We start from the raw sequence: 144,179 nt of genomic DNA on the forward strand, positions 1-144,179 counted from the left end.
TCTCTCTCATTCTCTCTCTGGAGTTGACCCCATTTTAAAACTTTATTAGGTTTTTAATCAGGTTTCATGAGGAAGCGCATTAAACAAGGTTAGAATCTAACCTTTCAGAAAGACACAAACAAGGTGAATATAGCAGCACCCCCCCTCCCCCTAATCTGCGGGAGGTATGTTCCAAGACCCCCCAGGGCATGCTTGAAGCCTTGGATACCTAACCCGTGTAGACTATGTTTTCCCTATACCTACAGACCTGTGATAAAGTTGAATTGACAAAATAGGCACAGTAAGAGATTAACAATGATAAAATAGAACAATTACGTACTATAAGTTACGCAAATATGGTCTCTCCACCTCTTAAAACAGCTCATTGTACTGTACTCACCCTTCTTGCGATGACATGAGATGATACAGTGCCTCCATGATGAGATGGAGTGAGGCGAGTGACACGTATTAAGTAAAATAAGGGTGACTTGAACACAAGCACTGAGCTACACACCATGACAGTCGCTCTGGTAACCGAGATGGTTACTAAGTGACTAATGGGTAGGGAGGGTATGCGGTACGGAGACGCTGGACAAAGGGATGGAGTATGAGATTTTATCACATGACTCAGAAGTCGTGCTCAATGTAAAACTTGTGAATTGTTTGTTTCTGGAATTTTCCATTTAATATTTTCCAACTGTGGCTAAGTGAAATTGCAGAACACAAAACCGTGGACAAGGGGGGACTTCTGTACTGCCTGCTCTACCTAGTTTAAGAGTGCAGCAGGCTTTGTTTGGTCCCGGGGAGCCAGCCCTGGGGACTTCCATAATTAGGTTTGTTCCCTTTGTTCTGGCTCCTGGGCAGCAAGGAGCAGTGGCTCAGGGCGAGTACTGACAGGTGGCTGGGGAGTGCATGCCACTTGTCCCAATGCAGTTTGGGTGAGGCCAACTCTTTAAGCACTTTTAAAGCAGGGGGTGGAAGGGTTCACGTGAAGTTGGTGTGCATTTCGAAAAGACCATTTTGGCTGTTACATGCAGAAGACATGGGGCTCAAATGGAAGCTGGAGAGGATGTGGGGAGACCAAAAGGGGATGCAATTCTGCAGGGCCTGTTAACACTCAGTCCCTGAGCCTTGCCCCTCCCCTCCCCCATGCAGCAGGTGTGCAGTGGGCCCAGGAGTCTGCCTTTCCGACACGCTGATGCTGTCACCACTAGCTTGTGCCCTGTTGGTGGCAGGGGAGTTGGTAAGTGGATGGATTTTCAGAGACGTGCATTTTGCACATGTTAAGAAGGCAGGAAGACATTTCTGAAAACCTGGGACTCTTTAGTTTGAAGATACTTGTCTCCAAGCAGAACTTGGTATAAATTTCAGCGATGCCTTAGTGATTTGAGGACGAGGTGAGGGGCAAAACTTCACAACGCAGTAGACTCACCTCCTGGAACTCCGAGGTGACAGAGCTCAGGGCCGCTCTGATTAACCCAGGCGCCAGCTGGGTAACTTTGGTGTTGTGCAGTGTCTGCCCCTTGTCTTTCTGCGGCACAGCAGTGAGGTTACACAGACCCAGGGTTATCAGACTGGCCCTGGGTCTCTCTCTGTCCTATCGAAAGCCAGAGGGATAGATATCTTCCTTTCTTTAGTGTTTCAGAAAGGATGCTAGCCAATCCAGCCACTCCATCTTTAAACTCCTTCCTCGGCTCTGAACGAAGGCGGGGACACACACCCGAGATATAAGTGAGGTGTAAAAACGCTGTCACTCTGGAGCCACCTGTTCGGTTTCCAATTCTACCAGGTCCCTGGCTCAGAGGCCCTGGAGAAAGGAAGCCCACCTGTCAGCACAGGTGACAGGCCGCATCACCTAGGACAGGAGTGTCTGACAGAAGGACAACCTCGGCAGAGTCCCCTTGTGCCTGGCTCTCATCCCGCAGGGGACACATGCCTGATGGAGAGCCCTGGAACTCTCTCACTCACAGTAGGGCATTTACTCTCCAGGACCAGCTAGGAAACAGACATGTTCCCTGTCTAGGGAGCTACAAAAAGCTTTCCTGTCTCCGGGAGAGTCCCCAGGGGACACCATCCTGTAACCAGGGCCTCCCTCCCCTCCACTATACTCTATTCACAGCTACCACCACACTCATCAAAACAAAGGCCCCAGGTCCCTGCTGTGTGTTCCCAGCACGTCACAGGAAATGTTCAGTGTAGTGGCGTTTAGCCCTCCTGAGGGCCCACATCTCCATGTCACAGGAGGAAGCTGGTAGCACTTGTGTCCCTCAGTAGGAAGCTAATGCTGCCAGGAGTGGCTTTCCTTTATAAACCCAGCTGTTTGTGTGGGTGGATAAACAGCCTCAGGGCACCTGTGTTTTTGGTGGCGCTCCTACTGCAGGAAGAACCTTGAGCTGGGGTTCTGGAGGGTTTGGCTGGCAGTGTCCTGGCGTTGCGGAGGCTGCGTGGGGAGCGTGGCCTGGAGCGCTGCCTGTGGTGGGGTGCGACCCTGGTGTTGTGAAGTAGCCGTTTTCTGATTGGCTACGGCCTGATTCACAACACCAGCTGCCCCACCGCACCGTGCTGGGGAGGACTCGGAGTGGTCGCCGTCCTGTTCGTGGGGTCACCTCTTCGGTGCTGCTTCTGGATGTGGAGAGGGGAGAGAGAGCAGCCATGCGTTAGAACCAGAACGCAAGCAGATTCGACATTTCGTTTCCCCCTCTGTCCCCATCTGACCTTTTATGTTGTGTTCGTGTTCTTTGCCACCCTTCCTATCCCTTGGGGTCATGGGTGGGTATCCGAGGAGCTCTGGACCCACTTATCTATGCGTTAGTGCTTCTCTGGGAACGGTCTACTGCCTTTAACACATCTTCAAAGGGTAACACAAGTCTCCACTGCCCCAGCAGGTGTAACGGTAAACAATCAGTCAGGTTTTTCCTTCTGGAGCAACAGGAACACAGGGATTCCCGTTACTTTGTTGCCAAACACAGAAACCAGAGACCCTTCTCACCTTGTGTTCTGAGTAATAACTCTGCCAAGACCCCCTCCCTCTCAGTGTGTTTGCCTGTGCAGGGTCCCCAGACCTCGAAGGTCCGTGGAGTAGCTCCCACGTCTCCTAAAGATGACCAGGGTCCGAATGGAACCTTCCAAGGATGGAGAGTAGCCCCCTGACTCAGCCCTCCAAAGGGGGAAAACACACTCCAATCACAAAATAAGGGCAATCACTGCGGATTTGGGCACTCACGCGAGCAACAAAAGTTAAGACGGGCTGAAAAGAAACTAGGTTGTGCAAGTGAACACAATGAACCATCACTGTGCCCTGCCTTTCAGCAGGTAATGTGCTGGGGCTCGTCCTCTCGGAGCTTTAGCTGGGAGGTATTGAGTGTGTACTAGAGAAACTCAGCAGTAAGATGACGCTGGAACTCTCCTTTTGGTATCTGCCTGGATTTTTATCACCATTAGGAAATTATGTAACATAAACTGACATGAAAATAGCATTTGAAGTTTAATCCCTATTTCCAGGTGTCGCTAAACACTTTTAAATGAACAGCTCTTTGGCCCCAAATGGCTCCTGCCTGCTGCATGGTTCTTAGTTACCCAATCAAGAAGAATTACATTTTCCACTTTCTGCCATCTATCTTGGAACTGGCTTTATTTTAAGGACACAAAGTTGGCAAGTGCCTAGTACTAGATGTGGCACAGAAGTTCTGCCAAAGTTCTTGCTGGAGTCGGGGGAGGCAGAAACTTTGAGTAATTCATCAATCATAGCTTAACACTGTGGCCTTGGAGTTTGGAAATGTCTGGGTTTTTTTTTTTTGTCTATCATCAAAGTATCCCTGCGGGGACATTAGGCCATAATGTCTGCACCGGGGCCTCTGTGGTCCACATTGCTGCCAAGTTGGGGATCGCTGCCACACGTGGCTGGCTCGTGCCAGGCTCCCAGGCAGGCCGTGCACGGACCAGCTGTGCATTCGCTGTGTGCTGTGCTGGACGTCCCGGCCAGGTGTTGTTCTAGGTACTTCACACCCTGTGATGGCCATGATCTGTCAATGTGCCCACTAGGTTAGGAATGGGACGTGCAGAAGGACGTGCAGAACTCATGTGGTGAAGGACCAGTGGGAGGAGGCAGGATGGGGAGGGTACTCAGCGTCAGCTCAGCCTCCCACTCCCTGGGTGGACACGGCTGAGTCCAGCTGCCACCTCCTCTTCAGATTCCTCATCTGTTGACGATTGGCCTGGAGCACATGGTCCCTAGGCACCCCCAGCTCTGCAGGCTGGGGACCTGTTCTCGGAATGCACTATGGACTAGAGGGTGGCTGTGTGGCACTGTGGTGGAGCATTGGGACTTTGGAAGCGGGGAGAACTGGGTGTCAGTCAGCCACATGGAGGCCCTGCTGGAACATACCCGTTTCCTCCCGCCTCAGGGCCTTTTCACCTGCTGTTGCCTCTCTGAGGACCTCAGGGACCCCAGGGGCATTGGAAGAGAATGTAAGATTCCTGGTCTTCCAATATTCTGCACCAATTTTAACCAAAGCCTTTTATCTCTTTATTTCCCATTCTGGCCTTATGTTAGTTCTTCCTCGCTACTCGCTTGGTAGGGTCAAACCAGTTAATTCTGTGTGTGTGTGTGTGTTTTTTCTTTCTTTTTTAATGTCACATAATGATCACTTGGTTTAGACAATCCCAAGGACATGACATTTATCTAAACTTTGTGACATCAGAGGTTGCTAATCAACAAAACACTTTTCTGTCTGTGACTTCTGGAAAAAGATGACGGTAACAGAAACACAGGTAGTTTCCTCATCAACCACCTCCCAGAATGACCATGGGTCAAGGCGGAGTCCATTCAGTGCCGGACATCCCCCCCATCTGGATAGGGGGACGGTGGAGGGGATTCAGGGTTCCACTCCCACGCGAAGATCTTGCTTCAGTCGGTTTGGGAGTGAAGCCAGGATCCAGCCCCCACCCCAGGGATTGTGATAAACCAGATTTGGGAACGGCTGCTCTAAATCTAGGCTCTGTTAAAAGCCCACGTTCCTAATGAGCCTCAGCGCAGTGGGAGTCTGATACGGCTTCAGCATCTTCAGAGGAAAATGAAATCTTGCCCGCATGGCAGGAGCTGTTGGTGCTCAGTGCCACTGCTCCCGGGCAAGGATGCCCTCGGCCTGGGGTCAGGAATGGGAGGTGTGTGGTCAGGCTGCACACAGCAACACGTACCAGGCAGTTAACATCCTAGAGCAGCCCTCAGCAGTGATGCACTAGAGTTGGTGGACCAATACCCCTCTTTCTTGCCCCACACAGGCTCCCAGAGGTCCCCACTGGCTCACAGCCGCAACCTGAAGGATAACACCATCCTCACTGGCTCCCTCGCCCTCCCCTCGCCAACCTCACACAGTGCTGCCTGGATCCAGCTCTCAACACTCAGCTGTGTGTTCGTGTCGGTGTTAAGTGTACTGAAGTGCGCCCATGTTTTGAATGGGTAGATCCTACGTGTTTCCCACGGTCACTTTTAGCAGAGCGGGACCAAGGTGAGGAGAGCGAGGCAATCACTCGTAGATGCTGAGCCCGCTCTTGCACCAGCAGGGCTGAGAGCCCCTCCTGAAAATTTGTGTCCTGAGTTCTCTTGTTTGCTCACCCAGATCCTGCTCTGGCTTTCAGAACATCAGAATACACAAATCAGGCAAAACAACCCATGGCAAGTAGGTGTTTTCTAAAGTGTGTTGTAGTTGTGTTTCTTCATTGCTTTTTCATAGCCGATAACTCTCCAGATGGAAGACCTTTTGGCATCAAAACTGGAGTATTAGGATAATTCTGCACGGTCAGTGAGTCACGCGTGCCGTCTGTCACAGGCACTTAAGACAGCATGTCCACTCTAGGACAACGGTGAAAATAACCCCAAAGGCGACAGTGAAGCCTAGCTGCCTCAGCCTATCTTGGCGGATGCCTTCCAGGTAGGCTTTAAAGTGCAAACTCCTGGTTCAAAGGGGACTGCCTGGCTGGCCGAGCCCGGCGCCGAGTTTATCAGCACAGTTAATATCGTATGCAAATAGATTTCCCGCTTTGGTCATGCCAGTCCATTAATTCAGCCTCTTGTCAGCTACATCTTTATCCTTGGCAGGTTAATCCTGCCAAATGCCTTTGCTGTAGCACATGTCACGCTGTGCCTATGTCCAACAATGCAATCTTGCTAATCCTGTTGTATCAGCTTTGTGGCCCTGTCTGGTCAATCCAGTGGTAGAAACAGTGCCTATACGGGTTTTGCCAAGATCTTTCTCCTCCTCTGCTACCCACCCCTTCCTTTTAAAAAAATTTTATTTTAAATATGGTTTCAATTAAGTGGTTGGAAAGTCAACCACCGTGTTTGGACAGGTGCCCACCCCAATGTTTTTCAGACAAGAATGTCAGGGCTCTCAATGGGCCTCGAAACTCTTTCCAGCAGCCTCACCAGCCATTGGCTGAATATGATTCAATGGGAATGGTTAGAACAGGAAAATCTGCTAAACTTCTCTCTTCTCCACACATTAAGGGCTTGGAGATGACTGAATGGATGGCATATGTTATCGCCCATTATCTTTGGTGCCAACCTCTATAGTGGAAATATTAGCATGAGTAATTAGGAGAGGTGCCGTCCCTTCCTGCAGTCACCTGTGTCAGGTACCCACCTGACAGAGGAGAATCATCTCCATGACGTACTCTGTACCGCCGCTCTAGGCTGTGGCCTGGCAGGGTTACGAGTGTGGGCCTTGCAACCAGATTTGCCCAGGTTCAAATCTTGGCTGGACCACTTTCTACCTGGACCTTAGGCAAGTCGTTTAACTGCTCTGGCCTTGCTCTCGTCACTTGTAAAATGGGGATAAGCACAGCACCTGCCGTGTGCTAATCGCTCAGAATGGTGCTGCCACACCCATAGCAGGCACTGGGTAAGTGTAAGATAATATCAGCATAGATTGTGAGAATTGTTAAAACTCACATCGTTTACAGCTTAAGCTAAGTGCATGGTAAAATTACACACGGGCGTGTCTTAGTTATTCCAATATTATTGACTATATTCCCTATGCTGTACTTTACATCCCTGTCACTATTGCTGTAACTGGTAATTTGTACTTTTTAAGCTCTTCATCTTTTTCACCCATCACCCTAACCCACCTCCCATCTGGCTACCGTCAGTTTGTTCTCCGAGTCTATGAATTTACTTCTGTTTTGTTTGTTTTTTAGATTCCAAATATAAGTGAAATCATATGGTATTTGTCTTTCTCTGACTTACTTCACTTAGTATAATACCCTTTAGGTCCATCCATGTTGTCGCAAATGGCAAGATTTTATTCTTTTTATGGCTGAGTAAAATTCCATTGTATACGTGTACCACATCTTTGTGTATTGATGGACACTTAGGTTGCTTCCATATCTTGGCTATTGTAAATGATGCTGCAATGAACATAGGGGTGAATATATCTTTTCAAATTAGTGTTTTGGATTTCTTCAGATAAATACCCAGAAGTGGAATTGCTGGATCATTAGGTAATTCTATTTTAATTTTTCACGGAACCGCCATACTGTTTTCCAGAGTGTCTGTACCAATTTACAATTTCACCAACAGTGCACGAGCGCTCCCTTTTCTCCACATCCTCACCAACACTTGGTTGTTGATTTATTGATGATGGCCATTCTGACAGGTATGAGGTAATATCTCATTGTGGTTTTAATTTGCATTTCTCTGATGATGGGTGATGTTGAGCATCTTTTCATGTCTATTGGCCATCTGTATGTCCTCTTATGACAAATGTCTATTCAGGTCCTCTGCCCATTTTTGAATTGGATTGTTTATCTTTTTGGTGTTAAGTTGTATGAGTTCATTGAACATTTTGGATATTAACCCCTCATCAGATATATCATTGGTGAATATCTTCTCCCATTTAGTAGGTTGTCTTTTCATTTGTTGATAGTTTCCTTCACTGTGCAAAACCTTTTTAGTTTTGTGTAGTCCCATTTGTTCATTTTTTTCTTTTGTTTCCCATGCCCAAGGAAACATATCCAAAAAAATATTACTAAGGGCAGTGTCAGAGAGTTTGCTGTCTATGTTTTCTTCTAGGAGTTTCATGGTTTGGGGTCTTACGTTTAAGTCTTTAATCCATTTTGAGTTTATTCTTGTATATGGTATAAGAAAGTGATCCAGTTTCAATCTTTTGTATGTGTTTGTCCAGTTTTGCCAAACACCATAAATTGAAAACACTGTCTTTACCCCTTTGTATGTTCTTGCCTCCTTTGTCATAGATTAATTGACTATATAGATGTGGGTTTATTTCTAGGCTCTCTGTTCTGTTCCATTGATCTATGTATCTGTTTTTATGCCAGTACCATGCTGTTTTGATTACTATGGCCTTGTAATGTACTTTGATATCAGATAGCGTGACACCTCCAACTTTGTTCTTCTTTCTCAAGATGGCTTTGGCTGTTCAGGGTCTTCTGCTGTTCCATATAAATTTTAGAATTATTTGTTCTAGTTCTGTGAAAAATGCCATTGGTATTTTGATAGGTATTGCATTGACTCTATAGATTGCTTTGGGTAGATGGTATAGACAATTTAATGATGTTAATTCTTCCTATCCATGAGCACGTTATATGTTTCCATTTATTTGTATCTTCTTCAATGTCTTATAGTTTTCCAAGTATAGGTCTTTTACCTCCTTGGTTAAATTTATTCCTAGGTTGTTTTTTTTTGATGCAATTGTACATGGGATTGTTTTCTGAATTTCTCTTTCTGATAGTTTGTTATTGGTGTATAAAAACACAACTGATTTCTGAATATTAATTTTGTATCCAGCTACTTTACTAAATTGATTTATCAGTTCTAATAGTTTTTTGGTAGAATCTTTAGGGTTCTCCATATATAGGGTCATGTCATCTACAAAAAATTAGTTTTACTGCTTTCTTTTCCAACATGGATGCCTTTTATTTCTTTTTTTGTCTGATTGCTGTGGCTAGCACTTCCAATACCATGTTGAATAAAAGTGGTAAAAGTGGACATCCTGTCCTGTTCCTGATCTTAAAGAAAAAGATTTCAGCTTTTCACGACTAAGTATGATGTTAGCTGTGGGTTTGACATATATGGCCTTTATTATGTTGAGGTATGTTCCCCCTATCACCACTTTGCTGAGAGTTCTTATCATAAATGGATATTGGATTTTGTCAAGTCCTTTTTCTACATCTACTGATATTATCATATTATTTTTATTTTTCATTTTGTTTATGTGGCGTATCATATTAATTGATTTGCGGATATTGAACCAATATTGCATCTCGGGAATAAATCCCACTTGATCATGGAGTAAGATCTTTTTAAGGTATTGCTGAATTTGGTTTGCTAATATTTTGTTGAGGATTTTTGCATCTATGTTCATCAGGGATATTGGCCTATATGTTTTTTGTAGTGTCTTTGTCTGGTTTTAGTATCAGGGTAATGCTGACTGCATAAAATGAGTTTGGGAGCCTTCCTTCTCCAATTTTTTGGAATAATTTGAGAAGGATGGGTATTAATTCTTTGAATTTTTGGTAAAATTCACCTGTGAAGCCATCTGGCCCAGGACTGATTTGTTGGGAGTTTTTTGATTACTGATTTGATATTGTTCATAGTTATTGGTCTGTTCAGTTTTTGTATTTCTTCCTGATTCAGTCCTGGAAGACTGTATGTTTCTAGGATTTTATCCATTTCTTCCAGGTTGTCCAATTTGTTGTCATATGTAATTGTTTATAGTATTTTCTTATAATTCTTTGTATTTCTGTGGTGTCGAGGGTCATTTCTCTTTCTTTTCGAATTCCATTTATTTGGGCCCTCTTTCTCTCTTTCTTGATGACTCTGGCTAAAGGTTTATTAATTTTATTTATCTTTTCAAAGAACCAGCTCTCAGTTTCATTGATCTTTCCTATGATTTTTAGATTCTATTTCATTTTAGACTCCATTTCGTTTACTTCTGCTCTGATATTTATTATCTCCTTCCTTCTACTCACTTTGGGATTTGTTAGTTTTTCTTATTCTAGTTCCTTTAAGTGTAAGGTTAGATTGTTTGAGATTTTTGTTTCTTCAGGTAGGCCTATATTGCTATAAATTTCCCCCTTAGAAGTGCTTTGGCTATGTTCCATAGATTTGGGGTTGTTGTGTTTTCATTTTCATTTGTCTCAGGGTATCTTCTGATTTCTTCCTTGATCTTGTTGTTAACACATTCATTATGTAGTAGTATGTTATTTAACCTCCAGGTGTTTGTGTATTTCTCAGTTTTTTTTCTTGTAATTGATTTCTAGTTTTGTACCATGATGATTGGAGAAGATGCTTAATATGATTTCAATCTTAGATTTATTGAGACTTGATTTGTGGCCTAAAGTGTGACCTATACTGGAAAATCACATGCACTTGAATGTATAGTCTGCTGTTTTGGGGTGAAATGCTCTAAAAATATCAATTAAATCCATCTGATCTAATTTGTCACTTAAGGCCACTGTTTCCTTGTTGATTTTCTGTCTAGATGATCTATCCACTGATGTCAATGGGGTGTTAAAGTCCCCTACTATTACTGTATTACTGTTGATCTATCACTTTATGTATGTCAGTGTTTGATTTATATATTTAGTTGCTCTGAAATTGTGTGCATAAATGTTTACAAAAGTTATATTCTCTTGGATTGATCCCTTTTTTTCATTATGAAGTGAGCTTCTTTGTCTTTTGTTATAGCCTTTGTTTTAAAGTTTATTTTGTCCAAGTATTGCTACCCTAGTTTTTTTTTCCCCATTTCCATTTGCATGAAATGTCTTTTTCTATCCCTTTACTTTCAGTCTGTGTGTGTCTTTTGATCTGAAGTAGGTCTCTTGTAGACAGTATATGTAAGAGTCTTGTTTTCTTATGCATTCCGCCACCCTATGTATTTTGATTGGAGCATGTAATCCATTTACATTTAAAGTACTTATTGATAGATATGTAATTACTGGCATTTTATTATTCATATTTTTTATCTTTATCTTTTTTCTTCGTCTTTGTAGTCTTCTTAAAGAAGTTCCTTTAACATTTCTTGTAATACCAATTTGGTGGTGATGAATTCCTTTATTATTTCTGTTGTCTGAGATGCTCTTTATCTCTCCTTGAATTTTAAATGATATCCTTGCTGGGTAGTCTTGGGTGTAAGTCTTTGCTTTTCATCACTTTGAATATTTATTTCATGTCAATCTCTTCTGGGCTGCAAAGTTTCTGTTGAGAAATCAGCTAATGTTCTTATGGGGGCTCCCTTGTAGGTAACTAATGACCTATCACTTGATGCTTTTAAGATTCCCTCTTTGTCTTTAACCCTCAGCATTTTAATTATGGTATGGGCCTTTTTTGTTTCATCTTGTTTGGGACTTTGCACTTCCAAGACTTGTATATCTATTTCCTTTACCAGGTTAGGGAAGTTTTCAGTCATTATTTCTTCAAATAGACTTCCAATCTCTTGTTCTTTCTCTTCTCCTTCTGGTACTCCTATAATAATAATGTTGGTACACTTGATGTTGTCCCAGAGGGTCTCTTAAACTATCCTCATTTTTAAAATTCTTTTTTCTTTTTGCTGTTCCAATTGGATGTTCTCCACTACCTAGTGTTCCAGATTGTTGATTCGATCCTCTGCTTCATCTAATCTGCTGTTGATTCTCTATCATGTAATCTTTATTTCAGTTATTATAGTCTTTATTTCTCACTGGTTCTGTTTTGTTTTCTGTCCCTTTGTTGAAGTTCTCACTGAGTCCATATATTCTTCCACTAAGTTCATTAAGCATCCTTATAACCAGTGTTTTGAACTCTGTAGCTAGTAGATTGCTTGTCTCCATTTTATTTAGTTCTTTTTCTGGATTTTGTCCTGTTCTTTCATTTGGGACATGTTTGTCTCCTCATTTTGGCTGCCTCCGTGTGTTTGTTTCTATATATCAGGTAGATCTGTTGCATCTCCCGGTCTTGGCAGAGTGACCTTATGTTGTAGGTGTCCTGTGGGGCCCAGTGGTGTGGTGCAGTCGCCCCAGTCACCTGAACCGGATGCTCCATTGGTGTCCCTTGTGTGGACTTTGTGTGCCCTCCTGTTGTAGTTGAGCCTTGATTGCTGTTGGCACGATGGTGGGGTTGATCCTTAGGCTGGCTGGCTGTGAGGGCTGGCTGTGACTACAGTGGATGAGCTGTTGTGTAGGGCTGACCCCATGGAGCAGAAGTCGCTTTACTGGGGCTCTGGGGCCAGCCAAGTCTGCCCTTCAGGTGCATCATTTGTGGAGCTGGTTTGGTGGTGTTCTAGTATAGCCTGGTGCTTTGGAAGGGGCTCCAGGGCAGGACAGGACAGGGTCAGCTGCAGGTTATGCTCAACCTGGGGCCTCCTGGAAGGAGCTATAAAGGGATCTGTGGTTGCTTGTCACTTTTGCTGGGCTTGGAGGTGCTTGAGAGAGGCTATGCTGTGAACCGAGGCTGGCTGCCACTAGTGCTAGGCTTGGGACTCTTTGGTGGGCATCGTGATGTGAGCTTAGGCCAGCTGCCACTTGTGCTGGGCTTGTGGCCAGTTATTTGAAGTTATGTGCCAAACCAAGACTGGCGACTGCTCTTGCGAGGCTTGGGGCCACCTGATGGGAGTTGCAATACAAGTTGAGAATGGTTGCCGTTTCTGCCAGGCTTGAAGCCACTTAGCCAAAGGAAAAGGACACACCAAAGCCAATTGCTGCTTGTTTGAGGTTTGTGGACCTTTGAGAGATTTTGGGAAAGTCTGTTGTGTGAGCCAAGGCAGACTGCTTGTGTAGAAAAGCTGCTGAAAGAGGTTGGGCCAGGCATGCAAGTTGGGTGGAGTGAAGTCTCAGGGAATCACCAGGGCCAAGTTAATGGAAAGCACAGATTTGGAACCCACATATCAGATGGGTGGGGGTAGGGGTCAACAAAAGGACAATGACACCTGCCAGCACTTCCATCCCCAGAAAGAACTGTCCTGATCCCTGTCCCTCCAGCCCTTGACTTGAAGCTAGTTCATTTAGTTCCTCCCTGTGTGTCCCTGGCACTTTTCGAGCTGCTGTCCCTGTGCTGGAGCCCAGAGTGTGAGTTTGAGAGACAGTAAGTCTGTGCATGGTCCATTGACGAGGACACTTAGGTCTCCAGCAGCCCTCTGTCTCACTTGGACACAATCCTCCCTGGTTTTCACAGCCAGGTATTATGGGGACATATCTTCCTGGCACTGGAGCCTCAGGCTGGAGCCTGGTGCGAGGCTGGGACCTTTAGCTTCTCAGTGGGGGACCTCTGCAGCTGAGATAGCCCTCCTGTTTCTTACCTGCCACACTGCGGGTGTGGGACCTGCTTGGTCATCACCTCTGCCCCTTCTACCGGTCTCGATGTGGCTTCTTCTTTTCTTCTTTATATCCTTAGTCAAAGGACTTCTAGTTAGCTAGTTTTCAGGTGGTTCTCAAGGTTATTGCTCTGTAATTTAGTTGTACTTTTGACGTGGTCATGGGAGGAGGTGAGCATAGTGTTTACCTTCTCCACCATCTTGACCAGAAGTCCAGATCTTGTCATAAAGTCCTGTCATTTGCTGAGAACTTGCTATGTCCTTGTCATCAGGCTTGACACTTCACAGTTGTGATCTTGTTGAATTCTAGTTGAGGTGAGACAATACTGTTTTATCAATTTCATTTGACAGTTAGCTTACCCAAAGTTGCAGTGGCTGCAGAGCTGTGGTTTGAGCCCAGGGCTGCTGGCCACACAATACATCTTGGTTATGACGCCATTTCTTCTGCTGGGCATCCAAGTCAAGGGTGAATCTTCTGAATTACCAACTCCCTTCAGCATTTATTTGTTCCAAGTTACAGTTATGCCAAATGCAATATTTCCCTTTTTATTTTTTGATGCATCCTGTACTCAGGGTTTTTTTTGGGGGGGGTGGAAGGGGGAGCAATGTGGTAAAAAACAAACAAACAAACCCCACAACACTCCTTTTCTGCAAAACTTAGGAAATTCCAGCATCCAGCACGCTCCAATGATTAGAAAAACCCTATATATCCCGAGTCTATTCTACAGATCTTAGTCCACTTTTCATTTGCCAGTCTCTTGAATAAAATGGGTTTGCAAACCTCATACTAATTAAAACATGATGGAATCAAGCTATTTGCGAAATTAGCAGTTCGAACTCTCTGGCCTCCGTGGCTTAGCTGAGTCCTCCAAGGCACACCTGTGTGTTGTCTTGGCGGGAATTCCTGCTGAGAGGGCAGTCCATCTAGGTTGGGTCTTGAGAGAACAGTGCTTACTTAGCAGAATGCAAACATCTCTGAACTTTGCTTTCTGGATAAAAAGCAGCATTAGCCTCCCATTCCATTTCCGCCCGCAGGAGCAATCCCGCATCCAGCCCCTGCCCCTGCTCGTGATGAATCTCAGCGGCAAAGAAGCTCCTCCTTGAGATGGGCTGCTGGATCGGAATGCAGCCTTCTGAGGGGAGGGGTGGGAGGAGAATAACAAGCACGAGGTTTGAGAAGCCTGCTCCCTGCCCAATGTGCTGCAGGAAGCTTTTTTCAGTGGTTGATTCACTGTCAGAAAATTTGCTTTTGCCATGAATGCCACTGCAGCATCATGGAGGGAGTTTATGACTTCTTCTTTTCTATGGTGCGAATTTGGTGCCTTAGTTGTGGTGTTTCTTTTTTTTCCTGTTCTTTTTCAGCCAAATCAAAGTTGGCTAAATCTGGTCTCTTTGGTGTTTAGATGTGTTCAGCACTGGGTCCTGTGAGAGGGACAGAAAGTGCTGGGGTTTCTCTACTCAAAAGGATCTGACAATTTCATACAATTGAAAGAGCTGCTTTTGACTTCGCTCTCAGGACTCTGCTTTTCTAACTCTTCATTGAATTTGAAAATGCTCGAAGGTTGTTAAATTTTCTTATTTCTTTTACTGTGGCCATCTCGGTTACTAGGCTTGTTGAGGGTGTGTGTGTGGGAGAGGTGATTACAGGGAAGTGAAAATCCCACCTGTGTTCAGCAGAGGTGGCTAAGACCTGAGGTGCTAAGAGCTTCTAAAAGGGCTGTCAGCTCCTTGCCTTTCCAGAATAATTCTATTACTATTTTAGCAACCAAACGAAAAGCAGGAAAACCTTGCTTTAAAGAAACCCAATACCCTGTAAGTCTCTATTTACACAAAAACCACCCAAGTAGTGACTTATTCAAGAGATGTAGGACCCTGTTAAAAAGCAAGTTTGCTCGATACCTTGAATATCACAGGAGACACTTCATTTTAGGGACATGCCCATTGTATGCAGACACATCTGAATTTCTCCTGAAAAGGGATTTCTTTTGAAAAAGGCCCTCCCTCCCCTGCAAGCCCCAGTAGACATATTGACAACGGAGGATTAAGACACATTGACTAGAGGGTTACTGCCTAACCCGCTGTGTGACAAATGCCTATTAATAAACAAACAAGACAGTCTTGTCTCATGTTGCTCAAATGCAAAGTCCTATCACCCACTGACCAGAGCTGAGGGGTCCATGGGTGATTGACCTCTCCTGTCCCAGCAGCTGCCCTGGACCCGGGAGAGACACCCCCAGACGAAGGTGGCTGTGGAAGGGGCCTGGGCTCCACCCCCAGCGACAGGTGAGCTGCGCTCCCTTCCTACGGGCAGGCCCCTCTTGCTTTGGTTCTCCACATTTCTGTTGCCAGAGGACAAAATGCTTTCTTGTCAGACAAAAACGTCCGTTGGGGAAGCTTGACCAAGCAGTTTTTCTCAGGGAAGAAAAGAGGTTGTTGTTTGAAAACAGCAGAGGCCTGGCATTTCTGGTTCTCAGCAGAGACCTCCTTTTTCTGTTTTGAAAGGCCTGCTCCCTCCCACAGTTTCTGGCCACAGAGCCCGGGGGAATTTCCCCTGCAAGGCTCTCAGGCCTCTGTCCCAACCGGTTTGCACTCTCCTCTCTCCAGATTTCTCCCAAAAAATCATCTTATTAAAAATACAGCAAGTAATATAGTCTTGGAGGAAGACAACCTTTTAAAGAAATGGTTTAACACATTAACAAGGGGAGGTTCAGCTTCAGAACAGAATGAGGTAACTCTACGACACCACAAAATCCTCAGGAAAAGATAATGAGGGACAGGCTTCTGAGAACAAGGAATCACCACCTGTCTTAGGTGCACAGCCCTGAACTGGGGGAGATGCTGGCGTACCTACCCTCACACCTGTGCAGTCTCACGTTCACAGTCTATTAGGTGGCCCCGCCTTTATCCAGAGAGATCCCCAGCGAAGTGGGGGATGACTCTTAAGTCCGAATCTTTCCGTGATTACGAACCAGCTTCTGGGGGCTGGGAGCCGTCATCATGTGGAAGATCCTGTCCCCAGACTCTAGACGTAGGCACATCACTGACATGACTCTTACAGAATGTCACCATTGGTGCAGCTCAAGAATCCACTCCTGTTATCCCCTAAAGGAGACCCAAGTCAGCTGGAGCTAGTGGATTCCTCCGGCACCCTGGCTCTATGTACCACACCTTGAAAGTGCTTCTGAGTTCTGGGGACAAGGGGCAGCTTTCCTGCAAATGGAGGGGCTCACATGCTTGGGGCAGAGGGTATTCAGAGGCATGACTGGAGGACAGGAAGTTAGATGGACCAAGGCAGAGGGCAGAATTCAGGGCTCTATGTGGCTACCTTGGAAACACTATTTTAAAAAAAATTCTCTGTGTAATTATTGATGAAAGTGAATGCGGAATACTTAGACAAATATCCCCGAGACTTCACTTAAAGTAAAGCACGTTTGAAACCCTAGGTATTTAAGCATTTAAAGACAGTATGGTGAGACGGGCTCCATAACACAGAAAAGATCAAGGAAGAACTTTCCCCAAGTGGATGCCGGGGGAGGGTGGAGATCGGTCTGCATATAAAGACGAAGCTCCACCCCATCTGACCTTGCAATGCCATCTACATGCTCCAGCTCACTCTGTTCCTGTTTCCTTATTGCTAAACTGGGAATAACAACACCCTTGGGCCTTGAAATCACACATTATGCACTTTGCCCATGACCACAGCCAACTCAGAACCGCGTCACGTGGCACATAGAAAACCTACTGATTTGTGGGTACTGCTAAGCCTCTCCGTCCTTGTTCTCGACACAAAACAGGATATCCAGTCTCCTTCTTCATTTTGCAAGAAATTTCCCGGACAGGGTCACTGTCACAGTCAGTCTAACTTCAGACTCAGCATAGGCCACCTTGGAACTCAGCTGAATTTCACGGGAAGCCATTCTGGCCCAAAGCAGGACCACTGTATTACTGATCTTCTATCTTAACTCTGGGCTGAAAATCTGTGGGTGGGCAAGAGAGGTGGGGAATTCTGCCAGCCTGGGCTCACTGCTGGATTCTCGCCTGCACTTGCGTATCTTTTAAGAGAGCGAGAGGGCACAGCTACGTACCATTATCAAAGAACCTTTAAGTGCCTCTTAGCAATTGTTTGATGCAATGCTTCTAGGGCCATGCTTTTATGGGTCTTAAGCGTAAGTGGCAAGAGGATGAAGAGTTGCCTGTTTTAGGGTGAAGGCACCCTGACCATTCCTCCTCCCCTCACCCCCATTCCACATCCTTAGAAAGAAAAAAAACAACAAAAAACAAAACAAGAGGGATGATGATGCAATACTCTGTAGACAAAGTACCAAGCCTGTAACCTAGCTGATGGGACTCCTTTGTCACCTCACTCCCAGCGGCAACAGCTTCAGACCTGGACGTTCAAGGGAAGCTGAAGAGAAAGGGGTGAAATGAGAAGACCCTCTGCAAAGCTTAACTTCTCAGCTGACCTCTGTCCCCCTGTCCTTGACATGCACTACACTAGGACACGAGGAAATTGGGAATGGGCCATGGTTTTATCCCCATTTTGCAGATGAGGAACACTGAGGCAGTGGGGCTGAAAGCAAACTTTTCTGAGGGGCAGCCTCTTAACCTTTATGAAAGTCACAGGTGGGTAGGAGCCATACATATTTTGTAAATGTCTTTCAAGATGTTTCAAATTTTGTTTTATAGTTAATGCTTTTTATTTTTATTTTTCTTCAATAATGGGTTTAGACCAGCAAAGTGAAAAGGTGATGAAGAACAAGGCAGCTCGTCCACACAGTTATCAAGACTGAGTTGGCAGGAAGTTGGGGTGAGTAGACTGCACACCGGCAGGACGTGAGGGGGGTGGGGGTTCGTCACAGTAACCCCCAGGAGGCCGGCAGACATTTCCAAACACCACTTCTCTTGACTTTTTGAGTTTGAATCCCTTGTTAACAGGACCATGGGCAGCATATGGAAGTACATGAGAGCATGACCTTGCTTCAGGGGTAGAGCTGGAGTCAGGTGAGAGATACTGTCACACCCCTGTGTGACCCTGGGCCACACACACTTTTACCCCAAGCTCAGCTAGGTTGCGTAGAACAGGGAACTGTTATTATCATTGAACAAGATAATGTGGCCATGTAAGGCTTTGTCACATGCAAAATATCCCCTTGCAAAGCACACTGAACTATAAAACACTGCTCACCTTTTGGGGCTGATTCCAAGTGTCTGCCCACTTAGTACTCACCGAGCAGAGTGAGTTGGCAGGAAGTTTTCTGTGTGAAGAAGTTCTGAGGGGACTCCCACAGAGACACTCTGGGCACCTGGGGTAGAAGGACAAAGGTCAGTGAGACAGGCTGCCATTGATTAGCAGACAGTTACCTCATCTGTAAAATGGGGACAACAACACTTATCCTCCTTGGTCATTAGAAGGAATAAAGCAGACAATCCTTGGGTTTAATAGATATTCACGGTCATCGCTGGTGGCTCACCAATAGGTGCCCCGAATACTACAGAAATAAGCCCAAATACTACAGTGGGGAGTCCCTGGGGCTGGCTCTGTCTTGGGGAGCCCTGGAGGAGAGGTGCACACTTGAACATTCCTTCTAAATGATTCCTCCGGGCTCAGTGCTCTTTATACCAAAGGGTGACATGTGGGTAGAACCCATTATGTTCTTGGAAGTGGTTTTTGGCAATATCATCAAATACTAGGAAGAAAAATAGGATCAAAGTAGAGGATTGCTTATTCATAGCCAAGACTGACTACACAGTGTTTAGGTATGCACAGTAAAAGCAAAGAAAAACAATGGAGAAAGGAAACATTATATAACTCATGTGGGTAGGAGAGCTGGACAGCAATATTGAGAAAACATTTTGGTGCCCATTAGGTAACTGTGCCCACCTTGTCCCCGAAGGCTAAGTGCTTACTTGTCTGGGCTCTGCCATGCACTGACCTCCATCATCCCCGCTGAAATGAGAGAGCCCATCTCAATGGCAGCATTGCCCAGCATGCCCAGCCACCACAGAGCTCTTCATGGCAGCTGGTGTGCCCTCACTAATGTATTTCTCAGGTTCTTAGTGGAGAATGTCCTTGGAGGCTGCTCTGGGGACAGTGAGGAAGTGGGTGCACAGGGCACATGTGATAAATCCACTCCAACATCCCAGCCTTCCCGAGCCTTTGATTCCTTCCATCTATGTTATACCAGGTTAATTCTAGAAGCTCACTGAATGTACGAGTAGCACCATGGAATCCAACTTTCAGCCAACCAGAACGCATCTCTTAGAGCCACTTGCAGCTGCTGGAGGTACCATGTTAAATTCAGATTCTCTATTTCACCTTCCTTAGTCTAATTTTCTTAGAATCCATTTCTATGTGTATTTCTTAGGTTCTCACCATTACAAATTAGCAAAACATTACAGTCCTTTTGGAGGAATGCCCCTCCTGGCCTCTCCCAACTCCTGTGCCTTGGGGACTGGGTGCCACCCTGTCTATGCCACGGGGAGGGGTCTAGTCTGAGGCAGAGCTCCTGGGCTCCAAATCTTTGCATCCCTAGTTTCTACCAGTGTTTCTACCCATGGGAACAAGTCTTTGGGAAGCAAAATTTGCTGACAGAGATGATCCGCTCTATTTTGGTGTTTTGCCAGAGATTTTACTGTGATTTTCAAATTGAAGAACCCTTTGATCATGAAAGGGTCCCAGTGGAGTGAGCCTGAGGAAATGCCCTGGAGTCTGACAGTGCCGCTTTTTGGAACTGCCTCTCTGATCACCTTTGGAGGCAGGGGCCAGCACTGTGAACTCCCACCTTTTCCTCCCTCCAAATGCCAGAATATGTTAAATTGTTATCAGAGACAGACTGTGAGTTCAGGTCTGCTGAGGAGGGGTAGACATCCTGGAGGAGTTGGCAGCTTCCAGAATGCCTCTGTTGCAGTAACCAACCACCTTTCACCAAGCCTGACTGTGCCACGTGGTCCAGGTGCCCCACACACCTTCAAGCCTCACAGTGACCCACGGAGGTGGGTATCACTGCCCCCACTTTATGGGTGAGGAGATGGAGACTCGGTCTCTCCCATGTGCTGCCCCCCACATCCCTACGTGCTCCCAGAGGAGTGACAACAAGTCAGGGAGGTTGGTGTGGCGTTCCCCAGACGACGAGGTAACAAAGCCTGCGTCTGGGTCATGGAGGGGGCAGTGAAATGAGGAGAGACGTGGGCTTCTGGGTCAGTCACGAGGGATGTGACTTGGGCTCTGGCCACAGTCCTTGAGCCTCCCGGCATTATCAGGAAGCATCACCCTTCCTTTTCTTGCAGGTTGGCAGGCTGCCTACTCTGTCGCTTTTCAAATCCCCTGGTTGCAGAAGGGAGACCAACTCAAACGGTTCCATTTTATTCCCGTTTTAGAATCACCTCCTTAACTTGAGTTTTGAAAAGCCTGGAATTGGCAGCAAAATGGAACCTTCAGATTATCTAAGAATTTGAACACTTAAGTTGCTTCTGAAATGTATACAAGAAAGTCTATGATTCCTAAACACAAAGCAATCCTGTGTCAATAGACTCAGCTCTCAGAAACCATGTTTGATGCTTTGAGACTAATTATTGTCCCAAAGTATGCAAAGTTTAAAATTTTTCAATAATTTAACACCAGTGTACAAATATAATGAGAAATTACCATTTTTCAGCAAGTAAGGCCAATTCCTGAGTTAGAGTTGTAACATTTCTGAAAGATACGGCTTTGGTGAGGGAGCTGGGACTTTGGGTCAGAGAGACGCACAAGCTTGATTCCTGGCTGTGGGGTTCTCGGGGAAGCCATGTGACCTCAGTCTCCTCATGGTGAAATGGGGACTGTAACTCCCTAGAGGGTCGTTGTGGGGATCAAACCAAATGAACATGGGCACAAATGCTACTAATTAATAATGAGGATCGTTGAGCTTGACACACCTCAGTTTTATTCTCTTTGCCTTTGAATCTCTCATTCTAGTTGCAGGAAGAGAAAATTTCCACGTCCCCAGCATTCCTGCAAGGATTTCTTTCGGATTGAGTTGCTAAGCAAACTGAGTTAGACACCGCAGAATTTGGTAACTAGCGATTTGAAAAACGAACACACACGTAAGCCCCAAAGTAACAGGCTGCTCCTCGCTTCTTTGAAGCGAAGACCAGTGTCACCTCCCGGACTTTAAACACGGAGACTTTCCTCACCATCATTGCTGGACAGAAGTGTTAATTGTACAATGGGTTGGCCGCGTCCCGCAAAACTCCTATTCTAAACAACGGAGAATAAGCCGAAACCAAATCCTCCCAACCCAGCATAAGACTAGGACAAACGCATAAGGACTCTGCACGTGCCGGTCCTGACGAGGTGAGCATTTAAATCCTGGGGTGACAGAATCCTGCTGCACTTCCGTTTTTGTCCTACTCGTCAAAATGACCCCACCTTGGGAGTTTCGGATGGGAAGTTGCAAAAGCCATGATGGGGCCAGGGGATGAGATCCCGTGGCTCAGTCTGTGGGGTGTGCAGTCTCTGCTTTCTGTCAGGATGGAACCGGATGGGAAGGGGACAGACTGCCACGGCTGAGACTCGCTGCAAACATCCCAGCTGAACCAGAGGCTCGGACCCCAGCAACACAGCTGCCCCCTTTCCTGCCATGGAAATAGAACCTGCCTGACAAAGCATCCTAAATACAAAGAAACCCTCCTCCCAGTGGACTCAGCTCGTGGAAATCATGTTTTATGCTTTCAGCCTAATTAACAAGCAACGGTCATCTTATCTTGCCATCCTGATTTTGTTCTTGATTGGTTTGCTTTCGATTTGGGTTATGAACCAAATCAGTCGAAAAGGGGTTATGGAACAATCTTTCCTCATCTCTCCTCTCTGCACACAGATAACCCCTCTCCCCCCATTCCTTAGTCTTTGATGCTACGACTAGATCTACAAGCGTGCAAGTGCCATTAACTGACATTCATCAAAACAATCTCCATTGTTCATAGACGTGAGCGGCCGAGAGGTGGAAATGACTTGGCATTTCATTTTAATCTGTACTGAAGACTTGTCTGACAAAACATATTAAGGGTAACAATTGCTGGTTTGGGAATGAAGCTTTGTTTATGGTTTGCCCCATATTTTTCTTTCCTCAAGGAAAGGAAATGACACTTCCCCTCTCCTTCCCAACCTTCTGCAGCTTACCAGGCCCCGCTCCCCACCCCCCATCATCCATGAAACCATAACATTTAATTTTCCTCCCTGAGTGAAGCTTTTGTTAAGCAGTGCCTATAAAATTATAATAAACATTCTGGGTCTCTGCACCAGCCTCTGAGATTAAAAAAAAAAAAAAACAACAATAACAAAACAACTAAGAAGCTGTGCCTTTAATATGGTGTTATCGGCGGGGTGGTAGGTGGTGGCCATCTAACTGCAGGCCACATGAGCTGTGTGCTTCTCTGGAGAGAGACTGTCACCAAATGCTTCTGACAAAGAATGGATGCCACGCTAATGGATGCGCATAATTACCAAGGGACAGTGATTCTCCCTGCTGAATTTTGACCGTGATGGAGTGTAATCGAGTACGTAGCGCTTGGCACTACATTTTTTTTTTTTTAAATCCTCAAGTTTACATTTTCATCTTTCAGGTTACTTTTGCATTGTATCAAAAAATGAAAGTAATGAAAGGTTCTCACAGATGGAAGATAATTTGACCTTCTTTTTTCGGTCTGTCGCTGGATCAGGGGACTGTAAGGGGTAAGGCGCATGTGAATGGGCCACACTTTCTAAGCTGTGACAGGCCAAGTTTAGGAACCGGGGATGCAGGAGGCGAAATAGTGCAGGACCTCTGGGATCAGGGTGGGAGTGTGGGAGCAGCTGTTACAGGTCAGCAGGGAACCACAGGGACACTTGGGTTTGGCCAGTTTTATGCTTCCTTTGCTTGGGAACCCTCTGATGTTGCAAACTGGTGCTGAGTGTGGGCATGGTAGAGAAATCCTGTCACGTCTTGCATCATGTTTCACTGTGATAAAAATCTCTGCACTGGGCCACTCAAGAGTTCTGCTTCTTGGTGAACGTTCTATTTCTAAGCTTTGAAGCCTCACGAGCCCCTTGAAGCCAGGAAGTTTGACCGTGGGGCCTTGCTTTGTTGAACTTGGTGAGGGTTGCGTGGGCCACAGTCTCTCCCGAGAGGCCTCTGCATCCCTCACCTCGGCTGGAAATACAAAAGGGCTGTTCATTTCAGCCCTTCCTGTGGGTCTTTGCTGTCACCAGGTTTCTGGAATGAGTTTAGAGCAGAGGAAAGGAAAGAAGAGAGGTGCTTTTTGTTCCCCTCCAGGTAAGGTGCATGCATCGCAGTTGTCTGGCCAATACTCCCCCCTTCAAGCCATCAGCCTGGGGACATCTGGCCACGGTGCCCACTCTGGTGAAGGCTACAGGAATCCTGAGGTTTGTGAGGGGGAGGGAGTAGGGGAACCCACTTCAGAGTGATGGAGAAGCCCCCACCTCAGTGACAGCCTGGCTGGATGCAGTGGTTCTGTCCCACCTTTGGCATCACACCCACCTGCTTCCTCACCCCTCAAGTGCATGCCTTAGCCAAGTTGTGGTGAAAGCATATATGTTTATCAGAGTGGGCATGTACGCCTTTCTGTAATACACGATACAACCCTGCTCACAACCAAACTCATAATAAAACTCTCAGGCCGCCACCAGAGGAGAAGAATCCGTTATGACGGCCTGGAGGCGCGTTCCCAGCCCAGCCCTGAGCACGCACAGCCCCTCCTTCCCGTCATGCCCCATCCAGGCTACCTGCATGAAGTCTGAAAATTCACACCTCAGGAGCTCCGAGACAGGACTTTTGGAAAAGTTGTGAAAAAACAGCACCTACCCTGTTTTAAGTCATAATTTCAGTCTGGTACCTTCTGAATGGAAAGATAAATACTATAGGAGAGACTGGCATGTGGCCCAATTTTAGGGGCAAACGTGAATGGAATGTTAATGACTTGCCAAGAAGTAGAGAAAATCATTTGACTTAACGACATGGTATCGTCCCATCATGTCTAGAAAGCATAAGCAAGATGGTGTCTATTCTAAATGTGTTGTATATAGTTCTGATTGTTTTCCATATAAAAAGTAGGTTAAACAAGTGCTAATGCCTAATGAGCTTCCCCTGAACAAACTAAATGTCTTTTTCTTTGGGAAGTAATTTGTCAAATTATGAAATGGAAATGAATCCTTCTTCAGTTCCTTGACCCCAGGTTCTGCCTGTATGATGTACACGACCCTGTTTTGTCTCCAAGGAACCTCCAATGACTTAGCATCTCCTATAGACCATCAGTAAGGAGCTCCTGGCACCCTGTGTCATCTTTGCACCTACTCATCCTGGATCCAGCCCAAGGGAAAAGACGGAACAGCAAGCAGCCTGGGCAGAGAAGCACCAGGGCAAAACCCACACTCAGAGAGGACATCCAGCTGAGACGACAGAGTAGGGGAGCCAGGGTGAGTGCCCTAACCATTTCCCACCATCTTTCACGTTAACGTGTTTGATTCTCCTCACAGAGCTTATTGTCACCTGGAGCTATGGTCTTCCTGGCTTTACTTACTAGTATATCACAAGACTCTCCACTGGACATACGCTTCATGAGGGGGGGAATCTGGTCTGACATGTTCACCTCTGTATCTCTAGCTCCAAGAGGAATGCCTAGCATATAGTAGGTGCTCAATACATGCTTACTGAATGAGTGAATGAGAAGCAACATCTTTGTTCCATAGAGCTGCCCACTTTCCCCTCGATCTTTGTAATACCCCTGGGCTTTGCACAGAGCAGGACAGTGAGGGAGCAATTTAGGGGATTCTCATGGAAGCTGAAGGAGAACAGGTGAGAACCTAAGCGCAGAATTATGGCTAAGATAAGAGCTCTAGATCAGAAGGATGCACTAAGTATCGGGGTTAAAAGCCCAAGACCCTGGCATCGCAGCCCAGAGACAATTACTATGATGTCCCCGGTCTGCATTTTTAAGACTGTAAACCACTGCAGAAACACAGCAAGGGGAGGAGAAGGAAGTGCCGTAGAAAGCAACGAAGTTGGGCCTAAGCAAAGAGCTCATATAGAGAGGCCGAGAAGAGTGTCTCGTGTGTGTGCCTGTGGGTGTGGGGGAAACTGGTCCAGGCAGCGGAAGCCCTGAGGCCCTGGAAGACTTAGCCATGAACTTCTTCAGTTCTTTGAATATTTCTTCCAGATCCAACCATGTGTAAACATAAACCCTGACACACACATATGGTATACACATTTTCCAGAAAAACGTTTCTTTACTATTATTTAGATAGCTTAAATATTTTTGCCAATGTATGTGGCCTTTTCTTTTGTGAACTTTTATATCTCTAAAACACTTATAAAAGAGAGGAGGGGGAATGGATTTCAGGTTGAAACGGTTACTTTTCTATTTTGGAATGAGTCCCTGGATACTTTGTTAGAAAATGCCTACTGAGCGCTGAGTGTTGACACACCAGAAAGCTGAGGCCAGAGCCTTTAGCACCTGGTACCTGGGCCAGGCCTGACCCAGACCTGGAGTGACAGGACTCTGAGGTTTGCTAACTGTCTTCTACTGGACAATCCTCTTAAGGACTTAGATTACCTAAAAGAATATTGCAATTAGTGATCCAAAAATGTGTTTCCATCTAATCACGAGGAAACATCAGAAAACCCCAAATGAGGGACATTCTCTGTTCTCTTAAAAAATGTCAATGTTATGAAAGACAAGACAGGCTGAGGAACTATTTCAGATTACAGAAGATAAAAAAGACATAAGGACCAGATACAATGAGCACTACTGGACCAGATCCTTGAGCAAGGGAAAAAGAAATTACTTTAAAGGGTATTATTGAGACAAATGGCAACATTTGGATATGGATTGTGATACTATATCAACACAGTCCACACAGTAATTTTATATCAATATTAAAGCTCCTGAATTGGATAACTGCAGTTGGTTCCGTTTTCAGGAAATACAAGCTGAAATATCTAAAGATACTCTCAAATGGTTTAGGAAAGACTGTATGTGTATACAGAGGGTATCAAAAAATGTATACACATTTCAAGAAAGGAAAAAACTGTACTAAAATTGTAATACTCAATATATACCGATAACAAAAGATGAATACAAGTCACGTTTGACTTTTGCAATTACAAGAGGTGCTCAAAGTGGTTCCCATCAGTGTCTTTTTTTAAGAAGGCAGAAAAAAGTAATATTTGAAGTAACTGACCTTACATTTAATGTTAATTTATCATGGTATTTCTTTAAACTCCAATATTATACGAGCCCAGTAATTACTTCATATATTACATAATTTTAAACTGATTCTTAATTTTCTGTGTCTTGCTGAAAAGCTGCTTTGGAAGGAAAAATGATATTTTTATTTTATATGGAAAAGGGTAAAACAGATGGTTTATACTTTTCTTCCAACAGTATAATGTGACAAATCACATAATGCCCTTTGGCTTTTTAAATTAAATCAGAAAAGTAAATTCCAAGTAGTTAATCAGAGGTTCTTCCTGCTCCTGCCCCTAATTGGTAATTTTGGGGCCTGGGGTGGCTTGGGAAGCCTGCCTCTCTCTTATAATGTTTAGTCATCAAGGTGTATTCACTTGTAGCAAGCAAAGTCATCACAAATGTTGCCTATTTGCCACTGTCATACTCTTTCATCCATTCAAATGGCAGATGATCCAAAGGATACACATAAGAATATTTTGCTTGGCACATGGCCTCAAAGTTCTAAGTTTAGGTATTCTATTTTTGCTTCTTTCTCAGCTGGGATTAGTTACTAAGCAACGGAAGTATTTAATTTCATTTGCTAATAGTTACATTTTAATAGAAGTAGCCAGTGTCCGTGAGCAATGCTGCCAACACGGAACAAACACAGCCCCGGCACCCAGCCTTCCTGGGGCGGTACTGCACACCACTTCCTTCCAGCTGTAGACACACACCCCTCGTACTCTTACATTCTACTGGACTTTCCTGGGCAGGAAAAGGGATGTCTCTTTTGGATTTATTTATAGAAACAATATTTTAGTGATTTATTTTCCTCACTCAGAAAACTACCTGTTTGGGGCATCCTAAACCCTCTTTCAGACTTTTGGTTCAAGATGGCAGACCAAGCACATGTGTTTTCTTCCCATAACCAAGAAAGACAAATAAATCCTTAATAGCATTGAAAAAGCACCATTAGTGCCCCAGCTAGACTGATGAATTTCTGGAGGACGAAGCAGGTAGGTCAGCTTGACAGAAAAACTAGAAGAGCGTAAACTGCTCCCCTAACTAGCCCATTAGGAGTCTTAGCCAAGGTCAGAGAGTCTTCCCAAAGGTGTGTGGGAAAAACTCTGAATTTGGAGAGAGGGCAAAACATGGGGACACTTGTGAGGGAGATTAGTTACAAGTCTTCCCTATACACCTGAACCATGCCTTCCTGCCCCTTCCCCAAGTAGGTGGAAGACAGATGTAATGCTATGAGAGTGGCTGTTAAAGAACAACATTAGTCAGGGAAGAGCTCAAGGTACCTCATGAGACAATGCAGGGGGTAAGGAGAAGAAGAGAGAAATGCGGCTCTTCCAGGAGGGAGCTGTGGGAAACTACTCAACCTCAGGGCACAGCTTCCCTCTGGGGGCCCCCAGAACTGACATGTAGTTCTTAGCCATCCCTCCCATTCAGAAGAGAGCTGTAGCGGAAACCAAGGCACATGATTGCTGGAGAAATACGTGACAGCTACCAACACCAATCCACACATTTTGTATTTTAATATGAGTGGACAAGCAAGAATTATGAGATATTTGAGGAAATTACTTGTACCATAAAGATAAAAAAAATAACCTGAACTGGACTCCAATGCAGAGAACTGGACTCCAATGTGGAGAAGTTACACCTTGTCAGACATGCACACACAATTGCTACTGTGTTTCCCTGCAAATAAGACCTAGCCCGACAATCAGCTCTAATGCATTTTTTGCAGCAAAAATTAGTATAAGACCCGGTCTTATTTTACTATAATATAAGACCGGGTCTTTATGATATAATATGATATGATATAACATAATACCGGGTCTTATATTAATTTTTGCTCTAAAAGATGCATTAGAGCTGATTATCTGGCTAGGTCTTATTTTCAGGGAAAAAGGGCATCTTCAGAGGGATACTGCATTGATAAAACAAGAACAGGCTACTGTGAAAACGAGTTCGAGGATAAGTATGAATCTTGGAAATTTGTTCAAGGGTAGGTTACAAATTCTGATTAAAATGATAGATTCCTGTGTCTATGAGTTTCTGTTTCTCATTTGTTTGTCTTGTTCTTTTGTTGTTTTTGGTTTATATACCACATATCAGTGAAATAGTTTAGTGGTTACCAGAGGGTAAGGGGGGTGGGGGTGGGAGATGAGGGTAAGGGGGATCAAATATATGGTGACGGAAGTAGAACTGACTCTGGGTGGTGAACACACAATGGGATTTATAGATGATGTAATACAGAATTGTACACCTGAAATCTATGTAATTTTACTAAAAATTGTCGCCCCAATAAATTTAAAAAATAAATTTTAAAAAATGATATATTCATATCAATGCTGAGAATTAAATGTTCTATTTTAACAACTAAAGAATAGGATGTAGAGCTTTTAGAGGATCAAAGGAAAAAAAGGAAACACATTGAGTCTTGCTATAAAGAACAGGGAGAGAAATGAGGAACATGTTAAGTAGAAAATGAAAATAAATGACAGGGATCATTCCAAACATATCAATATAACAAATATAGCTAGTTTAATTCTCCTATTAAAAGACTAATGTTCATATGGGAACTACATAGAACTGAGCTATATATTTACAAAAGACTTTAAGTGACACAAAACAGAATGACTGGAGATAAAACCTACTGTTACAAAAAAGAAAGCAAAAAATGTAGTATTAATAATGGACAGAAGTGGAATCCAAAGCCAAAAGTAAGGCAATATTTTATATAGATTAAAGATACAATTTAGAAGATAATAATAGTCAAATCTTTTTTACTGAACAATGCAGCATGCAACTATGTAACAAGTGTTAGAAATGCAAGCAGAAACTATTAAATCCATGATCATATTGGGAAATTTTAGCACTTCATTCTCAGAAATCGACAGATCAAGTAAACAAACAAAAAAATGTAAGACTATAGATGATTTGAATACACAATCATCAGGCTACATAAATTTCACATTTAAATTCAGTTCCCAACTAAAAGGAAACATGTTGAAATTTCCATGTAACACTTAAAAAAATCTGACCAAATATTTGGCCACAAATAAAATCTCAATAAAACCCTCAAAAGGTCAATACTACAGGCCTTTTGGACTCTAACACAGGAGTAATTTATAAAAGAAAATCAAAGCTGAAATTAGAGACCACATAGCAATGAGTGATAATGAGAGCACGCAGTTCGCAATCTACAGGGTGCATCAAAGAGGGGCTCCAAGTTTAAGATGCATTTAGAAAACAAAAAAAGATCAGAAATGCACTAAACAAGGATCTCAAGACAATTTTTTTAAAAAGAGCTAAATAAAGTAGAAGAAAGAGAATCAATAAAGGTAACAGCAGGAACTGATGAAATGGAAAAAGAAGTCGGTTTGATTATTAAAACCAAAAGATGTTTAGATACAAATAAAAGAGAAGAGTCTGATAAAAAATAAATAAAAACAAAGAATAATAAAGAGGGTATAACTACAGATACGGATTTTATTTCAAAATTAGAGACTATATGCAAAGTCCAATAAATTTGAAAAAAAAAAATTTGAATATAGAAACAAAATAATTTTCTGGGAACACATATATACGCTACTAAACTGAATCAATAAGAGGCAGAAAACCTAAGAAGACCAGTAACTATAGGAAAAGGAAATTGAACAGTTGGTCACAGATCCCTCCACTTACAACCCCCATCAACCAGGTCCCAGGTCCAGATGGTTTTACTAATCGCTAATTTTTTTTTTTTTAATTTTAACAACCTTTAAAGTTTAAAGTATATATTAATTTGTGTGCTAGACTGCTATAGAACACAGAATATCTAAAGATTGTCAATTTAGTCTACAAAGCTAGTATAACCTAGATACCAAAAATGGATATGATGGCACAAAAATAGCAGAGCAAAAACCAGAGTTCAGTAACTCAAAATGTCTACAAAAGCCAAGCAGAACATTTAAAAGGAAGATAGTTAATATTTCATAGGAAATTTAGTATTAATTTAAGGGAGTGCTCTAGGGCAGCATGGAGAACATATGTACCATCTAAGAGGTCAGCAGCAGCAGGGTTTAGCAGCACAATCTTATTAATACATACATAAGCAAAAATCCTAAATATGATAAATCGAAATTGGTAGTGTCTTAAAAGAATAACATACCATGACCTAAAACGGTTTATCCCATGACTGTAAGGCAGACTCAACAGTAGAAAAAATCTTTTACTATAATTCAACTCATTAATAGATCAGAGGAGAAAAATCACATGATTAGCTGGATAAATTCAGTAAAGGCATTTAATACAACTACGCATCCATTCTTAATAAAAAAAAAAAAATCCTAATAAGCTAAGCTCAGAGAAAACAATGATAAAGGATATAAACAGAAACCTACACAACAATCTACTTAACACTGAAAGGTTAGAAGAGCAGGATGGCTGCCCATCATCACTGCTAATCCGCAGAAGATCAGGGGTCTTGGGCAAGGCACCGACTAGGAAATGAAGTGAGGTATAAATATTGCAAAGGAAGAGAAAACATAGTTATTTTCAAAGTATGGGATTGTCATCCTCCAAAATCCAATACCATCAACTTGAAAAATGGTAGCACTATTAAAATTGTTCAGTAAGGTACCTAGACACAGAATATCTTTACCTGTTCTATATCCTCACATCATAGAGATACAGAGGTGAAAAGTGGATAGAAGAAAAAGACTGGCTATGGACCTTGGGCTCTGAAGAATGACATAGTGGTGAGTTTCCTGGTTTTTCTTTTTGTGTCATATATCTCAGATTTGTAGGCAAAGAAGCCAACAACCTGGATATACCAACAGGCAGTCAAAAAGAGCCAACAAAAGGCTGCTCTTTATAGCCAGGAAAGGGGCATCCTAGGAAGACAGAAAACTTTTAGACAATGACCACTTCACTCCAGCCTACCACCACAGATGGGGATGACCCACCCCAATCCACACCAAGACCAAAGGGGAAACCCAGACTTTCACCTTTGCCAGGCTGTCATAAGTACCTGAATATCCTCCACTCCCATCCCTGCAACAGTAGAGTCAGAGAAGGTTGAGTAGGGAGCCTGAACTTCCACCATCACCCAGCAATAATGAAGTACACCTCTTCCTCCATGCTGGCGTGGTGTCAGGGGAGGCCTAGTGGAGAGTCAGGACTTTCAACAGTGGAATGAGGTAAACCACACTCCCAAACTGAGGTGTCAGTGCAGGCCATGTGGAGAGCAGCAATAAGATACTCATATCCTTCCCAGCCAGTGTGGTATCGGGCTTATTGTGGAAGTGAGACTCCTACACTTGCTAAGCAATAATGAGGAACTCCTCCATCCCTTGGGTGTCAACAGAGGTTGAATGAAGAACCTGGACTTCTACACCCACAGTAACAAGGCAGTGCCATCTCTTCCCCTCCTGGAGCAGCGTTAGAGAAACAGAAAGGGCTTTAAATAAGTTTCAGAGTCTCACAATACCCTAAATGTCCAGGTTTCAATCTAAAATCACACAACACCAAGAAGCAGGAAAATTTCAACTTGAATAAATATAAACAACCAATAGATGCCAACATTGAGATGACAGAGATGTTAGAATTATCTGGTAAAGATTTTAAAGTAGCCACATAAAAATGCTTCAGCAAGCATTTAGGAACATTCTTAAAACAAATGAAAATACAAGTTCTCAGCAAAGAAATAGAGACATAAAGAAGAACCAAATGGAAATTTTAGAACTGCAAAACATATTAATTGAAATAGAAAACTCAGTGGATAGGCTCAACAGCAGAATGAATGGGATAGAGGAAAGAATGAATTAAAGATAGAAAAATAGAAATTACCCAATTTGAACAACCCAATCTGAACAAGAGAAAGTGGAAAAAAATTAACAGGGACATGTGGGATTATAACAAAAGATCTAGCAGTCATGTCTTTGAAGTCCTGGAAGGAAAGGAGGAAGACAGTAAGGTTGAAGTCCTCGAAGAAATAAGAGCTGACAACTCCCCAAATTTTGGCAAAAGACACAAATTTATAGATTAAAGAGGCAGAGTGCACCCCCAATGGGATAAATCTAAAGAAATCCATAGCAAGACACATCATAGTCAAACTTCTGAAAATTACATTTATAAATCTTGATAGTATCAAGATAGAAGTGATACTTTAAGGGAAAGCAGAATGACAGTAGATTTCTCATGTGAAACCATGGAGGCCAAGAAGAAACTAGCACAACATTTCTCAAGTGCTTTTCAAAGATTTGTCAACTTCAACTTCCATACCCAGTGAAAATATTCTTCAGGAATGAAGGTCAAATCAAAACATTCTCAGATGAAGGGAATCTAAAAGAATTTGTTATCAGAAAACAAATCCTATAAAAAATGGATAAAGGAAGTTCTATAAATACAAAGGAAATGAAAAAAGAAGGAACCTTAGAATATCAGGAGAAAGAAAAATGGAAAGAATTAGAATATAGGTAAATACAATATATTGTCCCTCTCTCTTGAATTTTATAAATTATGTTTGATGGTTCAACAAAATATAACACTGTCTGATGTGGTTCTAAATGTAGGTGAGGAAATATTGAAGACAATTATAAGCAGGAGAGGGTAAAAGCGTGTACAGGCAAATAGGTTTTTTTATACTTCATTCAAACTGGTAAAATGTTGATACCAATAGACTGTGATAAGTCACACACACACAGAACACACACACGTACACATACACACGTATACATACATACATACATACTTATAATGTAATACCCAGACAAACCACTAAAAGTGTATTTAAAAAGGCACACTCAAACCCACTATAGATAAAATTGAATTCCAAAACATGTTCAAGTAAACCTACAGGAAGACAGGAAAAAGAAAACAGAGAAATGAAAAAAAAGAGAGTACAAACAGGAAAGAAAAATAAAATGGCCAACTTACATGCTAACGTATATTTATATTAAATGTACATGATCTAAATACACCAATTAAAAGTCAGAGATTGGCTGAGTGGATAAAAAACATGACCCAACTATCTGCTGTCTACTGGAAACTCACTTCAAATATAATGACAAAGGGAGACTAAAAGTAAAAGGAGGGAAAAGGTATATCATACAATCATTAATCAAAAGTCAGCAGAACTGGGGCATCCCAGTTTCAGGTACCCCCTCTCATAAGAGAGCTGTACTTTCGCTTTAATAAAAATCTTTGCTCCTCTACCTCTCAAAAACAAACAAACAAACAAAAGTCAGCAGGAGTGACTACATTGATATCAGGTAAAGAGACTTCATAGCAAAGAAAACTACCCCAGACAGAGATAGATATTACATAATAATAGAAGGGTCAATCCATCAAGAAAACACAGTGAATTCCAACTGCGTATGCACCAAACAAAGAGCAGCAAATATAAGAACCAAAAATAATAGAACTGAAAGGAGAAACAGAGAACTCTACAATTCTAGTTGAAGACATCAACATGTTTATCTCAAAAGCTGTAGAAAAACTAGACACAAAATCAGCAAGGATATAGAGAATCTGAACAATATCATTGATCAACAAGATCTAATCAACATTTATAGAACACTCCACCTGATGATAGCAGCATACACATTCTTTTCAAGTGCCCATAGAACATATACAGAGAGTAACTAGCTAGAGACAAACCTCAACAAACTTAAAAAAAAAACAAAAAGTCAAAACTATACAGAGTATGTCTCTGACCACAGTGAAAATTCTCCAAATACTTGGAAACTAAAGACTTCTAAGTGATCCATGGCTGAAAGAGGAAGTCTCAAGGGAAATAAAATATATAGAACTGAATTAAAATGAAAATACAACATTTATCAAAATCTGTGAGACACAGCTAAAGCATTGCTAAGAGGGAAATATGTCACACTAAATGCTTATTTTAGAAAGGAAAAGTCCCAAATAATAATAATCTAAGCTCCTACCTAAAGAACCTAGAAAAAGGAGAGCAAAATAATCCCAAGGCAAGTAAAAAAAAGGATACAATAAAGAGCAGAAACCAGTGAAGTTGAAAATGGAACAATAAAGGAAATAAGAAACAAAAATCTGGTTATTTGAAAAAGATCAAGAAAATCAACAAATCTCTAGCAAGACTGACAAAGCAAAAAAGAAAGAAAACAAAAATTACCAATATTACGAATTAAAACTGAGGATATAACTCCATACCCCCAAGACATCAAAAGGATAATATGGGATTACTATAAACAATTCTACATACATAAATTTGATAACTTGGATGAAATGGACCTATTCCTTAAAAAACAAACTAACACAAACTCAACCAATAGGAAATAGATAATTTGACTAGCCCCATAAGTATTAGGGAAATTGAATTTATAATTTCAAATCTCCCAGAAAAGAAATCTCCTGGTTTCCTAGGAGAATACTACCAAAGAAGAATTAACACCAATTGTATACATTCTCTTGCAATAAACAGAGGAGGAGGAAACACTTCTCAACTTATCTGATGAAGCCAATATTATCCTAATACCAAAACCAGACAGGGACAGTATAAAAAAGAAAATTACAGATCAATATCTTTCATAAAAATAGATGCAAAACTCCTTAACAAGACATTAGCAAATAGAATTCAGAAATACATAAGAGGAATTATACACCATGTGTCTTTACTTCATCCTCCATCATGACAACGCTCTGTGGTTGTCACTTCTGGTGTATGGCAACTTCTGTCAAATAAAACATTATGGTGTGTCCTCATCCACCTTATTCACCAGTTCTGGCACCATGTAACTTCTGGCTCTTCCCCAAAGTCAAAATTACCATGAAAGAAAAATGTTTTGAATCAATTCAGGACATCGAGGCAGCCACAACAGTGCAACGAAAAAGGCACTCACGAAAAAGGACTTCCAGAACTGCTTCAGAAAGTGGCAAGAATGATGGGATAAGTGTGTTTGAAGTGAGGGGGATTAAAGGCCATATGTCTTTTACTGTAATACATTTTTTAATTTAAAAATTCACCGTATTTTTTTGTTCATACTTTTTACTTCATGGTGAATGCTTTCCCCATAAAATGGGACAAGGCAAGGATGTCTGCTTTCACCACTCCTGTTCAACATAGTGCTGAAAAGTTCTAGCCAGTGCAATAAGGCAAGAAAAAGAAATAAAAGGCATAAAGAATAAAGAGGAAGAAATAAAACTGTCTATATTTTTAGATACCATAAGGTTATGTAGAAAATTCCAACAAATCTGAACAAAACAAAAACAAAGAATTAGAACTTGTAAAGCAGTTCAACGAAGTCACAGAATACTAGAGAAATATAATAAACATACAGAAATCAATTGTAGTTTTCTATGCTAGCAATGAGCACATGACTGCCAAATTTTTAAAAAATACAATCCCATTTATAACTGCTCAAAGACCAAAAAGAGAAATACATGTAAATCTAACAAAAGTTGTACAGAACTTGGATCCTGAACACTACAAAATGCTAATGAGAGAAATCAAAGATCTAAAGAAATGGAGAGCCATACTGTGATCATAGATTTGAAAACTCAACATAGTAAAGATGTCAATTCTGCCCACATAGATACAGATTTAACACAATTTTTAACAAAATCCCTGTTTTGCAGATATAGACAAGATTATCCTAAAATTTTAATGTAAAGACAAAGGTACTAGAATAGCTAAAACAATTTTGAAAAAGAATAAAGTAAGAGGAATCAACTGATTTCAAGACTTATTATAGAGAGATAGTAACAAGGCTGTGTGGTGTTGACAGAGGGAGAGACACATAGATTAATGGAAAGAATGGAGAACTCAGAAATAATTCCACATTATTGCCCAACTGATTTTTGGCAAATGTGCAAAAGTAATCCAGTGGAAGAAGGATAGCTTTTTCAACAAATGGTGCTAGAACAACTGGACACCCGTAGACAAACAAAAAAAAAACACGAATTCATCTTTAACTTCACATCTTACATAAAAATTTACTCAAAATGGATAATAGACTTAAATGTAAAACTATAAAACTTAGAAAAAACATAGGAGAATATTTTTGGGGTCTGGGGTTAGGCAAAGGATCCTTAGATATGACACGACACCATAAAGGAAAAGAAAGTTGATGATTGTACTTTAACAAAATAAAAAACTTTTGCTGTACAGACTGAGAGAAAATATTTAGAAGCCATATACCCCACAAAGGGTTATTATCTAAAATATGCAAGGAGCTCTCTGAACTCAATACTAAAATAACAAACAATCCAATTAGAAAATGGGCAAAAGACATGAATGGACAGACATTTCACTGAAGAGGATATATGGATAGCAAATAAGCACATGAAAAAATGTTCAAGACAACTATCCATTAGGGAAATACAAATTGAGACCGTGATGAGATATCACTACACACTGGTTAGTACAGATAAAATTAAAAATAGTGACTTCACAAGGTGCTGGAGAGGACATGGAAAAAATCATACATTGCCTTTGGAAATGTGAATGGTATAGCCACTCTGGAATACAGTTTGGCAATTTCTTAGAAAGAAAAAAAAACCTTATACTTGTCATATGACCCAGCAACTGTACTCCTGGGCATTTGTCCCAGAAAAATTAAAACTTATGTGTGCGTGAAAACTTGTACACAGTTGTTTACAACAGCTTTGCTTATAATAGCCCCAGACTAGAAACCTAAATATCCCTTCATAGGTAAATGGTTAAACTATGTGCATCCTATATCATGGAATATATACTTCACAATAAAAAGGGAAAAACTATTAATACAACAACTTGGAAGGATCTCAAGGGCATTATGTTGAGTAAAAAAAGCCTATTAGAAAAGGTCACATCTTACACAATTCCATTTATATAACATTCTCAAAATGACAAAATTATAGAGGTGTACGGGTTAGTGGTTGCCAGGGGTTAGAGATGGTGAAGGAAAGTGGGGGGTGCACGAAGCAGATCTTTGTGGTGATAGATAGCTCTGCATCTCAATTGTGGTGACAGTTACACAGATCTACACATGTAGATTTTTGTATGGTAGGTTTTAATAATGTACTATAGTTACATAAGACGTAACCACGGGGAAAAACTGGATAAAATACGCACAGGACCTTTCTGTGCTTTCTTTGAATCTTCTGGTGAATCTGGAATTACTCTGAAATAGAGTTGTTTTTTTATTGTTGTTGTTTTTTAAGTTATGAAAGGTTAGAGTACAAACTCTCTGAGATCAGGAACTTTACCAATTCTTTGGTGTTGTATCCTTAGCAACTAAACAGTGCCTCACTCCATAGTAGGTACTCAATTAATATGTGGAAAGTGGATGAATACTTAATAGTATAACAGAGTCCCATTTTGGTTTTTGTTCGTAAAGACATGATGTTATATACACGGCGAATGTCTGAAAACATCGACACTGAATGGTGAATGGTGATGATTTCCAGAGAGGGACAGAGACAAAGTGAGGTAGAAGTGAGGTGCATTTTATAAACAATGCAGAAATACACAGAGTAAAAAAGGGTACGTTTTCACTCACGTCTACCTCCATCATTCTAAAAGAGGGTAGTCCCCATCTTAATGATTTTTAAAACCAGTAATAGATGCTTACCCCGAGAAAAGTAAGCATATACATATATAAGGTCATATCCCTCATGTCTTTCTTCTGCTGTCCTGAAACACAGCAAGAGGAGTCTTGTGGCATAAACACATGGCACTGAGTGAGTGACGGCAGTCACTCATGTACAGCCCACAGCAAGCCATAGTTTCCAGCTGTAGTATCGCCCTGCTTTCCAGGTTGTCTCTGAATAGACACCGGTCAACCTCAGGGTGGAAAATCCATGTAACTTATGAAACAAGTCCAGGTAGCTTTAAAAATTCTTAAAATGGGGTGGCTAGATGGCTCAGTTGGTTGGAGCATGAGCTCTTGGCAACAGGGTTGCCGGTTTGATTCCCACATGGACCAGTGAGCTGTGCCCTCCACAACTAGATTGAAAACAACGGCTTGAGCTTGGAGTTGAGCCACCTGTGGGTAGCCCACTGGCCGGTTGGCTCAGTGGTTAGAGCGCGGTGCTCATGGCACCAAGGTCGCTGGTTCAAGTCCTGCATGAGCCAGTAAGCTGCACCCTCCACAACTAGATTGAAAACAATGACTTGACTTGGACCTGATGGGTTCCTGGAAAAACACCTTGTTCCCCAATATTCCCCAATAAAAAATATTCTTTAAATAACTTATAAAAATTATGTAAAGAATATCTACCTATTTGAGAATCCATCTCTCTTCCCAAGTCCCCTTGCCTTTCTGTCAGGAGGCACAGTGCAAGACATTTTAAAAGCATCATCTTAACTGATAGTGGTCTTTTAACTAATGAGTTGCCCTCTGCAGGTGGTGATGTGAATTCCCATTGCCATTAGGGCAAAAGCACTGAAAAGTTATCTGTTATATTATTAATTTCCCTTTCAACTCCGTTCTGCTAGATCATGGCTTGAATGAGCCTATTTTAGGGCAGCCTTGTCCCCATGTACGAATAGGCCACAGCAGACAGTGAAACCTTAATTAATAACATTTTAATTTTACATGATATCATAGAGTGCGTTAGGCTTTTCAGGGTGCCTTCACCTACATTTCTTTGAAACCACATAATAGCCCTCTGAGGTAAGCAGTATAAAAACAATCCCAAGAAATGAAATATTATACCTAGCATTTCATGTTTAGACAGTGGATGAGTCAGAAACTGAAGCAGAGAGTTCAACCTCGCACCGTACCATGCTTTTATGTATCCTGGAAGGCCTACTGGTGGGAAATTAAACACATTACTTGTTACAGTCTTAAAAAGAAGGAATGCCTAATTGCAATAATGGCTGTTTCACTTTGTTCTTCCTGCTTCACATCACACCTCAACTTTCCACCTGTTTTTCTCCTGAAATGTAAATTTAAAAACTTGGTAGATATTGAGTCAATACTCAAGACCTACTGTAGCAATTTAGACATCCAACATTCTAGTTGTGGAAGAGCTGTACTCACTTTCTAAAGAAATACGGCTGGGATAATTCTAGCATAAAAGGAATCTCCTGGCCCCCAAAACATCCTTAATTAAAAAAAAAAAATTGTAATCTTTTACAAAGCAAAGCCAACACATCCTTGATTTAGAAAAAAAAAAAAAATCTAGTGAAGTACAAGAAACTAACTACATTAGAATCGTGAAATCTTCGCTACCATGGTTAAAAGCCAGCCGTTTTAACCAGTTGGACAAAGAGTGTAAAGTCACATAGGGCATAAAGCTTTAAACCATTTTCTTGGTGAGAAACACGACTATTAAAGGTTGTGCCAGCTGCGGAGGGCAAATGGAACTGCAAAAGGAAATGTGTCAAAAGAAAAATCAATGGGAACAGTATGAAAAACCTGGAGGTTCTACCACATGAGTGGGGACTAAGACGCAGGCGGTATAATTCCAAATGCAAGTTCTTCAAAGCCATCTCTGTGATCAGTGGTTCTCAAACTTGGCTGCACTACGGAGTCATGTGGGCTGTTTGGTAAAGCACCAATGCCTGGGTCCCCACCCCGAGACTCAGGTTAACCGGTATGGTGCCAGTCTGGGAAGAGGGTTTCTAAAAGCTCCTCACCCCCAACCCCTGTAATTCTAATGGGCACCAAGGTTTCAGCCCCCTGAACTCTAGTTGCTACAGATCAGGGGTGTTCTTCACACCTCTCTATCCTGTACCTCGCCCTGAGCTTATCACAAACCTAGAGACCACGGAGAGGGGAGAGTATGAGAGCTTGAGGGCCAGCCTTCCCGGGAGGGGGAAAGGTGTTGTGAAGCATCCTGGGGAACCCCGAACACTGGCAGCTCCCTGGGGTTCAGCCTTCCCAGAGGAGTTATAACCTTGAGGCAAACTGGAAAACGGAAGTGTCCTCTCTCGTGGGGACCAGCTGCAAGGTGGGAAACGAGCTAAAAGTGAGATGCTTATGGTTTCTTTTTAAGTTTTAGAAACCCCCTTTCATTTTGTTTTTCAGGAATAAAAAGCAAATGATAGTTGACAAGGGTTAGCAGTTCATCACTACCCAATCTGGATTTGGGAAAGTCAGCCTTGCAGTTAATCGCCAAGAATTACATTTTCCCACATTGACCTGGCGAGAACGTTTGCAACATCATGGCTTAGACACCTTTCTTTTCAAATCCAAGCGAATTAGGATGAAGGGAGGAACCATCTTTTTGTCTTGCTACCACTGAGTGAATTCTGACCCTTTGGTCAAAGAACCAAAACACTGCATATCCCCCAAGCAAAACAACAACAACACCTGAATGGAGCAAGAAAGAAGGGGAAGACACATGGAGGAAGGCAGTAAAACCACCACAGCTAGCCCCCAAAGGCCGTTGGAAAAAGCTGCCTCTGGAGGGGATAAACTTCAAACGTTTTAGACCCGGCCCAAGGGAAACAGGAGTGGAAGGTCAGGGACAGACTCAAGTGAGAGCTGAGATCAGCATCATCTGACTTAATTATTTAAGAGAGAAATTGTGCTTCTGATTAGGACCTTCAAATACAAAGGCAGACATCACCAAAGCTTTCATCTCATGCTTTTCCCCCTCACCTCTTTTCCAGCAGTCACTAAGAAACAGGCAAGCAGAGGGAACAACGGCAGCCCACAATCCTGACCGTCACCATTCAGGCTGATGACCTGGGAGCTGCCCTCACCTTCCTCTTAAGAACCCACGGAGCCTTTTAGAACTCACTGTGCATCTAGAAGGAGACGTTTGCACAGCTCCACAGTTGATTTCACCTCTTCCAATTAAGTATGACTATTGTAGTTCTTTCTCTGATGCATTATTCACTGAGCATTAATCCCCTTAAAATTGGCCTTTGCAGGGAAATGTTGTTTTTTAAAAATCAGCACGTGTTTAATAAAGGGAACGGGTCCTGGCGTTGCTGATGGGCCAGCAGCTTCACAAGGCAAAGCCGTGGGCCTCCGGCTTCTCTGCGCCTGTGCCCTCGGCCCCTGTCTCTGCCACTCGGTGAAATACATTTTCTGCCTCTCACGGCTAAATAGACTCTCTTCAAAAATGGAAGTTAATCCTTGGGCAACGCAAAGTTAAACCGCCCGAGGGAGAATTAAATATTTCAGAAGAGAACGTGGTAAAAAATGGCAACTGCTATTTTCGATTCTTTGAAAATTTAAGTAGAAGAGCAAAAAATAGAAAGCAGCTTGTACTTGGTACACCAGATCTAAGTTCACTTTTGTGAGATTTTTCGTGTAGGGAGCCAGTGAAAACAGCGACATGCTAGAACACAAAAGAGGGGACCTGGCCCCTGGGCGAGAGGAAGCACGTGCTTAAGTCCCAGGGACCCAGAGACAGTTCCGATCCCTGAGGTGTGAAAAGAATATGGGACTTGAAAAACGAAAATTGACCTATTTCCCTTCCCCTCACAAAACTTTCACCCTTGGGAGGAGCAGGCTCTGGAGTGTGACACTTTGTGGTCCTGTGCCAGCGTTACCAGCCTGGCACATCCGTGGCCTCTTGATGCCTCAGCTGACTCCTCTGAACAGGAGACGCCCGGGAGAGCCTGTGGGTGGGGTAGGTGTGAGGGTTACATGTGCCCTGTGTCTCGGTGAGTGGTGAGCAATCAATAATGCTGGATTATGATGATAAAATCATGAAATGGACTTAACCTGGATACATTTTTTACCGCAGAAGTACAAAGAGAAAGCACTCTACTCTGTGGACTGGGGAAAACCAGGTAATTGTAAAAATGCTGCAATCATTTTTCTATCCTGCGCTTTTACAATCCAATTTATTGCTCTGCCCCTCACAGCTGCCTTCCTGAGTGCACACACTGCAGTTCCGCATATTAGCTGGAGTCAGAATAGCAGGTTCGAGTATTTATGTATTTATGGCTTGCCTCCAAGAGGCACAAGCGATGTGACTTCAATTGTTTTAATTTGCTACGCCTTGTCTCCCTCGGCCTGGGGGCTCTGAAGTGACCTGAGCTCCCTGGGTGGTGGAGCTCTGCACTTTCAAGCACGCGGCTGGTGGGGAGAGCAGGGGCTGCGGTGACTGTGCCACGGGCCATGGTCGGACTGTTCTGCCCTGGAGGCTTGTGCCACCAAGGCAGGGGCCCACATAAGTCCCCAAAGCACCTCCATCTCCAACGTCATGCAGGGGATGGGCTCAGAGCCTGGTCTGGCCTAAAGACCTTCCACTCATGCATGGTGAGGGGCAGCTCTCACTGCTTCCAACCTTGGTGGTTTTGGGACAAGTTTCAGTTCCCTATGGCAGGGGTCAGGTATGGTTGAGCAGAGAGCCCAGGTAAGGAGCATGGCCTCTCAAGAGCGCCTGCTGGGATTTCACTCCTCACTTTGCCTGAAGCAAGTCCCTTAGCCTCTCTGGGCCTCAGTTTCTCCATCTGTGAAATGGACATAATAAAATCCACCTCTGAGGGTGAGAGGAGGAATCAATGAGGATGCCTCCAAAATTCTCTGTGGTTTGAGACTAGATATCAGGTCTGTTATTAGTGGATTTAGATGCCAGGTTCTCCCTAAGCCCACATGGCAAAACAGCCCCAGGCCCTCAAATGCCCTCTGCCTACCACACCACCTGATTGACAATTTTCAAAGCCCTAAGGGGCCTTCCTGCTTCTACCTGCAATACCTCACCCACTGAAGTCTTTGCCTGGCTGAGTCCTGTTGCCTTGTTCTAGTCTTGTCTCAAACGCCACCTCCTCCATGAGGCCCCTCCAGTAACCTGCCAGCCAGGTCTCTCCTTCCACCCCTGGCATATAGAGGACATTACAAAGCTTCAGTGGTGTGCCTGGATTGACATATGTCATCACTGCCAGTGCCCTTGAGGCCCTAGACAGAGATAGGATTGGGTCTTATTTACCCCTCTATCTGGCCTGTCCACTCACCCGTCATGGCTTGCACTTAGTAGGTATACAACACGCTTTGGCTGAACTGTAAGTTTGCTCACCCAAACTAAATAACCCAGCTTTCAGAAATCCCTGAGTCAGGGTCTGGCAGTTTTATGTGTGAGGTGCCCAACTCAATCAGAAACGAACACAGGCCCTCCCAGAGCATGGGATAAGCCCTGATGCTGAGGGCACCAGGGAAGGTGCACTCAGTTCCCTGAAAAGGCCCACAGTGGCCCGGGGCAGGGATAGGACTTTCCACTGAAGGAACGTGCCAAAGCAGAAGCCTTGGATATCGATATTTGTGAAGCACACAATGCTCAGTTCCTCACTGGCACCTTGACATTGTTAGACTGTAATGTTCTAATTAAGTTTCCCCTGTTCAAATGTGGGTCCCCTGAACTTGCCCTGAGCATGTCTGGCTAGGGCGGAAGCCACTCGAGCTGGCTCTCACACTAGACAGCAGTGTTAGAAGCTTGGGTTCTGGAGCTGGGCAGGCCTAATACCACTATTCCCAACTGGGTGTCCCTATAAAAGGTACTTATCCATGTATGTCCCCATCTCCTCCTCTGTGAGGTGGGGAGTGTGATTGTGCCCCCCCCTTCCACCCCCAAGAGGCATCTGGCTTGGCGATGAGCTGCTGTGTGTATTGTCTGGGTACAGTCTCTGGCATAGAGTAGGTGTTCAATAATGCGCACTGTTATTAGGATGCTGCTGCAGAGGCATTTGCAGCTCTGGAATGAAGGGGTGACTCCACCTGGGGTGAATTATGTCTCCCAGCATCTAGTATGAGCCAGAGATTATAAGTGAATCTGTTTTGCATGGTGAGTCTGAGCAGGTGTGAAGAAATCAGGACAGAGAAGAAAATGACGGCTGGAACCAGGTATAGGAAGACCATGTCTGATGGCAAATACCACAGTCTGCTTTTTACGTTCAAGAAGAGGCAGTGGAATGAGGCATACCTGGAGAGAGGAAGTGGAATGGGTTTTTCTACCTCACTGACCTTAATTTTCAAAATAAACTTTCTGATGACAATACCTACATACATCCCTAGCTTTCAGCTGGTCGCTCAAAGATTGGATTTAAATAATAACAGGGAACAAGTGAAAGCAGGGCCCACGACCCTCAGGGGCTGAGGAGCCAAGGCACTGCTTGTTCTGCTACTGGCTTCCTCGTAGCCACGGAGGGCGCTGAGTGCGGGTGGGAGAAATCACTATCGTCCATGATTGGTCCTTTTCAAACCCAGCAGAAGTACAACTGCCCTCTTCAGTTAGTGAGTAAAAGAGATTCTGAAGACCTGTTTTCCTGAAATTGACTGGTACAGTCAGAGGGAACAGGAGGCCAGCCTTGCAGATGGTGGTTGTTTAAAAGAAGAGCTCATGAACTCTCTGCCTCCATCCATGGACTCAAATCACCCCAAGAGGCTGAAGAAAACCACTTGTAGTATCTCTGCAGGGGGGCTGGGTGGTGGTGAGAAAAACCCTAGCATTTGAACTAGAGAACCATTTCAAGAAGAAGGAACTCAGCAAACCCCTGAAGCCAATCTATTTTTGGTACCACTGCTATTAACAGGTAATTTACAATGTGCAAGAGAGGTTTTGCCTCCAGAAGCACCTGCCTTGAAGCTGCTCGCAGGACTGTGCTGGGGTAGAAGCGGGCGCATTGCTTCGAAATGCTTTTTTGGGGGCGTATAGATGTTTACCATCTGGTTCTCAAACCTGCAATCACCTAGCTCCTGCTTCTTTTCTCTCCCCTCTAATCATTAGAAAAGGCCTCCCAGGACCTTGTTGCTCACGGGGCTCCAGAGAGGTCCCTGCAAAGGGACAAACAGCACCTCACTGGAGACCTGGTAGCAATGCACATCCTCGGGCCACCTCTGAGCTGAGGGATTGAAATCTGCACCTAAGGTTGCTGGGTGTGCTAGGGAAGCCTGAGGTGCCCTCTCTAGGGCAAACCTTGCCAACATGCAGATTCCGGGCAAATGAAGAGGCATGGGGAAGGGGCTGCATCTTAACAGGCTACTTGATCAAGAGTATTATTCTCAAGTGCCAGTTGGGTCAGACCTTCATGGGAAAGAAACAGGGCAGGTAGAGGTTGGAAAATTCTGCTAATTTCTGCTAATTTCATAAAAGCAAATCATAGGCTAGAAAGGCTCATCAATTGCTGGGAGCTCACATTACATTCTTCATCATTGTTATTCAGTCTTCAATTATGCTTTTTCTGGACTGACCTGATCATTGGGCTCGAACCTACCCCGTTCCCATCCTGGTTGCTGTCCAGTCACCTTCCATCTTCTCCTCCCCTGATCACCGGCATGTACAGCTGTGCTTCTAGCCAACCACCGTCACTGGCTCAGGCTGCACAGGGCCCACCCCCTTCCGTTTTCACCACCTCCATTAACTTGCCACTGTGTCTGCATCATCTCCCGTGTCCTGTCTCCTTGGCCTGAAGCTCGGTGTGGGTATGAGATGTCTTTTGTTTGCCCCTCTGGATGGATCCCCTCTCCTCTGTCACCCAGCTCTGGGATCCAGGCAGGATCCTGGGTGGGGAGGCGAGTGAGGTCAGGACATTGATACCCTCACCCGCTGCCGGGTCCCTCCCCACATTGTCTCTGTCTCAGGTTTTTGTGATAACTCCCTGCTCGGTGCCTGCAGGCTGGCTACCACTGCTACGAGTCCCGAGTCCCGGTACTGTGTCAATTCCATGGCAACCCTACCCCCTGTCCACACCTCTGTCCACTGTCCCTTGATTCAACTCTCTTCAAATTACCCAACTTGAGCGTGCCGTCTGTCTCCCCCTGGGCTCCTGACCACTGATGCACAGTTCTGCTACCCTGCACACCTCCCATTCTTGAAGGTGCCCATGGCCTCCTGAAAGATAAACTCAGTGGTGGTTTCTTTCACCCTCATCCTCTTTCTGCTGCATCTGAAAGACAGTTCTCCTTGGATCCCCTCATAACACATCACATTTAGAATGTCTGACATAACTCATTTTGCTTCCTCCACCCGCTTCCAGGGGCATCAGCACTTGCCCCACCCAGCCTTCTACCTTGCCATCCCCTCAACTCACATCCCCCCCCAACCACTATCAGAGAGTCCCAGAATCGTCAAGCTGGGGGTGGCCTAAGAATTCCTGATCCCACCCAACGGGACACTGAAGCTGGGTGAGCAGTCTGCCCAAGGTTAGCCGGCTGCCTTAAGACGTGGGCCCCCAGATGACAAGTTCAGGCTCTTTCCATCTTTCCGCCCCCTTTCTTGACAGGGGTGCTTCAGAGTGGTATGCACGCCTGCCCTGTCCATACTCTCTGCCCATGCCCATCTCGTGATTCTCCGGCACCCTCTCTCACAGCATCTCCTTGACGGGCTCCCCATTCCAGCCGCTCTCACACTAAGTCATTCTACCCACTGGGACAATTAAGTCTTAATCTTAAAAATACTGTTCTGAACATATCAGCCACCAGCTCCAAACTGCCCTAGGCTTCCCAGTTCGTGCAGGCCCCTTGCCCTGGCACGTAAGTGGTGTCCTGCCACCTTAACCTCACCAGCCCTAGGACAACCTGCAGCGTCCTCTCACCTGTGCACATAAACCCTCCCCCTAGGCTCCTGCGTGAGCTCAATGCCACCCGCCCACCACACACTTGCTACCCTCTGCTTGTTTATGCTGTTGCCAGTGGCGTGGACCTGTCTCAATGCCGCATCCTTCTCGAGTTCAGATCTGGCTCAGAAACCCTAGGGGGCTTTCCCTTCCCCTCGTTTCCTACAGTCCCTTATTTTCTGTCCCATTTATCAGTAAACAGTTAATCACGTCCTACTTCTGGCTGCTGTGACTGACTATAAAAGCCACATTTAACTCTTCAGCTGCCCCTGCCTAACTAACTGCCCCAACCAGACCTGAAGCTCTTTGGACACTGACTGCTTATTTTGTGTACCTCTGCCTCTCTGTTACCATCAAGCAGAGTGTGAGATCAATGGAAGGTGCTGGAAAGACAGCACTACCCTCAATGTTACAACAGGGTCATATATGAATAAAAGATGGTAAAGGCCCTTTTGGGGTCTCTGAGTGTCCTGTCAACCAGAGAAGTCGCAGGGACAGTCATGTCAACCTCTGTTGTCCTGTAAATCACCTAAAATGAGGTTTCTAATTTCTGTTTCCTATATAAATCTGACCTCATTATGACTGATTAAAAATATTGAAAATTCTATTTAAACTAGGTTACAACCAACAGATGGTTTTCTCTAAAGATGCTGAAATGTTTCTATATCATGACCCTCATGTGAGACCACTAACACCACCCCTGCTCAGGTGCAAGCCCCCATCACACGTCACCTGCAAAGTTACCATCATTTCCCATTGGCTGCCTCTCCTTACCCGCACCCAGTCTAATCCACTCCCCCACTGCGAAAAGATCATCGGAAAAAAGCAAAGTCGATCGCGTCCTTCTCTATCAACCTGACCTTTCAGCTCCTCAAGGCCATCTCCACTGCCTCCCCCAACTCCTGCTCAGGCTTCCTCCACCTGGCAGCCTCATTAAACCATCCTCTGGGTTTTTGCTTAAATGTCATTTAATCTCTGTCTACAGGGTCTCCTGCCCACAAGACGTAAACTAAGAGGCAGAGATGTTGGTGTGATTCCTTTTCCACCTGGCAGTTCCCGCATAGTAGGTCCTCAATGTGTCAGTTTCACTTTCCTCAAGATAGAACGGTAACAACGGGGGAATTCAGAGTGAAGTCAGCCATTCCAAGGGGTTTATACTCCTGCCATCTCTTTATTCTTGTTTCAAATTAATCTGAGCTGAGATGTCCAGAGAAACCTGCTCTGTTCCTGTTGTGGGTCCTCAGCTGGGGAGAAGGTGACAGGCTGAGCCAGTGTGCCTGGCACCTGCAGTGGCAGCAGACACCTGTCCTCAGGTGCCTCACCGGGGACAGCTAGCCACTGAGTAGTCCTGGAGAAGTTACTCATATGTTTGGCTCTGGTTTTTTTTATTTTTCATTGTAGTAAAATATACATAATATAAAATTTAATATTTTAACTACTTTTAAGTGCATAGTTCTGTGGCATTAAGTACATTCACAATGTTGGGCAGCCATCACCACCATCCATCTCCAGAACGCTTTTCATCTTCCCAAACTGAAACTCTGTACCCCTTTGTCACCAACCTTCTCCCCTCAGCCCCAGGCAACCACCGTTCTACTTTCTGTCTCTATGAATCTGACAACTCTAGGAGACTCATATGAGAGGAATCATACAGTACTTGTTCTTGTGTGACTGGCTTATTTCACTTAGCATAATGTCCTCAAGGGTCATCCATTCTGTAGCACGCGTCAGAATTCCCTTCCTTTTTAAGACTGAATAATATTCCATTATACGTATAGACCACAGTTTGCTTATTCATTCATCTGCACGGACACTCGGGTTGCTTCCACCTTTTGGTTCTTTCCTCTGTACAATGGGTTTAATTTTAATTTTCCTCAAAAGACGAAAGACAAACAACCCCTCCCCCAGGCAGCCAACTGCAGCAGGAGCCACATCCCCTTGGCACTTGCTGATGCCACCCACGGCTTCTCATTCCTGACCCTGGATACTCTCTGTCTGAGCCTCCCTGGGCCCGCAGAGTGCAGGCTGGAAGGGCTGGTACACTAACAGCCCCAGGAGATGAGCATGGGGGTTTGGGGGTGAATGTTCCCCCCAGCCCCCTACCCCTGGTGACCATAGTAACCCACTCTCCTGTCTTGGCTCCCTTCCCTCCCCTCTTCTCCCTTCACCCCTGCCCTAACCAGCATTACAAGAGCTCATCTTCCAGACAAACGATTTGTACCTGAGTCCTCCCAGTGTCTGCTTCTGGGCAATCTAAGGCCTGCACCACGCTCACTTGTGCAGGGAGGTGATGATGGAGGAGGGAACAGAGAACAATGCGTACTCAGCGCATTGAGAACCCCCTTATTCACCCACAGTGGAACGATCCCTGCCCCGCTGCCCAGAGGGCTGCATGGAAGCCATCGTACTAGGGGGATCCTGCCCTAAATGGGCCTGGAAAGCCTCTTGGAAAATGAGTGTGGAGGCCCCTTTCTGATTGCTCCGGGCTCGTGATGGCAGCTGTCGGCTCTTGCTGAGACAAGTCAAGTCGCCCTTCTGGTGCGTGGCTGGCCTCCCTTACCCAATAAATCAAGTCATGTCTCCCCATGTAGGGTGACGCCACCGCTGTTCCAAGGCGACCACCTTGGGTAGAGGCCCGAGGGGCAGTCAGATCTGGTGTGAATCCTGCTCCTGCAGACCTGTGCCCACCTTCCTTTGGGGGCTCCATCAGCCCCTCTGTGTGTCATGCCTCCCATGTATAGGCAGCCAGGGGGAGAAGCAAATCAGGTGGAGGCCTGGGTCCAGACCTAACACACGTTGGCCAGGCTCAGTCTCCCCCGGCACAGGTACAGAGAATTGAGTTTTACTTCGGGTCGTCGAAGTGTCACGCCTGCCTTCCTTTCTCTTTACTGTGGCAAGGCTCGTTCTGCCACGCTAACCCTTTCCTGCAAACTGCAGCAGATTCAGTGACTTAGCCACACAGATCTCATAACATCAGAAAGGGAGAGCCAGAGAGTGGGCTTTTAAAGGAGATGTCCTCCACACCCATCTGTGGTCACCATTTCATTGTCAGTGACTTCATGTCATTTGTGAGGTCTCCGATCATGTTATCCTCTGTCCTGATGCAGTGTCTGGCATTCAGAGGATGACCGCTTTCCACCGATTTGACTGAAAACCCTCAGCTGGGACAGACCTGCCATGGTTGCAGGGCTGGCAGCTGTTTTAAGGAACAGCCACTGATTATAAAATGGAGCTTACTAAATTCCACAAAGCCATCACGTGTCTCTACTTCTTTGTCTGCTCACAACTTATTCCAATCTGCCCGCCAAGGTCAGGAGTAATCCCCATTTAGTCAACAAATATTTATCCTCTCTGACGTATTGTGCTGGGGTCTGTGAACGAACAAAAAAGTTTGAGACAGGGAGGGGCCACCCTCTGGGAGCCTGTGGGCTAGTCGCAGGCAGACTAGTCATGACCCAGGACAATGAGTGCTGACAATGTCGTCCATAGCTCTTCCACATGCCTCACATCTATCCCCCTGTTTAATCCTCTCAGCAGCCCTTGGAGGAAGGTATTATTATCTGCGGATCATGGAATGAGGAAACAACTGAGCCCCACTGCCCCAATTCACCCAATGTCACCTGGCTATTAAGTGATGAGCCAGGATCCTGCCCGGGTAGCAGGTTCCAGCATCCACACTGTTAACCGCTTTGCCACACAGATTCCCCAGAAGTCCAACTGCGAGGCGAGCTTTGCATTTCACACAGTCACTGTGCTCTGCGTCTGCTGTCTCCCTTTCTGGGCCTCAGAACAGAGCTGTCTCCCTGTCACAAGGAATCCACATGGAAAAACAACTGTCTGCTCACCTTTCTCAACTTGCCAAGCTCTGCTGACCCGTGGTCAGAGAAGTTTTGCATGAATAATGGCTAAAGTCAGGGTTTTGACGGAATGAAACAAACCCTGGACATCTTCTGAAACGGTAATCAGACATCAAGGATTCTGACTTTTGACGGAGGTCTTCCTTGCCACGAGGGCAGCCCCCGACAAGGCCCTGCCATCTTGCTTCATGAGTCACTGAAATAGTCTTAGTCCCATCTCCTGTGCCAAGTTACAAATGTTTTAAAGTGTGATGATCACAATCGAATATGGCACATGAGTAGAGAAATAGCCATACATGCATGTACACACACGCCTTCCGTTTGCATTGTTTTAACACAAAGCACCCACTCTTACAGGAGAAAAGACATTCACACTGTGCCGGGGACCTGGAAGGATGCAATGGTCTCCAACTTGAGGTTGTCAGAACCTAATGGGAAAGAGAGAGCATTGGAGAATTTGCTTTAAGACAATGTGATAAGAGTGCTGGTTATGTAGAGAAAGGAGCCACTGACCCTGCCAGGAATGGGGTGGGGGCGACTGCGAGTCAGAGAAGGCTCCCAGGAAAGGAGACTGCTAGCTGGGTCTTAAACACTAAGTAGGAACAGTTTACAGTATTTTTTTTTTGTGTGTGTAAAAAAGTATGTAAGCAATGGTTTGATGAGGAAGGGTTTTTTTCCCAGTCAATAATGTGGAGACAGGAGCTCAGGGTGAGGTATGGAGCTAGGAGGGCTAGATTTGGACCCATGCTCCCCACCCCCGTGCTGGGCCTGGGACCTTGACCAATTACTTCATGTGTCTCCTTACCTGTAGAACAGGGACACACACACACTACCTCATGGAATCCTCCTCAGTACAAAAAGCTTAGCCCACCCAGCACCTGTTCAATCAACTGCTTATTAAAATAGTTCATGGACAGAGTAGATACTTTGCTTGTGTCTCTCGTGCCTGTGTCACTGTGGTCTAGAGAAGATTGGGACGTGCCCCTAATCCAATGACCCAGAATTCTGCAGGGTCCTTGGCTCCGGAACTAGGCCTTGAGACATGAATGAAAGCTGCCCCTTTTGGTTTTTCTGCACAAACTGCCCAAGCTTTCTGATAGAATACACAAGAATGCATAATAGCTGACATGCTGCCGTGAAGAGGCAGGAAAAACTCAGCAGTTTCTAAGAGAGCCCAGGAAAAATATATCTTCCATTAGCTTTAGGGGCCTGTTGTTTCAATGGTCATATCCTTTGCAGGGGGTACAATGGGGTGAAATGGGGTGGGGAGGGAAAAGGAAACTTCCTCCAAACCGATGGTTAATTGCAGTGAACCGCAGAGAACCAAGAAGAGAGAAACCTGTTTCAGGAAACAATTCACAAATAAATTGCCAATCACCATAGCTCCAAAGTCCCTTCAAACTCCTCTTTAAAAAACAGTGAAGGAAAGAGGCAAGGGGAATTTATAACCTTTTTTTTTTCCTGGGCATATATCAGCCTATATTTTTGACAAGCAGTAATGGAAAATAGGTTTCTTGCATGCTTCATTCTCCCTGCTGTTGGTTCTCTAGCTCGTTTTCTGTCCCTCCCTGCTTGAGTAACATTCAATCTATTTTGTGATCCTGACATGTCTAGTGACCCAGACTTGAGTGAGGCTTGCTTAGAACTTTACCTACAGTTCTCATCTTGACTTTTCATGGGTTATACGTATCTCCAGTCTTCCGGGCCCCTGGTCCTTGGCATGAAAAGACCTAGAAGGCAGCATTATGAATGAGCCTCAACAACGACAATGGCCAGATCAGGGACCAGAACCATCTTCGAGACAGGCTTTCACAAATGGAATCGGTGGGAAAAGTGACAGGGAAGGTACAAGTGAATAACAATGGTTTCAACAGGACTGAATTGGCGGTCTCTAGGCACCTGAATAAAACCTACAGAAAAATGGCAATGCAGGAGACCCTTGCTTCTGTGTGCCTCTGACAAACATCAACAATTAGTCAGCGATGCATGAACAAAACAGCTCTGGGAGAGTTCTAGAATCCACATAAGAAATTTCAGCAACACAGTGGAACAAAAAGCCCGCGAATAACCCACAAGGAGAGAGGGAAGACGGCTTTGTGTTGCACCATCCCATTCCGCACTGCTCGGCACGGAGAGGGAACTGCCCCGCTAGGAAGAGCTCCCTCACCAGGAAAGGAGGAGCAGAGTGAGCCACTGGCTTCTCCCGCCTTTTCCGGTACCACACAAAGGTCCCGCTTTGGTTTCACCCTAGGAGATACATCACAGAACAGGGCTTTTCAAAATTTAATGCACACATGAGTTGCCTGCAGATTCCAAGTCAGCCAGTCTTGGGTAGAGTCTCAAATGCTATGTTTCTCACAAGTCCCCATGGACCACACTTTGCATGGCAAGATTGAAGATAACCCAATTCAACCATCTCATTTTCAGATGCAGACACTGAGGTCTAGAGTGGGGGAATGACCTGGGGAGGGAAGGTCCGAGTAAGAAATGAGTTGGGTCTAAAATCTGGGTCTGTGATTCCTGGCCCAGCACCCTTTCAAAAGAACTATTTCAGTAGCCCCAGAAACAATAGGGGCGAGAGGCTAGCCCGCCCCTCAGAGCCAGTCCTGGGTAGGATTATGGAGATATTGCTCAGTATTGAACCCTAGTAAATGAAAGCCTAAAGCAGGAAATAGGAAGTTCAGAGTAACTGATTTCTGTGCTGAGCCTATTTCTTTATTGGGACTCTTGACGGAGCCCAAGGGGACCGATTTTATCAAGGACAGTGCGCATAGGGCCACAGAGACAGTGCTATTTCCCATCACCTGCCCGCATTGCAATGTGAGGTTTTCAGAAACTGCAGGAATGGGGGTCTCCTGTCTTCACAAGGAGGTACCGTGTTTTCCCGAAAATAAGATCTAGCCAGATAATCAGCTCTAATGCATCTTTTGGAGCAAAAATTAATGTAAAACCCAGTATTATATTATATATATTACATTATATTATATTAATTACATTATATTATATATTATATATTAATTATATTAATTATATTATATTATATTATATTATATTATATTATATTAATTATGTTATAGACAGGGTCTTATAGTAAAATAAGGCCAGGTCTTATATTACTTTTGCTACAAAAGACGCATTAGAGCTGATTATCTGGCTAGGTCTTATTTTCGGGGAAACACGGTATTTGTTAATTCTCTTAACACTTTTTAATGCCACCATATCTTCCTGGTTTGAGTCACAAATAATCAGAGGGTGTCGTTTCCAAGTGGAGGTGGGGCAGTAGGTGAAATGACTGAGATTAGTCGTTCCCAGATGAGCTTGCCCTCCAGAAATATGAACGTGAATTCCTCAGCTGATTCTAATGCCCAATCAGTTCCAGGGACCAACAGATTAGCGGACCCCCTCAAAACTGCCTTTCAGCCTGGGATGGTGCCTTTCAACCAGGACCAGAAAGGAGACCAGGTTGCTCGTGTGCCACCTGGTGGCGAGGGGGAGAAGGGCGCATCGCCAGAGGGTGCAGCCAGGGCCAGAGATCACACAGGTGTTACAAGGGTGGAGAGGACCCGTCCCTCTGTCTCTGTTTGAAAAGGACCCAAGATGTCTAAGACGAAAAAGAGCCACCAATGAGCTACCATCGTTGTGAAGAAGACAATCGAGGTATTTCAGGATGTATCAGAAAAGAATGCAAAACTGAGGCTGCGATCTGCAAGTATGGAGGGAGGCGTTTCTAGAAAGAAACACTCCCTTGCAAAGCTTTTGAGAATGAAAAGAAGACCATTTGATGGGGGACAGATTTTCTCTGCAAATGTGAGCAGTTTGCTGGGTGAATTCTGTGCTGTGTGAGAGCGTGGCTCTGAGGACAGCATACTGGGATGGAGGGGGGTGGGAGAAGGTTCCAGGCTTTCCTACACTGCCTGCAAGGAGGGGAGGGCAGTGGAAGAAGGTTCCACCACATAGTCTCCAGGAATGAGGGGCTGTGGTGGGGGGCATATATGGCCCTGATTCTGACCCTCCATCCCTGCCCTTTGCCATATGAACTTGCAATTCCTCCCACTAAAGAGGAACATACTTCCCCATTGACTTCAGGTTCGGCCACGTAGCTGGCTTTGGGCAGCAGAATGAGGCCAACTGACGGGGCACCCAGCGGAAGCTGAGATTGCAAGAAGCCTGATGGGTGTTCACGTGCCCTCTGCTCCTCTGCCTTGACCGTGAGCACAGTGTGTAAGGCTGCCTCGCTGGATCAAGGAAAATGAACGATATGACAAGCGCAGCCACCCAGCTCCCACCACCTGAAGCACAGGGGCCAGGCCATTGCAACCCTGGATCCGCTGAACCCCAGCAGCCCTGCAGACACAGGACGACATGAGGGTCGTTGAAGCCACTGAGTCTGGGGTGGTTCCTCATGCAGCCCCAGCAGGAGTTCCTAACAGAAGGGGAGGCAAGGAGTGTCAGCACACTCGTCACACCCCCAGGACTCTGCTCAGGGCATCTCCTCCCTCAGGAAGATAACACACCCACCGCTCACTGAGAGGACAGGACAACTTTTGCGACGGGCCATCGCTGAGTCCAATTGTGTGATCCCTCCTGAGGTTCAGCCCTTTCCTCCCATTGCTACAGGTAATGAAAAGAGACACTGGACTTTTAATCCTGGTGGTGGGCTGGAAGAAGTAGCCCTTTTGCTGATAATAAACATGCAACCCTTACTGCTTTGCCATGTCCTATGCCTTTCGCTCAGGTCCCCTGGTGCTCCACAAACACTTCCTCTTTCATCATGCGGAGGCCTGAGGCGCCCACAGCAGAGAGAGGTCTGGGGATCTTTCCCAGGCTCCTGAGTTCCTAGGTTTCTCAGCGGGAAGAAGGACAAGAACTACCTATGGCCTCGTTGGAGAAACAAGGCACTGACTGTAAATAACGTCTTACCAATCAGAGCCTGGCTCGGATCCAGCTCAGCTCAGACTCTTTCTGACTGTGTTATTTTAGGGAAATCACATTTTCGGAGCCATGGTTTCCTCAACATAAAACCTTATGAGTTGCTATCAGGGTTGTAGATAGTAACTGTGGAAGAAGAAGGGGAAAAAGCCTGGTCCCATGCTTACCCATGTAGGTACTCAGGAGTAGCTCTTTTCTTTGTCAGAGCACAGAGGAAGCAGGGTTGCCACGTGTGATAGGATAGGTTATTAACGGCACAAAGACTCCTGGCCAAGGAGGCAAATGGAGCTCAACTCCACCCTGGGCTCCACAGGCCAAGTTCTGTCTCCTGTGTAGCTGCCCAGAAGGAAGGGTCCCTGCTTCTAATTTGCACCAAAGGTGTATGGCAGCCCTGAAGGCAAGCCCAACACACAGAAAGCGAGTGATATGTTTGTGTTGAAACGCCTCTGAAAAAGTGAAAAATGATCACTGAATAGAGTTACTAGCAAACAGCTTAAAAAAAAAAAGCCAGTTGTTGTTTTTCCCTTCAGTCTGGGGATTCTGACTTGGTCTGGAGAGAGGCCTTGGAATCTGTACTTTCACTCAATGCACCAGGTTCGAGAACCACTGCGATGTTTCTGGTCTCCTTGGCCCAGGCCAGGCCCCTGAGAGCCAAGGGCTGGTCGAATAAACAAACAAACAGGAAATAATCTCCAGCAGGTCAAGTTTAAATCCCAGGGTTAAAAATGCAGAAATACCCTCTGCGTCTTGTGAACAAGCGCTTCAGAGGACCAGGGTCTCCCAGCAGTTGGAGCATGGAGAGGCCAAGGCACAGAAGGGGATGTGGCAGAGGGGGCAGCCTGGGAGGTGGCCGGGACTCTGACAAGTAGCTCCTGATGGACAGCAAGAACAGGAAAGGGCTCGGTCACCAAAGGCAATTGCAGAGGATGAGACATCCTGCCAGCCAGTGGTGTGCAGGGGCGGCGGCGGGGGGGGGGGGGGGGGGATCTTATTATCTCTCTGTCTGCTTAATAGGAGTTAATAGTTGGGAAGGAATAAAAGAATGGTGTGTGAAGTTTAGTGCCAATACAGTCTAACATGCATGCTACGTTTTTATTTCAAAGAGGATAAAGGCCCAAATTTTATACTGAAAACAAATGTTAAAAATTAATTATAAAGAAGACACCAGAGGGCCTGGAGCGTGTTCCCTGGGTGACTGATTAAATGCCTGCCTCATTTCGACTGGTATAAACCCAATCTCTTGGAAGAAGGCCAAAACTATTTGCCAACGTCCGCAGAGACGCTCCAAGAAAATGATCCTGGTGCCAGGGAAGAGAAAAACATAGTCACCACTGCTGCCCGGAGCCAGCCACCGCCACGGGGTGGAATCCAGTCAGGGGCAGGAGAGCTGAATGATTCTGCAAGGTCACTGTGGGTCAAGAGCAGCCTTCATCACCTGAAACTGACCATGGATGAATCTAACAAATGATGCCGCTGGGCCTGTGATAAAATAGCCTGAGGAGTTCCTTCCTGCAGGCTCCGAGGGGATGGGGACTTTTTTTTTTTTTTTAAACCACTGGATTTTGTTTGGTTTCAGAGAATATCTTTCCAATTCTCAGACTGTGCAAGCTCTAATTGAAAAATCTTAGAGCTAGGAAGTAAGCCAAGGACTCCATTATCTTTTGAATTTTAAAATTACACTTTAATGGCAAGATAACATTTTCCTTGTTAAAATAAAACTGAAAGATTACCAAAAATGCTGAGATCCTCCTTCAATACTCCTCACTCCAAACCCTCGTTTTTCCTTTTTGCCCCAAAGGTAACTGCTGTTAGCAGTCCAGTGTGGGTCCTCTCAGATCTACAGAGAACATAAACGCAGAGTTGTTTTGTGTAGTAGTTTTCCACTGGTGGTATCACACTAGGCACATTTTTCTGCAACTTGCATTTCCCATTAAACGACAGGTCTCAGAAATGGATTCATGTTGGTACATATGCCAACCGTGGCAGAATATTCCAAAATATGCATATAGTTACTCCATGTTCAACAGGAAAAATTGTCCATGTTTCTTAGACTAATATTTAGGGCTGTTTGTAGTAAGGCCCCCATCTACATCTTCTTTCTTTCCCCCAGGGGAGGTCCCCCTCCACTTCCAAGGAAACTGCACACAAACCTGAGGAGTCATGTGCTGTTTCCCACAAGGGAGGGACAGCATTTCCATGGAAGGCTCTGTGCATCACCATCGTTCCTCCCCGTTCTTTACGTTCAGCTCCTAGCGGGCGGTCATCACACTTGCCCCTTGTGTGCCCTTCCACTTCTGCTGCTCTCTCTGTCCTGTGTTAATAGTGAGCTCTTTGAGGGGAGGAGTGTGGACTAGGGATGGAGTAGGTGCTCAACAAATTGTGTTCAATTAAAACAAAGCAACAACGTCTTACCGATTCTCTATACTGCTGTGGGGGGAAGAGCAATTGCTCTACTAGAAAATGGACTGTGGACACAACATAGTCCTTCCTTTCCTCACGCATCTGTCCATCCGTCCATCCGTCCGTCCATCCATCCAGCCATCTATCTACCCCTCCATCCTTCTTTGCGTCCATCTTTCCTTCTCTGCAGCTCTCCGTCCACACATCCCTCCCCCCCTCCCCACCATCCTTCTGCTATTTGGGTGCAGCTGTGAAAGTGTGCCCTTCAGCCCTCTGACTACAGGAAGCTTATTGACTGACTTGCGTCAGGCAGTGGGTGGGCTAATGCATGAGAAGCATGAGCTGGTGCCCCGTGTCTGAGCGCCTGGCACTTCCTCAGTCACTGCGGAGGTACGACAGTAACACCCACAATGCTCCTGTTGGCTGGGGCGCCTCTCAGAGCCAGGTCCCAAGGGTGCACCATTTCCTCGAGTGGCCATACACACAATGGTAAAGGACCTGCTACGTTTCACTGTGCTTTCATTTTATCCTGCTCTGACCCAGGATTTGAGAATTCCTATTTTAGAGTTAAAGGAAGTGACTGCATGGGGAGACCAGCGATTTGCCCGAGGGGCCACAGTCCGGGCACACAAGCCCTCGGGCACTCACACCTCTCTGAGCTCCTCTAGCCGGAGGCAGTGGACGCCAACTGATAGTCACGGCTGAAGACTTGCTAGAACAAAGCTGGTTTCATGATTCCTCTCCACGCCATCCAGCTGCCTCTAGCCCAGGAAGATACGATATGCCCAGTACATACTACAAGGGTTGGATTTTTTTTGTTAAACTAGACTATGGCACTTGAGAAAGATGGGCTCCTACCCCGTTTGAAGTCTCTTAGATTCCGAGATTGCACAGCCTCCCAGGCACACCCACGTTCAATTTCAGACTAGCGTTTCCAGCCACATTAGTGTAAGCGCTCAGGCTGCTACCGCTCCCTCTTTCTGAGTTGCACACCGAGCAGCATTTCCCTGACTTCTGAGGCCTGAGACCCCCTGCAGCCCGAGGTGCCCGTCACTTACACACTGCTGCCACTTCCTGCCTCCCTGGAGGAAAGTGAGCGCCTGGAGGGCCAGAGGCAGGTGATGGCAGCCTCACTAAGAGGCTCAAGACAATGTGCAGGGTGGTCACTTGAAAGTCGGCTGTAACCGCTCTTTGGCATTGTCGGCTGAAAAAGCACGTCAGCTGAACGAATGGCCAGCCCTCTCTGGGCTGTCACCCCAAGTCCGTTCTGCTCATCCCTTCCCTCTTAGCTTCTCCCACCTCCAGGAACAGACCCTCCCCTCCCAGACATCAGTGACTGCCTCACGTGTGTTCGCCAACCCTTCCAGGCCCTGCCTGGTCTCCCATTTCTGTTTTCCCCACATTCACTTTTGGGAATAGGCTTTTAAAGCATTCCTGCTTGTCAGCATCCTAGTACCCATTTTTCCGTTTGCTTCTTGTTTTTTCCACTCATGTGGTCTGTGTCAGGGACGGGACCGCTGTCCTGATTGCTCACACACCGCCCGTGTCCCACCTCTGCTCCTTCTAATCCTCTTACTGCCTCCTGCCTCCGACCTCCGTTCTCATCTTGTCCAAGCGGACAGGAGCCCGTGTCCAGTGCAGGGTTGCCCGTCCCGGAGGCAGCCCCGCCGTGATCCTGTCTGTGATAAGCTGGCCCCAGACCCGGTGGAGCCCCCAGTAGTTCTTAACACACTGTCAATTTTCAGGGATGCAGTCTGCAGATTTTGGAAAACCAGCACCTGAGAGCCAGATTGGGAGTGACTGGGCAGGAACCAGCAGTTTGAAAGGAATCAAACAAACACAAACAAGCCCTACAGAAAGTATTTGGGCTGATGAAAGTGGTGAACGGAGAGGCTAGGTCTGGCTATGGAGAGAAAAATGAACTTTTGTCAATTTTATTTTTCACACCCCAATAAATGGGCAATGGGTGTTGGCTATGATGATAAAAATACAAAAACAATGAAGGTTAAACCAATACATTTCATTTTTAAAAGCCAGCTGAATATTAAATATATTCTTGTTTAAATAGTTAGAGGGTAAATTCAAATCTAGGAGAGAACCTTAAAGTCAGTAGTAGTTTGTGGTGCTTTCCAAGAAAAGGGTAAAGAAATTTTTTTTTTTAAACAGAATTAAAATTCCCCCATAGGGTTAATGTATTAGTTCTTCTCATTTTTATTTCAAGTGTATAAAAACACACAAAAAAGTTACTCTGATCTTGACAAGGAGAAAGGAAACCATTTGCAAGTTTGTTTTGCCTTTCAGATCACTGCATGAACCCTACCACCTACCACCATATTTACAGCCAGGAAAAGTCCTGCCCCTGCCTTTGATTTTATTCTTCTTTGAGGAGACGAAGACATCACATATTCCCCAGAGAAGGACACGCTGACAGCTACATTTGCCCTTGTCCCTCCGTCATTATCATTCCAAAAATCATTGCATTTTAAATGTGGCTTCCTCTGTCAGCTGAATAAGAACTCTAATTCTTCCACTGAGAGATGAGACGACGCAAAGCATCACCAAAATGTGTTCCAGAAACCTGTGCTGGCATCAAGAATTAGCAGCCCTCGCCCAGCCCTGGGGTGAGTGGGATCCATAGGAACCCAGCCCCTCACTTGACAGGTAAAATCACATTCACCACCCTTGAAAAATGTCAAAGAGCACGCTAATTGATTCAGGCAAGTTTAAGCTCCCCATCCTCCCAGGCCGCCAATTTTGGTGTTCTTCTCTTTCCATTAATTCATCTCACAGTGACTATTGCCAACGGGCTGACATTTCTATTAGTGTGTTTCTTGGGGTAAGTGTCCCCTTTTCTAAATCAGCAGACTATGAAACGGGACAAATGGTTGCTAGCGTTGCTGGCTATGGCCGGGGAAGTTAGGGTTTGAAGTGAGCCCAGAACTTCACGGTGTATATTCATAGCCTTCAACCTGCACACATTTTCAGGGATGAAATGCAAGCCACAGTTGTGTTCACGAAGGAACACTGATGTTATCCCTGCAGTCCCATTAACCATATTTAATGCATGCGTCTAAGGGTGTTGTTATCTCGGCTCCCAGTTCCAGGAGTCTATAATTTAACTCGAGCGCTTTCCCCCAAAGTCTGAATCAGGTTCACACACTATCTCTCTCAACTTCCTTTGTGCTTCTAAATTAGAAAACCTACACGTCACTTTTCTCAGATATGAAATACTCGCAAGGTCAATGTAAAAGAATAAGGCAATTAACTTCCAGGGTAAATTGCAGTATGGTGGGAAAAAACACCATACCTGAAAAAGTGGTTAAAAAAGAAAACCTTTTCTACAAACGACATCCCTTGTGCAAGACCAAAATGATGAATGCAGCTCCCGAGGCTCCTGTCAAATGAACAGGGTAGAGGAGAGTTTGTGTTCTTGTCGGCTGCCAGCTGGCTACAGAAATGTGCTGTTTTTATTCTGGTGGGCACACTGATTGGCTGTTTGATGAGGCAGACCTGTGGCTAGTTGCTTTTCTTTTCTTTCTTTTCCTCCCTTTTTGATACCTTCTTTCAAGTTTTCTAATAAAGCAAGTTCCATTTCTGAGTTTCCAGTGGGGCCATTATGGCCTAACAAATGTGAACCCTATGCACTAACTAAATACACTGTGTTCTGTTAGTGATTCTAGTAATTATGAAGAAACAGACCCATACAGAAACAAAAAGACAGAGGCAAGGTTCCAACGAGTTGCTCAAATCTTAACAGTGTTTTCCCCCCAGGTTTGATTAAAATTGGGGTTTAAATGTGCCGTCTCCTGCTTCTGCATAAATAAAAAATGAGAACACATTTTCATTGGCACATTTCTTTACAATAGCCACATTGCGACTTAGGGGTAAAAGGACCTGCTTACCATATTTGAACTGAATTTCCAAACCACAGTCTGACACGTGCTGGGCCCAGCCTAGAGCTGAGTAGTTCCCATAACCACTGGAGGCTCAGCCGTCTCCCCTATGACTGAATTTCCTAAAACCTGGTCAAAGGCCTTCATTGGTGGTTCTCCAGAGAGCTTGAGCTCAGAATACAAAATAGCATGCACAGCACGGCTGCACCTGGCACACCCAGGTGTGTCCTGAACATAGGCAAGGGTGCACCCCAAAAGCAGTTCCACATCAAGGCATCAGCCGTTCCTATCACCTTCACTCAACAGCTATCATGTTAGTAATAGCAATGGGGCATGCTGACCTGAAGATCTGTGAAGTTTCTATGCTGCCCGTGCCAGCGCCATCTCTTCTCAGGTCTCTGGATGGCCACAGGCGTGTCCGTGTGGCTGTGACCCTGGGTTCTCATGAGACTCTGGGAAAAGCAAGCATGGGGCTCAGAATCCCCTCCAGTTAAGGCCCCTGAAGTACTGGCGATAGGTTCTAAAGCAGGGGTGTCCAAACTTTGTTCAACATTTTTCACCAAGGGCCATATGTGGTAAAATACACAAACATCCGGGCCACTCACTCGAGGTGAAGTACATATTGCCTCACCTGGTTTATTTAAGTAAACTAAATATATTTTTGGAATTTGCTGCGAGCCAATTAACAATGGATCATGGGCTGCAGTTGGCCCGCGGGCCCAGTTTGGACACCCCTGCTCTAAAGAGATGTGGATGAACACAGACAATGAATGGGTTTTGTCACCAGCTCTCCCCGGCATGTTTGGGGGTCCTAAGAACTCTCCCCAGCTGCTCCAATCCCCAGTTCCTCAGCAAGTCACTCGTTTTCATTACTCCGCAAACACATCTCTCACCAAATGTCTAGGCATCCTCCCTTCCCACAAATGACGATGCCCACTTCTTGTTCCAATTTCCCTGAGAACCCACATTTCCTAAATCAGCCCTGAGCATTACCCAAAGACCTCAGAAAGCAGCAGGCGCCACAAGAATCCCCAGCTTTTGCCACAGTGACTCCCTGGTCCCCAGCTCCACAAAGGAGTGAGCAGGAGTCTCCTCCCTGCTCTTCCTGGGTCCCCGCTCCTCCTGGCTGCAAACAGCCACGCAATGCTGAAAGCAAGGAGTGTGCGGCTGGATGAGGCAGCCCCTGGTGAAAGAGACTGGAGGGGTTGCCGTGTATATAATACAGAGGATAGGATCCCTTTTTCCTGTGCTCCTCAGTTGCAGATCTTCTCAGCTGTTTTGCAGGCACTTCTCCAATCTCTCCAGCCTCAGCAGGGCACACCTTCCTGCTGCTTCCCTGTGCTACCATGCATCCGCCTGGCCAGACAAACAGCCACTCCACTGGGGTACCCGTCTCAGTGTCTGGGGCACAAGCAATCCTCGGTTGGTTCCCACAGCCCCAGCTGACAAAGAAAACCTTCAGGGCTCAGAAGAACCCAGCACTGTGTGTGTGTGTGTGTGTGCGCGCGTGTGTGCTATGTGTGGGAGGTGGCAGGGGCTGAAGGAGGGAGATCACACCCACCCCGCCGCTGCTTCCGCAGAGGTGTGAGCAAACGAGGAGATGGAGGACAGCTTTGCAACCCGCTGCTCTCAAAGGCTCTGGCAGGCTCATTCTCCCTGTGACTCATCCTGTTTCATTCTTAGGACTTCTTAATGCCTTTTATCTGCCACAAATGTTCTTGTCAGGGAGCTGGTGGGTGTTAGATGTTCAAGCAGACTCAGGGGTGTGAGCGCGCACGCACACACACACACACACACACACCGTCTTTTGAAAAGCACATTTGTCTCACTCAAAACCAAACAAAAACAACACACCTGCCTGACTTAAAATATTTCTCTGGGAATAAATAGCCTGCCTCTGACTTATGAGCTCCCATTTCATTGCCCTGAAATGGAGGAGGAACTTCTCCCCCAAAAGAAAGCAGTGTCTCAGACCTGGGCCCCCAGTCCCACTGGGGCAGGCGTGTTGGCACAGGAGGGAAGCCAGGCGGAGTGGACAGAAATTAGGACGAGACAACAGACGTGCCGGGCTGAGCCCTGACACTGTCAGTGCTGGTCAACCTAAAGCCTGGGCACCAGGGACGTGCCTGACGCAGGGCCACTAGTGGTGGTGGTGGGGGGAGGGGGACGACACCGAGAACTATCCTCAGACACGGCAAAGTGAGTAGGCGAGAATGTTAGTGAAAGCAAAATGGGATGCATCAACAGTGCGCCCTATTCTCTACCTCTCCTTTAACAACTGAGAAGAAGACAGGTTCCCAAATATTCAAGTCACCGTTAACATACTCTGAGAAGTCATTCACCTGCCTGGCACAGAGACGGGAATTCAGACAAGTGTGGATTCGGCTCCAAAAACATTCAGAGATGGACGAGGAACGGCCATGCCCCTTACACCACTGATGATTTGGGGAGAGAAGAAGGCAGGCAAGTACAGTGGTACCTCGGTTTTCGAACGTAATCCATTCCGGTAGACCAAGTTCTGAAATGTTCGAAATGTTCGAAAACCAAGGCGTGGTTTCCCCATAGAAAATAATGCAAAATGGATTAATCCATTCCAGACATTTAAAATCAACCCCTACAACTGCAAAGTTAGCATGAATTTTACTGTCTAATGATACCATAGATCCACAGAATTTACGGCATTCGTAAACCAAAATGTTCGTCATTGGAGACGTTTGAAAACCGAGGTACCGCTGTATATGAAACCACCAGAGAAGGTAACCAATATAAGGAAACATTACGGAACACAGGAGGAACTACGTTACGCACAGCAGAATCAAGGAGAGCCTGATGGAGACAGCATTTGGGCCTTAAAACTGGCTGGGGCAGGGGAAGGAAGAGGGGTTTGCTGGGGAGGGCATCCAGATATCTGGAACCACTAGTGGATGGGCAGGCGTGAGGCCTATCTGCCAGCTGCTCAAGGGAGCAGTCACATGAGGCTCGGAAGGGAGCTGGTGACCTCAGCTCGGAGGGGCTGACATGCCTCCCCTAAGACCCCCTTGGGAGGAGATGGTCATCAAATGCTGGGGAGGAGAGATGACTGGCTCTGGTGTGGAGGTAGAGTGTGGGGGGTGCAGAGGGGAGAACTAGTGTGAGAACAGTGGTGGTGGAAAGGAATGGTCAAAACGGAGACACAGTTTGAAGGCAGAAGTCACAGGATGGGGGCTTGAGTGAGGACGGAGGCAAAAGGATGTATCCACAGTGAGAGGTTGAGGGTAGGTGGCCGGGGTCAGGGCACGACAGATTGTGGAGCTCATGGTGGAACCAGGGCAGGAAATACACAGAAGAGAAGCATGTTCATACAGAACTGTCATCTCCCCGTTTCTGGGTCCCAGGCAATGGGCAGCTGACCCCTTTACTGTGCCCTGCACACCTCAGTGCTGAAGGGAGGGTCAAGTGCATGGTGAGAGGCCAACCTCCAGCCATTAACTAACACAGCATCATCCAACGCTGTGGGGCTGAAAACTATGGACCAAAAGTGAGCTTGAAACAAGGATCTTGGTGGGACTGAACATGAAATGGGGGCACAAGACACGATCATAAAAGCCAAAGAAATATGAGAACCTTGGTCAGCTTCCTGACTGAAAAGGCTGGCATTTTACAACCACAGTTGGAAGGGCTGTAGTTTTCAGCCCAGAAAAGCTGCTTCTCTGGTCAGTAGGGAGAAGAGCCACGGTGATGGTCTGGCCCTGGGAAAACCAGGGAGGATGAAGGAATCGGGCTCTGTCTCCAGGAAGTATCGAGCACTTTACAGAGTTTTAGAGCAACGTGCTGAAGTTACTACAAGCACCGATTCTCGGCAGGAGGGGGACGCGGAAGCAGGTGTGCCTCTGTTCTTGCTTCGGCCACATGTCCCTCACCCTGCTGCCTCCCACAGATGGCCTTAATGCCTCCATTTAAACCGCAGCTCCCTGAAGCATTCTGCAGGGGTACTGAGTCCCCCATGAGTCCACAGAACCCCCACGGTGTACCCCCAGGCATACAACCTTCTCAAAGGGACCCCATGTCCATGATGCCAGGCGATTACACAAAACAAAATAACCAACCTTTTCACCTCATATTGCAAATTGCACTTAAAAAAGGAGAAAATGCAAAAAAAAAAAAAAAAATCCAAACATGCTCTTCCTGGCACTGGCTGAGCTTCTGGCTGACTCACTCTGCTTGTCCTCTTTTCCACAGAGAGAGGGAAGGAGAAGTGAGGGAAGACCACAATTTCACTTCATGAAGAGACTTGGCTTTCTTACATAAACATACTTTCAGTGGAACGTTCTGCCTGTCTCATCCATTCCACAACTGCAGGGTATTCTATCTTAGGTTATTGCAATTAGGTAAATACTGCTTCTTTTAAGAAATGAAAAGCATAGCTAAGAGAGATTCTATCCCCAAGGTTACAGTTCACAGAACACCGAGGTCTCAAAACAACCCAGAAGTTTCAGAAAACACAGCCCACATATTCTTGGGTATATCTGAAACCTTCATCAAAGGTCTACAAATTTAGCTTACTTTTTTTTTGACCCTCAGGGACTTTCCTCTGCCTTCTGCCCTTTACCAAAAACATTACTTTGTGTGCGTTTGGAAGGGGAAAAGTCTAGCTGCCTACACTACAAACAAACAAAAAAAGCAAACAAACAACACTTAGAAAGTGCTCCTCAGGTACTGAACAAACGTCTACAATGCTGAGGAACTCAAGGCCATCTTTTTAAAAATTTTTTATTTTAGGTCGTTTTGTATTGTAATCAGTGATCACTTGTATTGTAATCAATGATATCGCTCATTCCATCTCTGGGATTAGGTAGTAAGGGATTGGAAGCAGCAAATGTCTTGTCTTTTCAGCATTCTCCAGCACACTCGCCTGGTGTCTTTTGTACAGGCAACAAACAATGACTTTTTGAGTGAACAATGAACGACTGAATGAATGGCCAAGTCAGTTGACTGCAGCTTTAGTAGGACCAGCTAAGCTTTCCCCTTTTTTACATGAATGGAAATCTTCTTGGGTTGGGGGGAATGGACAGGAGGACTTGGAAAAGGCTGGTCGGGAAAGATGGCAAATGAATGGCACTTGAGCCAACCTCCTCCTTCCTGTGCCCTTGGCAGACATTAATAATCAATTACAGGACTCTTGCTGAGCGTTGATTAGGTCTCAGGTTTCATCTCAGATGCCAAGCCCGATCAATCAGCGGTAGTCACCCTCAGGACTATGTAGAGAAGGATCTATTTGCCTTCTCTGCGTCAGATCCAGATTTTTAAAAGCAACACTTTACTAAACAAAGGAATGCAGGGTTTTTTCTCTGGTTTTAATGTCACCTCTTTTATTTTTAAACACCTTCTTCCTTCCTGCACCGATGTTTTTTCCCCTTGATATTCTGCCTCATCCTGTTTAAACACAACTGTGTCTGATAATCCAGTGGACTTTCTTTGCGGATGCTCATTGCTCCTGCCTGATGCTCATCCCCTCCTCCACGTGGGGTGTCACACACATCCCACGCTTGGCAGACCCCGGACAGCAGGGAGCTGGACGTTATGGTGAAAAGTGTTAGATCATTTCTCTCAATCTACAAACCCCCTAGTTTGCCCTTGGAGCTGTTGTTACAGTACCCCAGGCTGGATCCTCACCACACAGGACCCCCTTCATTCATACCTGGGTTTGGGGGAGCCCAGAAAATATTCCATTTCTTACACCAGGCTGGCCTGTCTTCTATCCCTTATCAGGACAGGGCCACCAGCACACAGCATACTGCTGTATGAAGGACCTGTGAGCACGAGAACTCTCCCATCAGCCTCACTGACTGTCACTTTCCAATCCTCCCCTTGTGAGGGTGACTTAGCTTGTGGGTGACCCGTGTATTGTCTGAGCCCAGGTCATTTGGCCACTTGAGCAGAACAGCGGATGTGCACGCGGCATCTGGAAGCCAAGGCCCGTAAGGAGCTCCAGCCAGCGCAGGGCTTGGTTCCTCATCCTTCCTGGGGCCCTGCAGGTGTCTGCTCTCACCTTGGTGGCGACCTGCCTGCATGAGGCACTGCACCTGCCCACAGGCAGAGCTGCCCCCTGGCCGATGTTTCTACAAAGGAAACAGAAATGCCACTGCTCTGACAACACAGATCCTAAATTAATTAAAAGGCAGCTGTGGTGATGCACTCTTATTTTGATCACGTTGATACCACGCTCCTGATTCCAGCCGCCTTTTCTCTATGCACACTGACCCTGTCCCGGAGCCAGGCCAAGCAGCCTCTTCCTCCTGGCGGCCACCCTAGAGTTTTCCTCTCCCCACCTTCCTGATGAGGACAGGTTCCTAGAAGCCACGCGTCTTATCACACAGTGAATGGGGGGCATGGTAAGGACTGAATCCAGGACACTGAGCCCAGACACTGTTCTGAGGCATAGACCCCTTCACCCCTAGCAGGTGTTTTTCCAAATAAGGAAACTGCCCCAGAGATGCTTCTACTGCACTAGCCTTGGCGCCATTTAGAAGCTGAGAGGTGACCTGGTGAGGTGGAAGAGAGAGCCTGACATCCAGCCACGCTGGGTGTGAAGCCTGACTCCAGGTCTTCTGGTGGTACCGTGTTTCCCCGAAAATCAGACCTAACCAGAAAATAAGCCCTAGCATGATTGTTCAGGATGACAGCCCCTGAACATAAGCCCTAATGCATCTTGCGGAGCAAACCTTAATATAAGACCCGGTCTTATTTTGGGGGAAACACAGAGGACGATGGGCAAGTTTTTAAACTTTCCTGAGTTCATTTTCTTATCTGTTCTTTGTCCATACAAGTGGGCCCGTAATGCCTCCACGTGGGGTTCATGACAATTAGAGCTAATGAAGAGGGCACCTGGCAGTACATGGCACACACCGTCACAATGGTGTCCCCTCCCCCAACCCCAGACTTCAATATCAGCACTTACACTAGCGAGAATACTTTCATGTCACTTAATCAGTATTTTCATGTGAGCAAAAACATGTAAACGGTTGAGTCATGGCCGAGAGAGCCTGCCCTTCAGCCTGTAGAGTTCAGTTGCCAGTTCCTCCTTCAGCGCTTGCGAGGGCCCTGTCCTAACTATAGAACCCCCCTCCCTCTCTAAGGCCTGTTCAAGCTTTGGAGATACCCACTGCCCTCCCCCATCTAGCCTTTTCCCTCTTGGTTTTGAAAATAGTCAAAACCCCTTAGCTTTCTCGAGATGCCAAAGAATCCTCAGGCCTTGTGTTCCCCAGCTTTCCCCTAGGAGAGGGGAGCCAGGAAGCCCTTCTCGTGCTTTCTGATATTCTAGGTGGCAGGACGACGTGGCCACATTCATGCTTTAGCCTGATCTTCCTGCTGCAAGGGTTTGCCTCGACTGCCCCGCGACAGCGTTAGCCTTCTGAGGGCAGGAAAAGGTCTTATTTACTTTTTCCTTCATATCAACTCATCAGACCTCCTAAGGTGTGTCACAGTGTCACTGACTGACAGCCCGTGTCCGTTTACACCTCATGCCACAATCCTTCAGGTGTGTCCCTATAAGAACCACTCCCCATTGAAAGGTAGACAGTTGGCAGCAGTCAGGGTGATGGTCAAGGGTCCAGCTGGGGGACCCTTTTCCTGGTGAGGGAAAGAAGACAGGCCAGCCTGGTGTAAGAAACAAAGTATTTTCTGGGGGGAGTTTAACTTCACACAGCCAGACCTGGTGCAGAAAGCGAGGGTTCGAAGGGTGGGCCCTTGGGCGGGGGAGGCTGGTCCTCTCTGCAGGTGGGGGGGGCATCCTCTGCCTCTGAGAAGGGTGAGAGCTGGGATGGGTGCTCACTGGATGGCGTCTGTGGAGCGACAGGCCTATCCAGTGTCCACTTTCCCATTTCTCTGTTACAAGTCACTGCTGACCTGGGTTTAAACGTGGCAGGCTGAGCTCCGCTGTGCTCAGGGGATGGGGTCTGAGTGACAGAAGGAGCAGGCTCCCTGCTCTCTCCAGAACACACAGCAGCAGCATCAGTGCCAGGAGGCTGGTGGCCCTGACCCTGCAGGGAGAGGGGCTGGGGACAAGCAGCAGTCGGGGCAGAGAATCAGCATCAGGCCCTGGCAGAACTGGTCTGGGAACCACCTACCCCAAACCCCTACCCCACCCCGCCCAGAGTGGCAGTAGAGGAACTGTGGTCTGTGTTTTCCCCCAGGCTGGTGGGGTGGGCAGAACTGTTCAGTTTGTGTCTGTATCGAGAGCCCTCAGGCGTGGAGAATATGCTTCCTTGCTGGGCAGACGCTGCTCTGGGTGTGGGAATGGCAAACCAAGAGGTGGGGGGAGAGAGAGGGGCTGCTTGGAGCCCACCCTAAACAGGGAGCTCTCCCTGGGCCCCAGGCACCCTGAATTGCAAATGCAAACATTTTGGCCTGAGAGCATTTAATGGCAGACTAAGCTGATTTGGATAAACAGAGGTCTCTAGTTTCTCCCTCAGTGGGTGTCCTGTGGCCACCATTTCCTCTGCTTTCCCCAGGGGATAGGAACACACTGATAACCTAACACCAAGCATTCTCATCAGTGGGACTCAGAGCTCGGTCCTGGGGCCGGGGAGTCCGCACCCTTCTCCTGTGCAGGCTTTTCTCCTGCCCTCCTCCCAGTCTTCGTCCCACAACGCCTCTTCTGAGACCTGTGCTGGGGACCTGAGACACTCTGCTTCCCCCGCCCTCCACATGGCTGGCATCCCCCCAAACCTGAAGGCTCCCCTACTTCCTCTTATTCCTTAAGGGAAAGCCCAATAAACAGTTTTATCAAGGAGTCCAGGTTGCATTTGCTTGTTTTCTTTGAAACTCAGAAAACACATAGTTTTTACTCTTAAAAAGAAAAAAAATCATGCTTCTGTTTGCTTCTCAGTAAAGTGGGATACAGGCATGTGTATAAGATACCCAACAGTTCTGAAACTGATTTCATACCCCATAGGCTACAGAGGCCTATTAAAAATACATATAAAAGTGACCTAAAGCGCAAGACTAAACACATTTCTACAGATACATGGGGCTTGTTGCATCAGCAGCATCAGACAGACAGTGGGGGTTTGTTGGGGAGAGTTCTATCAGACTCCAACCAAGCCCCCTGCCCCCCACCCAGCTCTGTCCTTTGTGCCAGCGACAATGCAGATGTGCTGACTGGCGAGGGGTGGCGTGAGCAGACACGTCCATCTGGAGATGTCTGAGGATGTGTTAAGGACTGATTCAGAGCCGTCAACGGCTCCATGGAAAGCCCTTTGTGCTGGGCCCATCCTCAGGGGCAGGGGTCTAAGGACCAGGGATGAAGGAGCCATTTCAATTCAACAAGAATGTATTGAGGTCCCACCAGGTGCAAGGCTCGGCACTCAGCTCCGGGAGAGGCCGGCACGAGGGACAGCAGACAGACAGTGGTGTCAGGGCTGCAGCTCACCAGTGTCTGTCAGCCAAGCCCCTGGCATCACGCTGCACCAACTGAACAGTGGGGATCTTTGCTGCCATTGTTCCTGCACATGGAACCACTCAGTCTGAGTCCGGGGGAGCTGTGGATGCTGAGAGCCACTGAGAAACAAGTGGGTACACCTTTGCTTCCTGCTCAGGATGGTTCGCTCTGCAGCATCTCAGGGTGACTGACTGCCCCTCTGCAGGCAGCAACGTGGATGCCACAGAAATATAAATATTCCCAGAGGGTGCCGATGTCTCCACTAAATGCTTTCTTCTCTACACTCCTGTAATCTCTGCTCAGCACAGGCCACAGAACCCACGGCGTGACACCCTTTCACCATCTGCCCTTGTAGTTTCACACGTGAATCTCAGCAGCTTAACGATATGTTGATTTCCGAGTGGAACTAAAGTTGATGTTTGAAATTGAATTAAGCTTGAGAGGTAAATCGTCCTTGAAATGTGAAGACTGAAGTGACATCTAATGAGTGTGCAGATAAAATTCCCTTAAAAGTAGAAAAAAGAAATCTTGCTGCCATGAGCCAAAAGGGCCTTCACACACGGATGTATAAAAACATCCGTGGCAAAGAAGTACAATACAAATATCTACTTATTTACTCTAGTTTTTCAAAATCTTATGCAAAGGCATGAGTGGGCCAAAAACCATAAATGCAATTTTATCCCCAAATCAAATCCTCTTATAAAAACTATTATCAGAAGATCGCTCTTTAACATCGATGCCATCGTGTTCGAGTACAAGCACCAAATCTAGACTGTCTCCTAGAGCTCGGCACCATGGAGTTGCAGCTGTATTAAAAGTTCTTACCTCTGACAGAGAGATGTGTGGAGAAAACCCTGATCAACCCAGACAGTTCTGCCTACAGAACAGCCATCGACTCAGATGTCTGAATCTGGAAGATGCTTCACAGAATCAGAGTCTTTGCGCTTCCGAAAAGGCCCTGAAAATGCAGATGCACAGACTCTGAGGTAGAAAACTCACCTTCTCTTAGGGGAGAAGAAATGCTTTGGTCCGACAGTGTTCAGAGTTCGGAAGCTGACTCCTGGTGCTTGTAGGTAAGTGAAGAGGCCTCCCCCACAGGTGGTGTGAACCCCCAATGGCTGGCTTCAAGGGTTGGTGGGGTGGGACCTCACACTGTTGGTTGGCTCTGGGGTGACAGATGAACAGCACGTGATCTGGCCCCACAGAAGATATTACTAATCAATCACACGCAACCTCATACCTCCTAACACTGACCTCAGGCAGCAACTCACTTCTGCACACCTCAGTGAAGTCCCCCAACTGTGACAAGGAACATCCTCCAGTCCAAACCCAGAAAGCAATTTCCTCACCTACAGCTTCTGGACCACAAACCTAGGGACACTGCTAAAAGGATGGATTGCAAAACCTTTGTGCTTAAAGATAGCATTCAGAAGTCGACCAGCAGTCACGTTTAGAATTCCAAGAATGGACTGGAATGAAGAAGTCTGGCTCAACAAACTCGCTAAAAATACCAACTAAATCCAATACACTGGGGCCTTTGTTTATGTGGGCTGTTCATAGAGAAATGTCCCAATTCAGAAGCATTTACAAAGAGCTGAAATGACCATTCACCAAAGACCTCTTGGGTTGCTGCGAACTGATTAGCAATGGAGGGCTGGCCACTAAGAGAGAACTGATAAAATATGGCTTATTTGGAAGCCAGACCTTCTTGTCAAACTGCATTCCACAGATAATGAAGGAAGTCGCAGAGGCTGTGAAATCACTTATGTGGTGACTGGATCACCGGCTTACCCTCTATCATGAGCCTCCTCCACTGGTTCATGACGGTGGAACCCAGAGACCACTCTAAAGACTGCAGAAGACTCTCCTGCCCCTTTCATCCTGGGAACACGATGCTTAACAGAGGGATAGGAATCCGTGGCTTTCTACAAACATGCCCATGCTGTTAACAGAACGGGATATAAGAAATGTGGATGCTGAGGACACTTTTGGACCCTGATCAGGTCACAAAAATCCAGCGGGGGCGCTACAGTTCCTAATACCCCTGTGGAGGGGGAGCAGGTTTCACGGTGGAAAAACAATCAGCAGTGGAGATTGGTGCTCAGAAGGCGATTACCCACAGCCAAGTTTCTGAGGCATGGTGCTGTGTCATGCAGTAACTTGAACTATTAAGAGTTAATAAAGTGTTAAAAATTTAAGAATAAGATTTGCTTCTAAAAATAGTGTTGTCAGGTCTATCCTTATAACCACATCCCTTGCATTCCAATGAGCTGCTGGAGTGGGAGAGAGGGGGTGACTTTTGGTGACTGCCAGGGGACTGCTCATCGCTGGCAGCCTGCTGTGTCTATGCCACTGCCCTTGGTGAGTACCCGGTAATCCTGTCCTGTTAATGGCAATTACTAAGTACCTCTGAGCTTTACTCTCTTGCCCGAGATCTTGTTACTGTGAGTTTTGTTGGAATCTAAAGATACCTGTGGAATTCTATTTCACACGTTAATGTTAGCTAATGCCTGTGATTGGGATGGTGGTGGAGGGACAAGAATTTTCTCTGAAGCAATCAGAAATCTTTTGATGGAGAACTTGGAAATGGACCAAGGAGGTTGCTGCTTGGAGCAGCTCGGCCCAGGGAGCCTAAGGTACCACCTGCCTGGGAGGAATTCCAGCTTCAGGTCACGTCTACGCATCTTCTAAAGGCTCCTCATCTCAATACGGTTTTCTATGCTGGAAAGAGAAAGGCACTCCTGGTCTACCTGAATTATGGTGTGTGTGGAGGCTGGTATTTCTCACTGCAAAGCACCTGATGAGTTTTTGGATTACAAAGGAAGTGTAAGCAGCGAGGGCAGCTTTTCCAGCGTTTGATTCTCAGAACCAAGAAGCCAAACCACTACAAACGACCTCCACAATTGTTAAAACCCTGTCCCCATTATCGTATTCTTATGCTTTTGAAGAGGAAAAAAGCATATTAAGTGAAAAGATTGTGATAAAACATTGTTCAACACAATCATAATTTGTTAAACCAAAAATGATGCATGACTTATGGAAAAAATACTGAAACATGCAGCCAAATATGAATGGTGGTCCCCTTAACCATCTACCTCTGCAGTTTTCATATCATATAGATTGATAGCATCGATGGTATTGTACCCCACCTAGAAAGTTCTTCATTGTATTATGCACACACCGAGGCTAATAATGTATGTAAAATACATCCTCTCACACTTTTAAATTTCTGTAGGAAATAACCCACCAACATACCATGCGATGCTGTGAGGAAAATTACCATATACTTGATTTATACAATTGATGCTTAGTTTGAAGTCTCTTAGCATTTTCATCTATTCAACTGAAAATTGACCTTCTCTGTTCTAGATTAATGGCAATCGGCTAACATAGTGGTCTCCAAACTTTTCTGAGCACACGACCTCATTAGTAAAAGAAAAACCGCGGTCATGCCACTAATATACTCGTATACATGTTCATTTATAAAGTAGATGCATGCACTATTATACTAACATACTAGGTGCATTGTCAAATGTATAAAGATAGAACTCTTCTAGTGTAACAACCTGCAATTTTCCTGTACCACAGCGGGTTACCTTGGGTGAACCCCACTTTGGAGATCTCAAGTTTAGACAACGAGAGAAGAAAGTGGTCAGCATGACATGGCTGATGTTAATTTGCTCTCTGGAAGGCTTCCAGGGCAGGGGTTCCAGAAAACCCCACCACTCACATCTCTCACATGCAGCCACATCCTGGAAACCCCCAACCAGATGATGGAGTGGCCTCGACCATCTGCACCTGGCAGAACACCAGCAGGAACTCATTCTTCCCTGGCCTGAAAGTCCCTTCCCACAGCGAGCCTCACAGCAGCTATACCTGGGGACCTCCACGCAGCTGGCTGAGTTTCATGGAACCTCTGAGAATGAAGCACTTCCTTATTTTTTTCAGATGGCTTGTCTAGAGATGATTAAATAGAAAAGCTTTAGTGATTCTTTTTTCTGCTCAGAATTTTATAACTATAAATAGACAGCTGTCAGAGTAATAATATCAGAGGTTTCTGATTTTTTAAAAAAATGAAAATCTGATGTCAATTAGGACATTCTGGAAAGTCAAAACACCTTGGTGCAATGCTGCATCCAGAGCTGTCTCTAAAATAGACAATAAGAAATGCTGAGAATCCGCATGGTTTTCTATTTCCTGCAAACAAGTTCTGAGTGACATGAGAGAACTCTTTCAAGTTCAAATTTGGAGGGTGATGAAGATCAAAAGTAAAAAAAAACCAAAATCACCTCTTAACTATGTGAACCCAAAACAGTCTCATAAAAATATTTTAACCTCAAGTCCATCTTGGCCAAGTGGCGAGTCTGAAGAGTCACTAAGATTTTCAGCAGCTGGTCTAACACCCAAGAATTAGCAGAAAGCAGGACCATTGTTGAAGAATGAATGAATGAACAAATGAATGAAAAAAAGAATGAGCAAATGACCGCTCACTTGGATTACAAAGGAACTGTAAGCGACAAGGGCAGATTTTCCAGGTCTGAGTCTCAGAACCAAGAAGCCACACCACCACAAATGACCTTCACGATCATTACCCTGTCCCCATTATCTTATTTCCACCCTTTTGACGAGGACAAATGCATATTAAGTGAAAAAACCAGGGTTATAAAACATTGTTCAACATAATCATAATTTGGTAAACCAAAAATGATGCGTTACATCATTTTCGTACCTGAAGTACATCGTCCAGGAGTAGGTGTAAGGCCTGTGTGCTCCTGTGATTGTTTTATAGATACTTGAGGCCTTCCAGAGGCGAGTTTTTTTGTTTTTTTGTTTTGTTTTTTGTTTTACATACTGGGAACACAGATGGTAGTAAAGACTCCTGGATTCCAAGAGCTCAGGACGAGTGAGGAAGAAAGAGGTCAACCCAGGGTGTTCTCATGCGTGTCTGAGCAAGATGCAGGACATCATGGGGAACCCTGAACATGGGTGAGCAGAAAAGCTGTGGGGAGGAGCTGGTCGGCGGGCTGGAGGTGATGGGTGAGGGCAGCTGGTCAGGCGGTGCAGGTGGCGTGGAGGGGCACTCCCAGCACAGGAAGCAGCCTGTGGGGACGCACAGAGGCAGGGCTGTGTGTGATGGGATCAGTGACAAGCTCCAAATGTTTAGGCCCGGAGGAGGAGACTGACTGCACAATGAGAAAACAAGTTGATTTTAAACAGGACACAGTCTTCTCCTTCTGTATTTTTTAGAAAAAAACACACAAAACTATATATAGAAAAAAAAGCTTCTAACAATGAAAATAGGAAATATCCAATGATAATTTATCAGCTCAGATATGTTAAAATAGCATTTTTGTTCTTCTCTATTAAGATCTCCAGTTCCAAATCATTAATAACGGGGCAGAGGCACTGTTCAGACTGATGGGGGGGGGGAGTCTGCTCCATAGAGATGCTGAGTGCGGAGATCTATACGTGGTGTACACCCCATGGATGTTCGTTATATGGAACAATATGAGTTTCAGATTTGGAAAGAATTGAGTTAACGGGGTCCCACTGTTTATGTACAGTTGAGAAACTGACTATAGCTGCTTAGAGATGTGTGCTGGATGATGTTCCAACGGAAACAACTATATGCAAATGATGACTTAGACTTCATGCAAATGATGACCAGACTTCATAATGTGACAAGTCTCGTTATGTTAAAAACCAGGAAAACAAGGAAGAACACTACGCGTGTCCAAGACACACCACAAAAATGACTTCTGTGGCTGCCTCTGTCCTTCCAAGTCACCGAGGAAAAAGCAGGAAATTCCTCAGGAGAGAGCGTGGTACAGAAAAGCTGCAGCTTATTGGGTGGAATAAACTACCATCTGCCATCCCGAGTGGCAAGATTTTGTGACACTACGAAACTGCTTTTGTGTGTAGGCTGCAGGGCGGGTAAAGTTCACAGGTTGGGCATTACTGGAACTCTACATGCTCCAGTCTGTAGGAAGGAACAGCTAGGAACTTGGAAGGTGTTCTTCAAGATGCAGAAAGGGCTCAGCAATGTGAAGTCACTATATACCAAGAGGGGACAGTGTCTAGGGCTTGTGGGAAGGCCAGAAGCTACCGGACGCCCTTGGCAGGGTTATGCCCACCATTTAATGTGCTGTGGGCACGAGGCCACAGGGGAGCGAAGGGTACAGCTGGGCACTGCTTTCCACTGTCCCCTTCTGGGTACTCAGGAGGTCAGTGTTGGCTTTCAATCGGGGCAGCTCCCCTTGTCACCCCTGCCCCCTCACATTCCCACCACACATGCCAGCCAGCTGATTTCCCCAGCCTGTCCAAGTGGATTTTTACAGTCCTCACCCTTAATGATAGGCTTCTTCCAGAACATGGTAGTAAACATTGGGAGGTAAACTGGTGAAAGTCTGTTGCTAAAAGAAAAACAGGTTGACCCACATTTTTTTATCAAACGGGCACCATTTGGGGGCATTGCCCAACCTCCTCAGCCATGAGAACAAAAGTTTGCGTCGACACCTCTGAACAAGAGATGCCTGTGGAGTGTGGTGCTTCTGACACATGGTGGAGAAGTCCACTCGGCAAGGCCGGCCAATCACTGCACAGCATTCTATTATAAATGCATGACAGCCTTCGCTCACCAGCGGAGCACCACCAGGCGGGTGGGAAGGACACACCCCAGCCCTCCAGCACTCCACAGCCCCTTTGGGACCAACCTGCCCTCCTCTCCACCAAACGTTCTGACACAGCCCTGCCACTGCACGACGACCTGCCTTCTCTGTATGGCTTGGGTCATTAATATTGGCATCATCATTGCTATGACTGTGTTCACCGGTAAAAGGTACTCTTGGGATAAGTGATTTGGATCAGAATGAGCAGAGAGACACGTGACTGAGAACCTGCTACATTCCCTTGTGGGCTGACATCTCCTGGCCTCCTTCCACCCCTCTGGCTTGCGATATGTGTAACTGACGCCTTGCTGCTTTGCCATCAAACACTGGCCCTGATGTCAGGCTTTGCTTTTACAGGCCTTCTCTGAAAAGAAATAAAGATCCCCCCTACCTCCAGAACCAGAAACTCCTACCCATGCCCTACTCAGAGCAGGGAGGGAGGGTTGAAATGGGCAAAGGCTTTGCCTCCCAGCCGAGGAATGCCAGATGGGACAAAGACCCAATCAAATCTACAGATTGAAAGAAGGGTCCCTATCTGCCCAGAAAGGTGGACTCCAGTCCCAGAGATCAGCTTATCCAGTGATGGGTCACAAAGGAGGAGGGGACACTTGAACTTCTGGTGAGTGGAGGGCACACAATGCTTCTCCAATCCTGTCCATAGTAGCAGCACAAAGTACCACAACTGGAAAACCCCTTACAAATAATCATGCAGTCCTTTTATTTTACATATAAGTGCTTTGCCTCCTTCTCTGGGCCTCAGTTTCCCTAATGGGACACCACAAACAAGCAACAGGGGCAGAGTGGTGGGCACAAAAATCTTGGGCATCCTGTTTGCTGAGTAATACTTATTACCAAAATGATAATCACTGCTCACTTCCCAGCTCAGAGAACGCCTTTAAAACATGCAGCCTAAAAGCTCAATGACAAGAACTCTTATTTTGGCAAGAGATATGAATAGACAGGCCACAGACGGGCACATTCAAACAGCCGATAAACACAAAGAAAGATGGCCAAGCCCAGGAGTTGTCGAGGAAATGCAAGTCACAGCAACAAAAAAGTTTTTATAAATATATATAAAGGTTTTTTTTTTTTTCATAAGTTCCACCACTGTATCATTTAGCAACTGTAGTTACCAATATACTTTTGAGGTTTATCCATGTTAATCCCTGCCATTTCAATTGCCCCTCAGAATTGCATTAATTGGATGTGCCCTAAAGTAATTTTTCATCCCCTATAGGTAGGTGTTTCGGTTGTTCTCCCCTTTTTTTCTCTCATAGGTGCTGCATCTCCTGGGGCTCATGGAGTCTCCCTGAGGTAGAACACTGAAGGGGAGTTGCTGGGGAGGGGCTGGATCTTGAGGTGTACTAGGCACTATCCTCATTTACAATCCTACTGACCAGTATGGTAGGTTCTACTTCAATGCTTCCTCTCCAATGCTCTGCTTTTGCCAGACTTCAACACTTTAGCTAATCTGTTGGCTGTGGAATGGTTGCCTTTTGAGGTTTTAATGTGCATTTCCTCATTCTAATTGAGCATCTTTTCATATGTTATGGCTGATCAGTTTTCCCCTTCTGCAGTGAGATTCTTCCTATACTTTCTTCTCTCTCTCTCTCTCTCTCTCTGCTAGTTGGTGGTTTTCTCATTAAATCCTAGGAGTTCTTTGGGTAAACAGAATTAGTTCTGTTACAGTTACAGAGATCTTCTCCCAGGTAGGGGCTAGTTTTTCCACTTTCTAAAAATGGCTTCTATGGTCATTCATAATTTTCCTTTAATCATTTGTGGTTTTTTGTTTGCTTGTTTGTTTGTGCCTTGTTTAAGAAATCCTTCTCTCCCCAAGATCTTAAAGACATTTGTCTGTTTTTCTTCTAAACATTTTAAAACTTTGTCTTTCATATTTAGGTCTTCGATCCATCTGGAATTTATTTTTGTGTGAGATGTGAGAAAGCTAAGTTTCTATTTTCTTGTAGGAAAAATCGGTCATCCTACCACAATATATATTGACTTGGCTCCCTTTTCCCACTGATAAATCATGCCACCTGTGAACTATAACTCTGATAGACACCGAGGCCAAAGGTTCTCTAGTCAGAGAATCCAAATATGTCCCTGCAAATACCACATTATTTCACTATCTTTATGGAAAAAACCTATCTCGTTGTGCGAGGCTACTTCTCCATTCTTTGTCTTGGGTTCTCTTGGCCCTTTTTTCTCCCACATGAATTTGAAAATCAGCTTGTTAAATTCTGTGGAAGATTTTATCAAAGCTTTTATTGAAATTGCTCGGAATGAATATATTAATTTTGGGGAAATTTACCATTTTTACAGCATTAGTTTAGGTCTCTATTTATTTATTCTTTCTTGTCCTTCAATGAAGTTGTTATAATTATCTCCATATAGATTCATACTTCCCTGATTAGATTTATCTCTGAGTTTCTCAGTTTTTGTAGTTAATGGAATCTTCTACATTTCATTTTTTAATTAGAAGTTGCCAGTTTAGGAATATTATTGAACTTTTATCCAGAAAACTTTCTGAATTCACTGAGTAGTTCTAATCACGTAAATTATCTTGGATTTTTAAAGAAGACTACCATATGGGTTTCCAAAAAAAAAAGAAAAAGAGAGACAAATTTCTTCTCTTTTCAATACCTCCTTTTTCCTGGTTGTTATCAGACTGGCTAGGACTGCCAATACAAATGCTAAAGAAAAGTGGTGGAATCGGGAATCTTTGCTGTATTTCTGTATGTAACATTTGACTAGTAAGCAGGGTGTTTACAGTAAGTTTTTGGTAGATACCCATTATTAGTCCCGCTATTCACATTGATCCATAATTTTAAATTGGGAATGAGTGTAAAATTTTTACCAAACATTTTTATGCATTTATTGAGATGACTGAACACTTTTTCTCCTTTAATCTGTGATCGTGGTCAATTCTGCAAAGAGATTTTCAAACACACCCATCCTTGCATTTCCTCATCGTGATGTACCTATGATATGATCCTCTTTATAATCTTTTCTTCTACTTTTCTGTAGGGCCAAAGATTTTTATAGTAAATACTTTTTATACAATAAGAAAAAGTCTAAAAATTATTTTCACAGTAGATTTTTTACAACAGATGCCCTGGAAAGATGTATTTATTTGATTTTGTCTGAAAATGTCATTTCCATGTCAGAAGCTATCCTCCCTGAACTCAGAAACCAAACGCAGCCCAACTACCATTACAGTATTGCCTTCTGGACTGTTCATACCTGAAGGATGAGGGAAGAGGAGATGGTATGAGCTGTAAGGGGCTTAAGGGGGGCACACTGACCCCACAGCACCCCAGATCCCTTATTCTAGCCGCCAGCTCAACAAATAAGAAATGCTGATGAGCGACAAAATAAGCTGCAAACTGCCATTTTGCGGAGCCTTTTCTCAATCCGTTGAGATTTTGCTTCCCAGCAATTGTTGTCAGTTTGGCTCAAATAAACTCTTACAAGGATTCAAAAAAAAAAAAAAAAAAAAAAAAAAACCGCACAAAAAAAATCCCCCGAAAAAAAAGAAACGCTGATGATCTATCCACTTCTCAGAGATGCCACAAACCCAAAGGGAAAAATCCCACGCTGGTTTCTCATCGCCTCCAAGCCCCAGGTAGGAAACACAACAGATGTCCTTTGCTCCTACATCTTTTCCTCAATTTGCCTTGACAGCAAAGGAGCAGAGGAGATGGAAGAAGGACAACGTAAAAGAATGTTATTTTTTTTTTTTTTCATCTGCTGCAGAAAGGACCCTAGAAGTCAGGCAAGGTGGGGAAAGAAGGCAGAGTTGGCTGTGGGAGTGAGGATATAAGGCTGCCGATGAGTGTCTCTGTAGGTTTCCTGAGGGCATCTATCTGCCTCCAGTGACCCTCTCTACCTATGGCTTTTTTGTAAGGAGAAAGACTGACTCAGCAAACATCTGCTAGCAATTGCTCTGGGCCAGAATCTTGGCTAAGCACTGGAGACCCAGCAGTCCTTGCCTTCAAGGAGCCTACTATCTGCTGAGAAACTCCAATGTTTAAACCAAAACTTTCAGTCGTTTAACAGAAAAATGCAACGTGTTATAGAAAAATCACACAAAAAAAGGAAGAGGCTTATCTCTAAATAAACTAAATCAGTATGGATTTCACAGAGCAGCATGGTTGAAGCCTTCTGTCGAGAACAGTTGCATAGAAGTCTAATACTATGGACGATATCAGGAAGAGAGAAAAAAGGAAAAAAATGGAATGTAGATTAAAGGTCAGAAACAGGAAGAGGAAAATAAAGCCCAATATTTTGGGTCTTATTGGGCTGGGCCCCATTGTAAATGCTTTGCATCCATTCACTTATTTTGTTCTCATAACCTCCCTGAGTGGTATCATTCTTACTCTCATCAGCCCCACAGAGAAGATAGAAACCAGCTGAGAGCCACGAGGGGTTCAGTGACCGGCCTCTTAACCTCCAGTTCTACTTCCCCAGAAGGAACCCCTCAGAAGTGACATCTTCCTGAAGCCACGTGGGGCCTTGGGTTGCAACGAGGGGGCTGGTCTAATGTCTGCATGTCTCGCTGAGACTGAGGCATGCCAGTGCCCTGGGCAAGTCCGTGGTTTGCCACTTGTGTAAATCAAGGCTTTAAATACTGTTCAGCATTTCTAAGGGGCAAGGTTCCCTGCTGCCCCAAGGGCGTTTTGCAGAGGCTGGTGGTGGCCGAGGTCAGTGTCTTGTCCAGGGCCCCAGGGAGCGGCAGGGTCATCTTCATCTTCAGCAGCAGCAGCAGTGACCCTTACACGGATCAAGTGCTTCCACTTTGCGAGGTGCTGTTCTAAACATTTCACGGTCCCTCGCTCATTAACCTTGGATGTGAGTGCTGTTGTCATCCCCAGTGTGCTGACCAGGCCCTGAGAGGGGAACAACGGTCCCAGACTTACAACCAGGACTCAATCCCAGCTGCTGTGTCTGAATTCCTAGGTGAAGGCGGCCCTATTGCCAGGCAGTTCTGGCCCCAAACTTGCAGCCCTAGAATTCACCGGCCTCCCGCACCTTGGATGGCAGTCCATCATCTATTCTTAGCTTGTTCTTTGAGGGAGTTGGGGGTCCAACCCCCATCCAACGCCAAATGGCTTATGCTGGAAAGCCCACACACTGAGGAGTTCTGGGAAAGACAATTTTCTCCATCTTGTCAAATTTCCCTGCAGTGGGAATGCTCTCGGGACACTGTCCAACCTAACTACCTTTAATCTGTCTATGTCCTCAAGAGGAAGCCGTGACTCTGGCCTCACCTTAGGCCCAGGCTGCCCACCCCATGCGAGTGTCCAGTGTCCTGATGAGATGCACCCTGTGCTGGAGGCAAACATCCTTCGGTCCAGTCTTAGGCCTTCCCTTAACAGGCTGTCTCCCCAGGCAGAGGACTCTGGGCTCAGTGTCACCTTCGCAAATCAGGCAGGTTGATGAACAAGATAGCCCAGAAGTTTCGCTCATGTCTCAAATCCAAACCGTGCGTCTTAACTGAAGCCTCCTTTCTCCAGGCTTTGCCAACAAAGCCTGAGACAACTTGTTAACTGGTTTTCATAAGCTTCTGTCCTCAGCATTGCTCCTCTTCTTGGTAACAGAACTGGGGAAAGCCTGAGTCCGTGGGAGGGGCGTGAGTGGGTGGGTTATGGCTTGTACTCGATGACAGCGAGAGCACTTTCCAGCCCTGAGCAGAATGTACGAGCAAAGCACAACCCAAATCAGAAAGTTGCAATGACAGGTCTATGCGGATTTTAAATGTAAACGATAACCAGGGGAGTCAGCAGTCAGTTACTGACTCCTAACATTTACTTTAAAAGGGAAAAACAAACAAAACCAAAACCCATGGTTTCCTATTCTATCAAAGGATGTGGGCAGCTTTTAATTATCTAAGAGACAGTATCACAAAGAGCCAAAGCTCTGGGTGCAGGCAAGACTGGGATCTGATCCTTTCTCCACTCTCACGGGCTGTTATGACCTTGGACAACCTACTTAGGTGCCTGGAGTCTCAACGCTCTCACCTAGAAAATCGGAGTAACAGCATCTCCACATCCACCTGCCCAAGAGCATTAAATAAAACCATATAGGAGGACAAAGTCCCCGGTAAGTGTTTGGGTTTCAATACTTCGAACGAACAACCTAAAGCAAAATTAATTTCGAGAGGAAGAGACAAGGAGCCTTCAAACATGACATAACACACAGGTGTGCCCATATGTAAAAATGGACACTAAAGATCTGTGTGTTTTATTGGACGGACAATATACCTCAATTTAAAAAGTTACAGGAGCAGACGTGTAGGGCCAGAGATAGGCACGGCGGTTTATTACTAATGACATGGACAGAACCACTATTCGTACGAGTGAAAAAGAGAAACCCCTTGAACATCCAGCAGTAGGTAAACAATGACACAAATTCAGATTCTTGCACACGGTAAAATATGATCTATTAAAATTACATTTCCAGAGGATATTTAATGTCATGAGAACATGCTCCACATAAAATGAGAAGTGGGGAGAAAACAGGATATGAAACTGTGCGTACAGTAGAATTCCAATTTCAAGCTCATACGTGCACCGCCCAAGACTAGAGGAATCAGATGAAAGTGTCATCCGTTGTCATCCCCGGGGGTACGGCTGTGGGTGGTATTTACTGCTCCTTTATACTTTTTGGTATTTTTCTAAATTGTCTAAAATGAACATATAGAACATTTAGAAACAGAGAAAGAACAGGGTAAGAAACAAATGCATGCCATCTAGCACTTAGAAGAAGGGGCGATGTTATGAAAAGGAGGGCTCCACTGAGGTGTGGCTCTCCCAGATGGGCCAGGAGGGTGGAGACAGAAAAGCTTCTCACGTCTCGTCACCAGAGAAAATAGAGCCTTTGATTCCAACCCCAAGACAAAAAAGCTGGAACACTGGCTTTTAAGACTATCAAAATGAGTGATTAAAAGCCCGAGGAATCGCGTCAGCACTGTGATTGCAAAACGAGGGGCCACAAGAAAACAGAGAAAATCCTTCAGGAGTATTTTAGAATTTCAACCCTGAAGACACAAGAAAAGTTTCTCAGGGAGAATGACCTTATTTTTACATAACGTACAGTTAGAGGCTCATTTAGGGATCACCTTATTGTTTTAGTATCATTATTACTAGTATAATATTATTCTGTAAAATGGTAAATTGTCTGAAATGGGAGAATGGCCTTAGATTTATGAATTTAAATGATGAGAAATTGGAGTTTATCGCCAAAGAGAAAGACTATTACATCCCCACAGGAATGAGTACTTTTACTGTGTGGGATTTTATATTCACATCCTTCCTCTTTGAAAAAAGATCTGAAATAGAATATCATCTTTGATTTTGGGTCTTTATCTCAGAATGTCTAATGCTCCTGAAGGAATAGCATTAAAGAGGCCCAAAAGTGAGTTTCCTCTTATCCCAGCAACTGCACCACACGACACTGATGGGGAGAGGACTATTTAATTATTGAGGTGGAGTGGTTAGGGGGATAAGGTGGGTTCAGATTAGGGCCACAGCCACTTCGAGGGAAGCGGCATCCCAGTATCCCCAAACCTCCTGAACCCATTGGAAAAAGCTCACCGTGCAGCCCACAGCTGCCCTTTGCCCATCAGCTCTCTTCAGAGGGAGCAGCCAGTGCCGTGGGGGCCCTGCCCTGGCTCGGATGTCAGGTGAGTCTGAGACCTGGCCAGGAGCCACCACATGCTGGGGAAAGGACTTCATATACCCCCAGGACACCAGGTAGGGATCTCAAGATGAGGATGGGAAAGCAAGAACAACAGGGCGAAAGGTACCTTGAAATTCCAGGGACAGGGCAGGCAAGGGGCACCAGTAAAAAGGGCCGGCTGTGAGAGCTGATTTCCCCGAGGGTAACTGGGCAGGTAACAGAGAAACAGAATGTGGGTTTTAGGCAAAGCATTTGATCTTTTCACAATTAATAGTCTGGAGTGTGGTAGTGAAAACCGCAAATACTTTCATTTATTCTGGCTGATGAAAGCCAGAAGTGCATGCGTCCGTCCATCCATCCATCCATCCATCCATCCATATTTATTTATTTATTTAGTGTACCACTCACTGTGTTGGATGCTAAAGACAAAGCTAGATTTGCCAAAATTCCTGTCTGTAAGGAAATCAGTCAAGTGAAGAAGAGAGAGGTGTGTAACAGAAATGACCTGCAATACCAGACATCCTCTGACGAAGAGTTGAAGGGCTTGGTGACATCAGAGGAAGTCACGATAATGAGGAGGACCTGGGGCTTTTGGCCAGAAGGTGTAGACTAGGGAAGGCCAGCCAGCCGATTTCTTGCTTTGGTGGCCTCCTTCCTAGCCCTGGCAAACCCCATCTTCTTTAAAACCCCCCTCTAAGAGCGGTGAGTACTCCGGAGTGGCTGAAGGGTCACGTGAGTCGTGGGGCGTCTGACTACAAAGGCAGGCGGGGGCCCACTGGACCCGGCTGGGAGCAACGCTACAAAGCTGGGCCACCATGCCAGAGAACACTGGCGGGCACTCTTTCAACTTTGCCACCAAGTGGAAACAGCCTTTAGATCCGAGTTGCATGCCTAGGGGCAGTGGCTTGTTCCTAGGGTGCAGCTGAGGTGGGCCGGGGTGCAGGTTTGGGGCGGGGTGTGTGTGTGGAAATGGGGAGAGGTTGGTCGAAGGGTACAAACTTCCATTTATAAGATGAATAAGTTCTGGGGATCTAACGTACAGCATGGTGATGATAATTAATAGTACGGTAATAGATAATTGAAAGTTGTTGAGAGAGCAAATCTTAAATGTTTTCATCACACCAAAAATGGTGATTCTATGAGAGGATAGAGGTGTTAATAACTAACCTTATTGTAGAAATCATTTCACAATACATATGCGTATCAAATCATCACCTTGTATACTTTAAACTTACACGTGTTATACATCAAAACCATCTCAATTCGGCTGGAAAAACAAAACAGAAAAAGAAGTGTCTTTTAAGCTGAGATCTGAAGAATGAGAATAGAGAAGAGGGTGAGGATTTCAAGGCAAGATCTCCATGGTGGGGGGAAGCATGGCTCATTCAAGGAAATGAAAGATGGGCAGGGCCTCAAGAGTGCAAGGCCCTGAGAGCAGGGTAAAGGATTGTGGTCTTCCTTTTAAAGGTAAGGGAAAGCTTTGAAGAGAATGGTTTCTCAATTCTCCCAAGGATAGTTCATAACTGGTACCATCCTAGATGCACTGGAGAACAGTTAATTCACTACATGATAGATAGCTGAGGGCTTAATACTTTCATGGAACTGACTGAAAAATACTGACTGTATTTCAGGAGACTCCTTTTGTTATTTTAGTAACTATATCTTTCATTCAGGGGGTGTAAAGCCAAATCTGCAGTATACAAAGCTCTACTATCTATACCAGGGGAGGCAGAATAGTCTGGCGGTCACGACACGTGGGTTGAAATCTCAGCTCCACCATTCACAAGCTGCGCCACCTTGGGCAAGCTCTTCACCTCCCTGTCTCAGCTCCCACAATCCTATTTTCATTACTTCTTCCAACAAACCCTATGAGATCATTCATAAACGGAGCTTGGGATACGTTCTCTTCTGTTGACTGAGCATCTACTACTATATTATCATCAAATTGTATTGACGAAGGACTGCCCGTGTCACGTGGGCTGGAATAGTCATTGAGAAGCTACCTCATTAAAACGTATCTTTAGTTCACAGTCCTTGTTATCTTGTTCTAGTTATAGTCTGTAGTAAGTTAAAAAAAAAAATTGGGGATTTTTTTGCCCAGGGATTTGTGTTAGTCTGAGAGGTTTCTGGGCCCTCTGGATGAGGGAGGCATGAGGAAATCTCCAAGTCTGGGCTCAGCTGTGGGCAGCGCCTGGCAGGAGTCTCCCTGGAGCGCATGTGGATACTCTGAGTGTGACAGGGGAAAGCCCATCTTTGCTACTTCCTGAGTTAGAAGGGCTCTGAGCCACCACGTCTCTCTTAGGAAGTGCTTTCAGGACAAAGTGTAGTCATTTCTGATCAAGATTACCTTAAAGGTTATATGAAAAGTGGCAGAAATGAGACAGACATTATTCTCTCCGTGGACCCAATCACCATGCATTTCCACCCACTTGGGTCAAGAAAGACAGGACAACCAGCCGAGAGGTGTCCCAAGCACCTCGAATAACAGGTGCTCAATGGATATAATATTTGTTAAAGGAAGGAAGGAGTTAGGGGGTAGAAGACCCTTCCTGGCATTTTGATGTGAAAAGATGAAGACTGACAGTGATATTCCATTGGGAACAGAATATTTTTCAGCATCCTGGGACCCATGGGCAGGGCCTACTTCAATCTGGAGCTCTTAGAAGGAGGCTGAGAGTTAAACCCACTAATTCAGCAAGTCCTAATTTGTCTCACTTCTTGGTTCCCAGGGCTTTTTCCCACACATTCTTTCAGTTCCTGCCAACAACTCTGTGAAATAGATGTTATTACTCTTTTTTTAGGGATGTAGATAAAAACCGCAGCTAAGAGAAGTACCCAAACCAGGCTGCTAGTCAAAGCCACCAGAGTGGTTGTTAAAATGTACAATCCCAAAGCCCCACCCTCAAACCAACTGAATCAGAACTTCAGGTTTCGGGAGGGGGTGGCCTGGGGATCTGAACTTACTGCCAGGTAGTCTCAATGCACCTCTATTTAGGAACCGCTAGGTCCCTGGGTGATCATGGTACTGGGAGGCCCACATGATACTCTCCCTATATGTCTTCCCATTTATCGCCCTCGATTGACATAAACTCCTGTCATGTGGGAGTTCTAGGTTTAAACCACTGTCCTGGGAACTGAGCCAGCCGATGCATTCATGGAGTCTATACGGGGGCAAATTAAGCCAGCCTACTTTGTTTTTCCCCAACATCATGCGAATCTGTAAGGTACTTCATTCACATAATACTGGTATCAACATGAATTTTAAAATGATAACCAAGAGCAACCAGTGGGTTTTAGAATGGTCCTGTGTAAGGACAAAAAAATTAAATGGAAGAGGGGCGAGGACGTCAACCATTTCACATGCAAAGTGCTTCTCCACAGTACACAGGGCCAATCCACCCCCTCCTGTTGAAAGTGACCAGGGAACAGTGAAGAAAACACTAGAATAAATTAGGTACGGTGGTAGCTCTATACATTGACACTGATGTGTTAGTTATTGGTAATTTTGCACTTCTAATCTGCTGACCAGTTACAGTTTCACCTTTCCACATTCCTGCTTCTCTTTCTCACTTCTAGATTTTCAGAAACATGAAAATATGGTTAAAAAACAAATGAGCAAAAGATTAAAACATTCGACACAGTTCTCTTTTGAGATATTGTTTCAGAAACAAATCACAAAACCTATCACATCTTCATTAGCCTGAGTTTCCCCCCAGAGTCTTGAAAACACAGGGACATTTCCTCTTATGTCTCCAAATAAGACGGAGGATAGAGTCACAAATCAACTGGGGCTATAAAGTCTAGAAAAGATAAGGAGTTGGACTGATCTACAAAAGATCTTTGGACTACATGCAGATTTTTACGGAAAGATGTTGATCGCTTTGCCCTCTAGCTGTCGGCAGAAACACACACAGCACTGTAAATGATACATACGCTCCGCCAGAAGGAACAGGAAGATAAAAGACTTGCTTTTGAAAAAACTGACTGGATGTGCTAATAAGCAAGAGAATCACAGAATCATGAACAAGGTCTTAAAGATAATATTAAAGAAAAAGCCTCAGAAAACAGTCAACAAATTCCTCTCCAAAACCAGGTAATGGGCTATTTAGAGCTATGGGATTTAAAGAGGCCCAAGTGGAAAAACAGAGTGTTATTTTAGAGTATTCTTTTCTGGGCATGATGATATACCTAGAAGAAGAAAAATGGCTGTTCTGGTCCCTTATGCTCCATAAAGACCCTGGTACCTACCATCAGAGTTGAAGATAAGACTTGAAAGTTTCTTTTCTCAAAGTGTGACTTAGTTTTGCATTAGAAATCCAAAGTACTGAGATACCCCGGGACAATTTATCCCTTTCCTATTCAAAGGTTCTACCTTCTTCATAGGAAGGGCCTGGCAAGAAAAGAGACTTTGTTTTCAGGGTCATTTCAGCCTGATGTTTTATTCCTTGATTTTGTAAATACCATCAACAGCATATAATCTGAAGCTACACCTGGAATGCTCTTTATTCCCATGCATCCTGGGTGTGGACAGGAAATGGATTACCTACCAAGTTAAGAGTTCTACGTATTGAAGGACATGGGCAGTCTGCACAAATAAATGCTGAAACAGGAAGTCTGAGGTGTGCCAATCTGTCATAACCAGTGGCCTCCAGGTCACTCACCTGCTACCTGGAGGGCTCTAGGCAGGAAAGCCACTTCAGCATTTCTCAAAGCTAACACATGTCCTCTGGTTCGCACTATGTCTCTGGGTGGGCAACATTCTCAGCATAAAAACCCATTAGAAACCGCAATACTGCATCGCCTCTAGTCAGAAAACGTGCAGGAAACACATGCCCTGCAGTGCGTGGACTGGGCAGGAGGCAGGTAAGTGCGCTGTTTTCACCGCTTCCCAGAGGGCGGAGGTGAACTGACTTTGCCCACAGTGGGTGGGGGTCCCTGCAGAGGAATCAGGTGGCCTGGAGATCTAAGTCTGACCCCAGCCTACCTCTCCCTTCCTCCAGGCGGCTGGGAATGCACTCTGGAAGGGCTCCTGAGACTCTGTCTCCAGGAATGTGGCCACACCAGTCAGTCCCATGGCTATCCAGGGGGGCTGTAACCAAATTCACTGGGTAGTAGAGGGAGATTTTTTTTTTTTTTAGAAAAAGATCACAAAACCTATTGCACCTTCATTACCCTGAGTTTCCCCCCAGAGCCTTGCCTGTGACAGGGGTTTGCAGGCAGATAGTTTAGCAGGAGTAGGGACAGGAAAATGGCATGGGTTGGTTGCGTCTTCCAAGGACAGTCCTGGGAACCTAAGGAAATGGGCTCAGAACTGTCAGTGGAGGACGAATGGGGAAGCAGATCTCTGCCAGACCCCACCCCACTGGATGAGGTGCTACCGGGGTCACGGCCAGCACAGGTGGAAGCAGAAGAGGGACTCCCGGCAGGGCACCCTGGTGGCACCTGAGGGAGCTGCCCCCAGTTCTTGTTACCAGGCTGCACCGAGGCTGCTGGCTGGGAGGAACTGCAGCGGTGCACAAGGCATCTAATATATTCACTCAACAAATCCTTGCTAAGTACCAGCTGTGTACCAGGGAGCGGGGACACCGCAGAGAACACCACAGCTAAGATGCTTGCTCCCTCGTCCACTGTCAGGAAGGAGATGACAATGGAGAAGCAAGCAGGTAAAAAAAGGTAATTTTAGATAGGGACAAAGTACTCAGAAGCAGATGAAATGGGCTAATGGGGTTAAGGGAAAGGCTTCCTTTAGATGTTAAGACCAGAAATGGCCTCCCTAGTGGATGAAATTTGAATTGAGGCTTGAATTATAAGATGGAGCCACCCATAGCACACTGGGGGGGGGGGGGGGGGACAAATACAAAGGTCCTGAGGTGAGTGGTAGGAACAGCTGGCAGGGCAGCCGGAGGACAGTGAGCAGTGGGAGAGCAGGGAGACGGGGGAAGGGCAGGCAGGGGCCAGGTCCTGAAGGACCTCCACGGAGGCCAAGGTAAAGAGCCTGGATTTTATTCTGAGCGCCCCGAGAAGGCAGTGGAACATTTTTAGGCAGGGGAATTACATGATCTGGTTGCTGTGAGGAGAAGTAGAGCAAGATTCAAAATTGGGAAACGAGTGACTGCTGGTTTTGTAGGTCAGAAATGGCCAAACATTGGCAATTTCTTGTAGTTCACCCTGATTCCTGTCCTGTTAGACCTTCCCTGGGACCAAGAACAATGTGATAATAAGACTGTGATGCCCGCAACCACCATGGGGTCCTCCAATAGAGTCCTGGACATCAGCCGCGGAACTAGAAAGAGCCCTTGAACCCCTCAGGGGGCTGATGGTAGAAACACAGCGCAGGGGGCGTCTCCTGTGTGCTCGAGACCCACACAGCACACAGGAAATGGTTTGTCAGTTAGGGTCTCCTGGCGCCACTTCCTGGGTGTCAGGTTACTCTGCTGTGCCAGCACACAGCAAACTCCCCACCAGTGCCCCCGACACACGTGCTTATCTGCTTTATCAAGACACATGACAGGGGAGGAGGGCCTCAGCAATCGCTTTCCTTCCTTGCTCTTACTTCTCCTACGGCCTCGAGCTTCCTTGGAAGAAGAGAACTTCTTCGGAGCAGGACAGACGGGTCTGTGTAAGAGGCGACCACAACATTTGATCAGTGCTGTCTGTTCCATACAGCGACAAGCCTCCACCTGAAGCTTGACAGGTCCCCGGCTTAAGGGTTTTGTCGTTCAGCAAAATGCAGACTGCTGAATTGCCAAGCCCGACGGAGCACTCGGACCAGATTAACACACATTCCTATTTTTCTCCCCATCCACATTTTACTTAGGTGCACATGACACTCAGTTACGATGCTGTCACAGTTATGCTTTAAAATGTATGTGAGAATAGGGCACACAAGTTTATCTCTGGGCTGTATAACTACATCTACTACCCAGGACTTGTCATGCATTTTTAGACATTTCATGAATCTACTACTACCCCTTTTAATTAAAAAAAACACAACACACATAAGCTGTCAGGTAATGAAACAATACCTTGGTGCTATTGTACACTTGTGTTGTTATCCTTGAAGCCCAGTGGGAAAGTGTGTATTTAACCCCTCAGCCACCTGGAGACTGTTACACAGAAATCCTATGGGGCAGAGACATTGAAGCGTCATTATAAATCAGACCCCACATGAATCCTTATTGATTATCAGCCATAGAGCGCTGTATTTGGGATAAAGTTGGAAGAAAGGGCGAGAGCTTTTTCTCTTTGAATCTATTAGAAACTAGTTATTGAGGGCCTTAGGGGCTGCCAGAGTCATTCTTAATTTATTCTTTCTAAGATGCACTGGGTTTGTTAACATTGGTCCATCATCTAGAGTAGCAAAGTAGGCCACTGACCTGAAATAAAGAGCTTAAAATATATAAATTACATAAAGAGGAACCACTAAGGTATTTTACTGTCTCCCTGGAACTGAGTTCTGCAAAACTATACCCAAATCAAGTCCTGTTCAAGTACATAGAAGATGTAGTTTTTTTGGGGGAGGAGAATCTTTCTGACCTTAAAATGATAATGTTAAAATGAGCCTAGAGACAGCTTTGATTTAGAGGTAGCTAGACGTTAAATGCTGGCTGCCAAGGGAGGCCAACTCCACTCGTGTGAATGGGTCTTCACTCCATCAAATTTCTCAGGGGATTCAAGACATCCCAGTAGGGTAACTGATATACCCTAGTCTCCAGTGCACAGGAGGCCAATACCAACAGCCACTCAAAGAATTCCATCCTACTTTGAGGTACATTTAAAATTACAAAGAATAGATTTGTGTGCCAGTAAATGTTTGCACAAATCATCTGTAATATTACCCAATCATTGCTTTCCCAACATCACCCCTTACAAATGAAAGATGACTAATAGTATTTTCAAAGTGGACATTACTTTTCCCTTCTTTCTGGGTTCCACTACAGCAGACCATGATACAATATAGTTTTGCCCAGGTATAGGCTTTTATATTAGTTCCCTTTCAATTACTCATCAAAATGAGGACAATACACATATTTTTAGTGCATCCTTTTATCAGTCAAATAGGATGTTTGTCTTAAATGTTTATGGTACTGAGGAATATTCCACTGCTATTCTTTCTTAGGACAGAAGCCTAAACAATAAAAAAAGAAAAAAAGAAATAAAGAAATAAACAACACACCCTTTTTAATCTTCAAGAGTTTTTGGTAGAGAAAAGGTCACTTTCTAGGTTAACAAAAAATCACAACTAGTGATCTGAAGGGTAATAGTCTGGCATGGCATTTTTAAATATAGTGTTTTAAATGAATTTAAAGAGGCCTGCACATGTTTGCATGGGTTACTATCCAATAAATGTGTGTTTAGGAGTGGCGGTTAGCTCAGTTGGTTGCCGGTTTGATCCCTGCATAGGCCACTGTGAGCTGTGCCCTCCTTAAAAAATAAAAATAAAATAAAATAAAAAATAAATGTGTGTTTGTATGTATTTCATAGGAGCACAATAGAATTTAGATCATCGGTGAAAGATTATATACACCATAATCTTCCTCAGGATTTAGTGCCAACTCCACCTACAACAAACAAAAGGCCACAGAGAGAGACAGTGGCACTAAAGGGAGGTGTGTTGGGGGTGAGGGGGACTATTACTGTCCGCTTCCTCAAAAATCCACTTTTCAAGACTACTGTCTCTTTGCTTGGGGTTAGCCAGCCCAGCTCACTTTAATTCTTTCCTTCCTTACATTCTCTGTGGTTAAGTTTCTGTTCTCCCCCCATGACCTCAGAGAGGTCTATGTACTGCTTACTATGCTAAATGTATTATTGCTGTGTTAAGTCGTTACACATTCATTCCATGTGCGATACATCAGTGCTGTGGTTCACAGACAACGGGAACGTGCTTCCTATAAAACAGACACAAAGACACAAGAAACACACTCTATGTCTACATGCCACATTCTTTCCCATAAGCATAACAATCACATCCCAACTCATATCTGCCATGACTCCTAAAAATCCATCCTCACACCAATTTCAGAATATCAATTCTACGATTACTTTTCAGCAGACAATAAAGGCATTTCAAAAATGTTTGTAGTAAACATAAAAACAACATATTGCCTAGTAAATGTACTGTCTTGTTTTTACTTATTCACTCCAACATGAATATGATGCCAGCAGGAAAAGCTTAAGAACTGAAGCAAAAGAAAAGCTTTTAGGCCCCCTTTCATGTGGTTACTTATAAGTTATTGATCTGGAGTGGTTTCTCTCTTGCTCTTTCTCATAGAGGCAGATGCTTCATTATTCTTACCCTAATGGCTGTCGTTTCTACCCATGGATTAAATCACCTATGTGTATATGTCTAGTATGTTCATCTATTTCATATATAATGTAAATTAGCAGTATATTGAACATTTAGATCAATTTTAAAAAGTGAAAGAAGCGTATCAAACAGAATATACAAAAAGTTTGCAGAAAATACAAACCCCAAACAAATGTTACTCTACTTTTAGTTATTTACATGGCTCCTTCCCCCCTAAAATATAAGAAATACATACTTTCTTCTAGAGTTTAAAATCAGAGTAATATACTTTATGTGGTGAAATTTCTATTGTTAGATCAGCTATTCCCACAAAGGAAATTTATAATGACTTAACCATTAACAGTAAAAGCATCTTTTGTTACAAGTACATTTTACGTTGATTAGAACTGGTTGGGTTGAACAGGCTTTTAAAGTTCTCAATCTAAAAATAGGTCTATTAGGATCTCTGTAAAGACATTTTTGCTAAGGGTTCACTGGCCTACAAATATCTTTTAAAAACAATTTAGATAATTTGGCAGAGCAGCTCATATGGACATATCGACCCATAGGCTGTGATTTCCTGTATCACAGAATAACCTACCAAATTAGTAACACAATCCAGGTCAAGTTTATAGGCATAATAGAGTTCCTGAAAACTATAAGCGGGTCTGAGGAGATAATTTTTTTTTCATGATGGGGACGGTGGATGGATGAGTGGAGGGGAGGGAGCACGGCAAGACGAAACTGAAGTTGAAGAACAAAATAAGAACAGAGAAAATACAAAGTGATGGTTCCCTTTGCACTGTAACCCTCTGTAATGAAAGACAACATTTATGTTCATGCACCTGGATGGCACCAGTGGCTGTTTCACAGAAGAAACCTCGAGTTGGAATCATCCCCAAACTGAAACCACATGCCACTGTCCCCTCTCTACAACACATCCCAGGAGTTACTTGTCAAATGTTGGGCTTTTAAAAAATTACTGTGTGCTTTATTTATAAACACTAATTCATCGAGTAATTCCTCTGGGAGGTGAGGTGGGGGTGGGAGGGGGGTGCCATTCCCACCTAGCTTTCCATAAAACAACACAAGTCAGTGGTCAGTAGGTAAAAAATGAGGGTGGGGGGCCCTGGGGAAGAGGTGATAAGACAACCTTTGTCTCTCATGCCGAGCAATGAACATGACTGAGAAGGGCAGACGGCTCCATGAATTCAAAGATCGCCTAATGACGAAAATGAAACACACTTTATACATAAATCAATAAATCAGCCTGCAGTGGCAAGACGGACAGCCGCTTACTAGACAAAATGAATATGCATACGCGCCACCTCCTAGGAGAGCTTCTGTGCCGGGGCAGGATCACGAAATATGAAAGAACAGTTCCAGGAAGGCGCCGGCGATGCCCCGTGAGAAATGCACGCAATTTACCGGCAGGAGAGAATGCTCTGCAAAGAAGTCGGGGGAGGGGGCGCTCAGCCTGCAGGAGCTCCGGGGGGTGAGAGGCCGGCCCCTCACCTAGAAGAAGCTGAAGAGCAGGCGGGCAGGCTGCCTAGGTCCGCACCGGCTCGCCCGCCCGCCCGCCCGGAGGCGCACCAGCCGCGCGCAGGGGCGACCGGCCGCCTGAGCCCGGCCGAGGAGCGCGCGGCTCTGCTACTTACCCCATCGGCGTTACTAATAGATGCTAATGGCTCCGTTAGATGGGGAGAAACCGCTTTCTTTTTGTCACTAGGAAATTCCAAGTTCAAAAACACACAAAAACAACAAAAAGCCGAAGCAGCAGCGGGCTCCCTGGTGCAGTGGAGGCGAGTCACACGCCGCCCCCAGGCGCCTCCACACTCGTTGCCAGCCCCCAACTTGCGGCAGCGGGGGCCAAAAATCAATCCCGAGCCCGGAGCGATCCCGGCGTGCAGGCAGACAAAGACTTCACCCGGGGCAGAGCCCCAGTCTGGCTTTGCTCTGAGAGCGGTAACCCGCAAGTGGCATTACAGTAAGGGGTCCTACACGTTGGTTTTCTCCAGGGGATTCTTTCATGACACCCTGAAATACTTAAGTCCTACACTGTCCCAGATGCTGTCCCATGGCAGTGAGACAATCATGTCCCACGATTCTCCAAAAAACACACACCACCATTCCCAACCTCCTTTGTGTGAGACCAGAAAGCACTTGGCCGCCTTCTGGCCCCAGGTTCTCTCCTGACACACCCACCCTACCTGCCTCCAGTCTGAAGACCTTCCTCAGTCTTGCCACAGAACAGCCTGAAAAAGCTCCTTGGGTTTGGGGAGGGAGGGAAGGAAGGAGGGAGGGGGGAGGAAGGGATGGAGGGAGGGATGGAGGGAGGGAGGGAGGAAAGATGGAGAGGGGGAAGGAAGGAGGAAGGAAGGAAGAAGGGAGGGAGGGAGGGAGGGAAGGAGGGAGGGCTTAGATGCCGTGGTTAATATCAATCAACTATTGATGCTTTCATTTTCAAGACGAACTGTTTTACTAAATGGGTGAAATTTTTGTTTTTGTGTTTTGTTTTGAAATCTAAGGTCAGGAGATTTGGTCTGAATGCATTTTAGCAGGGCAAATACAAAATACTGCTATGCAGTGCCCTTTGGCTGGCCTACTTAATCACCTAGATGGCCAGACCTTCTTGGTTTGTCACACACCAACTATGCAGCTACGCCTGCCATGTTGGTGACTGGAGCAATCCCTGTTACAAATTCACCTAGCGTTTGCTGGAAGAGTATGCAGTTCAACTCAATTAAGACCTCAGTAATTTTGAAATCTGTAATAAATAAATCAGCAGAGGTGGGCCCTGGGTGGGGGACTAGTTGACTCCAACTTTCTTGATATCCAAGAACTTCCACACTCTTGGGGGAAGGCTATGTAAACTAATGGCTTTTGTTTCTTCAATATGCCTTCCACTTCTTGGTCCAGAAAATTGTTTGTTAAGGGACCTTTGTAGTTAATACATAACTATCATGTTAAACATACATGCCTGTTGTGAATTTTAATTATTTTAATTAAGTTACATCTTTGTAGTTCTTAGTATTCATTCATAACTATATTATCATTCTCAGAAGTAATAAAATTTCATTAATGTAATTTACTACTTTTCAATAAATCAGATTGGCCTTCTTACCATGATTCTCAATCAATGAGCATTAATGGTACAATAACTATGGATGTTGCGACCCAAGACAAGTGAGAGAAAAACTGGGAATTTCACTAGAATCTTAGAATCGTTTTTTTTCTAATTCCCGACTCTTTTGCTCTTCTCTATCCATGGGGATCACACAGGAAGACAGGATAAAATGTGATAAAGTTTCAGAATGCTGGATACATGTAGAGAGACATGTATACCTTACAATAGCCAATGTTTCTTTTTTAAAAATTGGCATTTAATGAGCAGCTGCAAAAGTTCAACAACAAGCTATTAACTACTCCAGGATCTGCTCTCTGACAAATGTGATCTGCTTGGACAACCAAGAGCCCTGCAAATTCCAGTAAACTAGGGGCAATAGTTTTTAAAATCAATCAATCTGGGGAAGTAATTGTACGGGCATGTATGTCCCGTAGGTGGGGATGGTGGAGAGAGGAAGGTATGTTGAGATTCACCTTATATGCACATGAAGAACTGAAGCTGTTTTCTTGGTTTCACCAAAAGCATAAAAAATGTCATTAATCCTTTCAAGACAAATATGCAAGCAACTGGCTTTGTTGCTGTTTCTCCCTCCCTCCCTTCTTTTCTCTCTCTCTCTCTCTCTCTCTCTCTCTCTCTCTCTCTCTCTCTCCAGCTTTAGAGAAAGGCATCACTAAGATTGCAGCAGCGATGGAATCACAGGGTCTGGCTATATTAGTAAAATCACAGACAGCACCAGGGTGATGTCTTAGCTCTCAGCTCTCTAATTATTTACCCAGATCAAGCCTGACTGCTGGAAAATCAGCTCTCTCCAGGAGGTAACTGAGCTGAAAGGTTCTTTTCACTGAGAAATGATGGGCTGGTGGCTGGCATCCAGCCTACAGGCCAGTGTGCCCTTGTGGGCAGTGTCACAAAATAAATACCCAGGACCACACCATTTTCCTCATTCATTCCCAGGAAAGTATTGGAATAGGTACGAAGAACATATCTGTGGTGCAGAAACACACAAAGATTGAGAACCTAGAAGATACTGGCTTTTTAAAAAAAATAATGTCCTGAAATGAAATGAGGAAAGGAGGCTCGCGGAGACTGTTAGTATTTTATAGCTGGAGCATCCCTTCAAAGTCCCTATATGCAGACAAAGCAGATTGCTTCATTGTTCCCACTTAACGGGTGTTGTTTTCTCGTGCAGGTCTCCTGAAAACAGAAAATGTTCAGGCAACACTGATATTCGGATTTGCTCCCGCTCTCATAAAAACAGAAAGCCACATAGCACTCAGCTCTCACACTCCCTCAAAGCTTTGGGTCACTTCCTTGACTCCACAGAATAAAAGATTTAAAAAAAAATCAATTTAAATCAATCAATATCATTTATATTTGTCTATTTCTGAAAGCTTTGTTAGGAGCAACCTTAATTTAAATGCTTTCTACTTTCTTACGCACTTCCTAGGACTGCGAAACTATTGTCACACACATGCAAATTTTTAATTTATCAGGCCCACAGTGGGACAAATCACCTTCAGATTCCTGTATTTTTCACCACTCACAGACGAACATGGCTGCCAGCAAGGATCTGTCTTGAACATAAACGTCTCTGCTCGTTCACCTCCACCCTTCAGAAGACGCCATGACAGGGTTCATCCAACAAATATACGAGTATAATAGGTTTGGGGAGACAATATATGTGTTGTTGATTGGCATTTCAAATTTATGCTGTGTTTATTCTAACATTAAAATCAATTTGTATTCTCCACATACACAGCCACCTCGTAACAGCACATCTGAAGATTCTTTCTTCGGCTTCCTGGTCAGGAATTCAAAATCTGCTGTGGTTGATTAGCTTGCTGATTTAAAAAACTAATTTCCCTTTTTAAAAATCCCTCTCTTTTGGGCAACTGACATTCTAACTTGAGCTTCAGAAGCGGTGGAATTTTATTCCTGCATTCAACATCTAACCAAACTACTTCCTTTGAGTTCAGCTGGGATCTGTGATATATTCATCCAATTTCTATCATGAAGCATTTGCATCCAGATTACAGCTTCTGTTCAAGAGAAGGGTCTCAATAAATTCATTATTTAGAAAGTAACTAGTATGGGTTTGCTAAAAGTCAATATCAAGCTTCTTATTAGCCATCACAGAAGCACATCAAGTATTCCACAGGACAAAGTATTAATAGGAGAATTAATAGAATTTTGAAGAGGGTATAAATTTAACCAGGTGGGACAAAGGGGTCACCCCTACTTCCTGTATAAAAACCACTGCGCAAGTGTGTTGTGAGGCCATTATTAAAGTAGGGAAAAATTCACCTTGGTGGGAGGAAAGAAAAAAGGCCTCACCACATCTCATGTTAACAAATTGTTTTATAGCAAATAATAATAATAATCATCATTATTATTATTCATTGGGAGAACACATATTAATGATAAACAATTTCCTCTTTGGTATTAAAAAACATTTTGAGTGGTATGTACAAGAATTTTCCAATTCTAAGGGGAAATAAAAACCTCATTATTCTCATAGCCATCACACAGACTATAGACTAGTGTTCAGATTTAGAATTTTTTATCTTCTATAGAAAAATGTTTATTGTAATGATTAGAGTTAAAAAATAACCTTCTTAGGATGTGGGGGCTATTTCCACTGCTCACAGGGTTTACAGCCATTTATACATTTTGAGCTTTTTGTCTCAACTACTTCTGGCACCACTCAGACCAAAACCACTGTTTTGTTCACCCGAGAGCAGGACTAGCTCCATTTTGCCTTTTGGCATTTGTTAATGTTCTCTGAGCTGGAGCCCCCCTTCTGTATTGTTCACCCAACAGTACCAGATATAAAGTTATTGGAGCATCAGTCCATACCCCTAAAACAAAAGGACGAAGGCAGGACCACTGAAGCCTGAAGAGCCAGCTGATTTGCTTTCTGGCCAAGTTGTGAAAGGATGGAGAGCCAGGGTATTGACTGCATGGGGGCAGGGCTGTCAGTGTCAACAGAGTCCTCCCTGAAGGAGTCTGGACCACTCGGGCAGCTCATCCTATGGCCAATGCCCTGAGCTTTCCTCCTGGTCTGGATTCCTTTGGATGTTCCTTCCTTGGCTTTGGTGCTAATTGTCATTGGCTGTGTGTGAGCCTCACTGTTTTCACGGAGGCGGTCTCTGGTTGGACCACATATGCTTTGTGAGTTGCTCATAAGGGATCTCAAGATAGTAATTATAAAAACCAACACTACCCTCTAGAGTTACCGGGTCAGAGTAGCTTAAGCCATTAAAGCATCAGTGTTTGAAAAGAAAATACAGTAGACCCGAATGTGGTTTGCATTTATACAAACTTGACACTGCAGCATACGATGATAGGTGGCAATTCTATTTTGTAGAAGAGGCAAAATGACAGGAATGAGATGACTCAGCAAACCAATGATCCAGTCCAAGATCAGGTTTACTGATTTCAGGGTCTTCTCCCTCCAGTTAATATTGGGACGGGATTGTCCTGTGGCTCCTTGTGGAAAGCAAGTCTGGTTATTCACTACCATCTCTCAACCCTAATCTCCTTCACCCACACACTAAAGGTCATGACCGTTCCCTGCTCGGCCTGGTCCATCAGCATGAGCAACGCTGCAGTTTGAGACTGAATGTGAGACTCTTTTCCATAAGCACAGGTAAAGGTGACCCCTGTGTGATGTCCACCTTTCCTGGGATTCCATCTGTGTGGAAAGAACGGAGCTTGAGTCTATCTGACCCACACCAGCATCTAGGACCTGGGGCCTGCGCAATGATAAGAGTTGACACATGAGGGTGTGACTGGTCTCAGGCCGAGGAGGAAAAGGTCAGGAAGTATCTTTAATTCTTGTTTTCTGAGTGCGTTGGTCTTTCTGCTTTGACTGTGTCTCACCTACCACCATCTTACAGTCTTTCTCTCACGGCCTGGCTATCACAGCTGCCCCAACAAAAACTCCATTTACCCCATTTATCGTCATCTGTTAAGCTCTCACCTCAAAACATTCAGTGGCTGATAGGGACATAGGCAGAACCATGCCCCATAGAAGGAGATTCGATTTTGCTCTTCCTCCACCTCTACCACTGTTTGCGTCCCTGCCACTGTCAGTGCTCCATCTGGAGAGTGACAACTCCTGACCCTGTCGTCAGACCTCAACAGCTCCAGACAGGTGAGTCATTATCCTAGTTACACACTGACAACCCCAAGCAATTCTTTCCTGGACAGGCCCAGACGGTTCCTAGATTCTTCAGGCAAAAACTGTCCACCTGGCTTAACAGACCATCATCATATCTGACCCTTCCTCACTGTGGGACCTCGTCTTGGCTGTGACCCAGAAATGAAGTGATTTGATGACATGAAGCCAGTTAGGGTTTGAACACTTGCTGCTTTCTAGTAGTTTTATTCAGTTTTGGCTTGGCTGACAGACCAGGAGTGGAGAAGACAGGACAGCGTCTAGCCTCTCTGAGCCTCAGTTTCCTTATCAGTCAGATTAGAAGCGTACAGCCAACCTCACCAAGTTTTGTGACGAACTGAGGTGATGTGTGAGAAATCTGGCACCAAAGGAACTCAACAAATCTCGGTAATCCTCTCTGACCTACTGAGTATTTCACACACCAGGAGCTAGTCCCAGACATTTCTGTCTTTAGACCTTCCCGGCTTCTCCCTCTGCCCACCCCCGAGTGACGACAGCAAGGCCATGCTGGCTGCTGGGATACAGATGCGAGCAACACGGGCACAGCCCTGCCCTCCCGGCCCTTAGCAGCTAACGGGGGCAGGAGGAACAAAGTAGGCAGCTGGAGCTGCAGAGTGCTATGAGGAAACACAGAAGCTAGAGCCCACGGCAGGGGAGGGTGGGGGAGGGCCGAACCTGATCAGATTTATGCTTCTAAAGACCACCCTGGATGCTGTATGGCTGCGGAACTGGGAGCAGAGGCTGGAGACAGGGAGACCAGATGCAGATGGAGGCCAGGATGGGGGCCTGAAGGGGGAGGTGGGGGCCTTTGCTTGGGTGGCAACTCTGGAGATGGGGTAGAGGATGTGGCATGAAGGAGACAAAAGTGCCAGGGATGACAGCTGGGTTGGGGATTGTGCAGCTGGCTTGCTGGGGTTCCTGGTGCCTGGCAACTACAGGGGAGATTTGTTGGTCCCCTGAAATGTACCCACATCCTGGCCATAAGGCTGAGAATGTTCCATAAGGAAACATGTGGGGTCTCTGAACTACACCCCTTATTGTAGATAATGGCCTGAGCCCTTGGGCCACCATCTGATGTCTGCTTCATGTGTGGTATCTGGACCCGGTAGAAGTGCCTGTGAGAAACCTGACTTGGCCCCCAACACCCAGTTGGCCTACAGACGACTGTGCCATGGGGTGAGGCCTTCATTTGGGATCGTGAGAGGAGCTTTCTTAAATGGGACAAAGAGTCATGTGAGTCGGTGCCTTTCAAAAACCCAGGGGTATACACAATGGCCCAGGGTGCCGAAGGCAAAAGCAGTGAATCAGGTGCTGACGAACACACAAAGAACAGAGCTGCTCTGACAGGACCAGTCCACCTTCCAGAACTGGGGCCATTCCTGACCTAATCTCATTCACCAAGAAGCAACAGCACATTGAGAGAAAGCAGACAGAAGACAGCTCAGACCCCACGTGGAACTCGGCATGGCATAAATAAATTAAATAAGCCATAAAACACCTAAACTCCCTGAATCCTGTGAGGTGGCTGGTGAGACCTCTTCTGATTTTAGGTGGGCACCTCCCTGGAGCTGTCAACTATCTCTGCCTACATCAAACAGGAATTACTACTGGTTTTCATTGGATGGAAGGTATTCCCAGCCATCACTCTGAACAGCCCTTTCCAGATACCAGTCTGTTCTCATTGCTCACAGCACCGAGCACCTATGATGTGGTAGGCACGTTTCTCAGGGCGCTACACGAATGCAGTCATTCAGTTCTCGCAAACATTCTTTGAGGCAGCACCATTATTTTACAGATTCAGAAACTGATGCACTGAGAGGTTAAGTAACTTGCTCAAAGGCACACAGCAGCGAGCAAGTAGACTAGCCAGGATGTGAACTCAGGCTGTCAGAATCCAAGCCTGCATCCATCACTGTCATAAATAGGCTCAGGAACTCAGCCCTGCATTGAGGATTTCACTTGTTCCGTCCCTCTTCTCCCCCAGCCCTGAAGCCTGTGCCCAGCTGTCTTGGTTTCCCTTCTTGCTCTATGGGTACGCGGGGAATCAGGGATGACAGGCACTTGTAGCCCTGAGCACGATCCCATTCCCCACTCTCTCAGCACCTCTCTGGCTAAGGTTTAGGTGGTCTTGAGACAGAACGTTTGATTGTTATCTGGGATAAGAGTCAGGATGGATATTTCACTGAAGCTAATCTCCAGAGTTGATAGCATATGGTTACATTATTTTCCAGAGACAGGCATCTAATGCTCAAACAAGAAATAATTCTGAAAGTCTTTGGAACACTTCAAAAAATGATCTGCAGAGGCAGACATAAATCATTGTGTAGGGAACTTTTTCTTCTAATAGGAATAAAACCCTAAGGAAAAAAAAAAGTTGAGGAAATGACTCACTGATGTGCATGGAGGCGAGGGAAAGTGGGCCCCGGGGAGCCACTGGGAAGGATCACAGGGGCCTTGAGTCCCAGCTGGGAGAGGAGGTTGAGAAATGCAGCCCCTGGAGCACATCTGAGCTTCTGACTTATCCCTTCTCTTTTGTCTTCCACAGCTCATGACTCAGAAACACCTGGGGTAGGTGTTGAGTGGGACCAGGATCCCGGACCAAGGCAGCTCAGAGTTCAGGCCTCGGAGAGGCAGGATCACAACATGGCCCACCTTGACCTCTTTCTAGCTGTGTGACCTTGAGCCATTGGCCTACCCTCTCTGAACCAATGTCGTCATTTGCAAAATGTTGATAACAGTACCTACTATGTGAATGGTGATGAAGATAAAATGAAAAGACCTAATGAAAAGATCTGAGGAAACACTACAAAGAGGCAGTTAACAAGGTAGTAATAATAAACCTGTGGCTAAGGGGGTGTAGGGAAGACCAGCAAATATCTTTATGTCTTGGATCATGCTGCTTGGGACTGGGTGGCCAACGCAGGTCCAGCTCCAAGGGGTAGAGTGCACATACCTGAACATTCTCGATTCGAATGATGTCCCTAGAGCTGGAGCCACCTGTAGGGTGTGACCCTGGGCGGAATGAGTCCCCAGGACCACCCCATCTGTCCCCGGCCCCCAGGGCAGAGCAGGTACTGCAGACATGGGAGACCAGAAAGAAGTGGCCCGAATTGGGGTGTGTGGGGGTGCAGGTTGAGGGCGAGGGAAAAGACGGGACAAGCTGAAGGCTTTCCATGTACTCTGGAGCCTCTTCTATCTCAAAACCTGTGCTGGGTCTCTGACAATCAACCCCTTCAGGCCAACCTGTTGGTGTGAAAAATTCAGGGGGTGTCCATGGGATCCCCGTACTAGCACCTTAAATCATTAACTGACCCGAGCTTCTTGGATTTGTGAGAGGGCGAGCTTGGCTCCCCACTGCCCACATGGGCTGCTGTGTCATCCTGCAGGGGGCCTCTGGCTGGCTGGGCCTGTCACTGGTCTGCATGCCTGAGGCAGCTTCCCCACCTCCCCCGGCCCACAGACTCCATGACAAAGGCCCTGCCAGTGTGCTCTGCCCTCTGTGTCAGCTTGTGCTCTGCCGCTCTGACGCCCACTCAGCAAACTGGTCAAATCCCGGCGTTGGCCCAGGCCACCATGCTGCCTGGGGACAGTGAACCCTCTCAGGGTGCTTTAAATCTAAAGCAACGCCGCTTGACCATTCTCAAGTACAGACTCCTACAAATAAAGATATAAATGGTACTAATGTGCACGACTGGGCCTTTCTCACACATAAAAGGACTTCTCTGTGGAAGCCTGTTGTGAATCGTCCTTTTTCAGTGCCTTAATTGTCAGCCCAGAGACTGACAGCAGAGCGGAGAAGGCGTTGGTCATGTTTGAGGGGAAGTACTCACTGGGGGGCCCCATTGAGTCACCGTCAGGCTGTGGCCAGGCGTGGGCGTGGGACAGGCTGGGAAGGGGATCTGCCTGATGTGCCCCTAGCACTGGGTGGGGCTGTAGCCAGGAGGAAACCTGAGTGGGGCGAGGGAGCTTGGCTATGCTCTTTCCCCCAAAAGTCACCAAAGGGGCTCCTGGCTGAGGGACGAGTTTGGAATGTGCTACTGCTCATCCTTAGGGCCATAATCCACTGGGGCTTCATGGTCATTTCCCCTCTGGGATTAGTTCTCCTTTTCCATGTGAGGCTGTGTGTCAACTACCATCTGTGGAAGGCGGAGAAAATGCCCACTCCAGCCCGGGGGGGAGGGTGAGCCTCAGGGGTCCCCTCACCCGACTGTGGACACCACAGCAACAGCTTTCCACATGGTGGGTGTGGTGTGGTTTGGGTTTGGGATGATGACACAGCTCAGGGGACGCCAGGCCCTGGCCCAGCCAGCCGGGAGTGTCAGTGTGGTGGCCCTGAGAGGGGCAGGCTCCCAGATAGAGGCAGAATGAGGAAAGCGGCCCACGTCGGCCACTTGGCGATTTGCAGTGCCCTGCTGCTGAGCTGCTCTCTCTGCCCTGACTGGAGAGTGTAGGAGGCTGTGCACATCCAGGCAGCCCGAGAACCAGCACTCTGGTCTCTCCTGCCCCACCGCCATCTCCACCCCACACTAAAATACTTGCCATACTTGCAGTTCCTTGAACAAGCTGCCTTCTCACCCTCCCTCAGCCTCTGCATACAACCTCAGCCTCGGACACCTTCTTCTTCCTCCTCGTTCACCAAGATTGAGCTCTGGGAGCGTCTCCAGCTCGGCCTGCCTGATGAGGCCCTTAGCACCCTGGATCAACTTCCTCCCAGCATGTCTCCCTCTCCTGATGTGTTTCCAGCCCTTCCCCCATGAAAAAGGGCGGGCAGAGACAGTGCTCTTCGTGTCCAAGCACTTGTCCAGAGCAGGGACCCGGATGTCCCCACATTCCCTGGAGAGGGAGAAGGGTGGCCCCCAGGGTCTGGCTCAGCCATTTGAGGCTCCCCTAGAAGCAGCAGCCCAAGAAGGGGCCTCACCAGAAACGGCCAGGGCCGGCCCAAACAGAGATGCTGTGCTGGGTGGCGTGTGCTTCCCCAGGTGTCCCGGTGGATGGGCTGAGCTGGAAACAGGGGACGTAAGGAGACAGCACAGCGGGAGGGTTCCTGGTCTCCTTCCCCCTCTACCACAAATCCTTGCCAGCTGTATCTTACACGTCTCATTCTGTCCAAGAAGAAGCGGGTGGAGGAAACTGTGTTCCCACAGTCCCACCAAAGTGCTGGGAGGCTTTGGGAATGAGGGCTCTGGCCCAAGGCATGATAGGAAGCTTGTGACCTGTGAACCAGGCCTTGAGGGAGACCGAGGTCAGCAAACGCAGAGGAAGAGGACAGAAGAGTGCCTGGACCGCGCACCGAGGCCTGGGCTGCAGCGTAGGGAGGGCCTAGCGAGCAGCCTGTGTGGCAGGGGCCATGAAGGCCGGTGACAGAGATGTGCATGGGCCCGTCCTCACCAAAATGTCCTTCAGAGTTCTGAGTGGTGTGAGTTCTGTGAACTGACCTGTTTTAGCATCTGGGAAAGACAACTGGAGAGAAGAGCAATCAGGGAGGCGGTGACCAGCTCAGAGCCCTTTTAATCAGCCTGGGCGTAAGGTGGTGCCGGCCTGTGCCAGGACAACATCAGAGTGACCAGAGAAACCGGCACTGCAGGGGACCGCGGCGGACGTGGTGGGACTTAGGGACTGCAATGTGGAGAAGCAGCAGCTGAGCAGGGCGATTTCCAGAGCAGGGCAAACAGGAAAGGGAGCCAGGAGCCAGAAAGCTGGGTCTGGAAAGGTCATTGCTGGGACACAGGCCTGCGGGTCATTTGCTCAGTGGGCCGAGCAGAAGTGAAAAGACTGCAAAGGAGGCAGGAAAAGGTGATGAGACCGAAGAGGACACGTCACATCACAGCAGGGCGGGCCTGGCGCCATAGCAAGTGCCCGGGAAGTGAGTACAAGCTAAGGGGTGGACCTCCCAGCCAGAATCTCACTGTACATCCTACATCCTCCGTTGACACAGCCAGGTGCCGGCTGCATCAGAAGCCCCTGGGGGACTTTAAATCCTTAGATGTCCAGGTCCCAGCCCCAGAGACGCAGATTGAGCTGTATCAGCATGTTTGGAGAACCCCCTAACCACGAAGACAGGGTTGAGAGAACTGAAAGAAATGTTCTAATTCCACAAATGAGGAGTGAGGCCGAGGAATTTGTTTACCAGTATTGTTTTTCCTAAGAATCTCCTAGGTGATTCTGAGGTAGGGCCCGTTTGCAGGATGTCACCTCAAGGGGCAGTTGGTGGGGTGCAGGCAGTGAGCTACCTGAGGACAGCGCTGCCTTCTCCACCTGTGCCTGCCACCCTTAGTCTGTCTCTCCCACACAGAGCAAGGCCTCCAGTGTGTGCGGGGCAGGCACAAAGAGGATGGTCACAGCGGCGAGGCAGCCTTTACCCCTTCCCCTCCCCACACACCTGTTTGTAAAGTCTTAGGATGGTGGGAGCTGAAGAAACGGAGTTCCACCAGGAATAAAAAGTCCACTTGCCCAAGGACTGGTGTCTCAGAACAGGCTCTAAAAACGTCACGCTCAATCCAGTCAGGAGACCCTCTGCATTTATGGGGAAAGCTTTAGCTGGTTTTAGTAAGACGTCTTTGTCTATGGGATGAGTGAGTTGTCACAACTTCTTACTCAGTCTTGCCTTGACTAAAGGGGTCTGTCCTTTTTTTTTTAAAGCACACTAGAGGTAAAATCCTTTCAGGCACAGGGGTCCAAATGTTAATCAAATGGGGAAGCTTTCACCATTGCAACAGGGTGTGGTGCCAAAAAGGAGGAAGAAGCGGTAGAAGGACCTTCCGGAAGGGCAAATCCAGACTTTTGTCCTGAAACCCCTCATCCCAAAGCCAGACTTCTCTCTCAGATCACCTCAGATGTACATTCAAAGCCAAACAAACTAGCCAAGACCAAAGCGAGGCTCTGGAACAACTGAGACAGTCCAATTGGGGACTGGGTTTCAAGGCCGCAACGATAGTCAAACTCATGAAAGGAAAGAGCAGAATGGTGGTTGCCAGGAGCTAGGGGGAGGGGAACTGGAGAGCTGCTAATCAAAACTACAAAATTTCAGTTATGCAAGATGACTACATTGCAGAAATCTGCAGTATGACATTGTGCCTATATATAACAATACTGTATTGTACACTTAAGAATCTGTTAAGAGGGTGGGTCTCATTTTAAGCGTTCACACACACACACACACACACACCAGTAACAATATCACACACTGTGTCTCGACCAGGAGGCTTCGGTTCTATTTAAAAGGCTACAAACAAGAATGCAACAAGCACGACCATGATTTCCTAGGCAGCTGTACAGGCCCCACCATGTTGAGAGGGCGCCGTAGTCAGCACTGACTGGTCTCCAGTTTCTGGAGTGTGCACGGCCCTTGCTCACACCCATCCACAAAGAGGACTTTATGGAAAGCTAACCCACCTCCCCATTGGTTAAGACGACGCTGCCCAGTACGTAGCCACTAGCCACCTGTGGCTTCGTAAATTTTAATTTTAATTAAAATTAAATACAATTTTGAAAATTCAGTTTCTCAGTCAAACTAGCCACATTTCAAGTGTGCGGCGGCTACATGGGGCGAGGGGCTACTGTTTTGGACAATGCAGCCACAGAACATTTTTGTCATCACAGAAAATTCCACCAGACAATGCTGCTCAACAAATCCAGCCAGCCTCTTGTTTAGATCTAGAAAAATTAAGAATATGTTTAGTCATCATGGCCACCATCAGTGGCATTCCTGGACTGTTACAAGAGGAAAAAAACAAAAGAAAAACTCTGGAATTTGGCCGATTTTCGGCACTTACTAACATCTCCGAAGAAACAGTAGCAGTTCTCATTTCTATAAATGTTCACCTTATGCTGTTTTTTAATTTAACTGTCAATTTAAATCCTTGCCTTCGAGAGCATGCCTATCTGTGTGTTTTAACCCAGCATCCCAGCTCTGCAAATACCCAGCTCCTAAGACAAGATCCATGATGAAGGCCTGAGTTAGAGCTTTGTCCAGGCTGAAAATTCATACCCCTTCATCATTTCTCGAGATTATTTGAGAGCAGAAGAGCCTGACAACGTGGGTCTACAGAATGTTTCACATTTTTAAGTCTTATCTTGAATGCTTATCTTTTATTTTTAACAATAAGAGAGAAAAAACAATTTTGAAAAACCTGTGAAAAGGTATAGGAGTTTGCAGAAGTATGAAAAGAGCACAGCGATGAAATGGTGATTCTGAAGGTGAAGGTGTGATCACCTTGCAGGAGGTTAACACAGGCTATGACACTGCGTTTTCAAATTCTTGGTTTGGGGACAAAATTCACAGGTGGGCCACCCCCTCGGCTTGGCTGAGACAAAATCAAAGTCCATCAGATGATGGGTTTGTGTGTCCATATGTCAGTGTGACAGAAGCACAGTCTGAGGTGGACAAGGCCACGGCAAGATAAAGAAATTTAAACTGAAAGTGGGATTAACTGGTTTAAGTTGATTTTTAGATTTTTAAAAATGAGGCTCCCATTCTGTAGCGCGCGCACGCGCACGCACACACACACACACCAAGAACAAAACAAAAAAATCACTGTGTATTACTCTCTCTAAATTCCAACATAACCACGGTGAATCCGCCTGTCAGTAAGAAAGGAACTTTTGCCACAGCATGCATCTCAAACGAAAACTAAGCTGGGGAAGTAGTCAGGCCTATTTTCTTTAATGTTATAGGACATTTGCTATGCCTATTTTTCAGTATTAGGTTTCAAATTAAACTGGAATGGTTTCATCTCATTTGAAATGGTATATGCATTAAAGCATAACAATATGCTTGTAATAAGTATAGTATATACTTACATAATATACACATATTATTAATATAGTAATAAGTATACTATAAGAAGTCATCAGCTGGTTGTGATCCCCTCTTATATGGAGGATATGGGTTCACAAGAGGCAGGTGGAGGTTTAATAAAGGTTTCTTCTGCGTTACAGTGCTTCTCTTAGTGAAACTAACTTACAAAAAAGCTCAGCAATTACAAGCCCTAAGAACACTGTCTGTTGATTTTCTATTAGCATGAGCAGCTAAACCTGAAAATAGTTTCTATTAAATGTAAAGCTAGATTTATTAAAAGTAATATACACCAAACTACTACTACACTGATAATTGAATTAGTATATTGCAATTTTTCTTTACTTTGCCTCAATGTGTTTTTATTAAAGTGAAAAAAAAAATCCACCAATTTTTTCTAAAAAAGCATTATTTTCCTGAATCCATTGCATCAACCTAGTTATTATTTAAATCCTTGCTGGAAGGAAAATTGGTCCCACTGCTATTCTTCTACTAAATGCATATAACTTTAAATATGCTGCATCTATTTAATGGTAGAGAACCCAGACTCTTCTGTTTATGAAAATATAGCAGTTCCAATACAACACAAATGCAGAAGTTCCAGGTACTTCCTAAGCTTCATTTAGCAAATATAAAAAGCAAACCTCAGAAATTATAATGTCAATTTATGTGAAACAGCTGCAAATTTAATTCTGCCTTTGAAATTTATATTGAATAAAGTTTTTATATAAAAAAATAATTTAAAAGCTTTACTCAGAACCTGGTGATTACACTGATGTTTTTAGTTCTACGGAGAAGACTGATAAAGGCTATGTGCTTACAGGTGTTCTATTTGTCTTTAAATGTGCTCATTATAAAACGGTAATGAGTGGTAAGCAAGCGATCTGTTAAAACTGGGTACTTACATCCAACACATAATCTTGAATATCTTTTACTCAGAAAATATTTCATGTAACTTCAACTTAGTTCCTATAAATTGGGCTCCCTTCAGCTTATTGAATAAATTAGTAAAACTATCCCCAATTTAAGACAATAGCAAGGCTTAGAAATACAGGTTTCAGACTTGAATTTCTCTGGGAAATTTTTTCTTTCCAATTTTCTTTACCCCGGGATTTAATTTTTTCCTTTTATTGGTGGTACCCAATAAGTCCTAGTTTTAACATCTGAAGACATACATTTCTCTGTAGGTTAAAAGTAATGAAGTGTATCTAAATAGCTAATTCCTGAGTTTAAAGTTATTGTATAACCTAGCTTTTGCTGAAATCTCCACAACCTAATTCCCATAGCTTAAACTATCAACTTTGATTGCCTCTCTTTGTGCAAAAAGCCACATACTACAAATAGTTTCTAATTGTTACAAACCTGTATACATATATAAGGGAATATACAGATACAAATCTTTACTTATAAAAGATATTACCAAAATATGAGCTCTTCTACAATCACATACTGTTGAACTTCTGTACCTGGCTAATTCTGAGATCATCGTATTTTCTCAGCAAACTTTGCATTCTCTAATCAGAAACCTTGAAGAACAGATCAGGAGCATTTTAATGAAGTAGGCAGAAACAAGCAAAAGCTCCTGAAACCCCCTGGAAAATTAGTAGATATAGTCAGGGCCTGATGTCATGCCTGATATACCTTAATAGCCTCTCCTGTCCTATTTCACACACTCTTCGTGATAAGTAGATTTTTCTGGTTATTGGATATGATCTGAGATTCAAAAATTGAAAACTCTGCCATAATACACTTTCAAAAATCTTGAATACTGTACAGGAACTGGAGGAAACATTTGTCTAGAGTGTGATTTTTTTTTTTTTTTTGGCCATAAAAAACGCAAATTAAAAGCTGGTTAGTGAAGCCTGTTGGCTTCTTTCACTTATAGGAGACAAAGAATTTCTGATGGGAGCTAGTGGGCTGGGGAAGTGGAACGGACCCTACACTCATGTGGGGTGAAGCTGGATTACAGCTACTACAATACCCTATGTCCCTCTGTGGTCAGATTTCACACAGACGATAGCAACCGTGTCAAATAGAAGTCAGCTACAGAAAGTAACCCAAAACATCAGTCGCCCAGAAATACCAAGCATCATAATCACTGCTCACTCAGGAAGATAAGATTTTAAAGAATTACACATAAAACTTTAAAATTGAGATCACTTTATCATTCAATGGGAAATTTAAAAAGAAAAAAAAAAGGTTTAGCTTTCCTAACGCATGGCTAAAATAATTTATGTAAAGCAGGATTTTTTCTAAATATACTGTGCTCTCCGATACACATTGAAAATATTTGCATACAGCGAGTGTGTGCACTGATACACACATGGTAAAAACTTAAAAAATATGGACTGCATAAATCAGTAGCTGATTTTAAATCTACACCAACTTAAACAGATTTGTTTGCAATTTCTGAATTCCTCAGGTAGAAAGGCTCTTTCTTGCTGGCTGTGGTTCTAGAAGGTGTTTGTACTCTGTAGAGTGTACAAAAATACCTCCCCATATAAACAAAGAGAGAAAGGTTCCAGGATCTTGGTCTTTTAACCCTGCCTTTGGTGTTAAATATCGACTCAGAGGTGATGGATCCCAGCGAAATCAGTCTGTCATGGTACAGTAAACATGATATTTTGCCCAAGATATTTTTTCTCATGCATATAAGTTGCTTGCCTTTTATTGTGAGATTTTCCCCCCCGATTGACACCCTATTATGTATATTCAGTCAAGCTCAAACAAGATTTCAAGTAATCAATATACTATTTGTGCTGAAAGTGTCTTAGCAGCTCTAGCAATAAACTCCGCAGCAACGTAAAAATGGAGAGATATTTAGTGAACCGAGTTATATGGAAATCCATGTTTGGGTGAGGGAGCAGAGACAGTAAAGCAGAAAAACAAGGGGAAAAGAAGGTAGGGCAGATGTTTTTCCTAATAAAAATCAACTTTCTAGACCCTGAACACTAATGAAATGCTTTAAATGTCTACAAATATTTCAAAAATATATTAAACTACATGTTGAGGTCTCTAAAGAAGCAGATGTGTGTGTGTGTGTGGGGTGAGGGTGGTCTAAACCAGCACTGGGTCCTTTTTCAAGAAGCGACAGTTCCCTCCATCAAAAGCCATCCTTGGAAGTACTTGATATCCATAAAGTGGAGAAGGCAGATCATCCCATCCTTGGAAAATCTAAAATCCCACACCATCCAATGAGTTTGTGTGGCAGAGCAATAGCTTCCTGCATATTTCAACAGCTTTCCATTTTATAACTTTAGTCTACCAGATCCCAACTGTGTGACCAGCATTGGAGGAACTAAAGAAGCATTTTACTTAATGTACATGGTAGGAAAGGTAGGTCGATCGTAGCCACAGGATTTCATCTGGTACAAAAGAACTCTGAGGCTGGATGTAGCTACATATTAGAGAATCTGTCTGCTGGAGCCGGGAGAAGATTAGAATAGGCAGGGCCACCCAGAAAGATGCGACATCTGGGGAAGTGTCAATTCAGCATTACCCAGACACCAAAGATTCACATTTTTTTCCCCCAGAAAAATACTGTGGTGGGGAGGGGTGGAAAAGAATGCCAACCGATGACTGATGACAGATATATAAAGTTACATTGCTGTACAGTGAACAAACATTGGTCTACATTAGGCATTCCTTCCCCCACCCAAGGGGATGATATAATCTCCTTCTAGACTCTGATTTATGAGGCTAAAGTCTTGGATAGACAGAATGAAAATGGGAAGAACTGCTCTGTATAGAGGTCTAGAATTATCGATATGTGATTATTGAGTTTGCTGAACTTACATTTTGAACCACTCTCAGGCAGAAGACCAGAGTCACCATCCACTGTACCAAAGGAACACCTGGAAGACCAAAATGTTTAGATCATTAGCAGTCTGGATAGCTTCCAGATTTCACGAGTAGCACAGAAGATCTGCAGTAATTTGACGAGAGGAGATGTATCCCAAGCTCCATCTAGATAAAAGTTACTACTCGTGATTTCTAATTCTAAAACCTAGAGCATGACTACTTTTAAATTGGCAACCTGAAAGGAGACACATTGCAAAAAATATACTTTGCTTATAACATGAATGACTGTATTTGTTTGCGGCCTCTTCTTGAGAGTCCTAAGTACTAAGGTACCCACGCACAGCAAAATCAGAGCCTAATGTATACCAGGAAAGCAAATAAAAACTCACCTGACCACCTCAAAACAAGTAACCGAATAATCCTAAATAGCAATTCTAGTTTGTGTAGGGTGTATGTGGCAAAACATGCCCACCAAAAATCATTCTTTTATTCTGCAGAGATGTATGCGCATGTATTTAATGTCATAATTTTAAAGCAGCGATTTCCAGACGGGTTTTTAAAGGCAACTCCCTACTGATACTCAACCCAATTCAATACTCACACACCCCAAAATATATGAATATATTAATTTTTAAATACTTAAAGCCAATGATATTATTATTTTATAATTCCATGTAATAAGTGAATTAACAAAGTTTGTTTTCTTTAATTTCCTTGCAAAATGCACATAACTGGACATCCTTAAAAGGAAAAACGTAAATGGAGAAAGGTAGGAAACAGTAGAGGCCGACTCTAAAAGAAGTCAGACATCAGATGCCCCTCTTCCCTTTGCAAGGCTCTCTCGATCCCACCAAAGCTGGGTGTACATTAACACAATCTCTTACATGGTAAAAGATGATATTGGTTGGCGGACGAAAGCAGCCTAGGAGTTTATTCAGCCAGCACATCACTGGGAGATGGGTGTTCTGGAATGCTCTTCATACAGTGCTGTGTACACTGTCACTATCAGAACTCAAGGAGGTACTGTTCTGGAAACTTCTCACGCTGTAATTAACTGTGCAAGTGGACAGAGCTAACTGTCACAAAATAATCATTGCAAATATTAGGAAATGACTCTCTTTGAAACCAAGCTGCCAGGGAGCCAGTGTCTGAGGAAAGCACCAGAGACATCCTACCAATTTGATTCTTAATGCCAAAGCTGAAATCTATGAGTGTAGAATGATCCGCAATAACAGGCAATTTATCTGATCGTGTGTTGCTGGTGAAATCTCAAATCCTTCCAAGTCCTAGGGTTTGTAGGTGTGGTTTGTGTATTTACAAGAGGGTTAAGATAGTATAAGAAGGAAGGAAAGCAGAAGGTGGTTCCAGCAGCTTTGAACTTAACATTAGTTCCATCTGCAGTCTTACTTCACACTGCTGAGATATTGCTGACTGGTCACTGCATCCAGATTTAGCAATGCATTAATTCCCAATAGCCATCAGAGAAAAGTATCATTTTCTCTTCTTTAAAGGATTTATTTGCCTTAAAAAGTGAATGGTAACATCAAGTGGGTGTCCTCTGGAAAACTTCTTTGTTTTTTTTTTTTGTTTTTTTTTGAAAAAGGAAAGCAGGAAATCTTGATTTCTCTCTTCCTCATGGTTGGACCCGCTGTCTGCAGTAGGCAGTGTAGGTAAACATGGTTATGACAATAATGAATTTGGAATTTATAATGAACGCCTCTTTCTTCGCAGCAGCTCAAAACATTTTCTTTCCTATAGACACGAAATATTCTCGCCTTGTTGCAGAGATGGCCTTCCTCTAATCTGACCTGACACGACTGGGTTCTGGTGCAAGGACCAAGCAGTAAAAAGCTCACTCACCTGCTCATTGCTCCCATTATGCATCACTGTTCTAACTGAGATACCAGGTGCTTGTCTACTCCGCAAGCAGGTTTATTGCCTGAAAATGAGCCCCTTCTTTCTAAAAAAAACAAACAAACCTTACTTTTATAAAGAAATTTTATTTGGAATACCAGAGCAAAAATAACTCTTTTTGGCTTCACTCTATGCTTTGATATGTTTTTCTAACTGTGTCTTTTAGATCTAGGATCTAAAATTTGGAAGCAGCTCTCACTTCATATCCCTTTTCCATCAAAACCAACGTCTCAAAGTTAATGGACATTTTTAACAAGCTGACAGGTGAAATTGAATAACATTGTGCTTTTAAGACCTACCTATGGATTCAAGCCTACCCTCTAAAATTTCATTGATTCTTTAAATAAATGTAACCCCCAAGCCTAAAAACTGCCTCTCTCTGCACCACTGCAATTGCTGAATTCATTTCCTGGCCTTTCATGCAGATGCTCAGAAACAGGGTGGGGCTCCCTGGTCTTGCATGCAATGGTGAGGGAGTCTGTGCCGCAAAGAAAACTCAATTAATCGTTCATGTTCCAGGTTTTCAGTATCCTTCCCAAATACCTTTCAAATAATCACGTTGTTCAGAGTGCCACTATTTCTAATGTTAAGATTCAGATTAAAATCTTTGTGTCAAACCAAATGTTCTGTGCCACGAGCATGGATGACAGGTATTGAAATGAAGGTGACAACTCAAGGAATCAGAGAAGATCGCCTTGAAGAAGAAATATGAGGGAGAGATGAGCTTTGAGCTTCTTTCTTTATGGACATGGCTGTTGAAGCTTTTTGTTTGTTTGTTTGTTTTTCACAGGTATGGTTCTTTAGAGTCCACAAGTAAAATCCACAACCCTAAGCCAGACTGGTTCCCTTATGAGTCAGCAGGCCACTGACAGTTCAGACAGTACAGTAAACCGGCAAGAACTGTCTTTGGACACACCCATTTTACTAATCCTGACTCTGGTTTTGTAAAAAATCGTCTTTATGCTACTTGGTGTCAGACCTCAGAACTGCATGAAAAACTGCAACCCTCCACCTCCACCAAACAGGACTCAGGCTCCACTGTGGAAGCACTTCCCTTCACTCTATTACTGAGCACAATTGGATTAGGGCTCATTTCTTTCTTGATGGGCAACTCCTGTTTCTTTTTCTCTCTAGTCTGCATGTTATCAGCTTGACATTCCCTTCAGTGGCATATGATAAATTAAATTGGCCATCATTGCACTCATCAAAGGAGGATGTTTTCTATTTCTGAGGACTGTTTCTTTGCTCCTTGTACGATCACGGACACAGCAAAAAAAAAAAAAAAAAATCTTGGGTTTCTTTTTCTTTTTTTCGAGGGGGTAGAGTGTTTAAGACACAATGAATGGATACAACTCACCCTATAGAAAGAAAAGCAATCAAAAGCCATAAAGCCAAGGACACAGTCTCTGAATGTGATTTTAAATACACAGCACCTACACCTTATTTTTAAAGCCTTATTCCAAAAACACAGATATTATTAGCTTTGAAAAACTTTACGAAAAAACGAAGTCAATTATTTTCCACGTCTTTTTGCATGATTCAGCACTTTCAATACTAATTTATGCCAAGAAGTAAAAAGGCAAAGGGAGTATTTTCTGGGTGCCATAAAACCTCACACACTTTTCAACGAGCCCCCTCTGCTACTACAGGGGCATATCAGACACACGGGGGTCACTGGTTTGCTTCCCTATCATCCAGCGACCACCTCAGAGCAGTGCAATTTCTCTCTCCGGTATCTAAGTGCCTTTTGGGGATGAAATGACCCGCCGCAGAGGCTTTGCTCCATTTCGGCGCATCCTCCTCGCCCGGAAGCCACACGCGAAGACACACTCAATGCACCTGTGTAACCCCCCTCAGCTGCAGCTACACACGTTCCACCTGATGTATCTTTTCAACCTTTGTCAAGTATCTCAAGACAAGAATTTCTCGAAGCCCTTCCCTCAAGACGGGGGTTTTGCGGGAGCTCCCAACCCACGGGAGCAGCGAGAGGAGGCCGAGCTGGAGAGAGACCTCGGACTCGCTTTGCAAAACTTAACCTGAGCACCGCACCGACCTGTGTCCGCATCCGAAGACTCGCATGTCTCCCGCACTGTCCCCGCGGCATCCCACGCCCACACTGCACAATCACCTGCGGGTCCGCAAGCCGCGTGCCACCGCGGTCCAGCCTCTCGTCGCGACCTCCGCAGGCAAGCCTCAGCGCTAGGTGCCGGGAGCGCCCTCCGGGGTGGCGGGATCGCGGGCAGCCTCCGGGCAGGGCAGCACGATGCTGGGAGCCGGCGGGAGGAGCGCGCCCGGGCGAGTCCGCGCCGAGCCGGAGCGAGCGGGCGAGCGGGGCGGGAGGGGCCATTTGTAACCGAGCAGACGCTACCACCGCCCCTTACTCGCGGGGGGCGGGGGCGGGCGGTCAGGTGACAGCGGCCCACCCTACGCCGCGGAGCCGGGTGGTTCCAGCCCAGGAGGAGCCCCCTGGCGCGCTCTGATTGGAACTCCCGCCGCAGTGGCGGGGGCGGGGGGGCACGTGACAGCCTGGCCCCGCGGCCCGGCGCGCCCCACCCCCGCTGGGCACCCCATCTCCCTCCTGGAAAAGCCGGGGGACACAGGGAAGGCGGGAGAGCGCGCGGGGTGCAGGAGAGCCTACCAGCCCCTTTAACTGCAGCCTGGGGTGCTCCCAGTCATTACCCAGAGAGGAAGGGCTCCCCCGCGGCCAGCCAGCCTTCTCTGTCCTCTCGCCCTGCCCTTGGCCGCAGTACCCTCCCCCCACACCTCCAGGCACAGGCACGCTGTATGGACCACCGCCACTCAATAGAAGCCAGTGGCACTTAAGAGTGTGGTTTTGTTGTTTTTCTCCGCACACCGGCACCTTGTGCCCGAGAGAACCCACTACGATGCATTGCAGACACCGCCCAACTCCAAGGCCCGGGAGACCCCGGACCACACCCGGGGATGTCTGACAGTTCCCGAGTTAGGTCGCAATGGGTCTCAGGCCTGCTCCCTTCGGAGGAGGAGGGGCGCCGCGGGAGCTGCAAATCCCGGATCCTCCCCGGGAAGCAGGCCGGGTGGAGCGGGGAGAGGGAGGCCTTCGGGGCGTGAATCCAGTTCCCAGCCTCTGGGAGGACGTTTTTAATAATAAAGATCAAATTAAAACAACTAAGGTAGTGGTGCCGGAAGGGATTCGCCGCAAAATCGTGGGAAGCCGGACCATTAATCATCTACAACAAGCATTGCTTTTCTCAGGTGGGAGAATGGGATCGAGAGAGAACCCCCCGGAGTTGCGCGCTGCTCTAAAGCCGAGTGCTCCCGCAGAACCAATGGATTCCGCAACCTCTTCCCCACCACTCCCAGGCCCTCCCTCCAGGCTGCACCACCCTAGAAGGCAGGAATTTGGAGAAAATGCGGTGTCACGTTCGCCACTGTGCCCGCGGACGCGGCTGCGCCAACTCCAGCAACACGTGGGGACCGCGAATCTGGGCGTCTGCTCTCCGTTTGGGTGGTTATGTGGGTGTACTTCCATGATTATTTATTTTAATCAGATTGGAAGGAGAAGTCTATACACTAGATTCTTTCAAACTTTTGTCCATGGGCGTTTCGTACTCGGTTAGGGCGTGATTTCCAGCTGAGGTCGCGGCGGCACTCAGCTGAGTCCCGGGAACCTCAGGGAGGAAGACGGCAGCCCCTGGACCCCCGGGGCTGCTGCCTCTGTTCTCCACTTCGACCAGACCGGCACCACGTTTTTCTACCCTGAGGACCTTTCCAACAGAATGTGACTCTCGTATTGAAGCCGGGAACCTTGACCCATTGGTACCTGGGTTTCGCTGTGCGTGGGACAAGTGAGGAGCAGTTTTACTCAAAAAGGGGGCTTACCGATAAAGATTCTGGCACGAACGCTACATAGGGAACGTTTGCGGAAGCTGAGACTCTAACCACTATAAATTGGATGGGGGCGGGGGGGAGAGAGAAGCCTCTTGACAGAAAGAAACGCCCTCCTACCATTACGCCCCCCTTTCCTCCCCCAATGTCTCCAAACCACAAAGGTCGGGACAGTCGCACCAATAAAGTGTAAGTCCGTCGGGAGGAAAAATGCTTTGTTCAAAAAACGCCTCTTTAATAGGAAGGTCGGTAAGTTTTCCATTTCCAGGTGTTAATGATACCGCCACGTTAAAATTGCAGGGTGATTGTAACAAGAGAATCCCAGAGCACAGGACGCAGACAATTTTCACAATTAAAAATAAATAGTGCTCCTCCCCCGCAGCCCATAAGCCCATATCCTACACACACACACACACACACACACACACACAGTCAGCTACGCTAGGCAGGATTGGGGACCGGGAGACTGTAGCCCCAGGTGGCGGGCCACTTGTTGCGGCATCTCCAGAAGAGGTAATTTCCAAGCGGATCTGGCAAAAAATTCAGTTAAAATCCCTTCTCCCGGATGTGGACGCTCTAGAAGCCGAGGCAAGGGGCAAGCAGTGACTCAGTGCCTGTAGTTTTCTTCTTCTTCTTCTTTTTTTTTTACTTGAACTCTGGACCACCTTTGCTTGAAATACTTTGTCTTGCACGTCTGGGAATTTGTGCGGTTAAATGTCAACCCCCCCACCCCCAACACACACGCGCAGGGGTTGGCCCCATATGGGGGAGGTGAGTGGCATCCGTGCCTTGGACTTCTATGGGCTCTGCCCTTCGGAAGCGGAGACAGGGGGACGGCCTCGGCGTGGCTGCTGTTGTGAGACAGGTAACTCGGAAAAGCCCTCCTCCCACCGCTTTGGAAGTGGGGAGTGGAGAGTAGGGAGCTGGGGACGGAGGTGACGGGGCGGTCCGGATGCACAAACATCGCGGGCCGCGGTGAAGGCCAGAGGTGTCGAGAGGCAGAGACGGGACCGGGTCAGGTGGGTTCTCGGGATTCCGAGTTCATTGTCTACAGGGTCACGCTCTGTTGAGAAAATGCGCGATACCGGAGAGGGAAAAGAGCCACCAAGCGTCGGCGCAAGCCCCGCTCGCCACGGGAGGAGGACGCGAGGCTGCTCCACACTCGGCTCGCGCCGCAGTCTCGCTGGCGCCCGGCGGCTGCCGAGACTTTGCCTCCAGCGTCCTCCGGTGGCACCGTCCGGGGTTTGTGGAGCAAACCCGGAACACTAGAGCAGCTCGCTGTGGGTTTGGAATGACCACGTCTTAGGGCTGGGAAAAGCTGCTCTTGGGGGACCTGGGGAGGGAGAGGTTAACAAAGTGAAGAATTTGTGCTGGCTTTTTACATAGAATGAAGCTGGTAGTACTGAGCGCTTGAAAGACTCTCCACTAGGAATTTGGAGGGGGTTGGGGATGGAAAGAGGTTAATACTGGTTTGGGACCACTCTGGAAAATGCCCAGTTTAAAGACTCCCCCCGTCTCGGGTCGCGCTCTCCGGAGCTCAACCCAGGTGGAGGCGCCGCAGCGCTCGCGGTCACCTCACCGCATTAGGACACCGGGCGTTGCCCTGCAACTCCCACATGCCCGCGGCCAAACCCCTCCGAGCCGGTTGGAACCAGCTTGCCCTCGCCCCTTTACATGGACCATTTTCCTTCCATTCGGAGGATAGGTTAATGCCAGCAGGGACTTGGGTGCAACCCGCCGCCCCCGCCGCCTCCTTTGCGCAGGACGCGAACCGCGGAGCTGCTGCGGTAGCCGCTGGGCCACAGCCTGCAGTGCCTCTCGCCCCCTCCCCCGCGGCCACACCTAGGCCGCTTACCATCCCCCTCTACCCTCCCCCCGCACAGCAACCTTGAGTTCCGAGCTGCGCGCTCCCCGGGCCAACCCCGCCAAGGTTTGTGGAAACCCAGGTCCGTGTGCCCGCATTCGTGTGCTGGCGTAGGGGAGCTCACACGACGGCGTCCCGTGACCCCACTACTGTTCGCAGCTCGGGGTACACCCAAGTGGAGCCTGCCGGCCCGCGCCGGTCTCCAGCGCCAGTCTCCGACTCTCGGCTCCGCGTGCGGTTCCGTTGAAGCCCCACGACTTTCCCACCGGTCTCTGTCCATCCCAGTCTTTCCCGCAGGCCAGGGTTTGGCCAGTAGGGAAGCCCTTTCGTTGCCGCCCGCAGCCCCAGCCATTTCCCGACAAAGCCGACAAGCTTCCCGCACCGGAGCGGGAAGGAGGCCTCGACACAAGAGAAGAGATACGCGCGGAGAGCGCCTCCAGGCGCTGGGCCTCAGAGCGGTGCGCGTCGCTGGCCTGCCGGCTGGGTGCCGGGCTGGGGCGCCTGGCAGGCACGCCACCCGCTGTTTCTCCAGCGCCGGCACCTGGCCGCCGCGGCGCTGCAGGAAGGAGACCCCGCGGCGCCGATTCTTCCACTCCCACGTGCACCTCGTGTGCGCGCCCCAGGCCTGCAGATGCTACCCGGCTGGCGCCACCAGGATTTCCGCGCGGCCCCACCCTCCCCGGCCGCAACGCTTCGATCCCTGCATTTGGAGTCTTCTTGGCGTCTCGGCTGCCGCATCCAAGACTGGGCGCCGCCTCTGTGAGCGGGGCTGTCCAGCCTACGGGCCGCTGCCCAGCGCCCCCACTTTCCGCCCGCGTCTTGCACTCACCTTTTCTTGTGGACCATGGGGTTCAGTAACTGCACCCGGGCTTTCAGCCACCGCCACGGCCTCCTGGAGGATCCAGCAGGAGGGCGTTCCCGAGGCACAGGCACCCTCCTTAAACACTTCCCAGGCTGTCAGTATAGCACCTTCACCAGCCGGCCACCCTCCCTGACAGTAGGGGAGGCATAGCTTTGCTCCCTCTGCTTTCTTTCTCACGCTTACACCAGTGTCCACCTACACACACACACACACACACACACACACACACACACACACACACACACACACACACACACACACCTGAACACCGCGAGGCCACGGCCAATATCCGCCTCTCAAACTCTCAATTCCAACACTGTGCAACCCACATCACGTTGCTGACAGCAAGGCGAGGGAGTAGCATTTATGAGCTTGGGTGGATTCTTAAAATGTCTGAAATAGCCTTCCCCTCGCCGTTGCATTTTTAAGAGGATTGTACTTTATTTTTTTTAAAGTTAATAGCCCAGGAGACTTCCCACATTAAACATATTAAAGTATTTTGAGATAATCTTAGATTCACATGCAGTTGTTCAGAAACAATACAGAGAAATTGAGCACTTTTTCACCCAGTTTTCCACAATGATAACACTTCCCAAAATTATCATACAACATCACAACCAGGATATCAGCATTGATACATTCCGCCGATCTTATTTAGATTTCCTTAGCTTATACTCATTTGTGTGTATTTAATGCTATACAGCTTTATGGTATGTGTAGGTAGGGACATACCCACCACCATGGCTAAGGGACAGAACTGTTCCATCACCACAGGACCCCTCCTGTGGACTTTTATAACCACACCTACCTGGGGGTAGGGAGAGGCTGACAACCTCTGATCTGTTTTGCTATCATTTTGTCATCTCAAGAGTGTTACGTAAATGAAATTACACAATAATGTAGTCTTTTTGGACTGGCTTTATTTCCTCAGCATAATTCCCTTGAAATTCATCCACGTCATTGTGCGTATCAATAGTTCATTAACAAAACATTTGCTGGGCAGCATTTCATGGTAGGGAGGTGCCACAAAGGTAAACAGTTTATTTCACCATTCACTCATTGACAAACATCTGGGTTGTTTCCAGATTTTGGCTGTTACAAATAAAGCTGCTGTGAACCTTTGTATACAGGTTTTTGTGTGACTATGTTTTCATTTCTCTGGGATAATTGCCCAAGAGGGTAGTTGCTGGGTCATATGGTAAGCACATTTTTAGTTTTATAAGACGTTCCCAGGCTCTTAGCCGGAGGGCCTCCCATTTTCCACTCCCACCTTCAGTGTATGAGTGATCCAGTGTCTCCTCATCCTCAGCAGCATTTGGTGTTGTCACTATTTTTCATTTTGATAGGTGTAGTAACATCATTGTGGTTTTAATCTGCATTTCCTTGATGGCTAATTATATCAAACATCTTTTTATATACTGATTTGCCATCTCTGTACCCCTTTTTTTAATGAAATGTTTGTTCACATCTTTTGCCCATTTTCTAGTGTTTTTTACTGTTTTATTTTTTTCAAAGCACTTTATTGAGGTCTGATTGACATACAGAAAGCTGTACATACTTAATTTATACAACTTGATGAGTGTGGAGAGAAGTATGCAACTGTAACACCATCACCACAATCTATAAACATATCCTGCCACCCTCTTTATTATTATTTTTGTTATAAGAACAATTACGATCTACCCTCTTAGCAAATGTTTAAGTATACAATACAATATTAATTATAGACAGTATGCTATACAGTAGATCTCTAGGACTCATTCATCTTGCATAACTGAAACTTTATACCCTTTGACTAATACCTCCCTATTCCTCTCCCCGCCTTGTACACCTCGGGCCCTGGCAACCAACATTCCACTCTCTGCTTCTATGAGTTTGACTAGTTTACATTCCTCATATGAGTGGTATCATGTAGTATTTATCCTTCTGTGCCTGGCTTATTTCACTTCACATAATGTCCCTCAGGTTCGTCTATGTTGTCACAAATGTCAGGACTTCCTCCTTTTTAAAGGCTGAATAATATTCCAGCATATGTATGCACTACATTTTCTTTATTCATTCATCCACCGGTGGATATTTAGGTTGCTTTTATGTCTTGGCTATTGTGAATAATGCTGCAATGAACACAGGAGTGCAGATATCTCTTCCAGATCCTGATTTCAATTCCTTTAGAGGTATGACCAGAAACAGGATTGTTGGATCATATGGTAGTCCTATTTTTAATTTTTTTTTTAGAAACCTTCATACTGTTTTCTGTAGTGGCTGTACCAATTTACATTACCACCAGCAGCATACGGGAGGGTTCCTTTTTCTCCACAACCTCTCCAGCACTTGTTGTTGCCTGCCTTGTTGATGATAGCCATTCTGATAGGAGTGAGGTGATATCTTGTTGTGGCTTTGATTTGCGTTTCCCTGAAGATCAGTGATGTTGAACACCTTTTCATATACCTTTTAGTATGTCTTCTCTTGAGAATATCTATTCAGTTCCTTTCCCCATTTTTAAATAGGATTATTTGGGATTTTTTTTTTTTTTTTGCTACTAAATTATAGGTGTCCTTTACATATTTTAAACATTAACCTTTATCAGATATATATTTTGCAAATATCTTCTCCCATTGTGTCGGTTGCCTTTTTCATTTTGTTGATTGTTTTCTTTGTTGGGTAGAAGCTTTTTAGTTTGATGTAGTCCCTTCTGTCTATGTTTGCTTTTGTCACCTGTGCTTCTGGTGTCATCTCTAAGAAATCATTGCCAAGACCAATGTCAAGAAGCTTTTCCCCTATGTTTTCTTATAGTAGTTTTATGGTTTCAGGTCTCATGTTTAAGCCTTTAATCCTTTTTGAATTAATTTTTGTGTGTGGTGTAAGATAAGGGTCCAATTTCAATCTTTGCATGTGGATACCCAGTTTTCCTAATACCATTTATTGAAGAGACTATTCTTTTCCCATTGTATATTCTTGGCATATTTGTTGACAATCAGTTGATTGTGTGTGTGTGGGTTTATTTCTGATTTCTATTCTGTTTCTAGTCTCTATGTGTCTGTTTTTATGCCAGTACGATACTATTTTAATTACTGTGGCTTTGTAATAAATTTTGAAATCAAGAAGTGTGATGCTTCTGGCTGTTCTTTTTGCTCAAAAGTGCTTTGGCTATTCAGGATTTTATGTGGTTCCTTATGAATCTTTGGATTGTTTTTTCTATTTCTGTAAAGAATGCCATTAGGCTGTTGATAGGAATAGTACTAATTTATAGATCATTTTAGGTAGCATGAACATTTTAATATTAATTCTTCCAATCCATGAACATGGGATATCTTTCCATTTATTTATGTTGCTTTAAGCTTTCTTTCATCAGTGTTTTTTTCTTTTCAGTGTACAAGTCTTTCACCTCCTTGGTTACATTTATTCCTATGTATTTTATTCTTTTTAACGCTATTATAAGTGGGATTAGTTTCCTTTTCAGATAGTTTGTTGTTGGTGTATAGAAATGCAACTGATTTTTGTATGTTTATTTTGTATCCTGAAACTTTACTAAATGTTGTCACTTCTGTGTGTGTGTGTGTGTGTGTGTGTGTGTGTGTGTGATCTTTAGGGTTTTCTACATTTAAGACCATGTCATCTGTAAACAGAGATAATTTTGCTTCTTCCTTTCTGGTTTGGATGCTATTTATTTATTTATTGGTTTGTTTATTTGCATAATTGTCTGGTTAAGACTTTCAGTACTATATTGAGTAGAAGTGGTGACTCACAGCAGACATTCCTGTCTTGTTACAGATCTTAGAAGAAAAGCTTTCATTTCTTTTTTCTTTATGGTGTTAGCTGTGAGCTTTTCATATATGGCCTTTATTTTATTGAGGTAAATTTTTTTTTATACCTAACTTGTTGAGAGATTTTATCATGAAAGGGTGTTGAATTTTGTCAAATGCTTTTTCTGTATCTATTGAGTTGATCATATGATTTTTATACTTCATTCTGTTAACATGTTTTGTCACATTGAATAATTTGCATACAATGAATCATCCTTGAATGTCAGAGATAAATCACACTTGGTCACATTTGATCTTTTCAATGTGCTGTTTGATTTGGTTTGGTAATATTTTCTTAAGGATTTTTACATCTGTATTCATCAGGGATATTGATCTATAATTTTCTTTTCTTGTGGTGTCATTGACTCTGGAATCAGGGTAATGCTGGCCTAATAAAATGAGTTTGAAAGTGTTCCCTCTTCTATTTTTTGGGAAAAGTTGAAAAAGCATTGGTATTAATTCTGCTTTAAATGTTTGGTAGAATTCACTGTAAAACCATCTGGTCCTGGGCTTTTCTTTGTTGAGAGGGCTGTGATTACTGATTCAATCTCTTTATTTGCTATTAGTTTCTCCAGGCTTTTTATTTCCTCTTGATTCAGTGTTGGTAGGTTGTATGTTTCTAAAAATGTATCCATTTCTTCGAGGTGGTCCAATTTGGTGGCATGTAAGTATTCACAATAGTCTTTTATGCTTTTTTTTTATTTCTGTGGGATCAGCTGTAATGTCTCTTCTTTCATTTCTGATTTTATTTATTTGAGTTTTCTTTTTCTTAGTTTATATAGGGTTTGTTGGTTTTGCTTATCTTTTCAAAAAACCAACTCTTAGTTTCATCATTTTTTCCTATTGTTTTTCTATTTCATTTATTTCTGCTCTAATCTTTATTATTTTCTTTCTTTTGATAACTTTGGGCTTAGTTTGTTCTTCTTTTTCTAGTTACTTGAAGTGTAAAGTTGTGTTTTTTTTTGAGTTTTTTTTTTAATGTTGGCATTTATCAGAATAAACTTCCCTCTTAGTACTGCTTTTGCTGTATCCTATAAGTTTGGTGTGTTGTATTTTTATTTTCATTTGTTTCAAGATATTTGTAAAATTTCCTTTTGATTTCCTCTTTGAACCAATGGTTGTTCAAGAGTGTTTGGATTAATTTCCATGTACTCGTGAGGTTTTTTTTCTGTTTTCCTTTTGTTATTGATGTCTAATTTTATTTCATTGTTTTCAGAAAAGATACTTGGAATGATTTCAATTTTCTGAAATTTATTAAGACTTGTTTTATGACCTACCATGTAATATATCCTGAAAAATGTACTGTATGCACTTGAGAAGAATGTGTATTTTGCTGCTGTTGGGTGGAGCGTTCTGCATATGGATGTTAGGATTATTTGATCTATACTGTTGTTTAAGTCTGCTGTTTCCTTATTGATTTTCTGTCTGGGTGATCTATCTATTATTGAAAGTGGAGTATTGAAGTCTCCTGATATTATTGTATTGTCTATTTCTTCCTTCAGATCTGTCAATGTTTGCTCTATATGTTTAAATGCTCTGATGTTGGGGTGATATATATTTATAATTGTTATATATTAACTGTGTGTTTTAACCTGATAACAACTAAAGTGTAATTGCATTAAAAAAAAAACTACACTTTTAGTCTCCCCTCTTTTATTTTTGTCAGAATTTTCTTCTTTTTATATTGTATATCCATTAACAAGTTTTTATGGTTATAGTTATTCTTAATGCTTATGGTGTGTTTTTTTTAACTTTTATTCTAGGATCAAAAGTAATTTATGCACCACCATAACAGTATTATATTATTCTGTATTTGTCTATATATGTACCTTTACCAGTGATAGTTATACTTTCATGGCTTTTGTGTTATGCTTAGTGTCCTTTTGTTTAAACTTGAACTCTCTTTGACACTTCTCATAAGGCAGGTCTAGTGGTGATGAACTCCTTTAGTTTTGTTAATCTGGGAAAGTCTTTATCTCTCCTGCCTTTTTAAAGGACCATTTTGCTGGGTATGACATTCTTGATTGGCAATTTTTTCTTTGAATATACCATCCCATTCCTTCCTAGCCTACAGTTTCTGCTGAGAAGTCCACTGATAATCTTATGGGGATTCACTTGTATGTGACAAGTCACTTTTCTTTTGCTGCTTTCAAAACTCTTTGTTTTTTACTTTTCACAATTTAATTATAATGTGTCTTGGTGTACACGTCTTTAGGTTCAATCTTTTTGGGGTCATCTGGGCCTCATGAATCTGGCTGTCATTTCCCTCTGCAGATTTAAGAAAATTTCAACCATTATTTCTTTAAACCAGCTTTCTGCCCCCGTGCCTCTTTTTTCTCTCTCCTCCTTATGAGAGTCTCATAATGTATATATTGGTTTTCTTTTGGTTCTAATATATCTTGTAGGCTTTCTTCGCTCTTTTTTTATTATTTTTTCCTTTTATTCTTCTGACTGGATAATTTCAAATGACTTGTCTTTCAGTTCACTGATTCTTTTGCTTATTGAGTCTGCTGTTGAAGCTCTGTATGGAGTTTTTCAGTTTAATCATTGTATATTTCAGTTCCAGAATTTCTGTTTGATTTTTAATGGTTTCTATCTCCTTGCTGAACTTCTCATTTTGTCTATTTATTGTTTTCCTGATTTCGTTTAGTTGCCTATCTGTGTCCTATCTGTGTCACTGAGCTTCTTTAAGATGATTATTTTGAATTCTTTGTCTGGCAATCCAGAGATTTCCGTTTCTTTATGGTTATAGGTCTCCACTTCTTTTCTTTTTTTTGGGGGGGTGTAGTTGTTGATGACCTTATAATATTTTTCCCCACGTTTTTCTTTCTCTTCCTTCCCCTTACTGCTCTTAGATCTCTGTTTCTTGAGGGTCAGTTATTGGAGCTTTATTTTTCCTTCCCCTTACTGCTCTTAGATATCTGTTTCTTGAGGGTCAGTTATTGGAGCTTTATTTTTTTCCTTTGGTGGTGTCATGTTTCCCTGATTCTTTGATTCTTGTAGCCTTGCATTGGTTTCTGAGCATTTGTAAAAGCAGCCATGTCTTCCAGTTTTTAAAGACTGTCTTTAGCAGGAAAAGGGCTTCATCAGTCAGCCTTGCCAGAGATTCTGAGCAAGCTGGTTGGTAGAGACTGTGGGTGGGCCTGGTGCCAGGGTCTGTGGGTGGGCTTGCTTTTTCTTTTCCCCATTGGGAGAACTTGTAGGCTGAGGGGATCTCTCTTGGCACTGCAGTGTACTGTGCTGGCTTGGGGGAGGGCTGATGTAAGTAAAATAAAACTATCCTTCTTACCCTCTCAGTGCATCTTTTCTTGTTTCTGTGTTCCACTGGCATGATGTAACCTTGGACCTGGATTTTGGAGCTCTCATGATGATCCATGGGTGGTTGTTAAATTAGTATTTCTGTGGGGGATGAGGGCTGGGATCTCCTATTCTGCCATCTTGCTGACATCACTCTTCTGAGAGTTCTTTATATATTCTAAAGAGTCCTTTCCCAGATATGTAGTTTGCAAATATTTTGTCCCAGTCTCTGGTTTGTCTTTTTTATCCTCTTTACATAGGCTTTTGCAGAAAAATAGTTTCCAATTTCAATAAGATCCAATTTATCGATCTTTCAATTTTATGGTTCTTACTTTTGGTATCTTTCCTACCCCTAAATTATGAAGATTTTCTCCAATTTTTAAAACAAATTTTATAGTTTTACATTTTATATTTAACTTTGTGATCAATTTTTAAATTTTCCAATAAAGTATGAAGTTTAGGTGGAGATTTTTTTTCCGCATATGGATATCCAGTTGTTATCATTTCTCCATCGAATTGCTTTTGAATGTTTATGAAAATTTGTTTGGCGTGTTTCTGCAGTTCCATTTCTGTGTTCTCTATTCAGTTCCATTGATCTATGTTTCTATCCCTTCATCAGTACCACACTGTTTGGACTACTGTAGCTATATAGTAAACTTTAATATCAAGTAGAGTGACTAACTTTATTCTCCCTTTTAAAAGATTTCTTTCACTATGGTAGGTCTTGGGCTATTCTGTGTAAATTTTAGAATGGGTGCTATATCTATAAAATAAACTTGGTGTGATTTTGATAGGAATTGCATTAAGTCTATAGATAAATTTTGGGGGAAAGCTGACATATTTTCTGTGTTGAATCTTCTCACCCATGAACATGGTATATCTATTCTTTTATTTAGGTCTTCATTGATTTTATTCATCAGCACTGCAATTTTCAGCACGCAGATCCATGTTTTGTTAGACTTATACCTAAGGGTTTCATTTTCTTTGGATCAATTGTAAGTGATATTGCTTTTTCAATTTTGGTTTCCACATGATCCTTGTTAATATATATAAATGCAATTAATATTTGTGTATTGATCTTGTATCCTGCAACTTTGCGGAATTTACTTATCAGTTCTAGGAGTTTTAATGTAAACAATCATATTATCTGCAAATAGGGCCAGTTTTATTTCTTCCTTTCCAATCTGTATGCTTTTTATTTTTATTTTTAATTTTTGCCTTATTTCAGTAACTAGAATTTCCAGTAGTATGTTGGATAAAAGTGGTGAGAACAGATATCCTTGTCTTGTTCCTGATCTTAAGGGAAAAGCATTTAGTTTTTCACCTTCAAATAGTTATTATCTGTAGGGTTTCTGTAGATGCTATTTATCAAGTTGAGGTAATTCTCCCCTATTCCTCTCTTACTTAGAATTTGTATAATGAATGGGTATTGGATGTTGTCAAATGCTTTTCTTGCATCAATTGATATGATCATATGATATGGTGATCAATATCATTGATTAGTTTTTGAATGCTGTACTAGGCTTGCACACCTGGAATAAATCCCACTTGGTCATGGTGCATAATTCTTCCTACATATTCTTGTGTTCAATTTATAGTATTCTGTTGAATGTTTCTGCATCTAAGTTCATGAGAGATATTGACATAAACTTTTCTTTTTTGTACTTCCTTTGTTTAGTTTTGGTATCGGGGCCTGATAAAATGAACTGGGGAGTGCTCACTCCTCTGCTGTTTTCTGGAAGAGATTATATAGAATTGGTGTTAATTCTTCTTTCAGTGTTTGGTAGACTTCTTCAGTGAAACAATTTGGGCCTGGAAATATTTTAAATGAGTACATTACTTACAAATTTAATTTCTTTAATGGTTATAGGACAATTCAGATTATCTGTTTCATCTTTGTTGAGTTTGGATAGTTTTTGGTTTTTAAGAACTTGATTTATTTCTTCTAAATTGTTTTAATAATGGGAACATAAGTTGTTCATAGTATTCCTTATTTCCATTTTATTGACTGCAGTATCTGAAGTGATAGTTCCAGTTGAAGAACCAGCTTTTTGTTTCATTCATCTTTCTCTATTGTGTTCTTATTTTTCATTTCATTGGTTTTGTTCTTATCTTTATTTCTCCCTTCCTTCTGATTGTTTTGGGGATTTTTTGCTTTATGTTTCTAGCTTCTTGAGATAGGATATTACATTATTTGATTGAGACCTTCCCTATTTTTTAATGTGCACATATAGTGCTATTAATTTTTATCGTGGCACTAATTTAGCTGTGTCTTATGAAGTTTGACCTGTTGTTTTTTCACTTTCATCCAGTTCTATTATATTTAAAATTTGTTTTAAGTCTTTCTCTTTGACCCATAATTTACTTAGAAGTGTGTTTTTTAATTTCTAAGTGTTTGGAGATTTTTCTGTTATTTTTCTGTTATTGACTTCTAGTTTGATTCTATTGTGGTTTGAGAATACACTGTGTATGGTTCAATTCTTTTAAGTTTGTTGAGGTTTGTTTTATGAGACAAGATATCATTTATCTTGGTGAAAGTTCCATGGGCTCTTGAAAAAAATATGTATTCTGCTGTTGTTGGGTGGAATGTTTCATTCATATATATATATATATATATATATATATATTAGAACTTATTGGTTGATGATGATGTTGAGTTCTATGTCCTTACTGATTTTCTGTCTAGTAGTTCTATTAGTTACTGACAAGAAGATATTGAAGTCCCCAAGTGTTGCTATAGATTCATCTATTTCTCCTTCAAGCTCTATCAGTTTTTGCTTCATATAATTTGAGGTTCTGTGATTTGGTGCACACACATTTAGAATTGCTATGTCTTCCTGGTAGATTGATCCTTTTATCATTACACAATGTTCCTCTTTGTCTCTAGTAATTTGATTTGCTCTGAAGACTACTTTGTTTGGAATTAATATAGCCACTCCTGCTTTTGAAAAAATTAATATTTGAATGATATATCTTTTTTTATCCTTTCAATTTTATCTTATGTATATAATAGAACTTAAACATTTATGCATTTCTATTTTTTTTTTTTTTTTTTTTTTTTGCTGGCAATTGATGACATTCTAAAAGTCATTTTGTCCAAAAAAAAAAGCTTACGGTTTCGTGACATTGGATTTGGCAATGATTTTTGTTTTTGGTTATAACACCAAAAATCACAGATAACAGAAGAAAAAACAGGTACATTTATCAAAATTTAAAACTTTTGTGCATCATGGGATACTATCAAGAGATAGGAAGACAATTCACAGAATGAAAGAATAGATTCTCAAACCATCTATGTGATAAGTGGCTATCTAAAGAACTCCTACAACTCTTCAACAACAACAACAACAACCACAAACAAATAACCCAATTGAAAAATTGGCAAAAGATTTGAATAGACATTTCTCTAAAGATGAAATAAAAATAGCCAATAAGCACATGAAAAGATGTTCAACATCCCTAGTTATTAGATAAATGCAAATCAAAATTATGAGATACCACTTCACACCCATTAGGATGGCTATTAAAAAAACAAAACAGAAAATAAGTGTTTGTTAGGAAATGGAGAAATTGAACACTGTGTATTGCTGGTAGGAATGTAAAATGGTGCAGCTGCTGTGGAAAACAGTTTGGTGGTTCCTCAAAAAGTTAAACATAGAATTACCAGATCATGCAGCAATTCCACTTCTAGGTACATCCCCAAAAGAACTGAAAGCAGGGACTGAAACAGGTACATCATGTTTATAGTAGCATTATTCACAATAGCCAAAAGGTGGAAACATCTCAAATGTACATCATTAGATGAACAGATGAACAAAATGTGGAATATACATAAATGGAGTATTATTCAGCCTTAAAAGGAATGAAATTCAGATACATGCTACCACATGAATATACCTTGAAAACATTATGCTAAGTGGAAGAAGACAGATAAAAAAGGATACATATTATATGATTACACTTCTATGAGATGCCAAAATAGGCAAATTTATGGTGACAGAAGTAGAGGTTACTATGGGCTGGGGAAAGGAGGGTATAGGGCGTTATTGTTTAACGGTTAAAGAGTTTCTGTTTAGGACGGTGAAAAAGTTTTGGAAATGGATAGTGATGATGGTTACATAGCATTGTGAATGCACTTAATGCCACTGAACTGTATACTTAAAAATAATTAAAATGGTAAATTTTATGTTATCTATTTTTTGTTACAATAAAATTCTGCAAAAAGCTTATGATTTGTCAAAAACATTTACCCTGTACTACAAAGGTGTTTCCTTCTTGCTTGCAGTGGCTCACTATTAAGCGTGCCTCCCTCACTCCCATCCCCACTCCAATTTTGTTTTTGTTTACTTTTGGTGACCTTAATCTATTTCACTCAGGCTTCCTGCTGCATCAATTAGAGGGTATTTTCTTCCACCATCTGATGATAGGAATTAAAATATCTGAGGCATGTCAGTGCCTTTGGTGTAGGAAGCAGGTTCTCATCTCCCCACTTATGTGGTCACTGAAGAAAACACTGACCTTGGCAAACAGTCACCTCGGTCGTTTTAGTCTCATTAACTTGCCTCTTCAAAGACAATTATGTGCGCTAAGTAAAAACTGCCTGACCTCTTATTTTTCCTCTGCATTTTCTGTCTCCCTGATTCTTTTTAGCTTTCACTGTTATTACGACCATATCATCACAAAGATAAAATGCAATTATTGGGAAAAAAATTCATGTCTGTGCCTAGCCTGCCAAAAAAGGCAGAAACCATGTTCTTTGACCTACTGCATTCTGATATTGAGACCATGATGCAGTATGAGCAGCACTGGGACCCAAGAGTCCTGGAGTGTGCCCCTAACCATCAATGTGGACATGGGCTTGTGGAGCCAACTCTCAAGGTTGACTATTTGCATCTGTAATCTTTGCAGGTTGGGCTAGAGGACCCCCAAAGTTCTTTCACATTTAAAATGAGACAATAAAAGGTCCTGGAATGTTGTGCTGCCCACGACAAATATTCAGTACCCCCACTTACTACAGAGAATAAGTCAGATTTTAAAACAAAGATATTCTTTACATGACATTTGAAAATCTTACTCATTTAAGTATCACTCATATCAAAAGGCTTAATATTTTAGAGTTTTTTTTTTTAGTTTTTTTTTTAAGATTGGTCTCTGGCCATAGGATGGGCTATTTATTTATAGGACCTAGTGCAAAATGAAAATATAGGCCTCTTGTTCAAAAATTTAAGAATTTCAAAGTAGAGAAAGTAGAGTATTAAACCAAATACATGGCCCTTCTCTGTATGACTGCCCAGGTCTCACACTTTCTGTCTGTGTATAAAAAGTCACTCCCCCACCCCCACCCCTCGCTTGAGAAAACATCCAAGTTGACTGAACACCCTGAGCACATAGAAAAGTTATGTGTAGGTTGAATTTTAATACACAAATAACGCAAACAGGAGACAAATCTTCCAACCTGCCGCATAGTTGGTCCCTCACTAGCAGGATATGTTAAGGAGTATCCCCTGATGAATTGGGAGGCAGCATAATGAAAAGTCTGCAAAACTAGCCAGATGAAAGATGCAGATTCTTTATTTAACAAGTATTTATTGAGCACCGACTAGTGAACTTAGCCCTGAGCTAAGTGTTTCATAGTGTGCAGATAAATCTGTCATCTTAGGCATTTCAGTCAATCTTTGATACCTTGGTTCCCTGGATCGTTAGATGGGAACACAAGTATTGCACACCTCAAAGCCTTTAGGAAGTAAGATGACTCCAGTAGTTCAAGTTGAAATATCAGTTATAATCATTGTTTTTGCAAAATTTAGTGACGATATCTGTTAAAAAATGACATTATCAAAAATAGAGAATGATTGTAGATTATAGGGTCTCAGGGTAGCTTGTGATTTTTCTTTCTTAGTTTTCTTTCATCTGAACTCAGTGGGGAATTACATTTCCAAAAACCATAACCAGGTCCTCCAATATCTTCTATGAATTTACAGAATTTCATCCCTGAACTTCAAAGACGTAAAAACCAATAACTTTCTGGCATACTGGTTTTATACAATTGATGTATTCCTTAAAAAAAGTCAACTGAATTGTTGGAAACTGAACTATATTTGAAATGCACTAAAGAAGTTGGATATTAAAAGAAAACAAGCGTTGAATCCTTTTGTACAACAAAGAATAATTTTTATAAGCAAAAAATTACCCCTAATTTGCTTGATGTGAAAACTCAGGCTTAAGCATAGAGTTTTGTGATGGTACAAATGAGAGCCCATTTAGACGGCACAATGGCTCCTCTTCTTCCTTTCAGCCTTGAAGATGTGCAGGTAAAAGAAAGAGGTAGAAAGGGTGGGAGGATGAGAGCATTCTTTATGAATGTTCATAATCCATTTCCTATTTAATGAAAAGTGTTTCCCTACGCAAAAGAAGACAATAGAACCCAGAGCCTTCAATGGGATCCACACTGATGTGACAATGGAGCACTTTCCAGGAAACACACAGTGAAAAATAACAGCAAATATCAATTAAACTCAGAATTTTAGTCAGATGGGGTGAGGTGAGGTGGTGTGGGGGTTCACAGGTAATCCAGACCATTGCTTTCAAACTGAAAATCTAGTGGCAATATCTGCTAAAAATGACATTACACAAAAACTAGCCAGGTGGCTGTTAAGAGAGGCACAGATTCTGAGATCTTACCCTCAGAGGCAAAGAGTCATCAGTCTGATTCAACGGTAGTCAGATTTTGAAACAACTGATTTACAAACCTAACCATGAACAGGAAGTTGGAAGATTGGGAATGGGTCGAGTCCCTTCTCTATCCGTGGTGCCACCTTCCCTTCCATAATACTAATGTCTGGCCAGTGTATGTGGCTACGTGTGTGACCGGTACTTGCTTGTCTCATTCTCCTGCTTTGTTCTTGCCTCTTCTCTTCCCCTCAGATTTGGAGAGGCAATGCAGAATATGTGTAGTGAAGAATTAACCTTATCCAAAGAGTGGTCTGGCATTTGTCCGTGGCTACTGAGAGGTGATCTCTAGGCTTTTGGAATGTCATGCCTGATAGGAGTGTCCTTTGTTGCCTGGGTATTTGACCACCAAACAGTGTAACAATGTGATTCATGACGGGGGTTTCGGGCCATGTGGTATCAGTTCTGCCTCTGGGGGGACTGGAGACTAAAGGTCAGCCACACAGGCAGTATGTGATCGAGCCCCGATAAACACTCTGGACACTGAGGTCGGAGTGGGCCTCCTTGGTTGGCAATACTCCGTGCGTATCGTCGCATATTGTGGCTGGGAAAAGTCAATGCTGCCCATGACCTCACTGAGGGGGGACTAGAAGTTTTATGTTTTGATGCTTCCTGGACTCTGCATTATGTATTTCTTCATTTGACTGATTTTAATCTCTCTCCTTTCTCTGTAGTAAACTGTAACTGTGAGTATAACAGCATTCATTAAGTTCTACGAGTCCCTCTAGTGATTTTTTGAAATTGAAGGTGGTTTTGGGGAACTCCAAACTTGCAATTGGTGTCAGAAGTGAAGGTGGTCTTCTGTGGATGTGCGACTTCCTCCAAATTGGCAGTGGTTCTAACTTTTGCACATGCAACTCAGATTGTCCCATTCAAGAGGTGAGTGACTTAATATATTTATATGTTGACGGAAAGCTGCTTCTAGGGGGCATTGATTCCCTGGCACTACTGGTCTGGTACATGGATGACAGAGTGGGCTCTAGGTCTGAGAAAGCCCCCAGGCACAGAAATGCCTGTGCTGGCAATTAGAAGTTAGCAGCAAGCACAGAAAGTAAAAGGGTAAGGGGATATGCATGGCACTGACAACCTCTGCTGGTCATTTCTAATCTCTTGCCCATAATGTGGATACCCTTGAGCCCTAGGACAGGGGTCTGCAGATTATGGCTCATGAGCCAAATCCAATTCACTGCCTGTTCGTGTAAATAAAGTTTTATTCGAACACACATGTATATTGGAACTAAATCTTTATTTGAACAAATGGGAACACCTATTTACTTGTGTATTGCCTGTGGCTTCTTTTGTGCTACAATGCCAGGTTACAACAGAGACTAGATGGCTTATGCAGCCTAAAATACAGACAACCCTGACATATGATGGTTTGATTTACAGTTTTTTGACTTTAAGATGGTACAAAAGTGATACACTTGTTTTTGCATCCAGCAGAAACCATACTTCGATTTTTGAATTTTCATCTTTTCCTGGGCTAGCGACAATACTCTCTTATAATGCTGGGCATTGGCAGGGATTTGAGTCTCCCAGGCAGCCAGGCAATCAGAGGTATAGATAACCGATACTCTACAGTGTACTGCGTCACCAGTGTTTTTTGGGATATTGTGTTCTGAGCATGTTTAAGGTAGGTTAAGCTAAGCGCTAATGTTTGGTAGTTTGGGTGTATTAAATGTGTGTTGACTTACGATATTTTCAACTTACAATGGGTTTATCAGGACATAAAAGTCCTCAAGTCCCTGAGTGCTTCACTAAGGAGATAATGTTTGTGCCAGGTCTTAAAAATGAGTAGGAAATTGGCACATGGTAGGGAAGCAATTTTAATGTAGAGGATGTAAAGACGTGGGGACCTGCAGATACATGGGAGAAATGGGGACACTTCTCTTCATGCGTGGCTCAAGTGCAAAGGCAGATGAGGTGGGAGAGGAGATGGAACCTGCACTGGATTTTCTGCAGCCTAAAATCCAAACTCCTCAACACAGCTTATGGACTAAGCTCCTAGTCTAACCTTTTCTTCCTGCCCCAAATAATTAAATATCAAAGAAAATTGATAGAAAAACTAATAAATCCACAACTGCACTGGACAATAACAAGGAACATTCTTGGTGAATCAGAAACGGTGAGGAATCTCTAAAATATAAAAGGTAAGTGAGAGGATCAAAGAAAGAATGATACCCTAAAAGTTTAACCAATTAAAAAAGTATGCCCAAAGAAACAGCGTTAATAGAACAAACAGAGTGAGATTTTAAAGTTTGCTGTATCCATGAAACAGAAACAAGTAGAAACGTAGAAATAAAATATATCAATTGTTGAAATTAAAAAAACAAAAAACCGGTCAGTAGCTAGCCTGAATAAGAGAATAAATATAGGCAATGAATTAAGTTGAAAGATTAAATCAAGGAATTCTCCCTGAAGACAACATGAAAAGACCAAGAATTGAAAGCATGAAAAAAAAAAGAGATAAGATACATCCAAAACTTTCAACATTCATCTAATAGGATTTCTAGAAAGAGAAAATAAATGGAACACACAAAGTAATAGAAGGAAAACATTCCTTTATACAAACTATAAAAAAATGATATTCCAATATAATAAAAAGGGCCCACCAAGTATAAAATGAAAATCAATCTCTCTCTCTCTTTCACACACACACACACACACACACACACACACACACACACACACAAATCTAGACAAATTGTAGTGAATTTTCAGAACACCAAAGGAAAAAGTAAACTCTAAAACTTCCAGAGATATTAACTACAATGGAACAAAATTGTATTGTCAGACTTCTTATAGGTCAGCTGGGTCACAAGAAGACAATGGAGTAATATCTTTGAAGTTCTAAGCATAGGATGCCAAACTCTCAGGTGAGTGTGTGATTGAAATGGTATTTTCAGAGACATAAACACTCAGTTAAACAGCCTCTGGTGCTCTCTGAAAGATATATTCTGAGGGGAAAAAAAATGAACGTAAGAGAAAGAAGTAGGATCTAAAACAGCACTGGTTAGTAAAAACCCCAGTACAATTTATTGTTAGGTCTAAGTAATGATTGATTGTTTAATAAAAATAAAAAAAAGAAATCAATATAGGTGGTAAACCAGAAGATGGGAATGAAGGTCAGAAAATGAAACTATGATAAGGTTTTCTTTTCTTCTTAGGGTGAGAATATAGAGGGTGAATCTTTCTAAAAATTATTAGATAAATACAAGTTTAAGATTGTGTTACAGAATAATAACTAGGAAAATAGAGTATATTATATCTGCCAGACTATTAGAAAAGATGGAGCAAAGAAAATGCAATCAAGACAATAGAGGGAAACAGAAACAACAAAATACGCAGGATAAAGCAAAAACATAAAATAACTCCAAACATATCAGTATTCAAAACAATTGTAGATGTCTTAAATTCACCTGTTTAAAGATTAGTTAGCTTAAAAAACACACAACACTAGATAGATACTGTTTATATAAGAGATACACTTAAAACAAATGACATGGGAAAGTTGGCAATAAAGAGAGAAAATAAGCTTAACTACCCAAAACTTACAAAAATGGCAGGAAAAGAATGAAATTCAAGGCCAAAAAAAATTCCTTCTCTCTAGAAGGAACAGGGACAAAAACGGTATTTCCCACTTTGTCCAGGGGATGCTAATTGATGGTAATAAGGTCAAGTGACTTTTGGCAGAGGAGCTTTGGAAGGAATTGGAGAGGAAGCCAGACTGAGGGCCTGAGGGAGAGAATAGGGACAGCGAATGTGGTTCCGACCCTGGAGGACACACCTTCTAGATCATCTTCCCTTGGCTGTGAGCAGGATTTAGGAACATGATGGGCTGTCACCCCATGATTAGGTTCTTCTATAAAGCAAAGACGTAATTAAGGACGCTAATCTGTTGACTTTGAATTAACCAAAAGGGAAGTTCTCTTGGGTAGACTGATACTATCCTGTGCTCCCTTTAAATTTGGGGTTAGAGTCATAGACAGAAGTCAGAAAGATTAAAGCTACCGCAAATGCTTTCCTGCTGGCCTCAAAGAAGATGAAAGTCAACGTGAGTTCTGCCTCAAGGAACTGAATTCAGCCAAGAAGCTCAATGAACCTGGAAGATGACACCACATTCCAGATGGGCCCACCGCCTTGGCCAACTTGATTGGACTCCTAGAGCACAGGATCCAGCAGAATTGTGCCTGGACTCCTGACCCCCAGAAACTGTGAGATGTGAAATTGGTGTTGTTTTAAGCCACTAAGTTTGTGGTAATTTGCTATACAGCAAAGGAAAACTAATACACTAAGAGTCTTCTCTTTGGGATAAAGGGGCGCTTAGAAGGAGAGAGAGATGGGAGGTATGTGCATTACAGAGAGCACCAAGATGGAGCTGAGCCTGCCGAGGCCTGCAGTGTTTGTGAGAGCTGTGTTTTAGGTGGCCTGCTACCCAAAACACATTAAGCAATATCTCCTTTGAGCGGAGAACGTATGCATGCCTGGGTCTGCTTCTGGAACAAATTGCTCCAATTGCCTTGGAGCACATGGGCGCTACAGTTTGGTGAGTCAGACTTAAGGCAAGTCAGGTCCAAAGAGAACCTTGCTCCTCCATCTTTAGGAATTTCAAGAAGAATTCTATCTAGTTCACCATCATCATCCAGTTAAGCCTGAAGAGAAGCATCATTAGAACAAAAATGATTGGATTACTTGTTCTGATCACCTCCTATTTACCCTATTGGTGAAGGAGAGATTTCCTGCCTTACATAGTACAAAGCAGCTGAACACACATCTGACACCGGACAGATGAAATTGGTAGCCTTTTATTAGTCACATAATCTCACAGCCCATGGGAGGAGGACACCACACACCACATAGGACCACACAAGGGTTATATGGGGGAGCAAGTGAACCAGAGGGGCTATGGGAGGAAGGCTTTATAGTAACCAGAGGTTGGGGTGCCACCTGTTCCTGCAGAAGGACTGGTTTTCATTTCACAGGCTGGCAGAGCAGTGAAACCCATGAAGTTGAGGACTAAGTAGGGTACAGCGGTCTGGCTGATGGGGAACTAGCCTGGAGGGGAATCTTTTCCATTGAGCGTGGGGTGGGGAGCATGTCCAGAGAGGGCAGGGGAACTCATGGCGCACCGTGTGGCTCAAAGATATCAAGGCAGCACTTTACATTTTAGGTCTTATAATCATAATTAAAGGCTCCTAATCCTAAATTTAATGTAAACCAGGATCAGGAAAAATTAACCCACAGATAAGGATGATAAGTGTGAATATTTTTGTACCTTAATCTGGTGTGAATTCCAAGGAAGCGAAATAATAACAGATTATTTTGCTGTTTTTGCCACAAACAATGAAGATGATATCTATGGTTGTTAAAAGTTAATTTTTCAGTTATTTTACTCATATGTCTTCTTTTGAAACTTTTTTAAATTGATAAGAGGGTTCAGCAAATTTTCCAGCTTGCGTGGTAGCAAAAGTTATCAACAGCTTTCCTTTACACTAGCAATAACAAAATAAATAATGAAATAGAGAAAAATCCCAGTTATAATAGCAATATAAACAATAAAGTGTTTTGAAATAAATCCAACAAGAGATGTAGAAAACCTATATGTTAAAGATCATCAAAATTCACTGAAATATTTAAAAGAAGTGAATTAATGACGAGATATACTATTTCTTGGATAGGAAGACTCAGTAAAATAGAGATGTTTGTTTTTAATGAATTAGTCTGTAAGTTTTATATAAAGTCAAACAAAATCCCAACAGGATGTCTTGGAAATTGACAAGATGATTCTAAAATTAATCTGGATAGAACATAAATAATAATAGTCAAGACATATCTTTGAAAAAGAAAAACAATGAAGTATCCCAAATACAAAAGCATACTGTAAAGCTTTAGTAATTAAAAGTATGGTTGGTCTAGAAATGAACTAATTACTGGAACAGAAAAGGGAGTTCAGACAAATTCACATACATGAGAATTTTGTATAGGACAAAGGGAGCATGTTTAACTCAGTGAAGAAGCATGTTAAATTCAGTGGACTACTCAGTGAGCATAGTTAAGATAATTTGCTATCCCTTTGAAGAGGGGATAAAACTTAAATTTTATTTTTTGTCCTAAACCTAAGTATTTTAGGTGGATTACAGAGCAGTTATTAGACATACAAGGAACTATGAATTAGAATGTTTACAGCTTTGGGAGTAAATTTAGCTTTGTTAAGAAGACCCAAAATGTAAAATATTAAATTTTTTTCACATTAAAAACTACAGTATAAAAGACATTCTAAAAAATCATATTGCATGCTATTGACCTAAAAAAAATTGCAACATACATATCGTATTTTCCCGAAAATAAGACCTTGCTGGACAACCAGTTCTAATGCGTCTTTTGGAGCAAAAATTAATATAAGACTCAGTCTCATTTTACTATAATATAATACTAGGTATAATATAATATAATATAGTATAGTATAATATAATATAATATAATATAATATAATATAATATAGTATAATACCGGGTCTTATATTAATTTTTGCTCCAAAAGACATACTAGAGCTGATTGTCTGGCTAGGTCTTATTTTCAGGGAAACACGGTAACAACAAACTGATATAAAGATATATAGAAAATCACCAACCCAAGGAAAAAAGTCAATACAGCCCAATTAAAAATTAGAAAAATATGACTAGACAGTTAACAGAGGAAAGACAAATGTCCAATAAACATGTGACAATGCTCAATCTCAACAGTAATTGGGAAAATAAAAATTAAAGCAATGAAGCGTCAGTCTTAATTCATCCAATTATTTAAAGGTTATATGTTGATAAATATCCTGAATTGAAGACCACAAAGGGGAATTGCACTCTCTT

The 144,179-nt window shown here is 44.3% G+C and overlaps 2 long non-coding RNA genes across 3 annotated transcripts; one reads left to right on the forward strand and one right to left on the reverse strand.

The window, feature by feature from the left end:
• Positions 1-15,401: 15,401 nt before the first annotated feature.
• Positions 15,402-22,498, forward strand: LOC141567168 (uncharacterized). Of its 2 annotated transcripts, XR_012489599.1 has the most exons (5): positions 15,402-15,563; positions 18,009-18,087; positions 18,216-18,281; positions 19,466-19,564; positions 21,235-22,498. It is a non-coding gene; the product is annotated as an uncharacterized LOC141567168 (long non-coding RNA). The 2 variants fall into 2 exon arrangements; XR_012489598.1 differs by lacking the exon at positions 18,216-18,281.
• LOC141567169 (uncharacterized) lies at positions 18,329-119,217 on the reverse strand. The gene is made up of 3 exons (XR_012489600.1): positions 119,023-119,217; positions 114,975-115,033; positions 18,329-18,583 (listed from the first exon to the last, which is right to left on the reverse strand). It is a non-coding gene; the product is annotated as an uncharacterized LOC141567169 (long non-coding RNA).
• Between the last annotated feature and the right edge of the window lie 24,962 nt (positions 119,218-144,179).

The sequence above is a fragment of the Rhinolophus sinicus genome, linkage group LG10, assembly GCF_036562045.2.
Source record: "Rhinolophus sinicus isolate RSC01 linkage group LG10, ASM3656204v1, whole genome shotgun sequence".
Lineage (NCBI taxonomy): Eukaryota > Metazoa > Chordata > Mammalia > Chiroptera > Rhinolophidae > Rhinolophus > Rhinolophus sinicus.